Source organism: Salmo trutta, chromosome 20 (genome assembly GCF_901001165.1).
Source record: "Salmo trutta chromosome 20, fSalTru1.1, whole genome shotgun sequence".
NCBI classification, from domain to species: Eukaryota; Metazoa; Chordata; class Actinopteri; order Salmoniformes; family Salmonidae; genus Salmo; species Salmo trutta.
In genome coordinates, this window is record NC_042976.1 from 36,167,962 (window position 1) to 36,283,636 (window position 115,675).

General features: G+C 42.6%; 3 protein-coding genes and 1 pseudogene across 8 annotated transcripts; 2 read left to right on the forward strand and 2 right to left on the reverse strand.

Annotated features, from left to right (window-relative positions):
- The first annotated feature begins 808 nt into the window (after positions 1-808).
- On the forward strand, positions 809-64,000 carry LOC115155960 (E3 ubiquitin-protein ligase Midline-1). 6 transcript variants are annotated; one of them, XM_029703088.1, is made up of 11 exons: positions 809-1,028; positions 47,439-48,160; positions 50,092-50,157; positions 55,502-55,597; positions 56,828-56,935; positions 59,035-59,183; positions 59,297-59,424; positions 60,516-60,659; positions 61,059-61,220; positions 61,343-61,550; positions 61,787-64,000. In XM_029703088.1, the coding sequence occupies exons 2-11, from the start codon at positions 47,495-47,497 to the stop codon at positions 62,133-62,135; spliced, it is 2,076 nt and encodes a 691-aa protein (XP_029558948.1). In that variant the 5' UTR covers positions 809-1,028; positions 47,439-47,494; the 3' UTR covers positions 62,136-64,000. The 6 variants fall into 6 exon arrangements, with proteins under 6 accessions (XP_029558948.1, XP_029558952.1, XP_029558953.1 ...); XM_029703091.1 differs by lacking the exon at positions 809-1,028 and adding an exon at positions 20,634-20,702; XM_029703089.1 differs by lacking the exon at positions 809-1,028 and adding an exon at positions 38,316-38,561.
- On the reverse strand, positions 3,599-5,051 carry LOC115156366 (stathmin pseudogene; annotated as a pseudogene).
- A 21,350-nt stretch (positions 64,001-85,350) lies between the features above and the next one.
- Positions 85,351-100,194, forward strand: cog3 (component of oligomeric golgi complex 3). Its single transcript, XM_029703100.1, has 23 exons — positions 85,351-85,560; positions 86,079-86,225; positions 86,530-86,591; positions 86,730-86,895; positions 87,071-87,145; positions 87,291-87,383; positions 87,490-87,615; positions 87,729-87,809; positions 87,934-87,977; positions 88,087-88,213; positions 88,344-88,435; positions 89,110-89,249; positions 89,481-89,641; positions 93,637-93,745; positions 93,975-94,093; positions 94,275-94,364; positions 94,608-94,728; positions 95,008-95,096; positions 96,760-96,894; positions 97,901-97,976; positions 98,085-98,212; positions 98,649-98,747; positions 98,980-100,194. The coding sequence occupies exons 1-23, from the start codon at positions 85,375-85,377 to the stop codon at positions 99,007-99,009; spliced, it is 2,496 nt and encodes an 831-aa protein (XP_029558960.1). The 5' UTR covers positions 85,351-85,374; the 3' UTR covers positions 99,010-100,194.
- An 84-nt stretch (positions 100,195-100,278) lies between these two features.
- On the reverse strand, positions 100,279-108,127 carry LOC115155965 (glutamate-rich protein 6B-like). The gene is made up of 5 exons (XM_029703101.1): positions 107,979-108,127; positions 107,785-107,831; positions 107,457-107,602; positions 100,741-100,969; positions 100,279-100,561 (listed from the first exon to the last, which is right to left on the reverse strand). Exons 2-5 carry the CDS (start codon positions 107,806-107,808, stop codon positions 100,313-100,315), a joined length of 648 nt encoding a protein of 215 aa, XP_029558961.1. The 5' UTR covers positions 107,809-107,831; positions 107,979-108,127; the 3' UTR covers positions 100,279-100,312.
- Positions 108,128-115,675: the final 7,548 nt, after the last annotated feature.

Sequence of the window (115,675 nt, forward strand, 5' to 3'; positions counted from 1 at the left end):
ATAGGCCTTGATAATAAGTAGTCATTTCATTTTATTGGAGTCACTGAAACTGAGGGAATTTCCTCAAGGTTTTCTAAGGTCTTCATTGAGCCTTCTGCTATGTAACCAAAAAAGTCCATTTAGCATAAAATATGACTTGTCCTCAGGGAGGTTGGGAGAGGTATGTTTACTTCAGACCCATAAGATCACACCATTGTGATGAAATCGTTCATTTTTCAAACATTGCAAGCAATCCCGCAGGGTTTAGAGTCTTTAGCTGAGAAATTCAATTTGGCCTTTTTCTAATTACGCCTATTGGCGTAGGATGATGCTTAGGGAGATTCATTCTGTTCCAGACTTCTTTATATCTGTGTGTCTTCTCTGCTGTGGTATCTCAGTGGAGAATGCCCAGGGCCATGTGGGATAAACTGTTAAGATGAAAGAGCATTTTTCCCCATTATCAGGAACTGATTTTCCACCCATGGCTAACAGACCTAGCCCTAGTAAACACAAGTCTCCCTGACTTTCCTCCTAATTCTATCTAATTCATTTGTTGTTGTTTTTTGCAGCTAACTACCAAACGATAATCAATAATTTACAAAGTTTGTGCCTATTAGGTGCAGAACAGATAAGTTCCCCCATCATATGGGTAGGTCAGATGATGACTTACAGTGAGTATAAATAGGATGAATTAAAATGGAAATATTTGTACACTGTGTGTGGATAGAACTGTAAAGGCATTACTGTAATGGCAGCTCCCCTGGGGTGGAAGGACTCACCCCAGCCCAGCTTTCTGTGCTCCTGTGTAAACCTGTGAGGCAGATGAGAAGCAGAGTGTGTGTCAACATGGTATGTGTGTGTACACACCCTGATGAAGGGGAGTGTACAGCAGCGAGACAGAACACCTTCCAACCTCCTGTCTCCTGTATGTTTTTACCAGAGGAATCCTGGCTGACGGCTGCCTGACGGAGACATTCTGCCTGGCCACATTCTGCTGTTCTGCCATTATTCACCTGGGAGAGACACACATGGCAGCCATGGGGAGCCAGGTAAGATACATACTGTAGAGGTCTAAGGACAAATGGCAACATTGGAATAGTGATGAGACTATGAATTGTATTCAGCACTGAGTTTTTGTAAAGTATAACTTTCTCCATGACTTTCAGTTGCGTCCCTTAACAACCAAATTGTTAAGCTAACCATTGCTGACTCAACATTGTTGTCTCCCCCGCACACGGTGTACAATTTCTTGCGCAAAGGCAGAGAATGTGATTAGGGATTACAAAGTGATTAGGATAATACATCCTCAGTATTGAATCAGAAGGACTATAAAAAAAGGCCTATATAAAGATTTGATCAATCTCTCTTAAATGGATAATGATGAGACTCGGGGGCCTAATATTGCTTGACTCTTTCTGCCAGTCTGAGAGACAACAGAATAGGAATGTGCTGTAAGGGAATTCCTGTTACTGAGCTACTGGTCAGGTGTTGAAGTCCCAGGGGTGTGTGTGTGTGTGTGTGTGTGTGTGTGTGTGTGTGTGTGTGTGTGTGTGTGTGTGTGTGTGTGTGTGTGTGTGTGTGTGTGTGTGTGTGTGTGTGTGTGTGTGTGTGTGTGAGAGAGAGAGTGTGTGTTCCAAGTAAGGAGGAGCAGGAATTGCTGTAAAAGAACAGGTTGAGACTGGTGTGGACATGAATCATACCTGCTGACAAGTCCAGTGAGTTACCAGGTACCACAAAGAGGAAACTGTTCTGACTTTGGCTTATTAAACAGAAAAATGTACATATACTTCATTTCAGGGAACCAGTCAACTGTCATGCGGCTACTGTACATAAGGAGGTCAGAGGGTTCCGTTCCTTGTAATTTTACACCATAAATCTTATAATTTCAAATAAACGTTATGTCATATATCTTAACCTAAAGCTTTTTGGTGGAAACGACAGCAGTACCATGTTATTTTAGGAAAGGATACAGTACATTTAATTGAGCCAAAAATGGTAAAAGTGGGAATGTGGTATATTCATTTTGGTTTTCTGTAGTTTCCCTCATGTGCAGCCTAGAAGCATCTGGTAGTGTTCAAACACTTCAAACACTTTCTTTGTAAACTTTGTCTTAAATAGACTGAAACAGTAGTACTTTCTCTCAACATTAATATTTTGTGTTTTCTTTGCCTTGAGGACTGAATTCCGTAACCAGCTCTTTTTAATTTTTAATTTTTTTAAGAACTGGCCAGATGAGTAATTTCTCATCAATACCTTATAATAATCCTGAGTGCAATGGATTTCTTGTGATTTTTTATTTATGTTTCAGCAATGTGAATTGTAGTTTCTGTTGGTGTATCACCTCTTAAACCCCACTTTTGCCTCACTACTATCCTTCTTAATGATAAATGAACGCAATGTATCCATCCCAGGTCAAGAGAGCCAGGGCCATTAGTGAGTGTGAATTCACTAGGCCTGGGTGTTGTGATCAGGGGAGAATGACTGCCCACTCTAATTGAAGCCACGAAGTTCAAGGCAGACCACGGTACTGCAGGCATAATTTGCAAAAAAACAGGATCCTCATTAGGGAATGAGAAAATGAATGAGAAAATGTCAAACTTCATGGTCAATCTTTGTGTAAATAAAGCATTTTTTTAGACAATCGTTGTACCAATAATTTATTCTATTACACCAGATGTATATCCTCGATTATTTAACCAATTATGGGGGGGGCAACACTGAGCTAGCCTGCAACATCCCTACCTGGAGTAACTAAAGATGCATGCGCATCTTAACCTGACTTCCTTGGCTTCAAATGCGCTATTGAGTCTTCACATAGGAATCAATGGTGTCATGTGATCAATGGCTTTGTCCATTCCTATATTATTCCCAGCCATTGGTTGTGACAGAGCACGTGTTGATGTGAGCCCAAGGGTTGTACTGTACTGTAGCATTGACTGTGGAAAGAGTGATGCTAAGTCTGTGAGTCAGTCACCACAATGTGTGGTTGGATACTCCTCTGCTGTTGGAGTCTGGAGCACAAGCTCCAGTTCCCAGAGAAGACAATCTGAGCTCAGTGGAAAAGGCGACTGTTTAATCCATTTTGAAATGGGAGAAAAATTTATTGTTGGAGCCAAGTTTAGGGAATGTGTCCTGCAAAGACTTTAGAGCAAGTGAGATATATATGGAGAAGGAATGAAAGGAGGATACTCTGCATGCTTCTAGACAGCCAAAGCAATGAAGCTTACAAGTTGTTTCAGTTAACTCTTGTTGAGGACTACTCAACCCCATCTAGCCAGGGCCCTCTACAGAAACTATAACCTATAGTGTAAATATATCCCAAGAAGTGATAGCTAACGTCTATCCACTATATTGCTTGTCTATGATAACCCGTTCTGCCTCTAACAATGCATCATGTAATTATTCCCACTGAGGGACCAGACCAAACCAGAGCTGATGGTGTTTTGACAGAGCCTGTAGTGTAGTGAGGATGGAATGCACCCAGCCAGAAGTCCCAAAGCTCAGACCCAGATTCTAAGAGCTGGTTCTCCTGCTGAGGGCTCCTGCAGCGCTCATCCTATCCGAGGCTCTCCCAGGATAGGACACAGTAGCATGGAACAGCAGATGTTCACACTCCCCACTAGCCAGTCTCCACTTTGTTCAGTGTCTTAGTAAAACTGTATGTTTCTGGGAGGATACAAGGCACAGTACAATAGGGTCTGTATTGAAGTTAACTGATGATTTAAGCAGGTATCATGAATGTGCTGATGACTAAGTTTAGTCAGCCAGTTTTTAGCTGTGTAACTGTCTGAGACATCTGAGAATTACCTAGACATTTCTCACCTTTTCATCTGAGTTGCGATAAACAGCTTTAAGTTCATATTTTGCTTAATAAAGACATAACTCTAATAGTCTAACAGTGTCTAAGAAAATCCATCAGAAGCTGCTGGAAGCAATTACAGGGCTCTCCAAGCAGAAAAGAATGTGGCAGGCTTTCACCACAGACTTACAAAAAAAGGATACATTTTTCAGGAAAAAAGAAAAGCCAACAAGCTTTAGCTATTAGGCTGTGCTGTGGAACTAAACATAACACGTAACCTTATTTCCCCGTAAGTTACTGCCTCTGTCTCCCTATTTAACTGGGAAAACAACAGACATTCAGTATTGTATTGTGTTTCTCCGGCAAAAAAAATTATTGCAACTCATCCCGGCGTTTCTCTGAAAATGATTTATTTGTGCTGGACATTTGAGGCACACTTTATCTGCAGACTTTGTGCTTAGGGTGTCCAAGTTTTAGAGTGAGACATGGTAGCTAGTCATAGCCTGCAAAGTAAAATCTATTTTGTACATTTACATTACATTTACATTACATTTAAGTCATTTAGCAGACGCTCTTATCCAGAGCGACTTACAAATTGGTGCATTCACCTTATGATATCCAGTGGAACAACCACTTTACAATAGTGCATCTAAATCTTTTAGGGGGGGGGGGTTAGGATTACTTTATCCTATCCCAGGTATTCCTTAAAGAGGTGGGGTTTCAGGTGTCTCCGGAAGGTGGTGATTGACTCCGCTGTCCTGCCCGCACCTCTTCCAGTTTCTTGTCCTTCTCCTTGAACTTCTCACTCATGGCTGCCTGAAAGGCCTCCTTGTTCTCTTTGTTGGCTTCCATCTTCTGGTTAAGCTTCTCCTCAGCTATCTTGCTGAAGTTGTTGTTCTCCTCCATGGCTTTCCTTTGCACCTCCTTCTCATGCTTCCTCTTCTCAGCTAGGTGCTTCAGAACCTCTGCTTCATGGGACTTCCTCCTCTCCTCTGCAGCCTCCAGTTTCCTCTGGATCTCCTCCAGGGACAGGTCCTTCTTCTTGGGGGGAGACAGAGGTAACTCTCCCTTGGCGTCTGGAGCTGGAGCGCCCAGGATCACCTCAAACGCCTGGCCAGATGCACGTTTGTCAATCTCCTTAACCTGAATATCTCCGCAGGAGGCGGCCATTTCAGCAGTGGACAGCAAGTCAATGTACCTTAATAAACAGTGAAACAAAATGTTCCTTGGCAGCCAGACTTTAACCGCGAATTCTATTGAGAAAGTGTGAAATGTACACTATCTTCAGTGAACATAACACCGATCAACTGGTGTTAAAATAACACTTTTGAAAGTGTTAAAGGTCCTGGACAGTCATTCTGAAAAGTACTTTTTCTCTCATGGTTAGCTACCAGGAAGTTGGAAAATACAGGCTGAGTGGGCGGGGAGCTTATATTGATGACCTCACCTTGACTGACAGCTCATTGAAACGCCTATGTCAAGCAACTTGGATGCAGTGAGCAGTTTTGCAAATAAAACTAAATAAATATAACATTTCACCTTTATTTAACCAGGTAGGCCAGTTGAGAACAAGTTCTGATTTACAACTGCGACCTGGCCAAGATAAAGCAAAGCAGTGAGACACAAACAACACAGAGTTACACATGGGATAAACAAACGTACAGTCAATAACACAATAGAAAAATCTATATACAGTGTGTGCAAATGTAGTAAGATTAGGGAGGTAAGGCAATAAATAGGCCATAGTGGCGAAATAATTACAATTTAGCAATTAAACACTGGAGTGATAGATGTGCAGAAGATGAATGTGCAAGTAGAGATACTGGGGTGCAAAGGAGCAAAAAATAAATAACAATATGGGGATAAGGTAGTTGGGTGGGCTATTTACAGAAGGACTGTGTACAGGTACAATGATCAGTTCTTTCAGCAGAGAACTGAAAGGAAAGGCGGCCAAAGGGGGAGTTGGCATTGGGGGTGACCAGTGAAATTTACCTTCTGGAGTGCATGCTACGGGTGGGTGCTGCTATGGTGACAAGTGAGCTGAGATAAGGCGGGGCTTTACCTAGCAAAGACTTATAGATGACCTGGAGCCAATGGGTTTGGCGATGAATATGAAGCGAGGGCCAGCCAACGAGAGCATACAGGTCGCAGTGGTGGGTAGTATATGGGGCTTTGGTGACAAAACGGATGGCACTACATCCAATTTGCCGAGTAGAGTGTTGAAGGCTATTTTGTAAAATAGGAAGCCGATTCTAGATGTAATTTTGGATTGGAGATGCTTAATGTGAGTCTGGAAGGAGAGTTTACAATCTAACCAGACACCTAGGTATTTGTAGTAATCCACATATTGTAGTCAGAACCGTCCAGTAGTGATGCTAGACGGGCGGGTGGGTGCGGGCAGCGATTGGTTGAAGAGCATGCATTTAGTTTTACTTGCATTTAAGAGCAGTTGGAGGCCACAGAAGGAGTGTTGTATGGCATTGAAGCTTGTCTGGAGGTTTTTTAACATAGTGTCCAAAGAAGGGCCAGAAGTATACAGAATGGTGTTGTCTGCGTAGAGGTGGATCAGAGCGTCACCAGCAGTAAGAGCGACATCATTGATGTATACAGAGAAAAGAGTTGGCCCGAGAATTGAACCCTGTGGCACCCCCATAGAGACTGCCAGAGGTCCAGACAACAGGTCCTCTGATTTGACACACTAAACTCTATCTGAGAAGTAGATGGTGAACCAGGCGAGGCAGTCATTTGAGAAACCAAGGCTGTTGAGTTCACCGATAAGAATGCGGTGATTGACAGAGTCGAAAGCCTTGGCCAGGTCAATGAAGACAGCTGCACAGTATTGTCTTTTATTGATGGCTGTTATGATATCGTTTAGGACCTTGTGCATGGCTGAGGTGCACCCATGACCAGGTCAGAAACCAGATTGCATAGCGGAGAAGGTATCGTGTGATTCAAAATGTTCGGTGATCTGTTTGTTAACTTGGCTTTCGAAGACTTTAGAAAAGCAGGGTAGGATAGATATAGGTCTGTAACAGTTTGGGTCTGGAGTGTCTCCCCCTTTGAAGAGGGGGATGACCGCGGCAGCTTTCCAATCTTTAGGTATATCAGACGATATGAAAGAGAGGTTGAACAGGCTAGTAATAGGGGTTACAACAATTGCCGTGGGTTAATTTTAGAAAGAGAGGGTCCAGATTGTCTAGCCCGGCTGATTTGTAGGGGTCCAGATTTTGCAGCTCTTTCAGAACATCAGCTATCTGGATTTGGGTGAAGGAGAAATGGGGGAGGCTTGGGCAAGTTGCTGTGGGATTGCAGAACTGTTGACCGGGGTAGGGGAAGCCAGGTGGAAAGCATGGCCAGCTGTAGAAAAATGCTTCTTGAAATTCTCGATTATCGTAGAGTTATCGGTGGTGACAGTGTTTCCTAGCCTTAGTGCATTGGGGAGCTGGGAGGAGGTGCTCTTATTCTCCATGGACTTTACAGTGTCCCAGAACTTTTTGGACTTTGTGCTACAGGATGCAAATTTATGTTTGAAAAAGCTAGCCTTGCTTTCCTAACTGCCTGTGCATATTGGTTCCTGACTTCCCTGAAAAGTTGCATATCGCGGGGGCTATTCGATGCTAATGCAGTACGCCACAGGATGTTTTTGTGCTATCGAAGGGGCAGTCAAGTCTGCAGTGAACCAAGGGTAATATCTGTTCTTAGTTCAATTTTTTTTGAATGGGGCATGCTTATTTAAGATGGTGAGGAAAGCACTTTTAAAGAATAACCAGGCATCCTCTACTGACGGAATGAGGTCAATCTCCTACCAGGATACCTGGGCCAAGTCAATTAGAAAGGCCTGCTCACTTAAGTGTTTTAGGGAGCATTTGACAGTGATGAGGGGTGGTCGTGAAATAAAACAATAAGAACTAGCCAAGACAAGGCATATTGACATTAAACATTTTTTACCTTTATTTAACTAGGCAAGTAAGTAAAGAACACATTTTTATTTTCAATGACAGCCTAGGAACAGTGGGTTAACTGCCTTGTTCAGGGGCAGGACGACATATTTGTACCTTGTCAGCTCGGGGATTCGATCTTGCAACCTTTCGGTTACTAGTCCAATGCGCTAACCACTAGGCTATGCAGCTGCCCCATTAGAGAGAGGCATAAAGCAATCACATGTGTTGATCAGGAAAGCTAAGACAACAATGGGTAAATGGCGATGAATGTGCAGAGCGGGTCAGTTAGGTACATACAGGACCTGAGTTTGAGGCTGGGGCTGACAGGTAAACAAAATGAGGTATAGTGTTATTGAAACAGTCCAGGAGGCATCAGCTGTGTAGCCGAGTGATAATAGGGTCAAAAGAGCAGCAATAGGTGAGTCAGGGTGCCGTTCGGTAGTCACTACTATGCAAGGCGATTAGGGGACACAGCATTCAGAAAAGCTAGCGGGCCGTGGCTAGTAGATGGTTCTTCGGCGACATCGTAACAGAATAGCCTGTTGAGACCACATCGGGCGATCACGTTGGTAGTCCAGTCGTGATGGATTGGCAGGGCTCCGTGTTGACAATAAAGGGTCCAGGCCAACAGGCAAAGAAGGTCTTGTAGCCCTAGAATTAGCAGGTATATGGGCCTAGCTCGCGGCTAGCTCAAGGCTAGCTGGGGCTTGCTTCGGGACAGAGGCGTTAGCTAACAGTAGCCACTCGTTTGCAGCTAGCTAGCTGCGATGATCCGGTGTAATGATCCAAAACGGCAGGAATCCAGTGATGTGGTAAAGAGAAGCAGTCCGATATTCTCTGGGTTGATATCGCGCTGTGCAGACTGGCAGGTGTTGTCCGAGCTAAGGCTGGCTGGTGACCAAGAAAAAGGTGGAGACCGCTAGCCGTGGCTAACAAAGTCTAGTAGCTAGTTAGCTGGTTAGCTCCTGATGGAAGATCCAGTTATAAGGAATAAAAATAGCAGATCTGTACCGCATTGGGTGAGGCGAGTTGCAGGAAAGTATATTTCATTCGTAGATAGATAGTGAGATTAAGATATACGAAAAAGACCGGCTATTTACACGGGATAAGACAAAGACAAACACACACGTCCTACTGCTACGCCATCTTGGATCCTTATAAAAACTTACCAACAAAATCACAGCACTGAAGGATGTGTTGACTTGACAACTGTGTCGGAGTTGTTAATGACCCTTGCCCCACTTTTGTTCCATGCTGGCTGAAGACCTAGCTAGCCAGTAACAGACACAGATGAAAGGGGAAACATGTAAGTACCTTTGCCATATGGATGAATAGGGTAAACCTCTCTAGGGTATGTGGGACGAAATCATCCCACCTACTCAACAGCCAGTGGAATCCCGTGGCGCGATATTCAAATACCTTAGAAATGCTATTACTGCAATTTCTCAAACATATGACTATTTTACACCATTTTAAAGACAAGACTCTCGTTAATCTAAACACACTGTCTGATTTCAAAAATGCTTTACAACGAAAGCAAAACATTAGATTATGTCAGCAGAGTACCCAGCCAGAAATAATCAGACACCCATTTTTCAAGCTAGCATATAATGTCACATAAACTCAAACCACAGCTAAATGCAGCACTAACCTTTGATGATCTTCATCAGATGACACTCCTAGGACATTATGTTATACAATACATGCATGTTTTGTTCAATCAAGTTCATATTTATATCAAAAACCAGCTTTTTACATTAGCATGTTATGTTCAGAACTAGCATACCCACCGCAAACTTCCGGTGAATTTACTAAATTACTCATGATAAACGTTCACAAAAAACATAACAATTATTTTAAGAATTATAGATACAGAACTCCTTTATGCAATCGCTATGTCCGATTTTAAAATAGCTTTTCGGCAAAAGCACATTTTGCAATATTCTGAGTAGATAGCTCGCCATCACGGGCTAGCTATTTTGACACCCACCAAGTTTGGCACTCACCAAACTCAGATTTACTATAAGAAAAATTGGATTACCTTTGCTGTTCTTCGTCAGAATGCACTCCCAGGACTACTACTTCAATAACAAATGTTGATTTGGTTCAAAATAATCCATAGTTATGTTCAAATATCCTCTGTTTTGTTCGTGGGTTCAAGACACTATCCGAAGGGTAACGAAGGGTGACGCGCCCGGCACGTATTGTGACAAAAAAATTCTAAATATTCCATTACCGTACTTCGAAGCATGTCAAACGCTGTTTAAAATCAAATTTTATGCGATTTTTCTTGGAAAAGAGCGATAATATTCCGACCGGGAAACCCTGTTTTTGTTCAAAGACTCAAAATCTAAAATGGACTCTTCACGTGCACGCGCACACCCGTCTCATTGTTCTCAGATCGACCACTTACCAAATGCGCTACTGTTTTTCAGCCTGGGGCTGCAAAGTCATCATTCAACGTTCTGGCGCCTTCTGAGAGCCTATGGGAGCCTCAGGAAGTGTCACGTTACTGCAGAGATCCTTTGTTTTCAATAAAGAGAGTGTAGAAGGCCAAGAAATGGTCAGAGAGTGCACTTCCTGTACAGAATCTTCTCAGGTTTTTATCTGCCATATGAGTTCTGTTATACTCACAGACACCATTCAAACAGTTTTAGAAACTTTAGGGTGTTTTCTATCCAAATCAAAATTATATCCATATTCTAGTTTCTGGGCAGTAGTAATAACCAGATTAAATGGGGTACGTTTTTTATCCGGATGTGAAAATACTGTCCCCTACCATAGAGAGGTTAATCATAGAGTGCATTCGGAATGTAGCCAGACCCCTTGACTTTTTCCACACAATACCCCATAATGACTGAGCGAAAACAGGGGTTTAGAAATGTTTGCACATTTATTAAATGTAAAAAACAGAAATACCTTATTTACATAAGTATTCAGACCCTTTGCTATGAGACTTGAAATTGAGCTCAGGTGCATCCTGTTTCCATTGATCATCCTTGAGCCGTTTCTACAACCTCATTGGAGTCCACCAGTGGTAAATTAAATTGATTGGACATGATTTGGAAAGGCACACACCTGTCTATATAAGGTCTCACAGTTAACTGTGCATGTTAAAGCAAAAACCAAGCCATGAGGTCAAAGGAGTTGTCTGTAGAGCTCCGAGACAGGATTGTGTCAAGGCACATATTTGGGGAAGAGTATTAAACATTTCTGCAGCATTGAAGGTCCCCAAGAACACAGTGGCCTCCATAATTGTTAAATGGAAGAAGTTTGGAACCACCAAGACTCTTCCTAGAGCTGGCCACACGGCCAAACTGAGCAATCGGGGGAGAAGGGCCTTGGTCAGGGAGGTGACCAAGAACCCGACGGTCACTCTGACAGAGCTCTAGAGTTCCTCTGTGGAGATGGGAGAACCTTCCAGAAGGACAACCATCTCTGCAGCACGCCACCAATCAGGTCTTTATGGTAGAGTAGCCAGACGGAAGCCACTCCTCAGTGAAATGCACATGACAGCCCACTTGCAGTTTGCCAAAAGGCACCTAAAGGACTCTCAGACCATGAGAAACTAGATTCTCTGGTCTGATGAAACCAAGATTGAACTTTTTGGCCTGAATGCCAAGCGTCACGTCTGGAGGACACCTGACAACATCCCTACGGTGAAGCATGGTGGTGGCAGCATCATGCTGTGGGGATGTTTTTCAGGTACTGGGATACTTGTCAGGATCGAGGGACTGATGAATGGAGCAAAGTACAGAGAGATCCTTGATAAAAACCAGGACCTCAGACTGGGGCAATGGTTCACCTTCCAACAGGACAACGACCCTAAGCACACAGCCAATATAACTTAGGATTTGCTTCAGGACAAGTCCCTGAATGTCCTTAAGTGGCCCAGCCAGAGCCCGGACTTGAACCCGATTGAACATCTCTTGAGAAACTTGAAAATAGCTGTGCAGCAATGCTCCCCATCCAACCTGACAGAGTTTGAGAGGATCTGCAGAGAAGAATCGGAGAAACTCCCCAAATACAGGTGTGCCAAGCTTGTAGCGTCATACCCAAGACTCAAGACTGTAATCGCTGCCAAAGGTGCTTCAACAAAGTACTGAGAAAAGGGTCTGAATACTTATGTAAATTCAGTTGTTGTTTTTTATACATTTGCAAACATTTATAAAAACCTGTTTTTGCTTCGTCATTATGGGGTTTTGTGTGTAGCTTGATGTAGGGAAAAAAACGAAATGTGGAAAAAGTCAAGGGGTCTGAATACTTTCCGAATGCACTGTATTTGCTGACACCCTACAGTAAAATTTTGGCACCAGTAGAGTAGCTATCTAGCTATATAAACCACACCCCTCCGCAAACATGCCTTCTCTGATGTTGGTTACAAGGTGGTACTTATAGAAATGAGGTTAGAGAATATCATGTTACCTTTGGCAAATTCAAATTAGAGTAAAGGTGACATCACGTTGTCCCCTTAATAATGAATCCAAGTTTTTGACATGGGGGAGGGAACCGGTAACTTTATGATCAAACTTTATCTATGCAGAAGCAACAGTAACTTTTCATATTTTGGTCATCATACTTTAATCTGGTTTCCTTCAAATATCATCCAATTTCACAAAAAAACAGATTTTGACACTGAATAACCTTTGAAAGCATATCCAAAGCCCAATGTGATAGTAACCACTATGTAGCACTAATATGAAAATAAAGGCATTTATATTTGTGTATAAAAATGTAATGTGCAATTGTGTTCAATTAAAATATGACTTTGTTGTGAACAAAGTTAACATGATCACCAGGAATGACATTAACTATGTTAAAGCCCCACCCCTAATAAGCCACACCCCTTGAATATAACCTATAGATTACATTATTCCAGCTGCTTGATCAACCCAGAATGAAAACTAAATTGATGGTTTAATTAACCTATGCTTGTTGGGTTTTTCACACAACCTGCCACATTATGCTGGCTTGCAAAGTGATGTGTAATTCCTATTGAAATTCAGCCAGAGTGCCAATATCCAACCTTGAGCATTTTTAATCAACCACAACCTGCATTCAGAATGACTGCCAGGGTTGGGAAGACTGCAATATTAGACAACCTAAAGCGTCTAAATTGGAACAACCATTTCAGTACCTAGTAACATATTGGATTAGTTTAGAAAATGTATTTCATTTATATTTGAGAAACATAAGATGAATTAATCAATCAATGTACATGCAAGAACATAGATATTGAAACAAACAATTCTTAAAATCATCCTGCAATAGAGCATGCTGGGAAATATGATAATGATGGGAGTGGTTTTGGTTAAAATCTGGTTATTTTATCAACACTGGGGTTATTTTACACCAATGAGTGTTAATTCAGCACTTACAGAGTTCTTATGTTTAGAGTGTAGGACCTCAAACTCAGGCCTTATGAAATACGTATTATATTGTGTTAAAGGTCCCGAACAGTCATTCTGATTCCCATGTAAAATAGCCTTTGAGTGACTAAAATATCACACATAATATTTGTTTCGGATAGAATTGCTCAACATTTTAGTACTTTGTCTCTCATGGCTAACTACCAGGAAGTTTGAAAAGACAGGCTGAGTGGGTGGGGAGATATATTAATGAGCTCGCCTTACTTTGATAGAATTTAGAGTTGGATAAATGTAGATAAACTTATATATTTCGCAAGGACTTACACAGGATACTACCATCAACATCAAAGCCTTCATTCCAAATCACAATTCCATACCTAAAAATTATCTGATTAAACTATTACCACCAAGGATCATCAATAAAAAAAACTTAGAACAAACCAAAACCTGTAGAAGAAACACATTGGAACCTGGAAATACCATTCAACACAAAACTGAGTGAGTAATGTTCAGTCTGAACTTATTTCTGAAGGCCAAAATCAAAAGACAATAATCTCTAGGTAATTTTGATATATAAAGCTTAATAAATAAGGCCACTAAGCTACCAAGCCGCTAGAAAATAAACAGACAGAAATTAGCACTGAAGTATGAAGTGAGAGGCATGAAAACTCTTGAGCATGACAATGGCAAGATAGTTTCATAGCCCCCTCCATCTGTGCGGAGATATCCTCCTCAGAATCTCAAAAATGTTCCATGTGGAAAAGACGGTGGACAGAGACATGTTAGCTACGTTAGCTACGTTAGCTAGCTAGCTGAGATTTTCAACAAGGAATCTGCCTCCCGAAAAAAGTTTTTCCCAAGTGGGTGTAACACCTACTCCCGTTGCCTGCTGCACTGGTGCTTGGATTCCACCTGGTGATCTGTTCACCATCTGCCCTGGCCTGTCTCGTACAGGTTCCCCCACCAGACTCCCTCCTCTCTCCTGAGCTTTCGCTCTCCTCCAGCACACACGCAATGTTGGGGTAAGTGACTTTGAACTTACAATGACTAGCCCCAAGTCGTTGTATTTTTCTCTTGTGCTTTATGCTATTTGCCTCATGACTCCTGCGTGCTTTGTTGACTATGAACTTGCTTGTTTATTCAACCGTGGTACTGACTGTTTGTTCTCACACTCGGGACTCTGACTCTCTATTGGTTACACAGACTCTTGGCCCCCCCATCCTATTCTAACCACATCTCGCCAGCTTTGTATTCATGTTACCTGAATAAATTGCTGTACATTATGATCTTGTTGCCATCTTATGCACATTCAAATGTTCTAAATCAACACTGCAGAGCTCTCCCTGTACTCTGCCGTGCCCTGATTGTATTACTGCTGCTTATATCTTGGATTGTGCATGTACACCCTGGCCCATCTACTAGCCCCAATTCTTATTTGTGCTCTGATATCTGCTTCACTGATTTCTGCTCTCTTCAAAGCCTTGGTTTTCTGCATATTAGCACTAGAAGCTTATTACCTACATTTGATAAATTGAAAGTGTGGGTTCACAGCTCCAATCCAGATGTGTTGGTCATTACTGAGACGTGGTTAAGAAAGAGTGTTTTGAACACTGATGTTAACCTTTCTGGTTATAACCTTTTTCGGCAAGACAGATCTTCCAAAGGTGGTAGAGTGGCAATCTTTACCAAGGATTACCTTCAGTGCTCTATTGTCTCTACCAAGTCTGTCGCCAAACAATTCAATTTGATGGTTCTACACATTCAACTTTCAAATAACTCTTTGTTGACTGTTGCCGGGTGTTATTGGCCACCATCAGCACCGGCCTGTACCCTAAATGCCCTAAGCTCTCTCCTGGCCCTTTTCACTAAGTCTGAATTTGTCCTGCTAGGGGACCTAAACAGTGACATGCTTAAATCAACTGACCAAGTCCTAAAGCAATGGGACTCCTTAAATGTTTCTCAGAAAAGGCTACTCTCCTTGATGTTATCCTTACAAATAATCCTGATAGGTATCAGTCTGGTGTTTTCTGTAATGACCTTAGTGATCACTGTTTTACAGCATGTGTTTGTAATGGCTGCTCAGTGAAACAACCTGTCCTGATTTGTCATGGCCTGAATTGACATGGCTTCTGTAAATTGGTGTATAATCAGCTTGATTATACACCGTCAAAGACGCTTTAACCTTCTTTTTTGATATTTTCAGTGGTATCGTTAACAAATATGCGCCCATAAAGAAAATTAGAATTAAAAACAGGTTCAGCTCCTGGTTCAACCGTGAACTGGCAGAGTTACTCCACCTCAAGAATTCCATTTGGCAAATTGCTCGGCACACGCATACTCAGGCTGACTGGCTCTTGTTCAGACAAATTAGAAATAAGTGCACTCAGGCTATCCGGAAGGCCAAAGTTAGTTAACTTAAGGAGCAGTTTTCTCTCTGTGGGTCTAACCCCAAGAAGTTCTGAAAAATGGTTAAAGACCTGGAGAATAAACCCTCCTCCTCACAGCTGCCAATGTCCCTTAATGTTGATGATGTGGTTGTTACTGACAAGGAGAATGTGGCTGAGCTCTTTAATCACCAGTTCATTAAGTCAGGATTGCTATTTGACTCTGCCATGCCTCCATGCCTGTCCAACATTTCCTCATCTCCCACCCCTTCTTGTGCGACTATCCCCAATGCTCCTCCCTCTTTTTCCCCTGCCCGCTACAAAGTTTCTCCCTACAGGCAGTCACTGAGTCCGAGGTGCTAAAGTAGCTCCTTAAACTTGACCCCCCAAAAACATCTGGGTCAGATGGTTTAGACCCTTTCTTCTTTAAGGTTGCTGCCCCTATGATCGCCAAGCCTATCTCTGACCTTTTTAACCTGTCTCTCCTCTCTGGGGAGGTTCCCATTGCTTGGAAGTCAGCCACGGTGCATCCTTTATTAAAAGGGAGAGATCAAGCTGATCCTAACTGTTGTAGGCCAATTTATATATTCCCTGTGTATCAAAAGTGTTGAAAAAACTTGTCAATAATCAACTGACTGTCCTTCTTGACGTCTATAGTATTAGCTCGGGTTCGCAATCGGGTTTCCGCTCAGGTTATGGATGTGTCACTGCAACCTTATTGGTCCTCAATGATGTCACCATTGCCCTTGATTCTAAGCTATGTTGTCCTGATGTTTTTATTGCCAAAGCTTTTGAAACGGTAGACCATTCCATTCTTGTGGGCCTGCTAAGGAGTACTGGTGTCTCTGGGGGGTATTTGGCCTGGTTTGCTAACTACCTCTCTCAAAGAGTGCAGTGTATAAAGTCAGAACATCTGCTGTCTCAGACACTGCCTGTCACCAAGGGAGTACCCCAAGGCTTGATCCTAGGTCCCACGCTCTTCTCAATTTACATCAACAACATAGTTCAAGCAGTAGGAAGCTCTCTCATCCATTTATATGCGGATGATACCGTCTTATACTCAGCTGGCCCCTCCCCGGATGTTGTATTAAAAGCTCTACACACAACCTTTCTCTGCCCTTAACCTCGTTCTGAACACCTCCAAAACAAATGTAATGTGGTTTGGTAAGAAGAATGCCCCTCTCCCCACAGGTGTGATTACTACCTCTGAGAGCTTAGAGCTTGAGGTAGTCACCTCATACAAGTACTTGGGAGTATGGCAAAATGGTGCACTGTCCTTCTCTCAGCACATATCAAAGCTGCAGGCTGAGGCTAAATCTACACTTGGTTCCCTTTATCGTAATCATTCCTCTTTCACCGCAGATGCCAAACTAACCCTGATTCAGATGACCATCCTACCCATGCTAGATACGGAGACGTAATTTATATATCGGCAGGTGAGGGTGCTATCGAGCGGCTAGATGTTCTTTACCATTCGGCCATCAGATTTGCCACCAATGCTCCTTATAGGACACATCACTGCACTCTAAACTTCTCTGTAAACTGGTCATCTCTGTATACCCATCGCAAGACCCACTGGTTGATGCTTATTTGTAAAACCCTCCTAGGCCTCTCTCCCCTCTATCTGAGATATCTACTGCAGCCCTCATCCTCCACGTACAACACCTGTTCTGCCAGTCACATTCTTTTAAAGGTCTCCAAAGCACACACATCCCTGGGTCGCTCCTCTTTTCAGTTCGCTGCAGCTTGCGACTGGAACGAGCTGCAACAAACACTCAAACTGGACCGTTTCATCTCCATCTCTTCATTCAAAGACTCAATCATGGACACTTCCAGACAGTTGTGGCTGCTTCGCGTGATGTTTGTTGTCTCTACCTTCTTGCCTTTTGTGCTGTTGTCTGTGCCCAATAATGTTTGTACCATGTTTTGTGCTGCTACCATTTTGTGGTGCTGCGATGTTGTGTTGCTACCATGTTGTTGTCATGTTGTGTTGCTACCATGCTGTGTTTTCATGCATTTCTGCCAAGCTATTTAGTTGTCATAGGTGTCTCTTTATGTAGTGCTGTGGTGTCTCTCTTGTCGTGATGTGTGTTTCGTTCTATATTTTTATAACATTTTGTATCATTAATCCCAACCCCCCATCCCCGTAGGAGGCCTTTTGCCTTTTGGTAGGCTGTCATTGTAAATAAGAATTTGTTCTTAACTGACTTGCCTTGTTAAATAAAGGTCAAGCAGCGTGGTTGCAGATAGCAGTATTGCAGTAAAATTACCTCAAGCTAATTTGGTAATCCACAAAGCTACTCAGACATTTAAATTGCATGAATGTTGTATTATCATTGTATATATACATCTCCCGTTTGTTTTGTTTTATGTGATGCAGTTCACAGCAGCACTGATAGTGTTTTGAATGACCCTTCCCCCTTTTGTTCCATGCTGGCTGAAGACCTAGCTAGCCTGTAACTAGCTAACACCAGACACAGATGAAAGGAGAAACATATAAGTATCTTTGCCATAGATGAATAATGTAAACTTTGAAATATATTTGCTGACATCCCAACTTTATGATCTTACGTTGATCTGGTTTCATCCAAATATCACCCTACTCCATGAAAAACATGATTTTGACTGTTCATGACCTTTAAATAAATGTGCTTTAATTTTAAATGGATGAATACAACAACCATGTCTCTGTAACTAACAAATGCAGTCATGGGTGGTAACTACAATTCACTCGAAAGGCAATGTGTTAATTTAACACTGTTCCAGTGTCTATACAAGTCCACACTTTCAGTGTTGATTTAATACTGGAGAATTAGCTTTTCACTGTTAATAAACAGCACACCAAGTATTTTCCCATCTATGTTCTTAAAAACATACCTCACTGTGTCAACTCAGATCATGGCTGCTGTTGAATGGCTAGAGCTTGTGTGAGAGAGAGCAGAGTGAAGCTGCATGGAATCTGATGCCACAGTGCTGGCAGGCAGGGTCGTAGCCATGGAGACAATCAAGCTGTAGTATAGCCGCCCTATACTCAAAGGAAAAGCATAACTTCCAGGTCAATGCCTCTTATAGACCCTCACAGCCAACTATATGTTATCCAAGCTAATCAGAATGCAGTCCAAAGGTTGTTTACATTAAGGGCATCTTGTGCTGTGGCACACACATGGCTTTCCAGTTCCACTCGCTTGAAACTCAACCACAGCTACTCAAATGAAAAACCCGAAGCAAAGGTAAAGAGGATACTAGATGTTATCTTCATTGCTATTCTTTTGTTTGTATTGTTGATAGATTAGAGAGGAGGGTTCATCATTTATTGTAGTAGGACACTGCTGCAGGGGTAAATGCATTTCTATGTTTATTTATTTGATCCATCAACCATGTGTGTTTCAGTAGTGAGCCCTTGGGGGAGATCATCTTACTGATAGGCCAGCAGAGTAATTAAAATCTTGAACCTTTGCCATGGTTACCGTGTGCACATAGAACTGTCCGTGGGGACAGTAGAGTAAGGTAGAATTAAACAGGAGTGATAATGTTCTCTCAGAATGATGCAGATTGTGTTCAGTGCAGTGCAGTTCATGCTGGATTCATCCCTCAAGTTAACGTTGTGTATCTTGGGTGGTTGAACATACTTGGGTGGTTGAGTACACAGTCCCATGTGGCTCAGTTGGTAGAGCATAGTGCTTACACCACCAGGGTTGTGGGTTTGATTCCCATGGGGGACCAGTATGAAAAATGTATACACTCACTACTGTAAGTTGCTCTGTATAAGAGTATCTTCTGAATGACTTAAATGAATCTACACAAAAAATTGAGGACTTTGGAAAGGGTGATGGTTCTATGTGCAACCATAATGACACAAAGAACCATTTAAGCTCTTATTTACAGTTCACAAAATGATTGTTTGCTCTTTTAGTGATAGTTAAATTGTAAGTAGCGGTGGCGTTTTGTGCAACCATGAGTGAGAGTGTCATCCCAGTTTATCCAATGTGTTGTGTTATGCCACTACATATTATAGATGACGTTGGCCAGTGATGGTGTCTTGTGAAAGATGACCAATTTGTTCAGTGGTTCTCAATTCTTTCCTTAAGGGCACCAAGCTGTTTAAAGATAGCTCACTTGATTAAACTTGTCAATGAACACAGTAATAACACCTCTGGAATATAATGGCTGACCAGAATAAAAAAGTCTGTATGGTTCTTCAAAAGGATCTACAAAGAACCTTTCAGATTGAGAAAGGTTCTATAAAGAACCATAAAAAAAGGCTTCTAAAAGACACTAAAATGGTTGTAACCATAGCAGAAGGTTTTTTGGTGCTATATAAAACCTTTTTTAATGGGTCTTTATAGAACCTTGGGAAAGGGTTCTTTATAGAACAGTGCAGGTTCCATTTAGAACTTTATGAGCATGGTTCTTTATAGAACCTTCAAAAAAGGGTTCCGCTAAATCTATAAAATCATGTTTTTTATGAAGTTGATATTTACAAGCCGAAGAACCCCTATCTGATACTATTATTATTAGATGTTTTAGTGTGTAGATAAATATTCTATACAACCTTATAATAAGTCTGTGAACATATTTGCCTATCCCTAACGCATGCTTTCACTTCGATTACATCTGCGTTTTCTCACATCTGATTTGCTAACACATCAACACATGGACACATCAATGAAGAAGTCCTCCTTTCCCCTATATCTTCTCCCATTGTATGGCCTTGCAATTGCAATTTTTTTTCACCATGATCTCATGAGGAGCTTTTATTGAGCAGTGTATTCTTCATGTATCTTTTGTGATTATGTATGGTTGTGATGCAGCGAATCAGCAGAGCCTTGGAGACTGACCCCATCTGTGTGCAGCCTGATCCCCAAGGTTCCCCCCTGCTCCCCGTCTTTGTTTGCTTGCCTTTTGTCTTATGGGGTGGAGAGGGGAGAGAGGGGAGCGACAGGGGAGTGTCAGGGCCAAGAGCACAGTCCCAGCCCTTAATGGATGCCGCGTCCATGAAATAACCCAGTGGAAGTGACGCTACTCCAGCCCGTTACACGCTTCCGTGAGCATACGGCTACGGCTGGGTCAGGGGCAGAGGGAGGGAGAGGCACCACACTAACTAGGTGGCTGTGTTTTGTTTGGAGGCAGAGTTTCATCCATGTGCCAGTGACATGCAGTAGTGTTTAACCATTCAGTGGGTGTTACATCTCTCCTCTCCGTTGGACAGGACCACCCTGGACCATAGCATGTGAGTAGTGCTTGTACTGCAAGGGCTGAATGTTGTGGAAAGTTGTTGTAATTAATGATTCTAGCTATTTATTCTGAGCTTGAACATGTCATATATAGGCATAGCTTCTTGACATGGTGATCCATGATCTGGACATGTGCAGTAGAAGTTAATTTGTAATTGGGTTGTATGAATCCTTAAGATTTGTATTTCTAGTTTGAGGTTTTTAAAGGACATAAGATTTGAAGGACATAACAGCATATTGATTAATGAAGAATATTTACGGACCTTGTTAAGCCATTTTTTTGAAAATAGGGAATAATATGGCTTGTTTTGAGAATATGGCCTGTACCTGAACTCTTGCATTTTAGAAGTGTATTATGTTCAGAAATCTTCAATATGAATCTATCTGTTTAGTTGGAGTCATGTGGACTAGTTAAATGGTTCAACAACCAGACCAAACCAAGTAAATGATGAACTATTGGATGGATCTGTGTGAATCCAGTCCATATGACACATCCCATAGATGACACACCCATGTGCTTTAGACTCTTGGATCCATCAGGACTCAGTGCTTTCTCTGCTCCATCCCTTATCTTCTACTTCAAGAAGGTTTTTCTAAGCCACAATTTCTTATGTTTGATGTTCCAAGCACCACCAAGGAAATAGCCCTGGGCTACTAATGGATTTATTTAGCATGGATGAATATTAATCTGTTTGGAAGAATTGTTCTATATTATGGTAGTCATCAGAGCAAATGATAAATGCTCATATATACAAGACAATTACTTCTAAGTGAATATTTTTGAGTGTAAATTACGTAAGAGGTTTATAACTTTTCATTCACTGATGAATATTCAAAGAATTCAGGATTTGATGAAGCTGTATTTGTTGCTACATTGAAAAAAAATGAGGGTTCTTAAAATGGTTCTTCCTCAGTTCTTAAGGTTCCTTTGAGAACTCTTGCCCGATTAAGCACCTTTGAGTTAAGTGTGGGGTTCTTGACATGGTATCTGGTTCTTCAAATGAATGGAAGCCTGCAGATGTGTCCCTTTCATAGCACACAGCAAATTGGCCAGTGTTAACTAGTGTTTGTTTGTCCGTGTAACATTTCTAGTGTTGATTCAAGAGTTCAATTAGCACTGTAATGAGTAAATTAACACTCCGTGGTGTAGAATAACCCCAGTGTTGGTATTAAGGTACAGTAGTCTAATATCTTAATCTTCCCAACCCTGGCAGTCATTCTGAATGCAGGTTGCAGGTGATTTTTCTTCTGAAAATGTTTAATATCCACACTCACGCTAGATTCCAATAGGAATTACACTTCACTTTGCAAACCAGCATAATGTGATTTGCAGGCCTGATGTGGGCAGTAATCTATGAGTTACAGGCCACTGTATAGAGTAAAAGAAGGCCATCAACTGAAGGCCTTGTCTTAAATAATTCAATTTTCATGACAAAATTATACATGAAGGCCATAGCTATGTTAATGAATAAATGCAACAACCATATCTCTGTAACTAGCAAACACAGTCAAGGGTGGTACTGGTGACTCTACAATTCACTCTAAAGGCACCCTGGGAAATATGTAAATAAGGCTTAAAACCCTAAAGCAGGGCTATTCAATTCCTGTCCTGGAGGGCTGGAACATTTCTGTTTTGGGAATTTTTGTATGGTTCTTTTAAGAACCATCCCATTTATGATTCTTCCGAGACTCCAACATATACTGCTCAAAAAAATAAAGGGAACACTTAAACAACACATCCTAGATCTGAATGAAAGAAATAATCTTATTAAATACTTTTTTCTATACATTGTTGAATGTGCTGACAACAAAATCACACAAAAATAATCAATGGAAATCCAATTTATCAACCCATGGAGGTCTGGATTTGGAGTCACCCTCAAAATTAAAGTGGAAAACCACACTACAGGCTGATCCAACTTTGATGTAATGTCCTTAAACAAGTCAAAATGAGGCTCAGTAGTGTGTGTGGCCTCCACGTGCCTGTATGACCTCCCTACAACGCCTGGGCATGCTCCTGATGAGGTGGCGGATGGTCTCCTGAGGGATCTCCTCCCAGACCTGGACTAAAGCATCCGCCAACTCCTGGACAGTCTGTGGTGCAACGTGGCGTTGGTGGATGGAGCGAGACATGATGTCCCAGATGTGCTCAATTGGATTCAGGTCTGGGAAACGGGCGGGCCAGTCCATAGCATCAATGCCTTCCTCTTGCAGGAACTGCTGACACACTCCAGCCACATGAGGTCTAGCATTGTCTTGCATTAGGAGGAACCCAGGGCCAACCGCACCAGAATATGGTCTCACAAGGGGTCTGAGGATCTCATCTCGGTACCTGATGGCAGTCAGGCTACCTCTGGCGAGCACATGGAGGGCTGTGCGGCCCCCCAAAGAAATGCCACCCCACCCCACACCATGACTGACCCACCACCAAACTGGTCATGCTGGAGGATGTTGCAGGCAGCAGAACGTTCTCCACGGCGTCTCCAGACTCTGTCACGTCTGTCACGTGCTCAGTGTGAACCTGCTTTCATCTGTGAAGAGCACAGGGCGCCAGTGGCGAATTTGCCAATCTTGGTGTTCTCTGGCAAATGCCAAACGTCCTGCACGGTGTTGGGCTGTAAGCACAACCCCCACCTGTGGACGTCGGGCCCTCATACCACCCTCATAGAGTCTGTTTCTGACCGTTTGAGCAGACACATGCACATTTGTGGCCTGCTGGAGGTCATTTTGCAGGGCTCTGGGAGTGCTTCTCCTGCTCCTCCTTGCACAAAGGCGGAGGTAGCGGTCCTGCTGCTGGGTTGTTGCCCTCCTACGGCCTCCTCCACATCTCCTGATGTACTGGCCTGTCTCCTGGTTGCGCCTCCATGCTCTGGACACTACGCTGACAGACACAGCAAACCTTCTTGCCACAGCTCGCATTGATGTGCCATCCTGGATGAGCTGCACTACATGAGCCACTTGTGTGGGTTGTAGACTCCGTCTCATGCTACCACTAGAGTGAAAGCCCCGCCAGCATTCAAAAGTGACCAAAACATCAGCCAGGAAGCATAGGAACTGAGAAGTGGTCTGTGGTCCCCACCTGCAGAACCACTCCTTTATTGGGGGTGTCTTGCTAATTGCCTGTAATTTCCACCTGTTGTCTATTCCATTTGCACAACAGCATGTGACATTTATTGTCAATCAGTGTTGCTTCCTAAGTGGACAGTTTGATTTCACAGAAGTGTGATTGACTTGGAGTTACATTGTGTTGTTTAAGTGTTCCCTTTATTTTTTTGAGCAGTGTAGTTCCCCTGTGGTATTGCTCTCAAGAACCTTACTTGGTTCCAACTTGCAGCTTTATTTTTAAGAGTGTACCCTAATGTTTAACCTAATACATCGGAGTCTCAGTTTGGACGCTATATACTTCAGTCAAGTATAACACTGTCAGATGTAGATTACCAATTCACGTAACAGAAGTTGATTGTTTATGGTATTATTATGTTGTTGAGGGAAGTTTATTAAAAAGTGTTAATAGTTCAAAACCATCATGCTTTTGTTTCTTTTGTTTTTCTCTCAGAAAATCACAAATGTAGCTTTGTGCGTCAGCCTGGAATTAGGATCAGGTTGGATTTCATGTGGGTGAGGTGGAGACAGTTGCTTAACCACAGTCCAGACATGTCCTTTTGGAGTGGTTCAAAATGTAACAAAATAAAGCAGTTTCCACTCAATCTTTATTTCAGCTCCAAATGGGTGTGATTTTGGACTTGACCTTCTGCTGCTAAACCAGATGTTACCAGTAAAATATGTTTTGTCCCCAAATAACCTAACTGCTGTGGAAACAACACTGCTGCATCAATCATAATGTAATTTCTAAAAAGTTGAGTGGAAATGCTATTATGGACCAATCCCGTAGACTCTGGAGCTTTACCTGGAAACTATACAGAAGCAACTATACAGAAGCTATAGTATAAGAGTTATTTCTATAGTGTAGAAATATATTGTCAATTGTGTGTCAGATGGGTACAGGGTTGGTGTCTTTTAGAGTTGGCACATGTGGTATTGTAATGAGGGGTGGGATGTACTTCTGTCAAGCGAAGTGAGAATAATCAAACACGGCTTTGCGTGTGTACAGCATATGTCTTACAGTCATGAGTTGTTTGCATATCCTTTGTCCGCTCTTTTTAGATGAGGGCGATGTATACGTGTTATAATGCTGTTTTAATGTAATATTTAACACTACATTTCACAAATTTGAACTGGATGCTCCTGTCAAGCTAAAATGTGAAAAGAGGTGCAGGCAACCCAGGTTTACTAAACGCCAACTTGAACATCTCTGTTATGAATCCTTTGTGCAAACCTTCCATCAGTAACACTCCTCAAGCCTCTCAATGTCAAGTCGTCAGCTTAAGAACAGAAAGACCCTTCACAAGTCCAGTTGCCTTGTGCGAAGAGAGCCTTTGTAAACAAATTGCTTTGCCTTTTCAAAACATTTGACCAGTCATCACAGTAAGAAGAGGAAAGCTTGCGGGTGAGGAGAGGAGAGCAGGAGGAGAGTGACAGGCAGCCATGGGCCTCAGTAGGAGACAAGCAGGCTTTGATCTGGGAGAGAGAGAGTGAGAGCTGAGCTGGAGGACTTGCCATGAAAGGATTAGAGTGCTGTTTGGCACAAGAGCCAAGATGTACTGTCGAGCTGTTGCACACCACCATGGCAACCAAAGCCCTACACTTCCCCGCCAAATCTCCTCAATGCCATCCCTACTCAAGCATTTAAAAAGGATCTTATGTCTTGAAGAAAATGCTCATACTGTACTCGCAAGCTAAATGCCTGTAGATATGTAACTGTAGCATATGAACAACGAAATTGTACGGTGAACAATACACATATATTACATGTATCATGTCTGTTATTGCAAATCAATATTAATTTTTTATTTTATTTAACCTTTATTGAACTAAGCTCGCCACCTTTATTGAACTAGACTCGCCAACAAATTACGATTTACAATGACGGCCTACCCCGGCCGACACTGGACCAATTGTGCGCCACCCTGTGGGACTCCCATTCACGGCCGGATGTGATACAGCCTGGATTCGAACCAGGGTGGCGCACTGAGATGCAGTGCATTAGACCGCTCCAATATCAATGTACAGGCCAGCTCAGCTGTGCCACCTCCACCTCCCTTGGTCGTGGTATATTGGCCATATACCACACCTAGTCTGGCCTAAATCATTGCTTAAATCAAGGATGTCTCCTTGGCAGCCAGCCCCCTCAGTCTCCACCACCAGTTTTGATTGACATCCTCCCTATGGAGGGGGTGGGGGGATTATTTACATCCCAGAGTCTCCAGGGACCAAGTTAATGATTCCAGCCAACAACACAACACAAAGAGGAAAAGCCTGAGAAGTCTCTGCAGTCTGCTGGAGTTATTTGGATTGCACTCTTTATGAGGAGGATTAGAGAAGAGAGAGGGGCTGTGTGTGTGTGCGTGCGTGATGAGAATTTCACAGATAGTGGCAAAGGCGAGACCAGGAGAGACCAACCATGTCAGAGAGACAGGCTCCTGAAGGAAGGAAAGTGGTGTTCTCAACTCTTTCCCGCTCTTCAAGGCGTCTAAGCCAGTGCTGTGTTCATCTGTCACCCAGGCTGTGTGTGGAGAAGTGACCGGTGAGGGATAATCATATGATTCTTTGTTTGTTTCCATGATGGGAGTTTCTGACCTGCCCTCTGATTCGTGGTCAGCTGGCCGCAAGCCTCAGCTGATCTTATCGATAGTGTGTACATACAGGAGAGCTGGTTTTGTGTTTTTATTAACAAAGACATCACATTCAAGCATCAAAGTAGGTGTGGTGATGAGGACGGTTTATCCTTTGTAGGGTGACATCTCTCTCTGTGTTAATATGAAGAGAATAGCTTAGTTTGTGCGTTTGGCTCCTTTATTATGCAAAATAAAATTGAAAATATAATTTATTTAGTTTATCATACTATTATGAATTATCAAAATGTTATGAATTTGAACCACTTTAAATGAACATACATGGGTCATTGTTAATAAAACATATATTGCAAACTTTTATATATATATACAGTACCAGTCAAAGTTTGGACACAGCTACTCATTCAAGGGTTTTTCTTTATTTTACTATTTTCTACATTGTAGAATAATAGTGAAGACATCAAAACTATGAAATAACACATATGGAATCATGTAGTAACCCCAAAAAAGTGTTAAACAAATCAAAATATATTTTATATTTGAGATTATTCAAAGTAGCCACCCTTTGCCTTTATGACAGCTTTGTACAAGCTTGCCAAACTTTTGACTGGTACTGTATATATCATAAAACATAGTTAGTAAAAACTATGTTTCTCCCACTTTAAATCTAAGAATACCAAGGGAAGTATTATATTTGTTTTGTGTATTACTTAAAATGCTTAAATATCAACTACATTTTATAAATAATTTACAGGGAATAGTTGTCCCTCAATTTAATGTCACTGGTGATAGCCCATTATTAAAAAAAACACACACACAAAAGATTACTTCTTCCCTGGTCAAAGGTTCATTGGATGTAGGGCTGTTTTCAAAAGCACATGGTGAGTCTGCACTCTCTCTTCATATCTTAGCAATTTGATGATTCATTTGGTAATTTCAGGTGAAGCCTTAAGATGTGTTACACTGTTTAAAGTAAGGGTAAGGGAACATTTAATAAAAATAATTGATGAAATCAAATGATTAAGTGATTTATTTAGAATTTAAGAAATGTGGTTTGGATACTGTGGCCACAATCTTAGATATTCTATATTTTCTGCAGATTTGTCACTGGTGTTACCATCACTGGTGTTACTGTTCCTGCTGGTTTTAAAATAATAGTCTGAAGATTCGTTACTGGTGTTTCTGGTCACTGGTGTTACAGTCACTTGTGTTATTATAGAAAAATGCGTTTTCTTTAAAGTAAATTATTACTAATCAAAAACATTTCTTCATTTTATCATTAACCTTTTCTGTCTTTGAATATATATGCAAATTAAATAATCAAATTACATTCTGGAACGGTTGAATTGTCATTAAAATATAGGTAGCACCAGTGAAAAAGGCAACACTAGCATTTTGTTTTTTTTATGTAGTAAAAATATCAAAATACTGTGGCGTTTGCGGGTTTCCCGATCTTATAACTTTGTTAGCTTAAATAACAAACGTACTGATAGGGAAATACAGTTAAAGCCAAATGGCATTTTAATGTTACGCTGCACAGGATAACGGGGAGTTGCACAAAACAACAAACCTAGCCTGAACTAGATAAATCACAGTCCAGCAGGAGGTATCTCCCCAGAGAGATAAACACAAGACAGACACTGGTTATATCCCCACAAAACCTATGAGCAGCCCTTTTCTATTACCATGACAAACCCATAAACATTGAATGTGACTGGTGCTGACATGTTGGGGCAGGGTCTGCCCACCCTAACCCTTGAGGGTCGCTACATTGCTCCCTCCCTCAAGCCCTCATCCCCAAGGATAAAGTATCTGAACGCTGTAGCCTCCGCATTGGAGCAATGGGGGTAGGCGGAGAAGGGTGCCCAGCTCTGGGTGCGACAGTGGAAGCAGGGAATGTAGTGTTTGCCCTTGATGGAGGCACCAGTGCCCCCATCGGGGTCACCACTTCACCTAGGAAGTGGCTCTGATGTTGCCGGGTAACCACAGGTGAGGCCGTCCGGCCCTGTGGTGACTGGGGGGTTGAATGAGTGACTCTGGAGGGTGAGCCGCAGTCTCTGTGGGATGGTGAGCTGCGGTCTCTGGGATGTGGTGAGCTACAGGCAAAGTAGGGCTGGTTCCGGCCCTGATAAACCGTCATTCTGTCTCGGTGGGTGACAACTATGTAGCCATGCTAGCCTCACTCGGTATATGACCTCTCCAACCCGGCCAACCATGTAGCAGGGACCCACCCAGTTGCTGTCCAGCTTGGGGCTCCTGTCTTCACTCTCTTAGGGCCATACACCCACACCAGGTCTCCTGATGTAAAATGTTGCCCCATCACATGCACATCGTACCCTCTCTTTTGCCGCACACCAGCTGCCTTGGCTTGCTCTCGGGCAAATCTGTGGGCAACATCCAGGCGGTCTTGCAGCTGCCTTGTGTAATCAAAATCAAAATCAAAATATATTTGTCACATGCGCCGAGTACAACAGCTGTAGACCTTACAGTGAAATGCTTACTTGCAATCCCTTAACCAACAATGCTTTAAGAAAAAAAAACATTTGTGTTAAGTAAAAAATAGAAAAAAATTATAATAATTGAACAGCAGCAGTAAAATAACAAGATAGTCTATATACAGAGTCAATGTGCGGGGGCACCGGTTAGTTGAGGTAATTGAGGTAATATGTACATGTAGGCAGAGTTAAAGTGGCTATGCATAGATTATAAACAGAGAGAAGAAGCAGTGTAAAAGAGCGGTCTGAGTAGCCCTTTGATTAGCTGTTCGGGAGTCATATGGCTTGGGGTAGAAGCTGTTAAGAAACCTTTTGGACCTCAACATGGTATCGCTTTCCTGTTCTGTAGCAGAGAGAACAGTCTATGACTAGGGTGGCTGGAGTCTTTGACCATTTTTAGGGCCTTCCTGATATAGAGGCGCTGGATGGCAGGATACTTGGCCCCAGTGATGTACTGGGCCGTACGCACTACACTCTGTAGTGCCTTGCGGTCAGAGGCCGAGCAGTTGCCATACCAGGCAGTGATGCAACCAGTCAGGATGCTCTCGATGGTGCAGCTGTAGAACCTTTTGAGGATCTGAGGACCCATACCAAATCTTTTCAGTCTCCTGAGGGGGAATAGGTTTTGTCGTGCTCTCTTCACGACTGTCTTAGTGTGTTTGGACTATGAATTGTTGGTGATGTGGACACCAAGGAACTTGAAGCACTCAACCTGTTCCACTGCAGCCACGTCGATGAGAATGGGGGCTGCCTCGGTCCTCCTTTTCCTGTAGTCCACAATCATCTCCTTTGTCTTGATCACGTTGAAGGAGAGGTTGTTGTCCTGGCACCACACGACCAGGTCTCTGACCTCCTCCCAGGCTTTCTCATCGTTGTCAGTGATCAGGCCTACTGCTGATGTGTCATCGGCAAACTTGATGATGGTGTTGGAGTCGTGCCTGGCCATGCAGTCATGAGTGAACAGAGAGTACAGGAGGGGACTGAGCACGCACCCGTGATGGGCCCGGTGTTGAGGATCAGTGTGTCGGATGTGTTGTTTCCTACCCTTACCACCTGGGGGCGGCCCGTTGGGAAGTCCAAGATCCAATTGCAGAGGGAGGTGTTTAGTCCTAGGGTCCTTAGATTAGTGATGAGCTTTGAGGGCACTATGGTGAGGGCACTATCCTCCACATCCTGTCTACATTGTCCCCAGTAGAAGGATTGGTGGGTTCGCTTCAGTCTCTTGGTAACACCAAAATGTCCTACACCAGGGCGTCCATGGTGTAGCTCGAGCACTTCTTCTCTCAGGACCTCAGGGAATACCAACTGCGAACGAGCCTCACCTGTGGCTGGTTCCAACCTGCTTCTTTTCAGTGATCCATCTCTTATTTCTAACCCAGGCCACTATGACCACAGTTCCCTCACTATGGGTGACTGCTCCACCACCTCATCGCAGGGGGGCAAGATCTTTCCACCCAGCCAAACACCATCTGTTGGTCGGGATCAGCCTGCTGTTGTTCTATCCACCTATCAGTGTCTGCTGGCAACAGTGCCAGCACTTCACAAGCATCTGTGCGCTCACAATGCTTGCACTCAGGACCACATGGCCGCCTGGACAGTGCATCAGCATTATAGTGGTTCTCCCCAGCACAGTGAACAATGGTGTACTGGAAAGCCTGAAGCTGCTCTATCCAGCGGGTGACTTGGCCCTCAGGTTCTTTAAAGGAGAGAAGCCACTTCAAAGCTGCATGGTCTGTTTGTATAACCAAGGGCAGGCCACAGAGGTGGTGGCGGAAGTGATGAGTAAAGTCCACTACTGCCAAGAGTTCTCGGTGAGTGACGGAGTAGTTCCTCTCCGCCTTGTTGAAGGTACTGTATGTCTATAGTATGCCACTACCCGTTCATCCTCCGGGGTGACCTGTGACAGGACTGCTCCCAGCCCCTTCCGCTGGCATTGGTGGCCAGGGTGAAGTGTCTCTGTTAGTCTGGGGCAACGAATATGGGGGCTTCACAAAGGGCCTTTTTCAGGGATTCAAAGGCAACCTGCTGCTCTTGGTTCCACTGGAAGTCATTCCCTTTCTTCAGGAGCCAGTTCAGAGAAGCAGCACTATTAAAAAGCCTTCCACAAATCCCCTGTAGTATTGGGCTAGGCCCAAGAATGCCGGTACTTAGTGAATATCTCTGGGGGTAGGCCAGTCCTGTACTGCAGCGATTTTGTCCTCCATTGTTTTGAGGCCCTCAATTCTCACTCTGTGGCTGAGGAACGTGACCTCCCTTAGCAACACTTTTCAGGGTGCAGCTTGAGGCTACAGCACAGATCCTCTCTAAGACCTCTCTCAGCACCTCTAAGGCAGCATCAAAGTCCAGCCCATGTGCCAGCACATCCTCTAAGTACACTAGACAACATTCAGGTGGCATGCCAGCCAGTACTTTCTCCATCAGTCGTTCAAACATTGCTGGGGAGTTGCATAGTCCGAACGGCATGGTCTTGAATAGCCATAGCCCCTTTCCTGTGGTGAAAGCAGTCTTTGCCTTGTCCTCTGGAGCCATGGCCACCTGCCAGTAGCCGCTTCAAAGGTCCAAAGAAGAGAACCATGTGGACCCCACCACCAACTCAAGGGACTCAACCACGCGAGACAGCTGGAAGGAGTCCTTGACAGTTATGTCATTTACCTGGTTGTAGTCCACACAGTGCCTCCCCTGGGGTTCACTGCTTGGATGAGTGTTGGGAATAGGGTTGAGTCAGGCTGGGCATGGGGTAGGTTGGTGTAATCACGTCCACAGGGTGCTGTACACTTGGGGGTGGCACAGGTTGCGTGCCTGCTAGTGGGGGTGAGATGTCTTCTTCCAAAGGGAAAGGCTTCGATAGTACTGGGGTCTGGAGTGTCTCAGTGAGAGCTTTAGTGGGAATGGTTGTGTCTTGGGCATGATGTATTGGACTGGGGGGTTGGCTCTTGACCTGTTGCACCACAGCAGCGGTAGTTAGACCAGGGGAACACCGAAGATGTATGGCAGGACTGCCATAGAAGATTATCACCTCAGCTCGAAGATCCAGCTTTCAGCTTGCCCTGCGTAGGAAGTCCAAATCAACAGCCACTTTTCTCTGACCTCGGCAACCCAGACGGGGTGGTGGAACGTTCGGCCCGCAATTTGTATGTCCACATTGGCTGATCCCATCACTGGAGCCTGAAAAAAACTAATATACTGATTGGCTGGGCCTGGCTCCCCAGTGGCTGTGAAATCCATAGATTAGGGCAGAATGAATTTATGTAGATTTCCTTATATGATCTGTAACTCAGTAATAGCTTTGACATTGTTGTATGTTGCGTATATATTTTAGAAAAGTATTCAGACCCCTTGACTTTTTCCACATTTTGTTACGTTACAGCCTTATTCAAAAATGTATTAAATACAAAAATGTCCTCATCAATCTATACACAATACCCCACAATGACATCGCGAAAACAGTTTTTTTTTTATTTGGGGAAATGTATTAGAGTGGCCAGACGGAAGCCACTCCTCAGTAAAAGGCACTTGACAGCCCACTTGGAGTTTGCCAAAATGCACCTAAAGGACTCTCAGACCATGAGAAACAAGATTATCTGATCTGATGAAACCAAGATTGAATTCTTTGGCCTGAATACCAAGTGTCATGTCTGGAGGAAACCTGGCACTATCCCTACGGTGAAGCATGGTGGTGGCAGCATCATGCTGTGGGGATGTTTTTCAGCTTCAGGGAATGGGAGACCAGTCAGGATCGAGGAAAAGATGAATGGAGCAAAGTACAGAGAGATCATTGATGAAAACCTGCTCCAGAGCACTCAGGACCTCAGATTTGGGCGAAGGTTCAACTTTCGAACAGGACAAAGACCATAAGCACACAGCCAAGACAACATAGGAGTGGCTTCGAGACAAGTCTCTGAATGTCCTTGAGTGGCCCAGCCAGAGCCCACACTTGAACCTAATCAAACATCTCTGGAGAGACCTGAAACTACCTGTGCAACGACACTCCCCATCCAACCTGACAAAGCTTGAGAGCATCTGCAGAGAAGAATGGGAAAAACTCCCCAAATACAGGTGTGCCAAGCTTGTAGCGTCATACCCAAGAAGACTCAAGGTTGTAATCGCCGCCAAAGGTGCTTCAACAAAGTACTCAGTAAAGGGTCTGAATACTTACGTAAATGTGATTTTTCAGTTTTTATTTTTAAGAAATTAGTAAAACCTGTTTTTGCTTTGTTATTACGGGTATTGTGTGCAGATTGATGAGGGGGAAAAAACAATTCGTGACCGACCGGCTCAAATCGTTCTTATGTTTTTTACATTGGATAACAGTAGAGACTCACAGCTACAAATGGTATATCATACACTATAGTTGATTAACAATGGGAAAGTAACTTTGCTTTGAAAGTTGATAAACTTTTGAGAAAATGGCCTTTAAATATTTTGGTACTACTACTGGAGAGCCCTTCTTTGTCTACACCCATTCAGCATCGTTCACACCCTCTTAAGCTTTATCCCTACCCATCTCTTTAAGGGTTGATCCAAGCGATCTGTACTAACAACAAAAGTCAAACACCCAAACTAACTTGCTAGCTACTTCCAGACAGAAATAACAGAACAGATCACTGAACATTACTCGCTCGAGCAGAGTTGGTTAGGCTGTTATGTAATCCAGAGTGTTGGTGACTGCAACTGTGCTGTCAGACTGAGAGTTCAGAGCGCTCTGAACCTCACAACGGCAGTCAAGCACCCAAGCTAACTGGCTGACATTGGCTAGCTTGCTAGCTACTTCCAGACACATAATGAGAGAACATCCCAATCTGACCATTTTTCTCACCCTAGCAGAGCTGGTTAGGCTGTTTTCATGTTATCCAGAGCGTTGGTGACTAACTGTGCTGCTGGCAACAATTGAATTACTCTTTCTTGCCGACGTTAACTGACACCGGCCATGTTCAATGGGTGTTGAGCGTTCGTAAATTCAGCAGTTATTCTGCACTCTGGCACAAACAGATGAGAGTGCTATGATATTGGAGTATATGGCCAGACTGAATTTACGAACGCACCAAAATGGTTACTTGGATAATGGAGTCTTTTGGTAAAACATGTAGCTAGCTAGGTAAACAATGAACCATAATCCCAACTCATGACGTTACTACCCTGCATGAATCTGCAGGTAAATAAACCAACCAGGTTCAATGTTAGCTAGCTAACATTAGGCTATAGCTAGCTAAGCAAATGGCTCTGATATATGAATAGTAAGGTCATACATGTAACGTTAGCTAGTGAGCCAGCCAACATACGTTAACTAGCTAGGCAAACAATGAAACATAATCCCAACCCATGACATTACTACCCTGCATAAATCTACAGGTATCTAACCAACCACATTCAATGTTAGTTAGCTAACATTAGGCTATAGCTAGCCAAGCAAATGGCCCTTTCTCTCAAAATTAGAAATGTGTAATATCTGAAAATGTAGCTAGCTAGACTATCTTACCTGTATACATCATTCATGGATGAACGCGTCTCCTGTCAGATGCAATGGTTGCCCTTAGTTTGAAGATGTAATCCTGAGAAAGGTGTTTTCTCCATCTCCTATAGCTATCATATTCGAAGTCCACTGATTTCAAAACTCGGTCCTCCAGAAATTGGGGAGCAACACATATGCAGTTTTAATACGCGATACATTTTTTTGAAAAAATAAGCGTTAGACAGGATTACCTAGACATACTGACCAGCTCAAATAGACAGAAGCGTGCCACATGGCAGACCAATCCAAACTCATCTCTCGGCATGTCCAGCCCACTCATTATCTCATTCAATCATGGCTAGAGGGAAGGTTGCTGCCTTTTCTTTGGCTAAATCAACTAGGCTTGTAATTAAACAATTTTATTCGTCTTTACAGATGGAAAATTCACATGTTCGAGAAGGCATTTCTGCCAAAAAACACATTTTGATTAAAAAAAATAAGTTTACGTTCAAACAGGTCTCCTGTGAAGTAATGAGCCGCGACATAAGCCTAGTTTCCTGAAACTATTTTTAATTCAATTTTAGAATAAGGCTGTAGCGTACAGAATGTGGAAAAAGTCAAGGGGTCTCAATACATTCCGAATGCACTGTATATATATTTAAATATCCATAATATCAAAGCTCACTACATTGAATCCCACACAATTAAAACATTGAATCCAACACAATTTAAAAGTCCATTTCATAGGGAACATTACAAACTGGAATATATGTAGTAACTTTCTTTGAAGAGATCGTGATTGGGTCTAAATAGGCGTTTGGCGTTTAGTAGTCTAAATGTAGTGTACTTGTCTTTAACTGCCATTTCCCAAAAGTTAGATTCTTCCGACACACCAACACATTTTTCTCAGCTCCAGAAGCATCTACGTTCATCAACTTTTGTGTGGTTATTCTTAGATACAGTATGTTCTCCAGACTGTTACAAATTGAATTGTTTATGTGTTGTACAATTTTTATTGTAGATAACATTTTCTTCTGAATAATGTGCCAAAAATACATTAAACATACATTTGTATATTTAATTGATAGCGCCTCATTTGCATATTAGAAAAAAATATTTAAGAAACCTTTTAATACAAAAATGTATTAAATCCAAATTGATTAAATCCATCAGGAAAGTAGAGGTCACTATTGATTGATAGTGGCAGTATTTGTACACAGCTATTGGCCGGTGTCCAATACAATACAGTGAATACACAGGGCTGGATATGTGTCCTACAGATGTAGGATCTTAATTTGATCACTATTTTGTTGCTGAGAATTTTCCAAGCTTCTAGTGTATCCATGATTTAAAAAGGCTTCTAAAGTTTGTCATAAAAAAAATGTCAGACTTGATTTGACCTAACAAAGGCTCAACCCCTACAAAAAAGGAGCAATAATTAGAAATCCACATAACAATTCACATTTTCTGTTGCTGCAGTAATACTGTCCTGCTGTAGCAAACTGGCTCAAATTAAGATAGGGCAACTGTACAATGCTGTTTTGTGGCAGCCCTCTGAGGCGACTGATATGCCAATGTTGATTAGGATGAAGAAGGAACAATGGTAGCAATTGTATTTACTGTAGGCCATCAACGTCATACTGGAGCAGATTTCCATGACAGACGTTATGCAGTGTGCACTGGCCACTCACACACACATCTGTTTTGATTAGTTGTCAAAATAGACTGTGCACACTACTGTGTTTTGTACCACATTTTAAACCACAGTATTTCATCACGGTAAGCCCAGTTGCTCTAGTGTAATTGGTTACTGAGATATTGTTATTCATTGCTCAATCTTTGCTCAACCCAAGAAGAGCTGGATGTCTTTTTCAGCGGTATGAAGTGAAAAAGGAAACATGAGCGTTCTCATGGCAGGGGTCCGGCTCTGGGTAATTACCAATCTAAATCGATTACTGCCTGAGTTCTGTAGCCAGCATGCTGTGCTGGAGCCTTAGCACGGTAAGCTAACACAGGGTTTATTATGAGATATCAATAGTCGTAGTGATCCAATGAGGTCATTGATTAAAGGTCATTCCAGGTAGTGGAACATGTGAGCTGAGCTACGGTATATACCTTAGCCTTTAGCTATGGAGGTGTGATGGAAGCCAAGGTTTCGCATTGATCAGATGTTATACGGTGTGATGGCATCAACAGGCGGCTGCCAAACTTGCCTGGTAGCTGCAGACGTTAGGAGAGGAAGTTTTTTTTCTCCACATGACCACAGAGCGGTGCAACTGGTGCCAACAAACTGAGACTATCAACACTGTCTCACTGTTTCAACCACAAACACATTCCTCTACTTCCATGTTTCAATGTCCAGTAAAATTGTTTACCGGGCAAGATGGAGCGTGTGCTCGGTGCGAGAAACTTACACGGTGCTTGTCAAGTTTGATAGAAGTCAAGATAAAACATCCCAGTGTTCTGCTTTTTTGTCACGTCAGCATTATGATCATGTTTCCAATGAGAATGCTGAAAAGATGCTGTTATGACAATAAACCCAGTTTTCATAAAGAAGAGAATGGTAAACAATATAGCCAATATCACTATGGAAGTCTTTAGTTTTTTTCCACTGCGGGAGTTGCTGACCTGTTAGGTCAGTGGTCTAATTCTGTGGAAGTATAATACAATCTGTAACGTAACAATGTAAATGATATGGTAATTTGGGGTATTATCAACAGTAAAAAACTCTTTGGAGCGTATGATGACCTAGCTAGCCAGTAGCTAGCTAACACCAGACACAGATGAAAGGGGAAACATATAAGTATCTTTGCCATAGATTAATAATGTACACTTTTAAATATATTTGCTGACAAGGCGGTACTTATTGAAATTATGTAGGTGAATATCATGTTACCATTGGTGTATTAAAATGAGAGTCAGGGTGAGGTCACTCTATTGCCTTAATAAACCCCGCCTCCTGAATCCAAGTGTTTGACATGGGGAAGGGAGCCAGTAACTTTATGATCAAACTTTATCAATGTAACAGCAACAGTCATTTTTCATACTTTGGTCATCTTACTTTGATCCAATGTCATAAAAAAACATGATTTTTGACTGTTCATGACCTTCAAACCTTAAATTGTTGAGCACTTTGCCCAATCGTCGTTACCAGTTCAGAAGCCTTTGTTAAAGCTTCTAGAAGTGCAAGTGATATCAAACAACAAATATTCATCAATACAGTATGCTGTAATGTGTAAACACTTTACCTAGCAGCCAACCTGCTTGCACCAATGCCCTGTAATTACAGTAAAATACTGTGAAATACAAACCCCCTCCCCTCAATAATTGTAATTCATTCATCCATTAATTAATTCCGATTACAGTATAATTTACTTTTTTTACAGTATAATACAGTCACTTTTAACGTATTGTACTGTGTCATTACTCAGTACTTGCTTTGATACTGTACTTTACAGTAGGTGTACTGTAATATGAAATGCATAATTTTACAGTGCATGCATGGTGACATCATTGACTGTTTTGCTTGGCTATATGACTCTGGTCTGTGTTGAGTTTCCCGGGGACTGGGATGAGACCCACCACCTCATATTGTTACAGTTGTGTTTTTCATCAATTAGATCAACATTGGTATGTTGTGGCGCATAAAAAAAACACAATTGTGATATACTAGATTAATAACGTTGTTATACCTGTTGTGGTTTTATACATCAACGGCAAGTCACTTAACCCACATAAATTATGATTTCTGGTTATTGGATTATAAACATGCTCTAGGACAGTAATACCATATTTGCCATTTGGATATACTGTCATAACAGAGCATTAGATGGCAACGCTTCTCAGCTCACAATCCCTGAACAGACACCCCCCCCCCCCCCCCCCCCCTCTCAGAGGTCCCTCCCCCTCTGTGTGATTGGTTGGGGCAACAGTTTGTAGCCCACAGGGGCCAGATACTGTACTCAGTAGAACAGAGAGAAAAGGAGGACAGCTTCAACCCTCCTGCCTCTTCTCAATAGGCTGAGAGGACAGGGTTAGAGGACCAGAAACTTAAATCAGAGCCAACAGACTGGTACTGGAGGTAAACGCTTAAGCGTAGGGGTGAGCTAGTTTGTCCAGATTGCTCCAGGGCCTAGTACAGTATTACCAGACTTGTCAACTGTGAGACCTCTTCTTTTCCCCCTGTTTGTGGATGATGGGACTTTAGCCATGTGGCAGGTAAAAAAGAGGTTACTGCTTACTTAATCTTTGGGGTTGCTTATTTTCCTTCAAGCAAGTGGTTTCTCTCTCTCTCTGTGTGTGTGTGTGCGTGTGCGTGTGCAGTAAGTGCTTGATATCAGTGTGTCGACAGAACAAGTTTCTGAGACTCGAGGCAGGGTACAGTTCAAAAGCTGATGTCACTGCTGCATTGCACTCAGAAATGCCATTATGTTTGACGACAGATGAATTATCAAAGTGACGTTACAGAGTGTAGAATAACACAGCGGTGGAGAGGCCATGTGAATGTGAAAGGAAAGAATACAACAACACCATTAATGGTGTGATTATGTGCAATGGGTTGTCTGTAATCAGCATTCTTTGGATGTCACCTCATTTTGTGATTAGAAAAGCCGGTATGCCAATTTCAGTGCTGACACCATGCCAAGGTTTACATGTTGATCGTCATGAAAACATCATTTATGAGACAGGTGCAAGAAGTGATCCATCTTTATTTAAATCAAACAGGCTGTTTGCAGAATGCAGTTGAAGTGCCAGCCTTTATTGTTCAGCTTGTTGAATGTGACCAGTTTAGGATGTTATTTTCTCACAAACGCCAATTAAAGCTGTTTTTGTTAAGTGAAGCTGCTATTTTTCAACAGTGTATTGCCAATAAAGACTTTGAGTTTTTTACAGTCTTGATGGCTCTACTAGTGCTGCCAGGGGATTGAAAATATGTCCTGATGAAAACAAAACACATCTCCTGATGCCCCACCAAATGTTATAGACCTCAGTTAAGATAAGATAAACACAAGTGAAAGATAGCAGTGTTTCGCGATCTGGGTTACCTCTTTAACTCTCAAGCATGATGTGTAATATTGTGACAGAAGCTTGCCTGTAGTTTTACAGCAGAGCTTATCTGTGGGCAAGTCATCCTTAAGAACGTCTTATTTTCGAAGTGTAAAATGTAGACTTTGCTGTTGGAGCCTGGGGTTTTCCTTATTAATTAGTAACTCATTGTTTCCCAGCAGAGCTGAAGAATGTCTGACTTTCTCTGCAGTCGCTCTTTGATCACTTGTGTGGTAAATAATGTATCACCATGGAAACCTTGTGGGCTGGCCACTAGTGGTATCAGGGAATGTGTCAGTCAGTGAATCATTTGTTGAGATTCAGTCTTTGGAATCCAGGTGTTGAAAAAGAAGAAAAAGAAGAAAAGAAGCAACGGTAGAGTCGGGATAGTGTGTTTGTTTGGGAGTCTGCAACAGTAACGTTTTGTTTGACGCTGCTATAGAAACTATTTCAGAAGTCTGTGAATGCATAGTTCGTAACTTATCATCAGCATAACCTGATATTCAATTATGTCAGGGATCGTCAGTGTCAGGCAGTTTTTATGTCGGCCACAAGATGTCCCCCTTTAACCTGTTTTTCAGTGGGTTGAGTTGTCCATCAATTTCTATGTGGTGATCTGATATCACAATGCAGCAATGTATACAGCACATTTCATAAGAATGAAAATATATCTCTTGAAGTTAACCCATACATTTTTGAGATATTCAGTTCTTCAGATATTCCTAAACCCTCAATTTAACCCACTGAGTTATTTGTACAGTATTTGGGGGATCAAGGGACAAAATATGTTTTGATTGATCATGTTTTAATTAAAACGACTGGAACTTGAGATGAATGTAATCCAACTGCGACCAATTCTGTTATCACGACATCGATGCTGGTCTAGGGCTTTGCTGGGAAAGCCACAGTCTTAGGGGGATTCAGTGAAAGTTCATGTGGTTATGGAAAGAAAACAACATTTTCCTGCTGATGCCACCTGCCAAGCAGCAGGGAGGAAATGGGAGAGTTTGGCTGTTCTGATTACTGACCAGGATGACCTACAGAAAGACTGGCCGTGCCAGCAGCTGGCCTAGTTAACAGACCCTCTGTTCTAAAGCTCTTTGACTGCTTCGCTGGCTAAAGGCTAACTGGCAATGTATCAATCCAACTACTGGCCTCCGTTTCCAGTTTCTTATCTTTGCTCAAATCAGCATTGGACTCTCAGCTGCATAAAAACTCCTTTGCAGTGTATTTTTTTTTAGATGGTTGCATTTCATAACTGTATTATTGTCTGTTCACATGTACACCCCTTACTCTAGGCTATTGTTTATTGGCACACATTTGTAATCAATATCCCTCAACAGGACATCAACTTAACAAATGAAACACCTACTGTACTGTCCAAATCAATATAGAAAGTCCTGCAGGCTCTAGTTGTATCTTATTTTGATTATTGTCCAGTCATATGGTCAAGTGCTGCAAAGAAAGACCTAGTTAAGCTGCAGCTGGCCCAGAACAGAGCGGCACGTCTTGCACTTTATTATCATCAAAGGGATAATATTAATGCTATGCATGCCAGTTTCTCTTGGCTAAGAGTTGAGGAAAGACTGACTGCATTACATCTTGTTGTTATAAGAAACATTAATATGTTGGAAATACGAAATTGTTTGCATAGTCAACTTACACGCAGCACTGAGACACACACTTACCTCACCAGACATGCCACCAGGGGTCTTTCACAGTCCCCAGGTCCAGAACAAATTCAAGGAAACGTACAGTATTATACAGAGCCATGAGTGCATGGAACTTCCATCTCATATAGAGAAAGTGAACAGCAAACCTGATTTAAAAAACAAATACATGTCATGTCACAACGCCTCTCCCCCATGTGACCTACTTTTTGTGTGTATGTACTGACATGTATATGTAACTGAGAGATGCTCACACACTACATGTTAATGTTTTTTAAATGTATGTAAATTCTAGTCTTTTGTCTGTAATATATTTTCCGTTATGTGTCGGATCCCAGTAAGACTAGCTGTCGCCATTGGCGTCGGGCTAATGGGAATCCTAATAAATCAAAATGTTAAATATACTGAAATGATTGTCGAAATTTACAACAGGTCACATGCTCTCATTAGAATTCCATACATGCAGTACAAATCCATAGTCAATTGGTTGTGCATTAGCTTCGCCACAATAGTAGAAACTCAGTATAGTGCAAACCCCTGAATAAAGCTGGTTTGCCTTTTCAACATAATTCTATTTGACAGGTGGAGGGCCCTTGAAGTAAAACAAATGTTGATTTCTATCATCCACTTAGATAGCACAGCACACCACTGTGCTTCCTGGTTTGTTTTCTAATTTATGAAAGCAGTAAATTCCCATGTTTTTGGTGAATGTGGGTCAGGATGAGGCCCCTGCTGAAAATCACAGTGATGTGTACGGGTGCAGATTTGGGAGATTAGAGGTTTTGTCTAATCATCTGCCTCTCGCCACAGCTGTAAATCACATTAGGCAGACAGAGTGGGCTGTTAGGCCACTCCATTGAACCGGCTGCTTTTGGGTGCAGCACCAGGCCGCACATTGGTCACAGATACGCTGTGAAGACAGGATTACAGATAATGATGTTAGGTATCTGCCCCAGGAAAAAAGGGGATTAGAGCAAGTTCTCTCTCTCTCTTTCTCTAATAATAAATATATGGATTGCGGCCATCATTAGAGATGATAAAAGAGTCTGGCATAGCCAATTAAAAGGTGCTTGAATTGGAGAGAAAACAATCTGACACAAAAATGAGAATGAGAGCACATATCTTGTTTTTCTTTTTAAATGTAACCTTTATTTAACTAGGCAAGTCAGTTAAGAACAAATTCTTATTTACAATGACGGCCTACCCCGGCCAAACCCGGATGACGCTGGGCCAATTGTGCACCGCCCTATGGGACTCCCAATCACGGCCGGATGTGATACAGCCTGGATTCGAACCAGGGTGTCTGTAGCGATGCCTCAAGCACTGAGATGCAATGTCTTAGACAGCTGCGCTGCGCGGGAGCCCAAAAGGTAATATTTGTCCAAGGATGACTCTAGTTTAAATAACATTTCAATTTAGTTATTAGGCCTAATATCCAAATTCAGAGTTTCCCTGAAGTGCCATATTGCTTAGTACTAATGCTTGATACAAGATTAAAGCATCTATCCCACACTGGAAAACTGTCAGTGACCACGTGCAGTGATGCCTATCCCTGTTTATTGTTCCGCTGCTCTTTCAGTTCAGCAGAGATACCACCCTGCATGTCTGGGCCCTGGGAATAAGCAGTTTACAGTTAACTCTGTGAGTAAGCGATTTATCAGTTTTCCTGCATTAATCTGACCCTGCTGGCACTAAATGTTGGGGATTTACAACCTTTATGATGAGAGCTTTGTGGGGCTCTTTAGGCTGGTGGTGTCTAGATGTGGCTACACATTAGGCGGCGTTAGTTGGCTTTTTGGGTGGTGTTTCTCCCTCTCTCAGGCCACGCTGATGCACAGTCCTACTGGCTATCGATGGTGGGTTCAGTGCCAACCAATGACTGTAGGTGCCAACCCCGGTTGGCTGTAAAGCCCGTCCCAGCCCCATCGTAAAGGTCACATTTCATATGGGCCTTTTTCCAAAGCTGGCAGTGGGCAGACAGGCGACTGGCTTCAAGGCAATTGATCATTCATCTCCAATAAATGCTTTGTCAATGGGAAAAAGGTTCATGCAACATGATCTTTGTGTATGACTTGAATACTGACTATAGTAAAGTTGTATTTCCTATAGACAGTGTTCTAACAATGCCATTCATTCATTTTGTATTCTGCATGAATGTGTTGCATATTTATGGCAATGTTCTTTGAGTACTTTGTGTAGAATTTGTTTTAAATAGAAATAGCAGGCATGTGTAAGGCTACTATGGGTGTGGAAATGAACTGTGGGTGTGGGTTTTTCATTAGGAACCTCTGGGTCCTGAGTGTGTTTTGATGAACCCCACTCTCCCCCGCTGAGAATCACGGACACTGAGTCGCTGACATTACCGTACAGAACACTACAGCATTACAGCAGGCATTCCTGCCCAGCTGGAGGCTTCACATGAAGTCAGTCAGGGGAATGCCATTCACATTCCCAATGCCATGTGTCTCTCACTTTCATACCCACCGCTTTGTGTTCACCACTGCATGTCTATAATGTCTACAGTGTGGATCTGTCTGTCAGACAGGTGATTCTATCTCAATTGTCATTTTGAATGATAGGAGAATTCAAATGTACCGGAGGGAGGTAGGGACATGAAGAGCAAATAGTAGATGGTAGACATGCCTTGGTGAACACAAACCCTTACCTAAAAGTGATCCATCCCGCTTTAGAAGGCACTGGAACAAATGAACACAGGTCTTATCATGAAGAGACACATGTCTACAGATTGCACTGGTCTTGAGGAGAGGGCTAGAAATTAAATTGTTTATTTTAAAACAGAATGTGGAGCTTTTGTGGTCTAATAAAGATTTTGTGAAGCTTTGTAGGCTTACTGCCTCAACCCAGTGAGAGACACTGATGGTCTGTATAGAGGCAGACAACAGATGTAATCTGTGCAGTCTAGGTCAATTTGTTGTTTGGGAGCACAGGGAATCAGAGATCCCTGCCTGCCCTCCTTGTGTTTCAGATGAATCCTGCTGCCAGCAAGGCTCCCATCCCAACCCATCCCCTGTGTGTGCACATTCCTGCGTGCCTGTGTAGAGATGTAGGATCTTAATTTGACCAGTCTTTCATTGCTGAAAATATTCCTGCACAGCAAGAAATGCTAACTTGTAATGTATTTCGAGTTTTAAAATGGCTTCTAAAGTTTGTAATTTCCACTTAGACTTGATTTGTCCTAATGAAAGTATATCAACGCCTACAAAAATGTCTATTCATTATAATTCACATAATAGTTCACATTTCCTGTTGCTGCAGATATTTTTTCCTGCTGTAGCAAACTGGCTCATATTAAAATCCTACATATGTGTGCATGTGTGTTGTCAGGCTTTCTCTTTTTTAATCCCTGGTGACAGAGCCAAGAAAAGTTCTGCCACACAGGGCAGCATTGTGCCGCTGGAGAGGCAGAGGAGACGGTCACGGAGGGAAACGGATCCTGACGCTGTCCTCTCTGGATCACAGCTCAGTGGGCAGGGCTCAGAGCACAGAGGACACTGACCTGTCTGTCCTGTGTGAGGGCCAAAGCTATACTGACTAGACCAACCATGGTCCTATGGAGCTCTGTCCCTGCTTATATCCAGCCACTCGCTCTTTCTCTTTTTTTCTCTTCTCTCTCTCTCTCTCTCTCTCTCTCTTGTTCTCTCTCTTGTTCTCTCTCTGCCAATACTTCCAGTGAGTAATTGAGTGCTGGCCGGCTCTCCTACTGTAGGTGGAGCTGGCTTTCCTGGAATTGTGGGGCAGCTCTTCCTGTTGTGCTTGCTACTTGCTACCTCTTGCTCTCCGTCTCCTGGTTAATGACAGCCCTGCTCCGCTGCCGCAGGATTACTGCCTTATGAAGACTTGTTCCATCTGGATGCTGGCCTCTCTTCTGTTACTGCACACTGCCACCGCCTCGTTTCGGGGGGTTTCTTTTGTTGTTGTTTAATATACTTTCATGATTTGGATCAGAAGTTCCCCTTCAACTGAAATGTCTCTGCAGTGCAAAGCGGGAAAAAATCCATCGGTGGGTAAAGTAAACTGCTTATGAATGGGAAAGCTTTCAGGGGAGTGCGTAAGGTGCAGTTGCTGTGAAGCACTTTGTTCTGGCTCTCTGCCATAGTATACTTTTACAGGGTTTTTGTGTAACTCTAGGGCTTTTGTGGCTGTTTGTATGATGACATCAAGGCTGAGACGCTTTCATTTGTGTACAGTATTTGTATTGTTCATGCAAAGCTCTTAGATCCTTTTGCATATTTATGAACTATTATTTGGCTTTATTGAATGGAGACGAAATAATTTACAGGGCATGTTCGGTCACACATTTCAGGATATTTGTATGTTACCGTTGTATTGTAATTTGGTTAGAGGAAATACAAAAAAATATATATTCTGACCGATGTGTCATAGGAGTTGTGTTTGACTTGTGGAATACTTGTCAAACACATTACAAGAGACAAACATGGCCGGACGGTGATCATCTGTGGATTTAGTAGTCACTCTACTTCTACAACAACTATTCTTACATTACAGTAGACATGAGCACCAATATACCGTTGTATATTAGCAAGTATTGTTGAGATTTTGTAATTCACTTTTCACCAGATTCATTTACTTCAGTGTGCAAAATATCTCAACTTGGCATCGTGTGCACTGTGCATGAAAAATAGATTCTTTAAAACGACATTTAAAATAGATGATTTGAAGTGTCTTGGGTGCTCAAGGTCAAGATGCTAAGATTGTACTACATTTTTAATGGAGGAAACCATAAACTATCATAATATTTCTAACTGTTTCTGAAAAATGTTTCCTTACCGCTAACAAACTATTGTTATACTTCTACTCTCTGAGCATCACTTTTGAACATTGGATACACAAACTCCACCCCCCTACTCATTTAGCCAGCAAGCTTGTCTCATCAACTTGGATAACAGAGAAAACTTTGTTACTCCAAAAAAAAATCACATTCAGACACCTGCATTAAACTCCATGTCTGCACAAACCAACAATAGTAGCACAACAAAGCCCCACAGATACATTCATATTGTCTGCATCACAGACATGGGAGACAAGTGCAACAGACAATTGTCTCTTGTCTCATACAGTAGGTTAGCTGAGTGCCTCTGCGGATTTGACTAGAATAGGAGGGGGAACAAACCCGGGCCTGTAGTTCTGGGGCCTGGGGTAATTGCTGTATCCTCACAACTTCAAAGACCACTTGTGCCCGGCTGGCCTGATAATGAGCTTTTGCCTTCTTTCACACGTAATTAGTGGAGGTAGAGAGTTTACACAGGGAGACGTAGTGGTCACAGAGTGTCTACTCGCAGCTGGGGTGTCTGACTGGCCTGTAACAAAGGCTCTGTGTCCATCAGTCCAGTCACAGTGTGGAGCTCCAGCTGTGAACAGGCAGGGTAAGGTCTTCTGCTTCACTGAGCTGTCTGGCCTCACTGTCCTGCACTGTCCTGGGCTAGCTAGCCAGACCAAGCCTTTCCGTATACATGGGCCAGGCTATTATTGTATGCACTGTATGTCTACTTGAGTCAATTTCGTGTTTCTGGAGTTATATCATCAAAACAGTTCAAAACGCTTACATAAAATATTCACTGTTTGTTTGTTTGTTTTTCCCAATTACAGTCTTCAGTTGTTTGGTTGTTGCATCACAGGGAATAAGGACAGATGTGCCTCCCTATAAAATATGTATGGATTAGTTCAGGGGAAATTAAGATCAACATGGATTGCTTAACTTTTTTACGAACATCACTTTCATTTCTATGGAGCTTTAATCATTTATATTTGTCTGAAGGGTTTAGAACACGCCAAAACTCAATTTCATTCAATACCCCTGATAAAGATACCACAGATGTGTTATCCAGTACCTGCTATTTATTCCTCTAGAACATCAAGTAATCTCCACTTTTTTTAAATGAGGAATGTGGAAGACCACTCATTAATTTATATTCTGGAAAGGTTGACAACCCCCTATAGCTCAACCCTTTTCGAACCCTTCACTTCTCTCTCTTTCTGTCTCTCTTTCTCTCTCTCTCTCTCTCTCTCTCGCTCTCTTTCGCTCTCTCTTTATCGCTTTCTCTCTCTCTCTCTCTCTCTCTCGCGCTCTCTTTCGCTCTCTCTTTATCGCTTTCTTTCTTTCTTTCTCTCTCTCTCTCTTTCGCTCTCTCTCTCTTTCTCACTCTCTCTCTCTCTCGCTCTCTTTCGCTCTCTCTTTATCGTTTTCTTTCTTTCTCTCTCTCTCTCTCTCTTTCGCTCTCTCTCTCTTTCACACTCTCTCTCTCGCTCTCTTTCGCTCTCTATCGCTTTCTTTCTTTCTCTCTCTTTCTCTCTCTCTCTCTTCCATTCTCTAATGATGTACTACATGTCATCCCTACAGATAGCTGATCAGCTTCCCTGGATTTTGCTGACGACACTGCTTTGTTGTGCGTGAAGATGGAAACACTGGAGTCGGAGCTGACCTGCCCAATCTGTCTGGAGCTCTTCGAGGACCCGTTGCTCTTGCCCTGCGCTCACAGCCTGTGTTTCAACTGTGCCCACCGCATCCTAGTCTCCCACTGCACCCCCAACGAGCCTGTGCAGTCCATCAGCGCCTTCCAGTGCCCAACCTGTCGCTATGTCATCACCCTCAGCCAGAGGGGCCTAGAAGGACTGAAGCGTAACGTCACTCTGCAGAACATCATTGACCGCTTTCAGAAGGCTTCCGTGAGCGGGCCCAACTCCCCCAGTGAGACTCGCCGCGAGCGGGCCGCCCTAGACAGCAAGGCCATGACCTCCCCCAGCGAGAGGGTGCAGTGTCAGTTCTGTGAGCAGGACCCTCCCCAAGATGCCGTCAAGACCTGTGTCACCTGCGAGGTGTCCTACTGCGACGAGTGCCTGAAGGCCACCCACCCCAATAAGAAGCCCTTCACTGGCCACCGTCTGATCGAGCCCATGCCGGACTGCCACCTCAGGGGACTCATGTGCCTGGAGCACGAGGACGAGAAGGTGAACATGTACTGTGTCACAGATGAACAGTTGATCTGTGCCTTGTGCAAACTGGTCGGTCGGCATCGGGACCACCAAGTAGCAGCACTCAGCGACCGCTACGAGAAACTGAAGGTAAGAGATGCTACTGTACAATACTGTGCACAGCTTCAGGAATGTCTTGGGAGTATCTGGGGAGTTAATGATTGACTGTGAAGAGCTCATTGTGTACACATTGTGAGATTTAAAATCATATTTTGATGAAAATCAAGTTTGAATTTGTAAGTATACTAGATAAACAAGATTGTGCCTGAATTGCGTGACACAAATATTGATCAAATTCAATATTTGACCATTCACTTTTTGTTTTGTGGAGATTCACCACACATTTTTCATTTTTTTTCATGACTTACTATTTTATATCACCAGCTTTTCAAAAACACTAAAACGATGTGATTGTTATACAGTGTTGTTTCCAGAATGTAATATTTTATTTGTGGCCGTATCATAAAAATCTGTGACCTACTGCAGTTTGAGAAAAAACACATTGTTCAACATGTCATAGAGACATCGTGATGATGGAATTTGAAAATTATATTTGAGATTCACATTAAACTTGAGTCATTAACATTATACATATTATCCAATATTTCAATAAATAGTCTTTCCCCCAATGATATCCTCTTTTCTTTTATCATACTAGATCTGTTTCCCCAGACTAAGACTAATGGGTGAATCAGGAGTCATTGCTGATGGCAACAGTGCAGTACAAGAGCACAATATACAATCAGGCAACTTCACTATTATATGATATGTATTATAGATCTACAGATGTCTGGGCTCTTGACGTATGAAACCTTAAAAGAAAGTATTACAGAAATGGCTAATGGAAATCCCCATTCAGTCGGATTCCCCAATAATACAACAGCATTAAACTAATGTGATTTCTGTTCATATTTCAAAGAGCAAGAGCTTTGGGAACAAGGAGTGATCACACACCAAGACACTCTTTCTTCGACGGGCTTAAATGTAACATTTGCCACGTAATTCCAACCAATAAAAAATCTTGCTTCCAGGGTTTCAGGTTAAGTAGAGCTAACCACTTTCCCTCCATGGTTCCATATTAATAAGGCGTCATGAGAGAGACTTTGTTAGCTGGAACACACAAAAAGGTGGCCACGCATTCCTTCCACTTTAGACTTGAATGAGCCCCTGTCAAAGCACTGAGATCTGGGCTTTGTGGGTTAGTATTTTGCCAGCACACGCCATGGGACACGATCATGGCTCCAGAAACCTCATGGGAGCAATTAATGCTTTATTACAAGGCAGAACCATGCAGCTGTGTGTAATAGTTAGCCTTTCACATGGAAATTGACCCTCACATTTGACAAGTTCTATCAAGAGATGCAGCAAGCAGGGCTGTGATGTTAGCAGACCTCAACCTTTTACATTCTATATTGATCAACATGTAAAGTATTGAAATATCTTCTCAGTAAAGTTGTTGTTTTAGTATTTGCAATTCATCAAGTGGACGCTAAAACTCCTTTTTTTTGTAGTTAACATTTTTTACCGTCTTTTATTTGTACAGTACAGTAGACATAGTCTATCTATTGTCATTTTATCACAGGCTATTGATGGCATATACATTTTCTTTTTAAATATTTGCATAAGGCAGCGTTTAGTTAATGCCTTTAGTAAATAAGAAGTCAGTGTAATAGTGTAGCAACTGAGTAGGTGTCAAGTCTAGCGAAAAGGTTTCTAGGGATCACATGGCTTCCACTGCATGGCTTTGAAAGACCACAGGACTTTTCACACATATATAAATATATAACACCACTTGAGCATGAATCATAAAAAGGGGTTTTTGCATTACATGATACACACAAACTATTTTTGCTTGTCCTTTCACCAAAAACAAAGAGAATGCCAATGGCGAATGTCAAGCTTGGTCCCAGACTCCCAGTGAAACTGAGATGCGGTAATCTTAGATTGCAGTATAGCGATTGAGGTCAGAGCATCAGCGTTAACCAGTTTCTCCTTTGTTTGATCATGCTGTCATTGTGCAGAGAACTCCAGACTGCTATCTCAGTGAGAGGAGTGAACAGGAGGAAGCATACCAGGTGATATCTACGGTATCTAAAGCATTACTCCAACTCTACATTCAGGGACAGGTCTACTAAGAGTTTATAGCTGCTATTTTCAATGGGGAATAAAAACTACAGACTAGAGTATCAAATATGATGCAATATACAGTAGAAATTATATTAAGGTCAAATCTAGATCATTTCCGGGGCTCTTTTATTCCCCTCTGAAAATATCAGGAGCATATTTTGCATATGTGCAAATGCTCGGTAAACCTGACCTTTAGAATATAGTCCACATTTTGTTGTGGATGGCTTCATGGCCTCTATGCGAGATCTGCATAGTTTATGTAATGAGTAGTGACATATCTATACATACAGTATATAGATATGTACTATGGAACATAGATTCACTTTTTGTGCCATCATACTGTTACATAAACACAAGAGAGAACACTTTAAAAAATGTTTTACATTACAAGATTTACATTACTAGGAAAATAACTATCCCCTACTTCACTGTTGCACTGTATTTTACTGGTATTACTAAGAGTAGGCAGTGGCAGACTTGTGGTTAACTATAACCCATGTATGTTCAATATTACTTGCCAGATATAAGATGCTCTATCTACTACACTGTAAAACATTTCCTGTAAAATGTACAGTTACTTACTGGCCGCAACTGGCCAGTAAGTTACTGTAATTAATTGTACAGTACGCTACTGTAATCCATTGTACGGTAATCCAAACATGTTACCAAAAATGTTACTGTAATCTAATTTACAGTACATTACTGAAATTGCCCATGCAGCGACATATTACCCAGTGTTCTCTGCGAGTTTGAATATTTAACATTTATATTTTGGTCATTTAGTGGGTGCTCTTGTCCTTAGCAACTTACATCCAGTGCATTAAATCAAGGTTGATAAAAAAAGAACACACGTCACAGTCATAGCAAGTAAAAGTTTATCTAACTGTTACTGAAAATGTTGTAGTTAAGGATACATTGGTCTTCAAAATAATTGTAATTACAACAAGACATCTTATTATATACTGTATCTTAGGTCATCTCTGGATAGTGCCAATACAATACTGAAATATTCACAGTAAATTCATGCCAGAGCAATGAAACACAGTACAATAAAGTAAAAGTGACTATAAACTAAGAAATTTTTTTCTACAGTATTTTACTGTAATTACAAGGAATTAGAGCAAGCAGGTTGGCTGTATGCATTTGCATATTAAAGCATATTAATGAATACTAGGTGTTTCATGTCCTTTTGATCTGTTTTGGCTTGCACTCAGGGCTTTCTGCCACTCTCATCTGTCTCCTATATCAGTTTAAGTATTAAGGAACTACTACCACATATCAAATAAATTGGTACAGTACTCTCACTAGCGGGTGCATCAAACATAGCCTCTTACAAGACACGCCTCAAAATATGTTAATGAGTGAGGAACAACAATACCATGCGTCCACTAATGTTTAAAAGGCTTTTGGTGCTCCAAAAATGCAATATGGTACTATATTCTGAATTACAGTACATTACTGGCAGCAATTGTCCAGTAAGCTACTGTAGAGTTTCAGAACAAGATTTGTAGAATTCCAAAAATACAGTATATTACCGTATTCTGTGGGGGTATAGCATTCTCACTCACAGGTCCAAAAAATATAGCCTCTTACAAGGCATGCTTTATAATATGTTAATGAGCCAGAGACTATTTTCCCGCCCACATTCTCCCACAATGCACCATAATGAATACTTTTTTTTTAAATACGGTATTTTACTGTGAATTCTACAGTGTTTTACTGTTGAAATTACAGAAAGGTATTTCAGTGTGCTGTAAAACAAATACAGTACTTTACTGTGCATTCTACGGTAATCTACTTTGTTTAGTTTATACAGTATTATACTGTTGATTAATACAGTAAGTTGCTGATCAAATTACAAAAACGGCTAGCAGTGTTCGTGGTCAAATTTTTCACTACAAATCCTACAATATATCTGATTAGAATGTCTGAGGCAGAAACAAATGAATGAAGTTATTCTGAGCATGGCAATTGTAATGTCACAACCACACTGGTCCTTACTTATCATCATAGACCTTAATACCCTTGTGTATGATAACTTTTTGTCTGTTTCTATTCCCCTGACCTTAGTACCAAGGTATTGTCATACTATCTCCCCAAGTCAGCATACAGTGGAGCTAAGATGACCTGGTCTTGGCTTAATTTTATGTTGTTGCAGCACTGTCCTTTGTGCTCCGTGTCTGTCACATGGGGCTATTGTCTTGATTTTGAAAAGTTTAATCTTTAACATAAAAGTGATAAGTCATCCCGCTTCACCTTTTGAAGTTAAACCTATAAAATATACAACAGCCAAAGTACAAAATAATCCTATCTAAATAAATAATGTTAACAGAGAGTTTTTGAAAGGATAAAATATTTTTGGACATGGAGATGCAGCCATAGGCCTCAATGCAAAAAGAAACCTACATGTGTTGCAAAATTAATTACACTTATCATGCCCCATTTCTTATTTTCACAAGTCTTGATGAGCTAGACTACAGTATGCTGATGGTCCTCTGCCAAGCCCCATCATTGCCCTATTTGGTTACATCCCAGAGGGCACATGCACTGTAGCACTCTCTGACTAACGTAGGAGGAACACGGATCAAAGACGTAACCGTAGTATTTAGATACCTGTACATGTCTGAAATCTCGTATGTTACCTTATGATGAATGCAGACAGAGAGGTGAGGAAGAGAGGGTAAGGGGTAAAAATAAACGTTCCCTTTTATATAATGAGACTGATCATTATTGATTATGGTACTGTAGAGTTTCCAGTAGTTTTACATTTTGTCCTCACTTTCATATGACATATTTTTCATATTTTCATTGAAAGATTCAAATTTTAATTTCCCTTACTATAATGATTAATTGTACAACTTTTTGCCTCAACTATAGAACATGTTTATACAGTTCCCTGCAATGGAGTTCTGTTTTCCTAAAGTAATCCAGACGCGATCAGAGAAGAATAGCTGCTTCCTCTGGATGAGGAATGCTTTTGGTCCCACACCTTTCTTTCGCTTTGGCTTGCTCAGTCTCTCTTCCTTTCTGACAAAAACCTGACAGGTCAGACCACTGTCGATGTTTGGAAACTGTCCTGCCAACTTTTCCATAATTTTACCACCTGATCTAAGGACAGTGAAAGTTTTGATTGTGTCGATTGTAAAAAAGGCAGGCAATAGCCTGGTTTATTATTTCAAACTCTATTAATATATTATAAAATAGTGCATTTCTTTGAAAGAGTGCGTTCACATGCAAAACAATGAAATTCACCATGTAGATGACTTGCCAGTGGCCACGGTCAAAAACTGTGCATCAACCCTCAAAAGGCTAAAGGAAGCCACGTCCACCTAAAATGAGTAACAGAGAGAGATGGAGTTGGCAGAGTGAGTTATCTAGTCTCCAGCATGGGCCTGCTGTCTCTCCTCTCAGAGTTGTTCTGGGAGCTTCTGCAGGGATCCAGATCCTCTCAGATTAATGGCATAGGATAAATCATCTCTGAGAGGAAGTGGATGCTTTATCTCCTGTTGGGAGTTGAAATGCCAACTGGCATGCCACCCTAACTGTCAAACGTTTATGGAAGAGAGACAGGAGAGTGAGGGAAATACCCTATTTACATAAAGCACCGTTGTTTTGGCCTGGCAACAGAGTGTTAACCCACCAAGAGGCATATCATTCATTATTATACCCTCTATGACTTCTTTTGTTTTCGCATTATGTCAACTTCCTTCACCAAGGCAATTATTTCAAGTGCATTATACAACTATACAGGCAAACATACAAATGAACACACTGCTGTATATAATTGCCTTTTTCGGGTAGATTCAATTATTATAACACATCCATTCATACGTTATGAACTGCATTGGAGCATTTTTCATTGCGTTGTAGTGTGTGGGTTGTTGTTCTGGAGAGGCTGCTTCAGCTCACTCAGCTGTTATCTAGCCGGGGCTCTCCGGGTCGGTCCCCTGCACCTTCCATCCAACCCAGCACAGAGCTATTCTAATGGTTTCATCACCTCTGCTTGAATATAAATAAATCATCTTGGTGAGAGCAGATAAAAAAAAGAATATGCTATTTCTGTACACACTGACGGCTGATGCACAGAGCCTTATGAAATCGCAACGCGAAAAGGCCGGCCTGAGAGAGCTTTCCCCGCCATTAGCTAAACAGTGACTTCACAGACACCTTCAGATCTCCAAAGTTCTATGCTCTCTGTTCACTCAATTCTTTAAACTTTTCATCATACAGTACAGATGTAGGATCTTAATTTGAGCCAGTTTACTACAACAGGAAAATGTTCCCGCATCAACAGGAAATGTGAATTATTATGTGGAGTATAATTAATGGACATTTTTGTAGGAGATGATACATTATTCATAAGGGAAAATCAAATCTGAAATTTCAAAGTGGAAATTACAAACCTCAAATATATTAATATATTAAAAATGTCCTGCATTGATTTTTTTTAAACATGGTGGACAATCTTTATATCTAGTATTTCAACAAGTTGTTCATTTCAATTGACTGTTTTCTAGAGGGCAACATAATGGTATAGAACTCCATTTTTGTATTCTCTTGCTGTGTTTATTTAGTGAAGTAGGCTCATGATGTTATCTATAGACCCATACACACATAACAATTCTCCTGGACAATAATCACAGTATTAAATTAATCCAGGATTATATACCGTTAACAAATAACCCTCTCAGACATCTAACCAATGCCCTTGTGCCCTCCTTACGCCTCACTGCATAACCCCTGTGGCAAGACAATGTAATCCTTCATGGAGAAGAGTAATACATTGCAATCTAAATTGTTGTGCCAGACAATAATACAACATAAAGAACCTTCTGGATGCATAACAGCCAAACAGAACTTCCCAAATATTAAACTAGCCATAGAGCAGAGCTGTAGATGTACAGCTCTGCCGTAGATAGACAAGCTGTGAGAGAGTTTGATCTGAGTCATCGCTGGGTGATTAATGCATGCATGGTTTAGTTGCCTAAATCTCTGGCAGATGCTCTTCTTGTCCCTCTCAACTTTGGGAGCTTAGTGAGCAGGCAGAAAGATGTGAGCTCTGGCGTTGGGGCTAGCTCAGAGGTCACTGACTGACTGATCACACACCAAATGGTACAAAACCAGACCCTATGAAGGGATTCTCTGTTAGCTTATCATCTTCCACCAGTGGACAGACATGGTTTTGATTTTGACTTCCCCGCTTCTTTCCAAATGTTGTGAACTGTGTACAGTTTGCTAGAGGAATATTATTTTCAGTTACATACTCTGTTGTTCATAGTTTTGCTCTATTATTTTTTCCCACAGCAAGCCTTGGACTCTAACCTCAGCAATCTAATCAAGAGGAACAATGAGTTGGAAACTCTGATGGGCAAGTTGATTCAGACTTGCCAACATGTGGAGGTAAGGATGTTTATCTATTTCCCTATTAGGCTATGTGGCACACCTCCCAGTTTCTCTGTCATTTCTAATGTTTGATTATTTGATTATATGATTATATGATTTCTTCCTTGTAAGAATTGTAAATTTAACCCATTACGTGCCAGAATAGATACAGTGGTTGCTGACATAAAGTGCATAGAAAAGGAAAAGGAATATCTCTGATTGGTAAAAAAAAAAAAAAACATAGCCTCAAACCTCAATATTGTCATATAGCATTCAAGCTCACCAGATTCTGTGAAATGCAAAACGTTGCAATTCGGTGAACATGTTAGAAAACTATGACATATCGAGAGCTTGGTACTGTAAGGTTCTATCTGCAAAAAGATGCAAAGAGATAATTGGCTCTAAAGTTCCGAACCCTCACTGGTTTGAATGGTGTCAGCGCTTTTTTATCTAGTATTCTTTTGAAATTAACAACATGAATTGGGGTATCTAGAGCGCTATATAGGTAGAGTACATTGAATAGAATAAGGTTACAGTATGTCAATTACTCAAGTTTGACAAAAATGCAGATAGAACCTTATAGTCCCAAGCTCTCAATATAATATAATATATCTCACGGACACAGCTACTGAAATGAATATGTTCACTGGGTATACAATAACGTGGACATGCCAGTAAACGTAACTGTATAAAGTAGGATATAGGCTAATCTTACTGTAGCCTATAAACATTGCAATATTGCCAAGCGTGCGTGAATGTCTGTGTGTATGTGCATGGTGAAGGGTTATTTGGGGGAATAGATAGATAGAACACAGCAAAACATGTGTGCATGAACCAATTGAGGACTAAAATGACACAGATGACACAACGTGCCCACAGAGACGAAAGAGAGAGTGGGCCATGTAGCAGCTCTGGCTGTATTTAGGAACACAGAACTACTGCTGCAATGACTATGCTCAGCTGATTCTCACCTGTGGCACTGTGCTACCCTGTGTGTGATGACTGTATTGTGTAGATCTAACCTGGGAAACCCTAGGTAGGTCTTCTGCCTCAAGTGGACTGCAATCTCATATGAGCCAGAGGGGCTTTGTTACTGTATATGAGCATTATTGTATTATAACAATGAATATTTGTAAATGTTTGATTGTACTATCTGTTATCCTGTATCAGGCCAAATCCACTCCAATGAAAGACCATCATCTACCACATTCATATCTTTGACCATCCCTGTTCTAATCTCTTCCCAAGTGTAATGCATCAAGACAAGAGAACAAGCTCCTTGAAGAATGTGACCTCTTGATCGACATCATACAGCAGAGAAGGCAGATGATAGCCACCAAGATAAAGGAGGGCAAGGTAATTTCTTAGGCGTTAGTATGTTTTGATGGTTACTGAGGAGGGCAGATGGGTCAGGCTGCTTATCCCTTGGGAGATGCTCAGTCTTGCTCTTCATCTTCCTCGTGCCGCCAAGGTTGAACTTTCTGTTAAGCCTGAGGATGTACACTCTCACACAATCTCAAAAACAACGGCCATCATTATCATATTTCCCAGCATGCAGGTTGTTTTTAGAACTGTTTGTTTCAAAATGTGTGTTTTTGCATGCAAATTGATTGATTGATCTTATGCTGCACAAAGATAAATAACATACATAAGAAAACTAATACAATCTGTTAGTAGTTGGATTTATTGCACCGGTTACTGAGTTGTTCCTGTTGGGATGGTTTAGGTAGTAACATTTTATAAAATGTTTCCTACCTTGGCAGTCACTTAAAACGCAGGTAGCAGGTGATTAAACGTTCCCATTTTTGGACTCCCTTACGCTGGCTGGATTCCAATAGAAATTACATGTCACTTTGCAAGCCACCATAATGGGACTGCAAACCAGGAGATTCAGACCACTGTGTTTGGGTAAAACTACACATTCAACGTACGCCTGCCTCAAAAGGGTTCTTCAATTGTCCCCATAGGATAACACTTTTGGGTTCCAGGTAGAACCCTCTGTGAAAAGGGTTCTACCTGGAACCCAAAAGGGTTTTTCATAGGTTTCTCCTATGGCAGGGGTGTCAAACTCATTCCATGGAGGGCCTAGTGTCTGTTGGTTTTTGTTTTTTCCTTTTAATTAAGACCTAGACAACCAGGTGAGGGAGATCCTTACCAATTAATGACCTTCATTTATCAATCAAGTACAAGGGAGGAGTGAAAAGCCACAGACACTCGGCCGGTTAAGGTACAAACAACAAGGGTTCAATTATGCACCCATTCTAAAGGTACACAGGATATACTGTACCTTACCCTTACAGGATACCACTACAGTGACAAGTGTTTGTACCCCTTTAATAACGAATCTAAACCTTTATTTCTGAGAGCGTACGTTGTTACCATACCATAAGTCTCTGCTCGACATGCACAGCTTTCACTGACTATATAGCCTACCTCGAGAGACAAACATAAACAAGAGTCGGCTTCTTTGTTAGAATGCATGATTTAATTTACTCTGGAATTCAGATTTTATGAAAAAGTGTTGTCAGTGTGACTGATCTAACTATAATAGCTTGGTTGTGTACGTGCAATACAGTATGTATCCTGTAGTATGCTTACTAACAGTAATGGAGTATTGTTGCCACAGCATTTAGGAAACTTAAACAATTCCACTTGAGTTGTTTCCATTCCTTTCCCCCATTATTATGGGCTCACGAGTGGCGCAGAGGTCTAAGGCACTGCATCTCAGTGCCAGAGGTGTCACTACAGACCCTGGCTGTATCACAACCGGCTGTGATCGGGAATCCCGTAGGGCGGCGCACAATTGGCCCAGCGTCATCCGGGGTAGGCCGTCATTGTAAATATGAATTTGTTCTTAACTGACTTGCCTAGTTAAATAAAGGTTAAATGAAAACATAAAATAAGTGTCATTAGAGAGGGATTGAGGGGCTTGGAGGGATGGCTCTGGCGTGCTGTGCCATGTTCAGAACCACATCACACCTGTTTCCTGTGATCCCTCTGAGGAGCACTGCTTCCTTCCTTGCCCTGTGCCTCATGTCACAGTCAGGAGTCAGAGGCTGCTCTCTGCTCCCTGCCGATGGACGGAGGGGGCAAGCAGCCACACTCCCAGAGGGGAGGATGTAATGGCTCTGTTACCATGGTGATGTTATGGAGGATGTAGATTCTCCTCATGCCATCCTCAAAGTGTGTCTCTTATAATGGTTTAAGCAGATGTGATGAAATAAAAGCATGTTTTGAATTTGAGAAAATAGTGATATGTTTATGTACAAATGAATTACCTCTTGATTGTGACCGTTAAAGAAAGAACTGTCAACTCAATTGAACCTGGAGCTTTGGTAGTCCTTCAGTTTCTGAAGCCGCAGTAGCCTGAGAAGTAGGTTTGTAGACTTGATACTGCATGTCTACTGTACCTGCCTCTGCACCAGTGAATTCAATAATCCATTGTTTCTTTTCAGGCTATACGGCTGCGAAAGCTAGCCCAGCAGATCGCCAGCTGCAAGCAGATCATTGAGAGATCGTCGTCCCTCATCACTCAGGCTGATCACACCCTCAAGGAGACAGACCATGCCCGCTTCCTGCAAACAGCCAAAAACATCTGTGAAAGGTGAGCTATCAAGTCAACCGATTGTGGTGATAATGTTCCAAACCCCAACTGACTGAGAGTCACAGGTTGTAATAAGAGAAATGTCACGTGAATCCTGTATCATTGGGTTTCAGAGTGTCCATGGCAACAGCATCCTCTCAGATCCTGATACCAGAGATCAACCTAAATGACACCTTTGATACGTTTGCGTTGGACTTCACAAGGGAAAAGAAAATGCTGGAAAGCTTGGATTACCTCACAGGTGAACGCAATTCCGAACATGATCCTTGATATTAAGGATATTAAGAACATATCTATAACTCCAATCTATCTGAAATAGGAGATTATGGTAATAGTGCAATCCCTGTTTGTCTATTTCTTTAACAGTCAAAGTGAAAACAGCTACACTGTATTTGTATTTGTAATTATTATGGATCCCCATTAGTTACTCCAAGGCAGTAGCTACTCTTCCTGGGGTCCAGCAAAATTAAGGCAGTTATACCATTTTAAAAACATTACAATACATTTCAGAACAGATTTCACAACACATTAAGTGTGTGCCCTCATGCCACTACTCTACTACCACGTATCTACAACACAAAATCGTTGTGAATATATGTGTATAATGTGTATGTTATCATGGGTATGTGTGTAGCAACTCGTGTGTGTGTGGTAGCCTCTCATGTCAGAAGCTATGTGGCGTGTACAGTGGTTTTGACTGGGTAATACCCCTGGTGCTTTGTTGAGTGCTTCTTGAGGGCAAAGAAATGCTCAGGTTTAGAAGATACAGTTTGAGGTTTGTTTACAGTTTAATGAAATGGCTTTTGAGTGTTCTGGCTTTTAGGACATTCTCAACAGGGTGTCCTGTCCTCTGTTCTATATTGAGGCAGTGGGTTGTAGCTCAAGGAGCAGTAACTTTACCACCTGAATCAGCAGGTATCCTAGTGGTTAGAGCATTGGGCCAGTAACCGAAAGGTTGGTGGATCGAATCCCTGAGCTGGAAAAGTCTGTTGTTCTGCCCCTGAACAAGGCAGTTAACCCACTGTTCCTAGGCCGTCATTGTAAATAAGAATTAATTCCTCACTGACTTGCTTAGTTAAATAAAGGTTAAATAAAAAATAAGAAAAAAAACGCACAGTAAAAGTCACTTGCAACAGTGGGCTTGGTTGTATTTACCTAAAATGTCCAATCCCCTGCACATAACACGTTGGACATAAGAAAATACACTGATTGTGTCAACCCAAAGTACTGTACTCTACTGTGTGTTATGTCAACTGTCCATCATTGTTGTCATTAAATGACATATACCAGGAACTGACGTGAATAAAAATCACTATATTTTTCTATTTGCAGCACCAAATCCCCCAATAATCCGGGCGGAATTATGTACGGCATCGAACGACACCATCACTGTTCACTGGACGTCTGATGATGAGTTCTGTGTCGTCTCCTATGAGCTTCAGTATGCCATCTTCACCGGACAAGCCAATGTTGTCAGTAAGTGTACAATTCTTGTCTAGATGTCCTCAGTACAGTATGTTGGGTGTGTCTGTACAGTACGTCTGTTGTGGTACAACATTTTAAATCATGAAAGGTAGGCTATCTGAGAGCAATCATACATAGAAAGCCTCTTACTGTAAATAGCTTTGGGGTCTTCATTGCACTATCCTGATCAAAGAAATCATTTGTCATGTCACTTCTGCCCCAGTGCCTGTTCATACTAGAGTGAATTGGAAATGTTATTGTTTGATTTAATGGCAACAATTGGAGAAGGATTCATTGGAGGTGTTCTTATCTCAACAAATGTATTTTACATTGTGTGTTTGTTACAATCCAGTGGTTGTTTTTTTTTCTCTCGCATCTGCCATTAACTGATTGTCTTTGTCTGTGGTCTAGGTTTGTGTAACTCGGCTGATAGCTGGATGATTGTGCCCAACATCAAGCAGAACCACTACACGGTGCATGGACTCCAGTGTGGCACCAAGTACATGTTCATCGTCAAGGCCATCAATCAGGCAGGGAGTCGCAGCAGTGAGCCTTGGAAACTCAAGACCAACAGTATGTTTGCGTTTCGAATAGCTGTACCATGCTGACATCATTAAACATCTTTGGAGATTTGATATATGGAGATTGCATATTTACCATTGTTTACTGTTAATCTATTAATGGTCAATTCACAGGTCAACCATTCAAGTTGGACCCAAAGTCTGCTCACAAGAAGCTGAAGGTCTCCCATGACAACCTGACAGTGGAGCGAGACGAGACGTTGTCCAAGAAGAGCCACACTCAGGACCGCTTCACCAGCCAGGGCAGCTACGGCGTCACAGGGAATGTGTACATCGACAGCGGGCGCCACTACTGGGAAGCCTTGATAGGAGGGAGCACATGGTAAGGATATGGACCTGTGGTGTTTGAAGTACATCAGACTAGAACATTTGGAGACAAATCTGTGTGAGAATCAGATTGGGATGTCCAATCATGGTCTCTGTTACACTATAGTAAACGCAATCTTAAAATCTAAACTCTCTAGGACGTTAGGCCTAACATTTCCTATCGGTGCTATTTGACCACTACCAGAAAATGAGACATCAACATTCAATATTACATTTTTCTATCTTTATCAGGTTTGCTGTGGGCATTGCTTACAAGTCAGCACCGAAACATGAGTGGATCGGCAAGAACTCTGCCTCGTGGGTACTGTCTCGCTGCAACAACTCCTGGGTAGTACGTCACAACAGCAAGGAGATGCCCATCGAACCGTCCCCCCACCTGCGTCGTGTTGGGGTGTTGCTGGACTACGATGCTGGCTCCCTGGCCTTCTACGATGGCGCCGGCTCACAGCACCTGTACACATTCGACATCGCCTTCGCTCAGCCAGTCTGTCCCGTGTTCAACGTGTGGAACAAGTGTCTGACCGTCCTCACAGGGCTGCCAATCCCAGACCACCTAGAGGGAACAGACTGTCGGGATTAACAGTCCAGCTAATAGAACACAGAGACACAGAGGGAGCGGAACAGACTGATTACAGCCTCATCTGGCTGCCTTTTTGTCCCATCACCAATGCTGTATAAAACAGAATAAAGCCATGGTCCCAGATGTCTCTAATCATGCTCTTATTAGAAGTAAATACATTTCTTGAATTATTTATGGAAACCATTTATTGGATTTTATTTCTTGCTTTGCACATTAATGTACACTACTATATGTATGCTTGTTGGTCTTTGGGGTGTGCTTAGAGAGGAAGATGGATATAACGTTTTGAAATTCAGTCAAACTTATTTTCATGCAGCTCTGAGAAAAGTTTATTTCCTTCTTACAAATACAGAAGGTTGTTTCCGTCTTTCCATGTATACATCGTTAGCAGCATGTTGATAAAGGTTTTATGTGTAACCTGTTGATTTTGACATGGCATCATAGCAGCAGTACCACTGATTACTTCATAAAGCAGTTATAGCAGGATTAGTCGTCTACACCTGTTCTGTTTCATGCAGGTGTACCAAGATCCTCTCTACAAATAGAATTCTAATAAACATGTTAAGAGTTATATTAAAAGTTCATCTTAGGTGATTTAGTGCACTGACAACTTGACTATGATCGACAAATTAACAGAGACAATTCTTCATCGTCTCTTTGTTAAAAACCACTATGATGTTAAAAAGCTTATTATTGTTGAAAATGTACATTTGAGATAGAAGCCATTTTAAGTGAAATTTCGATACAGAAATAACTTGTAGAGTCGATTGACGCACCACCACGTCACATGGTGATGGAATTTAGAATATTGAATAGCTCCTTGTGTGCTTCTGCTAAAGACCAGAGAGGAAGAGGTGAAGCGAGAGGGATAACTGGGTATTTTATTTATTTTTTGCTCACCAAGCGCAGGAGTTTTTTGTCTGGTCAAAGAAAGTGTGTCGAATTTGGTTTTGAAAAATGTGCTTATTTGCTATATGTGGCTTATTTGATTGAATATAACTTTCAGAATGATTAGGTTGTTACGTGTGTACTGATTTAAGTAGGACACGTGACATGCAGGCCCCTTCGAGAAAAAACATTTTATATTGGAGTTGTGCCTGGTCGTCACTAGTTACCACAGCCACAAAGTTTTTTAAATTATTTATTTGATGATCTATACTGTAATTTTGACTTTGTGTATGTGGTAGCTAGTGGAAACCATTGTGCCTGTTCACACGCATCCTAAAATTCTAAATCAAATGGCTAAATTATACATTTTATGACCAATTACATATGTTAGCTTAGTAGATATGGCGATCTAAGGGCTTAGACCTACAGGGGGTTAATTGTGATTAAATGCACCATGTGCAGTCTCTGTAAATATATTGCTGTTTTCTTCTCACATATTGGCTCTGTATGTTCACATACATTTGGTATTTGAGCAATTTGACTTTTTCTGACACCTGCATCATTATTTTCACACTGGTAAACATTCTAGGTTAAAAATGTAATAAAGTGACATCAACAAACTTCTCAAGTAGTGAATTTGTAATAAAACATTTCAATTGTAATGATAATGCTTTTTAATTGTCTGCTACCTAATGCCCTCCTTGCACAGGTGATGCTCGGCGGTCGACGTCACTGGTCTTCTAGCCATCATTGATCAGTTTTTCATAATCCATTGGTTTTGTCTTGTCTTCCATCACATCCCATTAATTACTTGTGTATTTAACCCTCTGTTTCCCCTCATGTCCTTGTCGGTGATTGTTTGGATGTTATGTTACGTTGATTTTGTGTTTCGGTGTGCGAGGGGTATTCTTTACCCAGTTTATTTTGTTCTTTGGTTATGGAGTTTGGTTTTTATTAAATACTCCATATTTAACCAACTTGGTTTCTCCTGCGCCTGACTTCCCTGCCACCTACATTCACGAATATGACAGAATCACCGACCCGCATATTGAAGTCAGCAGGAGAGGACGCCCCGGACATGGAGGTGGAGGAGCGCGTCCAGGAGCAAGCGAAGAAGCTTCACCATCTGTGCGCTGCCATGGAGCGTGTTGTCCAGAAGATGGACCGATGGGAGAGACAGGGAGTTCTTCCAGCGCCTCCACCAGCCCAACTGGGGTCGATACTGCACGCCCCTGCTCAACCTGAACCCGGTGGAATCCGAATATCCATGCCTCAGGGGTACGACGGAAATACTGCCGGCTGCTGGGGTTTCCTCCTCCAATTACACTTTTATCTGGCCACGGTCCAACCAGTTCCATCAGACCGTGAGAAGAGTTTCGCCCTCGTCTCGTGCCTCACCGGGAGAGCCCTGGAATGGGCCAGCGCTGTGTGTGACGGAGGAGATGCTGCGTTGGACCGTTATGAGGAGTTCATCAGCCGTTTCCGGGCAGTCTTCGACCACCCACCCGAGGGCAGAGCGGCGGGTGAGCGCCTCTACCATCTGAGGCAGGAGACGAGGAGCGTCCAGGATTTTGCTTTAGAGTTTAGGACCCTGGCAGCCGGTGCGGGATGGAATCACGGGGCCCTGATCGACCATTATCGCTGCAGTCTGTCTTAGGACGTCCGTCGGGAGCTGGCCTGCAGAGACACCACTCTCACCTTCGACCAGCTGGTGGATCTGTCCATCCGGCTGGAAACTTGCTGGCTGCTCGCGGACGTCGAGATCGGTGTCTGGTGGTTCCATCCTCCGCACCCCCTCTCCTATACCCAGGGAGCCGGGAGAGAGGGTGCACAGGGAGACCGGAGGGGGTTCCCGCTCGTGCACCATCGGTGGCCGCAGAGGGCACACTGCTTGTCAGTGCCAGGTAGGTTCTTCTGGGAATCGAGGTAGCAGGCAGGGCGCTCTGGTGCCACCCAAGGTGAGTAGGCACCATTCTCATCCAGAGCCCTCTGCACATATATTTGTCTCTGTTGCTTTTCCTGATTTTTCCCGGCGTTCCCAGCATAAGGCGCTAGTAGATTCAGGCGCGGCTAGGAATTTTATTGATCAAGATTTTGCTAATAGTTTAGGGATCCCTATTGTACCTGTGGATGTGCCTTTCCCCGTGCACACCTTAGATAGTCGGCCATTAGGGTCAGGGTTGATCAAGGAGGCCACAGCTCCTTTGAGTATGGTGACGCAGGGGGGTCACAAGGAAAAAATGTGTCTTTTCCTTATTGACACTCCTGCGTATCCCGTAGTGCTGGGCCTACCTTGGTTAACTATTCATAACCCCACTTTTTCTTGGCCACAGAGGGCTCTCACGGGGTGGTCGTGAGAGTGCTCAGGGAGGTGTGTAGGGGTTTCCGTTGGTGCTACTACGGTGGAAAGTCCAGACCAGGTTTCCACCGTGCGCATTCCCCCCGAATATGCCAATTTGTCTCTCACCTTCTGTAAAAGGAAGGCGACTCAATTACCAACCCATCGACAGGGGGATTGTGCGATAAATCTCATGGTAGACGCTGCACTTCCCAAGAGTCACGTGTATCCCCTGTCGCAAGCGGAGATGGTGGCTATGGAGACATATGTCTCTGAATCCCTGCGTCAGGGGTACATTCGGCCCTCCATTTCACCCATCTCATCGAGTTTCTTTTTTGTGAAGAAGAAGGATGGAGGTCTGCGCCCGTGCATTGATTATCGTGCATTGATTATCGAGGTCTCAATAAAATCACGGTGGGGTACAGTTACCCGCTACCCCTGATCGCCCCGGCGATTGAGTTAATGCACGGGGCGCGCTTCTTCACTAAACTGGCTCTCCAGAGTGTGTACAATCTGGTGCGTATCTGTGATGGAGACGAGTGGAAGACAGCATTTAGTACCACCTCAGGGCATTATGAGTACCTCGTCATGCCGTACGGGTTAAAGAATGCTCCATCAGTCTTCCAATCGTTTGTAGACGAGATTTTCAGGGAACGGCACGGGCAGGGGGTAGTGGTGTATATCGATGACATTCTGATATACTCCGCTACACGCGCCGAGCATGTGTCCCTGGTGCGCAAAGTGCTTGGTCGCCTGTTGGAGCATGACCTGTATGTCAAGGCTGAGAAATGCCTGTTCTTTCAACAGTCCATCTCCTTCTTAGGGTATCACCTATCCACGTCAGGAGTGGAGATGGAGGTTGACCGTATTGCAGCCGTGCGTAATTGGCCGACTCCCACCACGGTGAAGGAGGTGCAGCGATTTTTAGGGTTTGCCAATTACTACCGGAGATTTATCCGGGGTTTTGGTCAAGTGGCTGCTCCCATTACCTCACTGCTGAAGGGGGGTCCGGTGCGCTTGCAGTGGTCGGCTGGGGCGGACAGGGCTTTTAGGAAACTGAAAGCTCTGTTTACCTCGGTTCCTGTGTTGGCTCATCTGGATCCATCTTTGCAATTCATAGTGGAGGTGGACGCGTCGGAGGCTGGGCTAGGAGCTGTGCTCTCTCAGCGTTCAGGTACGCCACCTAAGCTCCGCCCCTGTGCCTTCTTCTCTAAGAAGCTCAGCCCGGCGGAGCGAAATTATGTTGGGGACCGGGAGCTGTTAGCTGTCGTCAAGGCTTTGAAGGTGTGGAGACATTGGCTTGAGGGGGCTAAACACCCTTTTCTCATCTGGACTGACCACCGCAGTCTGGAGTACATCCGGGAGGTGAGGAGACTGAACACTCACCAGGCAAGGTGGGCCATGATTTTCACCCGTTTTGTGTTTATCCTCTCTTAAAGACCAGGTTCCCAGAACGTTAAGGCAGACGCCCTGTCCCGGCTGTATGACACAGAGGAGCGGTCCATGGATCCCACTCCCATAATCCCAGCCTCGTGTTTAGTGGCACCGGTTGTATGGGAGCTGGACGCGGACATTGAGCGGGCGTCACGTGCAGAGCCCGCTCCCCCTCAGTGTCCATCTGGGCATCTGTACGTTCCGTTTGCTGTCCGCGACCGATTGATCTACTGGGCTCACACGTCACCCTCCTCTGGTCATCCTGGGATTGGGCGGACTATGCGCTGTCTTACTGGGAGGTACTGGTGGCCCACCTTAGCTAAGGACGTGAGGGTTTTTGTTTCCTCCTGCTCAGTGTGCGCCCAGTGCAAGGCTCCTAGACACCTACCCAGAGGTAAGTTACAACCCTTACCCGTTCCACAACGGCCATGGTCACATTTATTGGTGGATTTTATAACCGATCTTCCACCTTTACAAGGTAACACCACGATCCTGGTCGTTGTGGATCGTTTTTCTAAGTCCTGTCGTCTCCTCCCTTTGCCCGGTCTCCCTACGGCCCTACAGACTGCGGAGGCTCTGTTTACACGTTTTTCGGCACTACGGGGTGCCTGAGTGTCTGATCGGGGTCCCCAGTTCACGTCAAGGGTTTGGAAGGTGTTCATGGAACACCTGGGGGTCTCGGTCAGCCTTACCTCGGGTTTTCACCCTGAAAGTAACGGGCAGGTGGAGAGAGTTAACCAGGATGTGGGTAGGTTTCTGAGGTCTTATTGCCAGGACCGGCCGGGGGAGTGGGCGGCGTTCGTGCCCTGGGCAGAGATAGCTCAAAATTCACTCCGCCACTCCACCACTAACCTCTCTTCCTTTCAGTGCATGTTGGGGTATCAGCCGGTTCTGGCCCCTTGGCATCAGAGTCAGACCGAGGCTCCTGCGGTGGACTATTGGTTCCGGTGTGCGCGCCGTTCGACGCCAGAAAATTGGCGCAGACCGTCACCGCAGTGAGGCCCCGGTGTTCGCACCGGGGGATAGGGTCTGGCTCTCGACCAGAAACCTGCCCCTCCGCCTGCCCTGCCGGAAGCTGAGTCCGCGGTTTGTGGGGCTGTTTAAAGTCCTGAGGAGAGTGAACGAGGTATGTTATAGGTTAAAGCTTCCCCCCAATTACCGCATTAACCCCTCGTTCCATGTGGCTCTCCTCAGGCCGGTGGTGGCTGGTCCGCTCCAGGAGAATGAGGTGCAGGAGGTTCCTCTGCCCCCTCTGGACATTGAGGGGGCCCCAGTGTACTCCGTTCATTCCATCCTGGATTCGAGACATCGGGCGAGGGGCCTTCAGTATCTCGGACTGGGAGGGGTAGGTCCGGTGGAGAGATGCTGTATTCTGGTGGAGGATGTGTTAGATCCTTCCCTGCTGCACCTCGTCCTCCGGGTCGTCCCTGAGGCTGGTGTTGATGCGCAGCTGGAGCCGCGCGTCGGGGGGGGTACTGTCACGACTTCTGCCGAAGTCGATGCCCCTCCTTGCACAGGTGGTGCTCGGCGGTCAACGTCACCGGTCTTCTAGCCATCATTGATTAGTTTTTCATTATCCAGTGGTTTTGTCTTGTCTTCCATCACACCTGTTTCCAATCCCATTAATTACTTGTGTATTTTCAGTGCCTTGTGAAAGTATTCGGCCCCCTTGAACTTTTCGACCTTGACTAACTCGTCAAGAATTTCCCCACCTTTGACCCCGTTCCAGGTCAGCCAAAAAATACTAAGATGTTCCTAGCTGACATAGAGGACGCATTGTATGGCTACCCGAACGCTACGTGTTCTGACAGGAAGCGAACGTCGAATAGACGCATGACGAGGTTCATTAGTCTACAACAGCAACACATGCTAAATGATATGCTCAACTTGCCACAGCTTCGAAGTTAGAATTCAGTGGTTCTGCGACTCGCAAACACGATAGCTCACTGGCTAACACTGTAAACAAGCTCAGAACGAACACAAGCTTACTATCACTTCATTCAGCTTACTTTGGCCTACTCAATGAAACAGGAATGGAAGAGCTGCTACCATTCAAACAAATATTTCTGTCGAACATGTACCCCACCTTCAATACCTACTTGGGCCCTGCAGCCCACATTGGCTTGCCTATCTTACAACTCAGAGAGCTTGCAAGCACAGCTTTTGAGGCATCAAAGGTTTGCAACGCTAAGAGCCCTGACCACTCAGTTTTGAAGTTTCACCAGGAGCACTCACTCCAGTTAGAGGGTGCATTATCAGGTATTGGAGCATTGAGAGATAACGCACAACAACGGTTTCTACCACGAAACCACAAATCCAATAACCACCGCTGTCCAAATAACTGTAAAGTACGTCGCCATCGAAACTACTACCACTACAATCGACCTGTACACTACATTCCTGCACCCAACCCACACAAAGTGTCAGAGCACAAAGGTAACAAAGGGTTAAAGGGCGATCAAAACGTAGACCAATGTTCTCTAAAAGTTCCACTACGTGAAGAACTGAAGCGAGAAAAATTGGAGAAAAAGGTAAAAAATAAGTCACAAGGACTAGACAGGGAACTGCCGGATGCCAGGTCCGCAGTAATTAACACACTTAGCAAGGACGTTAAAAATCTAATTTCTCCCGCTCTCACTCAAGACCCTATCCAGGGCCCGCTTGATCAAGAAACAAGCCCACAGGCTTTTTCTATAGACACTGATACAAAGGTTTCAAAGATAAAGGTCAAAAGCTTTGTTAAAGCCAAGCCCACTCAAAATCCGAAAAGTCGATCTGCTTTCTACTTGAACAGAAATGGCACATCATGTCGTTGTGAACGACCACTCCACTTTGTGGGGAATATGTCCACTAAACGCGACTCTTAACGGCCTTTCCTGGAAACAATCCTGGAGGACTGCTTAACTTGTCATGCGCTAATTGATTCGGGTGCAACAATATCTATCACATCTCAAGAGGATAGGAAACTCTGTCACCACCGATAAATCCACTATAATTGAGAATTAATTTATAATTGAGCCCTGTCTATGTTCGTAAATAAGATGAGAGCACCCCTCCAGCTAGGATGGAGTCCGTCACTCCTCAACAGGCCAGGCTTGGTCCTGTTTGTGGGTGAGTCCCAGAAAGAGGGCCAATTATCTACAAATTCTATCTTTTGGGAGGGGCAGAAAACAGTTTTCAACCAGCGATTGAGTTGTGAGACTCTGCTGTAGAGCTCATCACTCCCCCTAACTGGGAGGGGGCCAGAGACAATTACTCGATGCCGACACATCTTTCTAGCTGATTTACACTCTGAAGCTATGTTGCGCTTAGTGACCTCTGACTGTTTCATCCTAACATCGTTGGAGCCGACGTGGATAACAATATCTCTATACTCTCTACACTCGCCAGTTTTAGCTTTAGCCAGCACCATCTTCAGATTAGCCTTAACGTCGGTAGCCCTGCCCCCTGGTAAACAGTGTATGATCGCTGGATGATTCGTTTTAAGTCTAATACTGCGGGTAATGGAGTCGCCAATGACTAGGGTTTTCAATTTGTCAGAGCTAACAGTGGGAGGCTTCGGCGTCTCAGACCCCATAACGGGAGGAGTAGAGACCAGAGAAGGCTCGGCCTCTGACTCCGACTCGCTGCTTAATGGGGAGAACCGGTTGAAAGTTTCTGTCGGCTGAATGAGCGACACCGGTTGAGCATTCCTACAGCATTTCCCTCCAGAAGCCATGAGATAGTTGTCCGGCTGCGGGGACTGTGCGAGGGGGATTTATACTAACGTTACTATCTGTACTTACTGGTGGCACAGACGCTGTTTCATCCTTTCCTACACTGAAATTACCCTTGCCTAACGATTGTGTCTGAAGCTGGGCTTGCAGCACAGCTATCCTCGCCGTAAGACGATCGTTCTCCTGTATATTATGAGTACAGCGACTGCAATTAGAAGGCATCATGTTAATGTTACTTAGCTTCGGCTATTGGAAGTCCTGACGAACCATGTCCAGATAAACGTCCGGAGTGAAAAAGTTGAATGAAAAAAAGTTGAGTGAGGGAAAAACAGAAAATATAAACGGTAATTAAAAAGTGAAAACCGTAAAGTTGTCAGGTAGCAAAGTAAGGTTGGCAACAAAAATGCATAGCAGCACGTAAACAAGTCTGCAAGTTGTGACCAGAAAATGGATGCAGTCTATCATAGTGCCATCCGTTTTGTCACCAAAGCCCCATATACTACCCAACACTGCGACCTGTGCGCTCTCGTTGGCTGGCCCTCGCTTCATACTCATCGCCAAACCCACTGGCTCCAGGTCATCTACAAGACCCTGCAAGGTAAAGTCCCCCCTTATCTCAGCTCGCTGGTCACCATAGCAGCACCCACCCATAGCACACGCTCCAGCAGGTATATCTCACTGGTCACCCCCAAAGCCAATTCCTACTTTGGCCGCCTCTCCTTCCATTTCTCTGCTGCCAATGACTGGAACGAACTACAAAAATCTCTGAAACTGGAAACACTTATCTCCCTCACTAGCTTTAAGCACCAGCTGTCAGAGCAGCTCACAGATTACTGCACCTGTACATAGTCCATCTATAAATAGCCCAAACAACTACCTTTTCCCCTACTGTATTTATTTATTTATTTTTGCTCCTTTGCACCCCAGTATTTCTACTTTGCACATTCATCTACTGCAAATCTACCATTCCAGTGTTTTACTTGCTATATTGTATTTCCTTCGCCACCATGGCCTATTTATTGCCTTTACCTCCCTTATCTCACCTCATTTGCTCACATTGTATATAGACTTATTTTTCTACTGTATTATTGACTGTATGTTTGTTTTACTCCATGTGTAACTCTGTGTTGTTGTATGTGTTGAACTGCTTTGCTTTATCTTGGCCAGGTCGCAGTTGTAAATGAGAACTTGTCCTCAACTTGCCTACCTGGTTAAATAAAGGTGAAATAAATAAAAAATAAAAACATTGTTCAATGATATCAAAAGGGCTTTGAAGCCAACTAAACATTGATTAAAAGTGGAATAATGAGACACTACACTTCGAGGTTTCACTCAACCTACCTCACCTCTCACATTGAGAGTCATGCTGAAACTACCCTTCCAGGACGTATTGCTCGTTCACCCTGTGTATGTTACCAGTCTCGAATCTGAACCCCTGCTACTTGGAGCAGACTTGATCGTTCGGTTACTCCCACTGATGGATTGGAAAACCAACCATGTATGGTCACAGGTCACAGTGCCTTCTCAACTGACCACACTGTCTTCCCCTAACGCTAGCTGCAATGCAGTCACCCACAACGGGTATCTGTCGAAAGCACCCCTTGGGAAAAAGACGTTTTGCAACCTCTTGGTACAGAATCAGATGCAAGGAGATATTACGATATTTCGACACATTCCATCAGCAAACCTGATTGACCCTTATTTTCATGATTTCGAGCCAGCTGCCTCTGGGAATGAGCAACTTCCCTCCTCCTTGCAGTCGTGCAATACGATAGTTGAGATGAACTTCTCTTGCCCTTCGGACACTTCAGCAAGCACAGCAGCCATCTCAGCAAGAAAAACGTTGAGGCGCAGAGCATACTCTGCTTCCGATGGTACATCTTCTGCTTTGTGGGGGACTGTCACCCCTTACAATGACACTAACAGTTTCACTCCAGCAACTGACCCAATGACTCTAACACTTTGCAATATCACAGACAGACATCCTCGTCTCAGTTCGCAGGTACTGAAGAGGTTGCCACACGCGGACGCTGTGGTGACTGACAGGCCTCGACAGCCACTGAGCGTTGTGAAGCACAAACACCAGGAGGTTCGGTTGAAAGGTTACAGCCATTCTCATAACAACGCGGCCACTGACAACTCGTACATAGGGTCCGAACTTTTCGTTTGCGTCTCGGATACCAACACCAATCGCTGGTGGAGAGGTCACGAGACACAAAGGGGAAGAATAGTAGCCCAGACCCATGATGAGCCTCATCGAGGCCGGTAGGGGGGTCGAGACTACATCCAACACCATACGAGGCCGCCAGAGCATAAAACTAATCTAGTTGTTAACTCCCCTATGATAACAGTGAGGAGCAGACAGGGATTATCTTAGAAAACATCTAAGATTTTACTGAGGTGTACCACACTGGTCGTAAAGGAAGTCCAGTGGACTTTTCCACCTCCAAAACAAATGGCAACAATAATCATTCCTTGCCATGTGTAGTAGCCACTACAAGACAACTAGTAAAATGCTCTAATCATGTGTTCCTGTAGGATAACATTTCAGAATAAATCGGTAGGATAACTGGTCCCCTTGAGTACCAGTACCAATACCACAGTCAGTCCAGCAACCATCAGTAAGAGGATTAGAGACCTCACAAGTCAAACTGCTATTGATAATAGCAACAGAGGAGTTAGTAGTCAATCAGATTGCAACACGTGGAAGGGAATCTCCAGAACACTCTTCTGATGGTCAACACACATGCCCCTAATAAATAGAACCCTCCATTAAGGAGGAAAGTTATTAGAAGTCATGAACCATGATCACACCTCTTACGACTGGTTCAGTGCTTAGAGAGTACTTTTGTCGTGAGGTTAGCTCCTCCGTGGATAACATAGCTATGAAATAGACTTCTTCATACCTACCGCCACTACAGACTCACTCCCTCGAATTCTGACTGACCTCCAGGCATTGACCTGAAAATTACCTGATTACGTCAGACTTATTCTGAATAAATTGTAGTCTACCAGGATACTTGTTTTTTCTCTTGACATGCGCGCTTGTGTAAATATAAATGCAGGATCAGGATCACTTAAGGGTTTGAGCAAAATACCAGCCTTAGTAAAGTTGAACATTTACTTTGAAGCCTTTGACTCTACAGCTAGAGTACTCTCCAGTTTTCTTCCCAGAAGTCCATAGGTCATCCCTGTAGACGGCCCAAAACAAGTGCCTTACAGCTGTAGACTTGTCATGTAGTTATCAACTTAGGATAGTGCCCTAAGCAACACACTGCAAATTAGGAAAGCCTAAGATATGACATTAGACAATGCCATCATATGGTCATTTTGCCAAGACCATGGACATACAGTATATAGAATACAGTCCACTTAGATGATTAAGGTGGGATAACTATATTTTATTTTGTTTATGCTTTCATTCGTTTTGTTTCATTTTCTTTGACTCTTAGAAAGTGATAGAGCCATAACCAACTTCCCCATACAAATCAAATCAAATTGTATTGGTCACATACACACGGTTAGCAGATGTTAATGTGAGTGTAGCGAAATGCTTGTGCTTCTAGTTCCGACCGTGCAGTAATATCTAACAAGGAATCTAACAATTTCACAACAACTACCTTATACACACAAGTGTAAAGGAATGAATAAGAATATGTACATATACATATACAGTGGGGGGGAAAGTATTTAGTCAGCCACCAATTGTGCAAGTTCTCCCACTTAAAAAGATGAGAGAGGCCTGTAATTTTCATCATAGGTACACGTCAACAATGACAGACAAAATGAGAAAAAAAATCCAGAAAATCACATTGTAGGATTTTTTATGAATTTATTTGCAAATTATGGTGGAAAATAAGTATTTGGTCAATAACAAAAGTTTATCTCAATACTTTGTTATTTACCCTTTGTTGGCAATGACACAGGTCAAACGTTTTCTGTAAGTCTTCACAAGGTTTTCACACACTGTTGCTGGTATTTTGGCCCATTCCTCCATGCAGATCTCCTCTAGAGCAGTGATGTTTTGCGGCTGTCGCTGGGCAACACGGACTTTCAACTCCCTCCAAAGATTTTCTATGGGGTTGAGATCTGGAGACTGGCTAGGCCACTCCAGGACCTTGAAATGCTTCTTACGAAGCCACTCCTTCGTTGCCCGGGCGGTGTGTTTGGGATCATTGTCATGCTGAAAGACCCAGCACGTTTCATCTTCAATGCCCTTGCTGATGGAAGGAGGTTTTCACTCAAAATCTCACGATACATGGCCCCATTCATTCTTTCCTTTACACGGATCAGTCGTCCTGGTCCCTTTGCAGAAAAACAGCCCCAAAGCATGATGTTTCCACCCCCATGCTTCACAGTAGGTATGGTGTTCTTTGGATGCAACTCAGCATTCTTTGTCCTCCAAACACGACGAGTTGAGTTTTTACCAAAAAGTTATATTTTGGTTTCATCTGACCATATGACATTCTCCCAATCCTCTTCTGGATCATCCAAAGGCTCTCTAGCAAACTTCAGACGGGCCTGGACATGTACTGGCTTAAGCAGGGGGACACGTCTGGCACTGCAGGATTTGAGTCCCTGGAGGCGTAGTGTGTTACTGATGGTAGGCTTTGTTACTTTGGTCCCAGCTCTCTGCAGGTCATTCACTAGGTCCCCCCGTGTGGTTCTGGGATTTTTGCTCACCGTTCTTGTGATCATTTTGACCCCACGGGGTGAGATCTTGCGTGGAGCCCCAGATCGAGGGAGATTATCAGTGGTCTTGTATGTTTTCTATTTCCTAATAATTGCTCCCACAGTTGATTTCTTCAAACCAAGCTGCTTACCTATTGCAGATTCAGTCTTCCCAGCCTGGTGCAGGTCTACAATTTTGTTTCTGGTGTCCTTTGACAGCTCTTTGGTCTTGGCCATAGTGGAGTTTGGAGTGTGACTGTTTGAGGTTGTGGACAGGTTTCTTTTATACTGATAACAAGTTCAAACAGGTGCCATTAATACAGGTAACGAGTGGAGGACAGAGGAGCCTCTTAAAGAAGAAGTTACAGGTCTGTGAGAGACAGAAATCTTGCTTGTTTGTAGGTGACCAAATACTTATTTTCCACCATAATTTGCAAATAAATTCATAAAAAATCCTAAAATGTGATTTTCTGGATTTTCTTTTCTCATTTTGTCTGTCATTGTTGACGTGTACCTATGATGAAAATTACAGGCCTCTCTCATCTTTTTAAGTGGGAGAACTTGCACAATTGGTGGCTGACTAAATATTTTTTTCCCCCTCTGTATGGATGAGCGAAGGCCATGCAGCATAGGCAAGATGCAGTAGATGGTATAGAGTACAGTATATACATATGAGATGAGTAATGTAGAGTATGTAAACATTATATAAAGTGGCATTGTTTAAAGTGACTAGTGATACATTTATTACATCCAATTTTTTATGATTAAAGTGGCTAAAGATTTGAGTCAGTATGTTGGCAGCAGCCACTCAATGTTAGTGATAGCTGTTTAACAGTCTGATGGCCTTGAGATAGAAGCTGTTTTTCAGTTTTTCAGTCTCTCAGCCCCAGCTTTGATGCACCTGTGCTGACCTCGCCTTCTGGATGATAGCGGGGTGAACAGGCAGTGGCTCAGGTGGTTGTTCTCCTTGATGATCTTTTTGGACTTCCTGTGACATCGGGTGGTGTAGGTGTCCTGGAGGGCAGGTAGTTTGCCCCGGTGATGCGTTGTGCAGAACCCACTACTCTCTGGAGAGCCTTACAGTTGTGGGCGGAGCAGTTTGCGTACCAGGCGGTGATACAGCCCGACAGGATGCTCTCGATTCTGCATCTGTAAAAGTTTGTGAGTGTTTTCGGTGACATGCCAAATTTCTTCAGCCTCCTGAGGTTGAAGAGGCGCTGCTGTGCCTTCTTCACCACGCTGTATGTGTGCGGGAACCATTTCAGTTTGTCCGTGATGTGTACGCCGAGGAACTTAAAACTTTCCACCTTCTCCACTACTGTCCTGTCGATGTGGATAGGGGGCTGCTCCCTCTGCTGTTTCCTGAAGTCCACGATCATCTTTGTTTTGTTGACGTTGAGTGTGAGGTTATTTTCCTGACACCACACTCCGAGGGCCCTCAACTCCTCCCTGTAGGCTGTCTCGTCATTGTTGGTAATCAAGCCTACCACTGTAGTGTCGTCTGCAAACTTGATGATTGAGTTGAAGGTGTGCATGGCCACGAAGTCATGGGTGAACAGGGAGTACAGGAGAGGGCTGAGAATGCACCCTTATGGGGCCCCAGTGTTGAGGATCAGCGAGGTGGAGATGTTGTTTCCTACCCTCACCACCTGGGGGCAGCCCGTCAGAAAGTCCAGGACTTAGTTGCACAGGGCGGGGTCGAGACCCACGGTCTCGAGCTTAATAATGAGTTTGAAGGGTGCTATGGTGTTAAATGCTGAGCTGTAATCGATGAACAGCATTCTTACATAGGTATTTCTCTTGTCCAGATGGGTAAGGGCAGTGTGCAGTGTGATTGTGATTGCATCGTCTGTGGACCTATTGGGGCGGTAAGCAAATTGGAGTGGGTCTAGGATGTCAGGTAGGGTGGAGGTGATATGATTCTTGACTAGTCTCTCAAAGCACTTCATGACATGATGACGGAAGTGAGTGCTACGGGGCGATAGTCGTTTAGCTCAGTTACCTTAGCTTTCCTGGGAAAAGGAACAATAGTAGACCTCTTGAAGCATATGGGAACAGCAGACTGGGATAGGGATTGATTGAATATGTCCGTAAACACACCAGCCAGCTGGTCTGTGCATGCTCTGAGGACACGGCTAGGGATGCCGTCTGGGCCGACAGTCTTGCGAGGGTTAACACGTTTAAATGTTTTACTTACATTGGCCACGTGAAGGAGAGACTGCAGATTTTGGTAGCGGGCCGTGTCAGTGGCACTGTATTGTCCTCAAAGTGAGCAAATAATGCATGCATTAGTAGTAGCCTACCCAACTCGCCAACGATCATCAGGCTAATGGCCTGGTACTCATGGATCTATTGTCTCTTTAACCACTCTGACATAAATGCAAATGCAATCGAAAATCACATCAAAGACTTATCATCAAAACAGTATGTGCTTTTAAAACTCACCTCACTGTGAATGATCAATTTGAAGAAAGAAGCTCAACAACAGGTTGAAACTGAGTGGAAAACATGGTCATTGGTGATGTTGTTTCAAAGCCTAACAACAAAATGGACAGCGCTTTCTAAAGTGATGATTATTTCAAAACACTAACATGCGTATTAGAGCTTATGCATAAGCATAGGCCTATATATGAGCCCAAGCCCCCCCAAAAAACTGAATTAAAATAATGATTGTGCCATTATAAAATACATAGCCAACCGCATTTTACACATGGCATAATATTTTTTCTTTTAAATACTGATTTAAGATATCATTGTTACATAATTGGTCTAAATTGAACACATTCAGATCTAGCCTCCTTTATTTGTTTCTCCAGCGCCCAGAGACAGGGGCAGTCAAAAGTTTAATGAACTATGTTTTGTTGTGAAAAGATGTTACTATCGAACAGATTTCATTTGGTTTCCAAATTAAGTACTGGGTAGCTGCAGGAATAGGGTTTGTTCACCCACACCAGAAGCAATCAGGACACGTAGGTTGAAATATCAAAACAAACTCTGAACCAAATAAATATTTTAATTTGGGGACAGGTCAAAAAGCACTAAACATTTATGGCAATTTAGCTAGCTAGCTTGCTGTTGCTAGCTAATTTGTCCTGGGATATAAACATTAGGTTGTTATTTTACCTGAAATGCACAAGGACCTCTACTCTGACAATTAATCCACAGATAAAATGGTAAACCAGATTTGTTTCTCATCATCTCCTCCTTCCAACAGGCTTCTTTTTCTTCTTTGGACTTGATATGGCGGTTGGCAACCAACTTTACGGTGCATTACTACAACCGACTGGAGTGTGGTCAGTTAATCTTTCAATCACCCACATGGGTATATGCTCCTAAAAACCAATGAGGAGATTTGAGAGACAGGACTTGCTGCGCGTTGAGCGTCACAAATATAACCAACTTCCATTTTAACGTCTGGCCACGCACACGCTCGCGAGCAGTGTGTGTGCAATGATTGAATAACATTTATGTACATTTATTTTTGCAACGCTCGCGGTGTGGACAGCATGTTAGTGTGTAGCCTAAGCCTAAGCTTTAGAGCCTAACTAGCCCACCAAATAGGCCTACACACCAATTGACAAATTATTTTGGGAACTTGGGAAGAAAAAGTTAACTTGATACACTGAGGCAAAAAGGACAATGTCAGAGTTTCAATAAGAGGAAATACGCGAAATGGAGAGTTGAACAGAAATAGAAGGGAAGGCCAGAACAGTATTTTAATGTTTGGGAAAGATTTGGTGAAGTAGTAAAAGAGGATGATTGAAGTGCCTGCTACGTTACATACTGTATGTGAGATGACTGTGAGGTGCTGTACATATTCAACAGCCACTGGACAGGAGGTCTCGTGTCGCCATTCCTCCGAAATCATGTCGCTGTCACGCCTCCCTTGGAGATATGGAGAATTTTGGATTGCAAAAACGGTTTGAATGGTCCGCTGGCTCCCAACTCCAAGATTTTGATGAGATGTTACATTTCAAGAACCCTCCCCCCACATACCTGTTGGTGCTACGTGTGATGTTCATCACTGTTTTCAAACCGTGAAGGACGCATTTTGCAGAGAGTTGTCGGAAAAAAACGAGGTCAAATCATGATGTCAGTAATCTTCTGGACGGATAGTCGGAGATCTAGAAAGGGGCCCAAGTTCCTAAATGGGAATTTTGAGCTGAATGACTGTTCAATATGATTTTTACCAGTCGGAGCATGTTTTTTCCGAGTTCCTAGTTGTCTTGTATGCACTGAAGTCAGAGATTTCTAAGTTCCCAGTTGTTTAGAATGTGGCATTGTTCCACATCCTAGTTTGTAACTGCAGAAAATGGAAGAAAACCTGGAGGAAAAACATAATAATTCTTTGCCAGAAGTGTGCTTTATACACAAAATCGACATACATCAACATATTTTGATGGGGTTTTAATATGTGATTACCTGGCAATCCTCACGCACTGTTGCAGCTATGACACTAATCTAGCGAGCACTAACAAGCAAGGCATTTGATGGGTTTGACATTTTGTGTCATTGATTTACACAGCTTGGTTCTCCATGAGGCTACAAGGCGGGAAATTGCACGTCAAGGGAACTATACTGTTCAGATTATTTAAATGGAATAGCAGCCTAACAGAAATCTGGACACTGACTATGTGGTCTATAACATCTCACATAGCCTAATATAATATGAACTTGTGCAGAATTAAGCATTTCTTGCAGTAAAATAAAGAAATGGAACTGGGGCAGAGACATATGATTTTATTCTTTCAACATCTTGAGAGAATCAATGCACGGTTAGGGACCGTCTGTTAAGGTGTGATCTTTATTAAGCTTTATAAAAGCTTATATAGTATGTCAACTGTTTTGCTGTTATTGTGAAGTGGAAAAGTCTAGGAGCAACAACGGCTCAGCCAAGAAGTGGTAAGCCACACAAGCTCACAGAACGGGACCATCTATTGTTGACGCACGTAGCGCATAAAAATCATCTGTCCTCGGTTGCAGCACTCACTACCAAGTTCCAAACTGCCTCTGGAAGCAACTTCAGCACAATAACTGTTCATCAGGAGCTTCATGAAATGGGTGGCCATGGCCAAGCAGCTGCACACAAGCCTAAGGTCACCATGCGCAATGCCAAGCATTGGCTGGAGTGGTGTAAAGCTCGCCACTATTGGACTCTGGAGCAGTTGAAACGTGTTCTCTGGAGTGATGGATCACGCTTCACCATCTGGCAGTCCAACGGACGAATCTGGGTTTGGCACGTGCCATGAGAAAGCTACCTACCCAAATGCATAGTGCTACCTGTAAAGTTTGGTGGATGAGGAATAATACATTTTTATTTTATTATTATTTTTATTTATTATTATTTTTATTGAACCTTTATTTAACTAGGCAAGTCAGTTAAGAACAAATTCTTATTTACAATGACGGCCTACCCCGGCCAAACCTGGACCAATTGTGCGCCGCCCTATGGGACTCCCAATCACGCCCTGGAATCAAACCAGGAACTGTAGTGACACCTCTTGCACTGAGATGCAGTGCCTTAGACTTCTGCGCCACTCAGGAGCAAACAATGACATTCTAGATGATTCTGTGCTTCCATGTTTGTGGCAACAGTTTGGGGAAGGCCCTTTACTGTTTTAGCATGACAATGCCCCTGTGCACAAAGGGAGGTCCATACAGAAATGGTTTGTCGCGATCAGTCTGGAAGAACTTGACTGGCCTGCTCAGAGCCCTGACCTCAATCGATGAATTGGAAAGCCAACTGCGAGCCAGGCCTAATTGCCCAACATCAGTGTCCGAGCTCACTAATGCTCTTGTGGCCGCAATGTTCTAACATCTATTAGAAATACTTCCCAGAAGAGTGGAGGCTGTTATAGCAGCAAAGGGGGGACGAACTCCATATTAATGCCTGTTATTTTGGAATGAGATGTTCGATGAGCAGGTGTCCACATACTTTTGGTCATGTAGTGTAGTTGGGTGGTTGCGGATGGGTTATTAGCAATTGTGGGTGCAATTGTGGGTGCAAGTGAAGAAACCGCTGACCTGTGCACTATTAACCTCACCGGCCACCTTGAGTGCACAAGGGCTGCAAAATAAATGTACACATACATGTAATTCAATCATTTCCCACACCGCTTGTGCACATGAATGAGCGTCTGAATTTGAGATGGACAAGTCCCCTCCTTATTGGAAATCAGGAAGATACAAACCCAAGTGGTTGCTTGAAAGAAAAAAGAGGAGAGATTAATTAAAGATAACTTAAATCTAACTATAACTTACTAGGTTTCGATTCTGTATATCTCAGGGTCAAAATTCTACAAAAAAAGGACCATAGACATTTCATATGTTAATAAATAATTTCCCACACAAGACAAATGGGCTAGCAGTAGCAAGCTACCTTAATGTCCACGAATGTTTCATGTGTGTTTCGACATGCCCCCAAATTAAAGGTGCAAATGCAAAAATCGGTCCGCCATTTCCAAATTCTAATAGTTATAAATTCTAATAATAATTTCAGTTTATGTGACAAAACAAGCAATGTATAATGTAGAGAATCATTGTACCCTCTAAACCACTGTGAAATATTTTCAACAACCAAAAATATTGTACATTCAGGAGTTTAAAGCTGGTATAGACAAAAACTCAACTTAAGGACGGTAAGCGTAGCCATAGCGCACATAGAACAGATCAACCGCTTCTTAGACTTGCTTTTAATGAAAATGACAGATCTATGACTCACATGTGATTTTGGTTGGGTTGCTCAAAAGTAACACATTTCAGCTATAATATAGTTGGTTCACAGTTGGTTTTAATTTTTTTTACCTGCGTGTACTGATTGAGTTGGGTGTGGATGGACAAAATCAACACGCGTGCGATGGTGCATGCTCGTGGCCGGTGTATTTTGCATGTAATGTTTTCTGCCACCCCGGTAGCATGTACAGTGCATTCGGAGAGTATTCAGACCCATTTCCTTTTTCCACATTTTGTTACGTTACGGCCTTATTCTAAAATGGATTAAGTAAATAAAATCCTTATCAATCTATACACAATAGCACATAATGACAAAACAAAAGCAGGTTTTCATATGTTTTTGCACAATAACAAAAAACTTGAAATATCACATTTATGTAAGTATTCAGACCCTTTACTCAGTACTTTGTTGAAGCACTTTTGGCAGCGATTACAGAATTGAGTCTTCTTGGGTATGACGCTACAAGCTTGGCACACCTGTATTTGGGGAGTTTCTCCCATTATTCTCTGCAGATCCGCTCAAGCTCTGTCAGGTTGGATGGGGAGCGTCACTGCACAGCTATTTTCAGGTCTCTCCAGAAATGTTCAAACGGGTTCAAGGCCAGGCTCTGGCTGGGCCACACAAGACATTCAGAGACTTGTCCCGAAGCCACTCCTGCATTGTCTTCGCTGTGTGCTTAGGGTCGTTACCCTGTTGGAAGGTGAATCTTAGCCCCAGTCTGAGGTCCTGAGCACTCTAGAGAAGGTTTTCATCAAGGATCTCTCTGTACTTTGCTCCGTTCATCTTTGCCTTAAACCTGACTAGTCTCCCAGTCCCTGCCGCTGAAAAACATCCCACAGGATAATGCTGTCACCACCATGCTTCACCTTAGGGATGTTGCCAGGTTTCCTCCAGACATGGCATTCAGGCCAAAGAGTTCAATCTTGGTTTCATCAAACCAGCGAATCTTGTTTCTCATTGTCTGAGAGTCCTTTAGGTGCCTTTTGGCAAACTCCAAGCGGGTTATCATGTGCTTTTCACTGAGGAGTGGCTTCTGTCTGACCACTGTACCATAAAGGCCTGATTGTTGGAGTGCTGCAGAGATGGTTGACCTTCTGGAAGGTTCTCCCATCTCCACAGAGGAACTCTTGTGCTCTTCCAGAGTGACCATTGGGTTCTTGGTCACCTCCCTGACGAAGGCCCTTCTCCCCCAATTGCTCAGTTTGGCCTGGCGGCCAGCTCTAGGAAGAGTCTTGGTGGTTCCAAACTTCTTCCATTTAAGAATGATGGAGGCCACTGTGTTCTTGGGGACCTTCAGTGCTGCAGAAATGTTTTGGTACTCTTGTTTTGGTACTCTTATCTGTGCCTCGACACAATCCTGTCTCGGAGCTCTACAGACAATTCTTTCAACCTCATGGCTTTTGCTCTGACATGCACTGTCGGCTGTGGGACCTTATATAGACAGGTGTGTGCCTTTACAAATCATGTCCAATCAATTGAATTGACCACAGGTGGACTCCAATCAAGTTGTAGAAACATCTCAAGGATGATCAATGGAAACAGGATACACCTGAGCTCAATTTCGAGTCTCATAGCAAAAGGTCTGAATACTTACATAAATAAGGTATTTCTGTTTGCTAACATTTAAAAACAAATCTGTTTTCATTTTGTCATTATAGGGCATTGTGTGTAGATTGATGAGGACAAACATTGAATTTAATGAATTTTAGAATAAGGCTGTAACGTAACAAGATGTGGAAAAAGTTAAGGGGTTTTATACTTTCCGAAGGCACTGTATATTTCTTTATTCACGTGTGTATTTTTATCTGACTTAGTATTACTGCATTGTTGAGGAAGAGCTTGCAAGTAAGCATTTCACTGTTTGAAGTCTCAAGTTTTGTTAGTCATTTGTACACAGCAAATATGCCAGTGTTACCTAGTGTTGATTTTCCAGTGTAACACTTCTAGTATTGATTCAAGAGTTCAATTAACAACAAAATGAAATTAATACTTAGTGGTGTAAAATAACCCCAGTGTTGGTGTTAATAATCAGTGTTGATTGTGTCCATTTTATTCTTTGGAGAGTAAAACATTCCCATCAAAACCATGTCCATCATCATCGTTTTGCCCAGCATGCTCTACTGTAGCTAGATTTTTTAGGATTGTATTTAATATCTGTGTTTTTGCATGTACATTAATTAATTAATCAATCTTATGCAGCACAAAGATAAATAAATTGTTTATCTAAACTTCTAAACTAATCCAATCAGTTAGTTAGATGTATTGTGCCTGTTACTGAAATGATTGATCCAGTTTAAATGGTTTAGGTAGACTCATTTGTCAATGTTCCTAACCCTGACAGTCATTCTGAATGCAGGTTGTGGGTGAATAAAAACTGTTGGATATCAGTTTGACTGGTTTCTGACTGGTTTCTAATAGGAATTACACATCACTTTGCAAGCCAGAATAATGTGATTTGCAGTCCTGATGTGGCCTGTAAACCAGGAGGTTCCTAACACCACTGTGTTAGGGTAAAACTTGGTCATCAAAGCAAGGCCGTATGTTATACAGTATGTAATGTATTGTCATAAAGAGATTCATTTCAATGATGGCATTTGCCTAAAGTATAAACTCACTTGAAGTCCACAGGACTGAACATGTACAGTATGAATTCAACAGCCATGTCTCTAACAAATACAGTAACAGGTGGTAACTCTACAATTCACTTGAAAAGGCAAGGTGCACTGGGAAATTATAATGAGGAATGGCTTAGTGGTGCCCCGTGAGTGGAAGTGTTGTACCAGTTTTAGTAGGCTATTGTTATGTTTATTTAAAGTGTGAGTACGTCTCCTGCCAGTTGTAAAGTCTTTATAAGCACTTGCATGTGGCAATAAAGACTATTATTGTAATGTCCTTAACCCAACACTGAGTGACCTTTTCAAGAGGTCACACACCTCTTCAAATCAAAATATATTTTTTGGGTCACATACACTTGTTTAGCAGATGTTATTGCAGGTGTAGCGAAATGCTTGTGTAATCAGTCGGTCAAGACACTCTTGATGGTGCAGCGGTAGTATTGTTTACACCTGCTGTATCCTGTGCATGTGACAGATAATATTTGATTTGAGATAGTCTACCAAGACCATAATAAAACTGGTAGGATTGATGGGCAACAGCAGTGAGTTCTTCCATGCTGTCCCTTTGGGTTGTGTAATTTCTCTGTTTAGTGAAACAATGTCACAGTGTACTCAATGTTACAGATTACAGACTTGCCAATTGCACTGGAAATACACTGTTCACTAAAGGTCTCCTGAGAACACCCACTCCTTTATCACCTTTATTTATGTGTGCAACGTTTTAAGCGTTTCAACCACCAATGAGAAAGAAATTGTTCTGAAAAGTAGTCATACCATTGGATGCTGTAGTCAGAGTCCTCCCCCTATTTTTCCGGAAGAGGAAGTAGTCTGTTGCTGACGTTTAATGTTGCTGAGAATGATGATGGCGTCTACAGACCATTCTTTTCTGGACCTGACAGATAAAGAAACGCGTGAAAAACTGTCACAGTGGGACCGGCGGACAGATGCCATGGCTCCCCTGACAGACAAACAAACGGACTCTATTCTGGACATCCGAGCTGCCGCTGAAACCCTCCCTATTCCCGCAGAGGTGAGTTGACAAGCTAGCTGCTAATGCTAATTACCTAGCTAACTAGGCTACCACCGATTTAGCAGCTAGTTGACAGGTGCAAAGATGCATTCCAGAAGGCAAATTGGTTGATTACATTGTAGGATTGTCAGGAGGGACTTGCTAAGGAGCATAACATTAGTTAGTGTCACAACTCATTCTAGCTAGCTGCCAGCTCAAATATATAGCTAGCTAGCTAGCTACAGTCTGCCACGTCGTTTGTTGAGTCTTAGTTAGTAGCCACTAGCCAGCTAGGCTAACGAGCTACTTTGCTAACAACTTGCCAGAGTTGATATGCTTGTTTGATGACTTCTGTGAGGAGGCATAGCTAACTCTCACTAACATACCATACCATTAGTCATCGAATCATAACCTCATATCATAGTAACCTGTCAATCAAACCTGGTAAAGATAGCTCTAACTGTTTAGCATTTTGAGATCTATGACGGTATTGATTGTGTTATGTGTTGGTCTAAACCGCATTTGCGTTCCCTATCCAGTTGCCCATTGAAGACTTGTGCAGCCTGACATCCCGCTCTTTACGGTCCCCATTTACGACAACTGTACCAGCTTCCACAGAAGATGTCCTGCTCAAGGGCTTTCAGATGCTTGATCTGGAGAATGAGAGGATAGAGACAGCACAACAGGTGTGTTGCTTTTCATTACACTTCAATGCTACTACTCTGGCTGTGATTACAAAAGCAGTCTAATAATTCTGATATTTTCTCCACAAATTGTCTTTTGACCAATCACATCAGCTCTTTTTAAGAGCTGATCCAATTAGTGAGAATACGAATTGTGCAGCCTGTATAAACACAGCCTCTGAGGCACACACACGTACACACTGTCATTACATGCCTCTACTGTCTACTGTTTTTCATATCATATGATTGTTGCATGTGTTAGTTTGTTGGGTAGTAGTTAGCTATTTCAGTGTTCTTTGCGTTGCAGTTTTTCTCCTGGTTTTCAAAGCTACAGACACAAATGGATCAAGATGAAGGAGCTAAGCACAGGTGAACTTGATGTTCATGTCTTTCCACTTGCTGATCTCTCAAATTGAAAGTAGATTTATATACAGTGCATCCTAAACTGCATTAGATCTCTATCTCTGAGGAATTTACTGGAATGTTCCGTGTGTGTTACTCCTGCAGGAAAACCAGAGACCATCTCAATTGTTATCAGGAACAATGTGATGCTATTCTGAGTGACGTGAATGCTGCCCTTAAGCACCTGGACTCTCTGCAGAAGCAGTACCTGTTTGTGTCCAACAAGACAGGCACCCTCCATGAGGCCTGTGAACAGCTCCTTAAAGAACAGGTAGAGAACCATTTTACATGTAGGCTGTGAGACTGTCAGCGGCACAAAAGGTACCAACAGATCATAGTAGTATGGACCTGTTTCCATTTGTAATGGAATGCAACATCGGACATGAAATCTCTGCCTGTTATCAAAATCATAATTCCCTGCCAACATGGACTTTTCTCTTTAACAGTCGGAACTGGTGGATCTGGCTGAGAGCATACAGCAGAAGCTTTCCTATTTCAATGAGTTGGAGAACCTCAACACGGTATGCTGGTTTTCTGATTAAACCTTTTATCCATCCTCCTTTGCTGTGACATTTGAAATCCTCGAGCAAATGTCTCTGAAGGTGAATCTTGTTCCTAACCCGAGCATTGCAAAAGGTCATCATCTCTCTCGCTCTGTCTTTGCAGAAATTAAACTCACCCACACTGTCTGTAAACAGTGAAGGATTTATACCAATGCTTTCAAAATTGGATGACTGTATAGAGTATGTTTCGTCCCATGTAAGTATATTTTCAGCTCACAATGGAAAGTGTCCGTATTCTACTGTAGAGCTGTGTCACTATATTGTGTTATGACTTACTTATTTCTGTTATTTTTCACCTACAGCCAAACTTTAAGGACTACCCAGTGTATCTGGCCAAGTTCAAACAATGTCTGTCTAAAGCTATGCACTTCATGAAGACTCACACTGTGAACACTATGCAGAATCTCACCAACCAGTTAACAAAAAGGGTAGGAAGAACTCCTCGGCCACTTTTATTATCGATTGTGACTTGGTACTGGTACACAATCAACTGTCTTCGCTCTTGAGTTGTATGTCTGATTAGAATATACTTTTCTTTCAGGATCCATTGGGTCTGGCTAACGCAGACAATGCCTTCACACTGTACTATGTCAAGTTCAGAGCAGCTGCACCCAAAGTCAGAGTTAGTATAATTACTTATTTTTTCTTTTGGAATTGCCATCAACATTCTAAGCCACCCTTCTTTTGGTATGCAATTATGTGTTGTCTTTCTAGAGATGTAATAATTGTGTGATTTGTTCTTTCAGACACTGATTGAACAAATAGAGCAGAGGTCAGAGAGAATTCCTGAGTAAGTATGGGGCTCTTGTATGCTAAAACGCCATTATCAGGAGTACCTCACCTATGTAATGTTTTCTGTCATCTACGTATAATTATTTCCCACGTTCTGGCATCCCCAGGTACCACCAGCTGTTAGAGGAGATCCACCAGTGCTACCTGGACCAGAGAGAGCAGCTCCTCAGCCCCAGCATCACATCCACCATCACAGACCTGACCAGTCAAAACAACAAGGACCACTGTGCATTAGTAAGACCACATCATATTTTTTTTATTTTTTTTACTAGAATCCATTCATTTTTGATTATTGAGATTATCTGAGAAGCCTTCAACATGGTTTGCCAGTGCCGATTCTGTCTGTCCTGTGTTCTCCTCCCAGGTGCGTAGTGGCTGTGCCTTCATGGTTCACGTCTGTCAGGATGAGCACCAGCTCTACAATGAGTTCTTCTCCAAACCCACGCCCAGACTAGAGTAAGTAGCACCATCCCCTAGTGCTGGTATAGGAGTGAGTAAGAAGCATGTACTGTTTGTCCTACAACACATTCTGCATATGTTTGTCAAGGAGGCGGGGCTATTTCCTGGTTGGTTAGTATTCACCATAGTATCTGCTGAAGCTCATGACACCTCTATTGTTGTATTGCTGACTTCAGGTTTTAACTGAATTTTGCTGAGGGCAGCCATACAATTCAACACAGTGTCATGTAAATGTATCTAACCTTCCAGTGGGCTGCAGAAGAAGCTCTGTCTGTAACTGAGAAGCAAAGAGCCCTGCCTGTTCTACTTCAGTATATGTACAGGGTGTTTGTCTTGAAGGCAAGGCTCACATGAATGGCTATTTCCTGGTCAGTATTCTCAATAGTATCTGCTACAGCAGGTGATGTCTCTACTGTAGTAATTGCTGACTTAGGCATTCATTAACTGAAATGGCAGCTTTAAAATGGAGACGCAAATCATTATCTAGCTTTCTCATATACGAGCTCGTGTTTTTCGTTTGGAGCAACGAATACACTTTCAACATATTATTTCAAGAGGACGACTCAGATATGACCTTTACATTGCAGTGAGTTAACTCACTAGAGCCTTGTGCTCGCTAGTCTGACGTGAATGGGAATAATAGAGCTTGCCGTCGGGTTTACCCCCTCTAGCGAGCTGCTGGAGAAGCTGTGTCTGTCGCTTTACGATGTCCTGCGGCCACTCATCATCCACGTTATCCACCTGGAGACCCTGTCAGAGCTCTGTGGCATCCTCAAGAATGAGATGCTGGAGGACCACGTCCACAACAACGGTACTGTTATTCACAATACAAAGGACCTACTCTGGTTACTCTAACCATCAAGTACAGTTAACTCTTTTGTAGGAAATATGCACTTGTATGTTACATTTATCAGAACATCTTACCATACAAGATAGCAATATACAGTGAGCTCCAAAGTATTGGAACAGTGACAAATGTAGTTGTTTTGGCTCTGTACTCCAGCACTTTGGATTTGAAATGATACACTGACTATGTTTGTAGCTGGTCAGTTGGGGGCCTTTGATGCAGTGGTGAAACAGATGCTGGAGGATGTCCAGGAGAGGCTGGTCTACAGGACACACATCTACATCCAGACTGACATCATCGGATACAACCCCGCCCCCGGAGACCTGGCCTATCCTGAGAAACTGGAGATGATGGAGGTGGGTCTGTCTGATGTGGCTGTTTTCAGTGAGTCACCCCTAGATACAAACGTAAGGTACAGTGCCTTGCAAAATGATTCATCCCCTTTACAACCTGTCATTTAAATTGATTTTTATTTGGATTTCATGTAATGCACATACACAAAATAATTCAAATTGGTGAAGTGAAAATAAAAAATGGAAAAGAGGTTTGTGCATATGTATTCACCCCTTTTGCTATGAAGGCCCTAAATAAGATCTGGTGCAACCAATTACCTTCAGAAGTCACATAATTAGTTAGATTGCACACAGGTGGACTTTATTTAAGTGTCACATGATCTCAGTATATATATATATATATATATATACCTGTTCTGAAAAGCCCCAGAGTCTGCAACACCACTAAGCAAGGGGCACCACCAAGCAAGATGCACCATGAAGACAAAGGAGCTCTCTAAACAGGTCAGGGACAAAGTTGTGGAGAAGTACAGATGAGGGTTGGGTCATAACAAATTATCAGAGACTTTGAACATCCCACGGAGCACCATTTAAATCCGTTATTAAAAATGGAAAGAATATGGCACCACAACAAACCTGCCAAGAGAGGGCCGCCCACCAAAACTCACAGATCAGGCAAGGAGGGCATTAATCAGAGAGGCAACAAAGAGACCAAAGATGGCCCTGAAGGAGCTGCAAAGTGCCACAGCTGAGATTGGAGTATCTGTCCATAGGACCACTTTAAGCCATACGCTCCACAGAGCTGGGCTTTATGGAAGAGTGGCCAGAAAAAAGCCATTGCTTAAAGAAAAAAAATAAGCAAACACGTTTGGTGTTTGCCAAAAGGCATGTGGGAGAATCCCCAAACATATGGAAGAAGGTACTCTGGTGAAATGAGACTAAAATTGAGCTTTTTGGCCATCAAGGAAAACGCTATGTCTGGCACAAACCCAACACCTCGCATCACCCCAAGAATACCATCCCCACAGTGATGGTGGTGTCAGCATCATGCTGTGGGGATGTTTTTTTATCGGCAGGAACTAGGAAACTGGTCAGAATTGAAGGAATGATGGATGACTCTAAATACAGGGAAATTCTTGAGGGGAACCTGTTTCAGTCTTCCAGAGATTTGAGACTGGGAAGGGAGATTCACCTTCCAGCAGGACAATGACCCTAAACATACTGTTAAAGCATCATTTGAGTGGTTTAAGGGGAAACATTAAATGTCTTTGAATGGCCTAGTCAAAGCCCAGACCTCAATCCAATTGAGAATCTGTGGTATGACTTAAAGATTGCTGTATACCAGTGGAACCCATCCAACTTGAAGGAGCTGGAGAAGTTTTGCCTTGAAGAATGGGCAAAAATCCCAGTGGTTAGATGTGTCAAGTTTATAGAGACTAGAGGTCGACCAATTAATCGGAATGGCCGATTTAATTAGGGCTGATTTCAAGTTTTCATAACAATCGGTAATCGGTTTGCCGTTTTTTATTTTATTTATTTTTTAAATGTATTTATTTTTTAATATTTTTTAAATTTTAATTTATTAATATTTCTTTTACACCTTTATTTAACTAGGCAAGTCAGATTAAGAACACATTCTTATTTTCAATGACGGCCTAGGAACGGGTGTTAACTGCCTTGTTCAGGGGGATTCGGGGATTCGTTTTTGCAACCTTCTGGTTAGTCCAACGCTCGAACCACCTGCCTTACATTGCACTCCACGAGGAACCTGCATGGCAGGCTGACTACCTGTTACGCGAGGGCAGCAAGAAGCCAAGGTAAGTTGCTAGCTAGCATTAAACTTATCTTATAAAAAACTATCAATCTTAACATAATCACTAGTTAACTACACATGGTTGATGATATTACTAGTTTATCTAACGTGTCCTGCATTGTATATAATCGATGCGGTGCCTGTTAATTTCTCATCAAATCACAGCTTACTCCGACAAACGGGTGATGATTTAACAAGCGCATTTGCGAAAAAAGCACTGTCGTTGCACCAATGTGCATCAATGCCTTTCTTTAAAATCAATACACAAGTATATATTTTTAAACCTGCATATTTAGTTACTATTGCCTGCTAACATGAAATTGTGTCACTGCTCTTGCGTTCATTGCCTGGCTCGTTGCGAACTAATTTGCCAGAATTTTACGTAATTATGACATACCATTGAAGGTTGTGCAATGTAACAGGAATATTTAGACTTAGGGATGCCACCCGTTAGATAAAATACGGACCGGTTCTGTATTTCACTGAAAGAAAAAAAAACTTTTCGTTTTCGAGATGATAGTTTACGGATTCGACCATATTAATGACCTAAGGCTCATATTTCTGTGTGTTTATTATATTATAATTAAGTCTATGATTTGATAGAGCAGTCTGACTGAGCAGTGGTAGGCACCAGCAGGCTCGTAAGCATTCATTCAAACAGCACTTTCGTGCGTTTTGCCAGCAGCTTTCGCAATGCATTGCGCTGTTTATGACTTCAAGCCTGTCAACTCCCAAGATTAGGCTGGTGTAACCGATGTGAAATGGCTAGCTCGTTAGCGGGTGCGCGCTAATAGCGTTTTAAACGTCACTCGCTCTGAGACTTGGGAGTGGTTGTTCCCCTTGCTCTGCATGAGTAACGCTGCTTCGAGGGTGGCTGTTGTCGATGTGTTCCTGGTTCGAGCCCTGGTAGGAGCGAGGAGAGGGACGGAAGCTATACTGTTACACTGGCAATACTAAACTGCCTATAAGAACATCCAATAGTCAAAGGTATATGAAATACAAATCGTATAGAGAGAAATAGTCCTATAATAACTACAACCTAAAACTTCTTACCTGGGAATATTGAAGACTCATGTTAAAAGGAACCACCAGCTTTCATATGTTCTCATGTTCTGAGCAAGGCACTTAAACGTTAGCTTTCTTACATGGCACATATTGCACTTTTACTTTCTTCTCCAACACTTTGTTTTTGCATTATTTAAACCAAAATTAACATGTTTCATTATTTATTTGAGGCTAAATTGATTTTATTGATGTATTATATTAAGTTAAAATAAGTGTTCATTCAGTATTGTTGTAATTGTCATTATTACAAATAATAATAAAAAAATCGGCCGATTAATCGGTATCGACTTTTTTGGCCCTCCAATAACCGGTATCGGCGTTGAAAAATCATAGTCGGTCGACCTCTAATAGAGACATACCCCAAGAGACTTGCAGCTCTAATTGCTGCAAAAGGTGGCTCTACAAAGTATTGGCTTTGGGGGGGGGGGGGGTTATGCATGCTCAAGTTTAGTTTTTTTGGCTTATTTCTTGTTTGTTTAACAAGAAAAAAAATATTTTGCATCTTCGATGTGGTATGCATGTTGTGTAAATCAAATGATACAAACCCCTCAAAAAAAGAATTTTAATTCCAGGTGGTAAGGCAACAAAATAGGAAAAATGCCAAGGGGGTGAACACTTTCGCAAGCCACTGTACATTTTCTGTTAACCTCTCTGTAAATGGAATGTTTAAGAGTTAAACAGTTAAGTGTTCCCTTTCTGTAATACACATGATTTCCAGTGTTCTGTTTGTGCAATGTTTTGTTGATTGTAATTGACGCCAGACTGGAGGTACAAGGACAGGGGCCACTTGATTATTATTGTATTGTGTGATTCTGTAGCAGCTGACAGTCACTGCATTTAGTTTTGTCTTCCTACAAGCCTCTGGGGTTGGTGTTTACAGAACACGTGGTGCTGTTTGATTTAAAATATAAAGGGCTTGTCTCTAAGAGGCCAGCTAGACATTACATTTTTCTCAGCTTCTGTGCTGTTGCAACTTGTAATAAACCAGATTGATTGACTTTATCTGCGGCTGCTCTTCAATTTTCACCTAGTAATTCCTATTACAACCCCCCCCCCCCCCCCCATGGTTAAGATTTGGGGAAGGTGTGCTGATCCTAGATCTGAGTTCTACCTGCAGCCGTCCTCGATACAAAATAAAGACAGTTTGTAATCCATCTCTCTCTTTCTCATGGGGTTACAGAAAATTGCCCAGAGCCTGAAGGAAGAGCAGATGAAGCTAATGGCCCAGGAGTCGTCATTTTCAGACGTGCAGCTTGAAGATGCAAATGACAGGAGAGCCAGTAACGCAAGTCAGTGTTTACAAATGAGTGTAAAGGGATATCTTATCTTTATATGTTGTGAATAGTGCATTCTGTTCATCAATCAAATGTATTTATAAAGCCCTTCTTACATCAGCTGATGTCACAAAGTGCTGTACAGAAACCCAGCCTAAAACCCCAAACAGCAAGCAATGCAGGTGTAGAAGCATAAGTCTTACTGTTGTACCTTTCTGCCCTCCTCTCTTTTCCTTGCATACAGGTAGTATAGACTCGTCCCGCTTGCAGCCATCCATCTCTCCCGCTGACCTGCATGGCATGTGGTACCCCACAGTCAGGCGGACGCTGGTCTGCTTGTCCAAGCTCTATAGGTGCATAGATGTGAGTGCTTTGATTATCTGCCATTTTGCATGTTTACTCTTCGATATATGAGATAGTCATATGAATGAATCATGAGCCTAGTCCATTTCATGATACTATTTGACCTTTCCTCTTGATCTCTTTAATCTACCATCCACCATGTTGTCCCTGTGTTGATGCATTGAATTTCTTGGCTTTCCAGAGAGCTGTCTTCCAGGGCTTATCGCAAGAGGCCTTGTCTGCCTGCATCCACTCCCTGCTCAAAGCGTCCGATGTCATCCTGAAGAACAAGGTTGGCGCCTATTTTATTTTTTTATTATTATTTTTGGGGGTTGGCGCAGTGCATGTGATGCGTTTTATTATACGTTTCTGCCTGTATAGGGTGTAATTGAGAAACACAACTGTAGCTTTACTATTAGCTTGTTATTAATTTTTTTCCTCTATAAATGGCACAATACTAGTTTTGTTTTTGGAACAAGGTTACATTTGGATTATTCAGATGTTATATTTAGCGCTATGGCTTCGTCTTGTCCAGACGCAGGTAGACGGTCAGCTGTTTCTGATCAAACACCTGCTGATCATGAGGGAACAGATCGCTCCCTTCCACACAGACTTTGCCATCAAGGAGATCTCTCTGGACCTGAAGAGAACCAGAGGTGAGGAGGGAAAGATTAGGCCAGCGAATGTATGTTCTGGCTCCATAAAACCTGTCATTATATTGTCATTATCAGTGGGGAATGCCCATTGTGTCCATCAAATGCACATATGACTGTTATAGTAGTGGTAATAACTTGAGATACTGTATAACTCGTAGCTTTTGGTAGAAGTGTTCCTGTTTTAGCACTCATCTCAGCCAAATTCGTATTTCACTTGTAACACTAGAGGGCACTCTAATCCTTCAGCAAGATGAATCTTCTTTTTTTGTCTCAAATCAGATGCTGCCTTCAAAATGATGAATCCAAAATCTGTTCCTGGTTTCTTCAGACTCAACAGCCACAACGCTATCCTAGAATTTCTATTAGAGGTAAAGTTTTTGATTTGGTTTGAATATAGAATACATATACAGTGCCTTGCAATGGTGTTCAGACCCCTTGGATTTCTTCACATTTTGTGTTAGAAAGTGAGATTAAAAATGTATTAGTCCTTTTTTTTTCAAAAATCTATACAAAATATTCTAATGTCAAAGTGGAGAGAAAAAAAAATAAAAGATTACTAGAAATTAAATAACTAAAATATAGTCTTTGCATAAGTATTCAGCACCCTGAGGCGATACATGTTAGAAACACCTTTGGCATCAATTACAGCGGAGTCTTATTGTGAGCTTTGCACACCTGGATTGTGCAATATTTTCCCATTATTCCTTTCAAAATTCTTCAAGCTCTGTCAAAATGTTGGATCATGGCTAGATGGCAATTTTGGAGTCTTGCCATAGATTTTCAAGCTGATTTAAGTCAAAACTGTAACGTGGACATTCAGGAACATTCACAGTCTTCTTGGTAAGCAACTCCAGTGTAGATTTGGCCTTGTGTTATAGGTTATTGCCCTGCTGAAAAGTAATTTACTCTCCCTGTCTCTGGTGTAAAGCAGACTGAAGCAAGTTTTTTGCTCTAAGATTTTGCCTGTGCTTAGCTCCATCCAGTTTATTTTTATCCTGAAAAACTCCCCAGTATTTGCCAATGTCAAGCATACCCATACCATGATGCAGCCACCACCATGCTTGAAATAAGGAAACAGTTACTCAGTGATGTGTTGGAATTGCTCCAAAAATAAGGCTTTGCGTTTAGGCCAAAAAGTGTTCATTTCCTGTTTTGTTTGTTGCCGTTTTACTTTAGTTTTGGAATAGTTTTATTCTATATATTTGTATTCTTTTCACTCTGTCATTGAGGCCATTATTGCGGAGTCACTACAATGTTGTTGATCCATGTTTAGTTTTCTACCATCACTGACATTGAACTTTGAAGCAGTTTTAAAATCATCAATAGCCTCATGGTAACATCCTTGAGCAGTTTCATTCCTGTCCTGCAGCTCAGTTCAGAAGAATGACTATCTTTGATGTGTCTGGGTGGTTTAATATATAATCCACAGCATAATTATTAACTTCACCATGCTTATGATTTGTTATTGCTACCGATCTACCAACCACTGACCTTCTTTATGAGGCTTTCGAAATGCTCCCTGGTCATTGTAGTTGAATCTATGCTTGAAATTCAATACTTGACCGAGAGACCTAAAGATATATGTATGGGGACAGAGGAAGGGTTAGTCATAAAAAAAAATCAACCCCTATTATTTCACAGAGTGAGTCCATGTAATTTGTGATTTGTTGAGCCAAATGTTACTCGTAAAATAATTTAGGCTTGCTGAAAGAAAAGGGCTGAACACTTATGCAACGACTGTATTTTAGTTATGAATTCTTTTATCTTAAGAATTCAAAATAAATATTCTTCCACTTTGACCTCAGGGTATTTTGTGTAAATTGTTGACAATAAATGACGTCAATTTTAATCACATTTGGTAAAGCAGTAAATGGTGAAGAAATTCAAGGCATCTGAATACTTTCACACAGGAAAAAATAACTCCTGGTCCTGTCTCTATGTCAGGAAAACCTGGCAGTATATGTCATTTTTCATCTATACTACCACTTACTAGTTACTAACCCCTCTCTCTCTCTCTCTATTGGACCTTAGGGATCACCGGAGATAAAGGAGCACTACATAGATTCGAAGAAGGACGTGGACCGCCATCTGAAGTTTAGCTGTGAGCAGTTCATCCAGCAGCAGACTCACCTCTTTGTTGGGAATCTGGAGGAGTTTCTCACCAAGGTAACGTTTCAGTCTGACCGAGAGGAGAGGCAGACAGATAGCCTGGGGCTCAGACTTCAAAAACCTGACCTTGGACTTTCTCTTTTCTTTTTCTGGTTATTCACTGACTACTGACTGAGGGTCATGATTTTGTGCAGTAAAACTGAAAGATAAAGGTGAATCTTATTCTACTGGAATCTAGGCCTTTTCAAATGTGATGGGTTTCGTTTTAAAACATTGTGACCTTCTGTTCTGAATCTACTCAGTGCCCATCATCCATGGTCTTTCTCATACAGTATTAAAAGTCATACAGTATTAAAGTGGTTATAATGAATTGGACTTACAGGTAACTGCCAAATGAAAGGAAATGCCAACATAAAGTGTCTTAATAGGGTGTTGGGCCAGAACGGCTTCAGTGCGCCTTGTCATAGATTCTACAAAGTGCCTGGAACTCTATTGGAGGGATGTGACACCGTTCTTCCACAAGAAATTCCAGAATTTGGTCCAGAATCTCCCATACCTGTTCAATTGGGTTGAGAACTGGTGACTTACACACACGCACGCGCGCGTACACACACACACACACACACACACACACGCGCGCGTACACACACACACACACACACACACACACACACACACACACACACACACACACACACACACTCTCTCCCTTTAAACCCCTTGAGCTCTTTTGAGATCCCTCTTTAAAATTCACTGAGATCTCTTCGGGCCATGGTAGCCAAAATAATGTGCTACTTGGGCTTTTCTTTTTTTTTTTATACATGACCCTAATCATGATGAGATGTTAATTGCTTAATTAATTCAGGAGCCACACCTGTGTGGAAGCACCTACTATACTTTTGTGTCCCTCATTTACTCAAGTGTTTCCTTTTTATTTTGGCAGGTACCTGTATATAGCACTTTCAACAAATGCCTTCCTCAATCTAGAATAGGACTTATAGTCAAGACTAACTCACGTTGTCCTTCACTGAGGAAGATGGGAACTTGTCTTGTGTTGTTTCAGGTGTCCGCTCTGAAAACCATGGCGATCCAAGGAGGTCCCACGTACAACCTCTCCCAACAACCTTGGGCACAGCCAGGTAAGAAACCGTATCATCATATTTCAGTGAAACCTCTAAATCATGTGGTGGAAGGAAGGCTTGGAACTGAAAAATGACTCAAGCGCTCTCTCTCTCTCCCCTTTTTAGCCAAGATCAACGACATAGTGATGGCTACCTACAGGGTGATGAAGAGCAAGCTGCCAAGCACGTTACAGAGCATGTCCTTGTACCTGGCCAACAGAGACACAGAGTTTATCCTCTTCAAGCCTGTCCGGGTGGGTGTCTGTTAGACAGTGGAGTTTAAACTCTCCTCCTTTCACCAACCCTGTACTAGCCTGGTCCCAGATATGTTTCTGCTGTCTTGCCAAAGTACAAATAAACAGATCTTGGGCCAGGCTAACCCTGTAGAGTAACAGGAGCTCATAGGGGTTTTAGCACACTCCTACATAACAAATAAGGATCTTTTCAGCAGGTGCTCAGGCTGAGCAATTTGCAGCTACTTTTTTTAAGCCTTGTCCCTGCTTATTAAAAAATAAATAATTCTTCAGTAGTTATCACGGCTCTTTGTGCACAGCTAGGTGCTAATCTACAGTAAGTGAATCTAAGTGCACAATAACACCGTTGACATGGCAACTGGGATACAAAGGGGACCAGCGAGGGGATCATTTCTCTCCAGCAGCTCTCTGACTAACCTGCTGTTTTCTCCCACAGAACAACATCCAGCAGGTGTTCCAGAGACTGCACGCCTTGCTTCAGGAGGAATACAGTGGCGAGGACCTTCAGATCATCGCTTGCCCTTCTATGGAACAGGTAAGGCTGGTACTGGCTACACTTACAAAATCATAACCAAGGGCAAGGTATTACAATCTCTTTCTGGAAATGGCTGTTCGATCTCAATATCTTTTTTCATGTGTATTTATTCAACCTTGGTTTATTCAGGTTTTCACTGTGTGTAGTGTTGTCTGGAGTGACATTCAAAGTCATGCTGGATGTTTTTAGTGGAGTGAGTCCTCACTGTGTTTATGCTCTCTCTCTTCTTCAGATTAACCTGCTGTTGTCTGTGAATAAGTAACCTGAAGGCCTGGTCAGCAGAGCTCTGTCTGGTCTGGACAGAAGGGTGGACAGGAGGGTTAATCCAGCCCTGACCTAGCCAGACCTGGAGCTTGTGGAGCAAAAGTCTAGGAGAAGGACTGTGTTAGTCTTTGGCCCTCAACCTGCAAAGATCCTACACAAGGCCAAAGATACCCCAAACACTGACACAACCAACAGCTTCCGAGCATGTCGTGGTCTAGTTAGGCATTCAATCACTCAGTTGGTAGGATCAGGTGAAATTAAGATTTTCTTTTTGGTACTGATCTTGAATCAATTTGTTCAACTAAAATTGGAAGGTGTTGGGCTTACTTTTTTTATGTGGGAGAGATCCACACAGACTAGGGTTATTGGCTATATCAACTGTATTTCTCTTATCATAATAATAAAACATTTCTGAGTCAAGATAAGTTGGCACATTCAGTGAGCGTAGCAAATGGGAAACAAGGGGGAATGTTGAGCAGCTGGAATAAGGACACTCTAACCAGGCTAATAGAGGAGATAGAACCTTATTAATTAGTCAGGTAGCTAATGAGCGACGAGCAGCCGCCACGTTTATGCTTAATTTGTTAATGGATTAAGAGACGGAATGAAAAGAAAACATGCTGCACGATATGTAACAACTCTACGCCTTTCTCTTTGAACATGGAGATCTCTGGTCTGTGACAGCCTGTGCTGCAGGGCTCTCAGGTTTTAACACTGCTCCCTTGGTCTGTTTTTAATAAAGGAACCCTTCTGTTTTACTGTTTGTCAGTGGTTTCCAAATGATACTTATTCCTCCTGCTCTCTCTGTTAATGTTTTTTTTTTTCAACTTGTTGCATACATGTAAAAAAAAAAAAAAAACCTGAGAACTTGTTTAATTTGTCTTTTTTTACCTTTTCTTTTGTATTTGGGATGCTTGAACTTCTCTATAGCTTGGTGTTAATGGACCTTTGTCTAGAGCAGTTTTGCACTGTAAAGGAATGGGGAAGTCAGTGGTCTTACTCAGAAATGTAATATATTATGGATATATTTGCCTAATGCTACTCCCACATTCAATGAATTACAAAGTTAATGGAAACTTAACTGCAGCTTTTTCTTTGGCATCCTCTGTATAGAAGTGTGTGTGTATAGTGTAACTACTGTATTTATCCATGAACAATCTGATTAAAAAGGATGACATTAGTATATCTGCTGTCCTTGTCTCATTGTTCACACTATACAAAAGCACTTGTCTCATTGTGCATTTTTTTGTTTTTGAGACTAGACAAGTTGCTGTATCCAATATAATTTAATGAAAAATGAATTATTTGGCTTTGGTAGCTATCTGAACTCTCTTCTTGACTGAGTGGTGCTTGTCCAGAGGTGTCTTCAGTCTCTCCATTTGAGAGACCAGGCTATATTGGGGCATGACCTTCTGTGGACTTGGGGCCTGCTGGTAGGTGATATAGCCCTGCATCCTCTGCAGAAGGTTGTAGATCTCTGCACTCTTCATGTGGAGGTGTCTCTGGTCCAGGTCTGGCCCTGGCAACATCAGGCTCTTCAAGTGCTCCAGCTGGGGAAAAGCAAAGTGATCAGCTCTGATATGAGTGGGTGTTAGTAGAAAGCTGTGTTCAACTTCAGTGCTCATTATAAAGCATGGTATTCTCCTGTGCTTCTCGCATGATTAGAGTAATGTACGCCCCTCACCTGATGTCTTTATTGAATCTGTAATTGACAATGTCAGTGTCTCACCTTGAGTTTGGCCCCCACGTTGAACCTCACACTTCTCTTGCGAGAGGTGAAGGTGAGGTAGATGCAGTCCTGGGTCTGGATGCGGAGGCTGATGTTGGGGCTGAGGGTCAGACAGATGGGCTGGAAGGGAGGGGTGTGGACATGGGGCTCGTGGTCCAGCCAACTCCAGCGCCTCCTCATAGCCCCGGTGTCACTACAGCAGGAGCCTCCCAGCTGGGTCAGGTTCACCCTGCCAAACAAGCAAAAAAAACACACAAATATACAGTTATGAATATAACTACTGTTCACTGAAGGACTGAACGAGGGATAACATACTATGGGGAGTCAACGACCAACCATATTCACCTGAAGAAAACGCCCAACAGGCCAATGGAGCTCACCCCCAGAAGCCCCGCCTTCCTGGCTATAATGCCGGGCTCACATGCCGGGCTCACATGAATTTCATCAACCCTCTGACGGCAAGAGGCCAAAATATGTTATACCGCGTTCCCTCCTTCAGGGAACAGTAGTTATATTCATAACTGTACGTTCCCTTTCAGTCGGTCACTTGGTATAACATACAATGGGGACATACAATCACATCCAAAGCCGGCCCAGAGGGTACCAAACTTGGAGGCCCATGGCAGCCCACGTACACACAGGTTTCATCGTCTCCAAAAAGGGGTTACACAAGCCACCTTTTTCCCTAATGAAGGGAAAGGGAAAGGGGGATACCTAGTCACTTGTACAACTGAATGCCTTCAACTGAAATGTGTCTTCTGCATTTAACCCAACCTCTCAATCAGAGAGGTACGGGGGGCTGCTTTAACCAAAATCCACTTACCTGAGAAGCCTGAACTGTCAAATCCTCATGAGTCCTGAACTGTCAGAGACCCATATAGGGAACCAGGACCTGCTGCAACTTGGCTATGCGCACTGACACGCTGCCACTGCAGCCCAAGTCCATAGATCCCATGATTCCAAGAACAATACCTTGCAAGCCTGAAATGTCAGAACTCGTACAAGGGACCCCAAGTCCAAAACAACAGAATACCTGTCGTGACTTGGTATAGCGCACATGCTGCATAGCAGGGACCAGAGTTGATGAAGCATGGCAGCCCGAGGCTCAAACCCACAGGAGACATGCAGTAACCTGGAAACTGTACTCGCGTGCTGCCAAGGCTCAAACCCACAGGAAAATGTGGTAACCCTGATAATATGCACAACCTGGGCACTGCTTGACACCCACTCCCTGACCCAGCCATAAGAACACTATGAGCCACACTGGGAAAAAGGTATGTGGGGAACCCAAACTCGCTGTAGCACAGACATCACCAATCAACATGCCCCTGAACAGTGCCCAAGAAGCCGCAACACCCCTAGTGGAGTGAGCGCACACCGCTAGCCAACCTTTGTCCTTTGCTGTAATATTTCAGGGAGATAGCCTCCAAAATCCAATGAGAAGACGCTGCTTAGAAAGCACCCTGCCGCAAGGTGGATTCGTGAATCTGGTCACAAACGCAATCCTATCCATATACGTGCGTAAAACGCACACCATTCACAGTCCATGCAACCTCCGTTGTTCACTGGAAGGAAACAGGCGGCGAGAAATGGAACAGCTCGAAAGCTAAGGACCTGTAAGACATAAGCATAACCTTGGGAGCAAAAGCTGCATTAGGACGTAACATCACTTTGCAGTAGCCTGGCGCGAACTCCAAACAGGAAGGGTGCACTGATGAAGATGGGGATCCCAAATGCACTTGGCTGACACAAGACCAAAGCCAGGTCACAGGTTGGTGCCATAGGCTTAGGCACTGGTCTGAGCAGATGCACGCCTTTTTAAGGAACGCATCACCAGAGGAGGAGACCCCGGGGTAGAGTTGTCAATCCCTACATGACACGCTGAGATAGCTGCCATATAAACCTTCAATGTGGAAAAAGAAAGGCCCAGCTCAAAAAACTCTTGCAAGAACAAACATTTTTACCAAAGAGCTCTGAAAAGAAGAAACTCCTTTAACCAGACACCAACCCTCTAACGTGCGCCACTTATATGTATACAACCCTCTTGTAGAGGGCGCACGTGACAACTGTATAGTCATAATCCCGTTGGAAGGTAAACCACTAGCCCTCAATTTCAACTTTTCAGTAGCCAAACCCATAGATTGCATATCTGTAGTCGTGGGTGCCAAACTCTCCCGTGCACCTGGGACAATAGATCCAAATGACACGGAACCCTCCACAGGTCCCCACCCAACAGGCGGATGATCTCCAGGAACCAGGGTTGTCTGGGCCAATGGAGAGCCACCAGAATCAACAACAGACCCTCCTGACGGACCCTCTCCACGGTGGCCTGAATCAGGTCCACAGGGGGAAACGCATAGAGCAGGATTCGAGGCCACTGATACGCCAAAGCCTCCGTTCCCAACGGAGCACCCAGATCCCTCATTGAGAAGAACAGACGACAATGCGTGTTTTACTCGCGATGTGTACAGATCTATGTCAGCCCTGCCGAACCGGTCCCATATCTGGACAACCACCGAGGGGGGCAGTCTCCACTCTGTAGAGCTAGGACCCCCCCCTGGAATGTAGATCCACACCCACGCTGAGAGCCGGGAAGATATGTCGCCCTGAGCGACAGCAAATGCGCGCTGGTCCATACGAGCAAATTACAGGCCAAGTTTAGCAGAGAGAGAGACCGCGTCCCACCCTGCCTGTTGATGTATTTCATCGCACCTCACCAACACATGCTGGCCCTCCAACACGGGAAGAAAATACCTCGGCTCTAGCAAAACAGTCAGTAGCTCTAGGTAATTGATATGCAGAGCCCTTTGCACTGTTGACCAAATCCCTCTTTCTGAGTAGCCCACACACAGCGCTCCCAATCTCAGTAAGAATGCATCTGTCATGATCCCCCTGCGGGACACTACCTGGCCCATGAAAACCCCCTGCAACAGCAGTAGTGGGTCACTCCAAGGAATCAACTCTCTTAGGCACGTCGAAGATACCTTGAGAAACTGATGGCAGTGGTGAGATGCACCCAGACGAGTAGCAATCACCCAGCACTGAAACAAATGCATCATCAGACCCAATAACCGCAGGCACAAGATAAAAGGCACAGAGTGCCCCAACTGAAACTGTGCCAGACAGAGCCGTAATGTGACCATCCTCTGTTGGAACAAAAACGCATGATTTAGAATTGAGTCCAGAACGAGACCAAGAAACTGAATGCGCTGAGCCGGAGTCAAACAACTTTTCTTGTTATTCACTATGAACCCTAGAGACTGAATATGGGAAACCAGTGTGGCAGTGTGGCAATCCATCTGTCCCCTCGACTCTGCTACGACCAGCCAATCGTCCAGATAGGTCAATACTCTGATCCCCTGGCACCGCACCGGTGTCAAAGCCGCCTCCACCACCATAGAAAAGGTGCGGGCGATAGGGAGAGCCTGAAAGGCAGGACCAGAATCTCGTAGGCCATAGCCTTGAAATGAATCCTCTGAAACATTTTGTGGGGAGTGTACAAAACATTTGGAACACCTGACTTGTGAAAGCTATTATCCCTTATTGATGTCACTTGTTAAATCCACTTCAATCAGTGTAAAGGAGAAGAGACAGGTTAAATAAGGATTTTTAAGTCATGAGACAATTGAGGCATGGATTGTGTATGTGTGCCATTCAGAGGGTGAATGGGCAAGACAAAAGATGTAAAAGTGCCTTTGAACGGGGTATGGTAGTACGTGCTTGGCGCACCGGTTTGAGTGAGTCAAGAACTGCAACACTGTTGGGCTTTTCACGCTCAACAGTTTCCTGTGTTGTTAGGTTCTAAACATACAGAGTAAAAACTAAAACGAAGGACTTGGAAAAAGCTCAAACCAAGTTTATTCACCCACTGGGTCAAACAGCTACGAAGACAAAGACAGGTTTTCACAAGCACATATATTTTCACCCTCCTACTAGGAGAAGTAAACTCCTTACACATCTAGACTGCCAATAAATCTTTGTTGCTAGTCAGGAACTTAATTGGTTCCTCTTACTGGTGTAGTCATGGCCCCGCCTCCTGCTAGATCCTTTGTGGGCATGTAAGTATGTGTGTAATAGGACTGTTCCTTCTCACTTCATCTGACCTGACCACGGCCCAAATTCCTCACTCCTCCACGGCTGTCCTACCTTATCACTGACTGAAACCAGACTGTTGCCCTTTACCTCCCTCCATAGGATCCATGAGAATAAAGAATAACATGTTTGACCAAATGTAAACTTTCTGCCTCCCTCCATTGCCCGACTCAGTAACTTTCCATACACCTAGTTCTTAACCAACCTCCATTGACCCGAACATATACAGTACCAGTCAAATGTTTCGACACACCTACTCAATCAAGGGTTTTTCTTTATTTTTTACTATTTTCTACATTGTAGAATAATAGTGAAGACATCAAAACTATGAAAAAACACATATTGAATCATGTTGTAACCATTTTTTTTTACAAAAATCAAAATATATTTTATATTTGAGGTTATTCAAGGTAGCCACCCTTTGTCTTGATGTCAGTTCTGCACACGCTTGGCATTCTCTCAACCAGCTTTACCTGGAATGCTTTTCCAACAGTCTTGAAGGAGTTCCCACATATGCTGAGCACTTCTTGGCTGCTTTTCCTTCACTCTGCGGTCCAACTCATCCCAAACCATCTCAATTGGGTTGAGGTCTGGTGATTGTGGAGGCCAGGTCATCTGATGCAGCACTCCATCACTCTCCTTCTTGGTCAAATAGCCCTTACACAGCCTGAAGGTGTGTTGGGTCATTGTCATGTTGAAAAACAAATGATAGTCCCGCTAAGTGCAAACCAGGTGGGATGGCGTATCGCTGCAGAATGCTGTGGTAGCCATGCTGGTTAAGTGTGTATTATATTATAAATAATACGGTAAGCACGGGGAGTTGGCTCAGGTCTCAACCCTGACTCTGCCAATCTCCCCGTGTGCCCCCCCCAAAAATTTTTTGGGGAGCTGCCTCTCGGGCTTCCGTTGTTGCCGTGCTAGTTCCTCGTAGCGTCGCCGTTCTGCTCTCGCTGCTTCTATTTCCTCCTTCGGACAGTGATACTCCTCGGCCTGCCTCCAGGGTCCTTTCCCATCTAGGATTTCTTCCCAGGTCCATTCATCCTGACCACACTGCTTGGTCCTTTGGTGGTGGGTAGTTCTCGTTTGTAGTTGAAGAAGAAGTGGACCAAAACGCAGCGTGGTAAGTGTTCATGATATTTATTACCAAGAAACACTCAAACAAGAAATAACCAAAAAACACCAAAACGAAAGCGAACAGTTTCGTCAGGCACAGAATGCTAAACAGAAAATAACTACCCACAAAACACAGATGGGAAAAGGCTGCCTAAGTATGATTCCCAATCAGAGACAACGATATACAGCTGCTTCTGATTGGGAACCCTACTCAGTCACAACAAAGAAATATCCAACATAGAATGCCCACCTCACATCACACCCCGACCTAACAAATAGAGGAAATAAAACGTCTCTCTAAGGTCAGGGCATGACACTAACCAGATTGTTTAACAGGCAAAATGACCTAAAACTAATGTTATGCAAGGTAGATTAATTATTCGTAGGTGCATAGCTAGCAAACAATTCTTCGTGGCTATATGGCTAGCTAACAGTAGTAGCTAGCCAGTTAGCCCTATTGACTTACTTACTACAGTGGGTATTGCAGGCAGGTAAACATTCCAAAATTAACACAGTGTGTATTTATTAACGTACATATGAAGATAAAATATTGTAGTCAGGCAACATGAGATGTGAATAGTCAACATTTCATTCCAAAGTCGGAGTGTATTTTCTCGCGCTTCAGCTATTTAATAATGTCTGCAATTGATTTCAAGAAATTGTGCATATTTTTTTTATGTGGTTGCGTCATGTTCTGTGCGTACTTTCTGTTTAAACTTGCATTGATGCATGCTTCAAAATATGTTCAAACGGAGTACACATTTCAAAAGTGCCTTCCGTGCGCCATTTCGCATACTTCGATTTGGACTCATACTCCGACCCTCCCATGCTCGAATTTGCATGCTCGGAGCACGGTAGCATGCATTTTGAGAAACACCCTATATGTCAAGTTCCCAAATATAGGCCTACACAGCCCCCAATGAAGCTGAAAATCTATAGGGTACCATTTTCGTTCTTCATTTGCATAATACTATATTATACATACCATATAAGACCATTTGGATGATAGCAGGTGGCCTGACCCCTGGATGTAAAGATGGCCTGGATGTTGGGTACCAGATCTTTGTCCTCTAGGATCACATAGGTGTAATCAGCACCGTGGACAGCAAATATGAGAACGGCAAGTCTTTCTGATGGATAGCTTTCACTCCATTAAGGTAAACGATCTGACCATCCTGCGTATTCTCTGATCAATGATACTTTTAAAAACGTTATAAAACATATAACTCAAAATAAATATATTGTATATTTTGAATACATTTTCGGAATAATCTCTCCAAAAGGATACAAAACCTGTCCTGTTCCATCTGGAAATATGGTGACAAATGATTGACCACTCTCATAGAGCTTGATTAGTGTGTGCTTTATCTGTAAAATCAAACAGCAATCATGAATTGAAATGTACTGCACAAGCATAGCTCTTGGCCTTCACTGAAGTATATTGAGTGAGCTTATCTATTTGTTAACATCCCCCGTGCTGAAAATTGTCATTAAAAGTTCAGTTAGTATACCTTATGTCCTTGTTCTTCTCCATAAAGTGTGAGAGTGTCTGGAGAATCAATGATTTCCATTTCGGCGAATGAGTCTTCCTTCTCTGCAGTCCAGACCTCATTTGAAAGTCGATAGCAAATGGTGTTACGCAAGTTAACTTTAGTTCCTGCAATGTTAAAAGCATCAACACAATGAGTCAGTAAAGTCCACCAGCCTAAGATGTCTGTCTCTACTATATTAAAAGTTTTTCACTTTAATCAGTGGATTCCAAACAACTTTCAGTATCTTAAAGAATGATATAATACATGTCATGTAACAAAGGGGTGGTGACCTGGTGAGTAGACTTACTTTGTTTAGTGGAAAACAGGCCATTCTGGTTCTCCCATTCTTTCAACCTGATGTTTGAGAATAGTACCATTAAGATTTCAGTGATGTTTTAAAGTAGCGCTGTGGGGTATCATATCAAAGTTACAGTAAATTAGAGTGTATTATATTGGGATCTTTTTAGTGCCCCATCAATCATACGAGAGACTGGTTATGACCTTTGCTCCACCCGTTCCTTCGCAGCCTTCTTGAAGGGTGGGTAAGGGCTTACATCAATCTTCCTGCTCCCCTGGATCGCAGCGAATGCAGCCTCCTCCTTCTCCTCCATCAGAAACGTAGTCATCTTCCAGGACAACTCACAACAGAACAACTGACAGGAAGATACAACTTCAATTAGCACTGATGTGTGAAGGCAGAGGTGTCGAAGCCTTTGAGCCCAACAAATGGCAGGCTACCCCACCCAAATCCAGAGACCTTGAAGCCCCCTCCCGCTGTTCAGAGACCACCCACAGAGACCACCCCATTTTCTACAAGAACTCTGCCTCCAGAAATAAAAGCTTCTCCCAACCTACTCCCGTTGCCTGTTGCACTGCTGCTATGGATTCCACCTGGCAATCTGTTCACCGTCTGCCCTGGTTGTCTCCCCCACCACACTGTTGGGGCAAGTGACACTGATCTTACAATGGCTAGCCCCAAGTCGTTTTATATTTAATTATTTTCTTGTGCATTTTGCTATTTTGCCTCATGACTCCTGCATACTTTGTTGACTACGAACTTTCTTTACCCAACCGTGGGACAGACTATGTTTGTTCCCACACTCAGGACTCTGACTCTCTATTGGTTACTCAGACTTTTGGCCTCCCATACCATTTCTAACCACCCGAGCCGGCTTTGTATTCATGTTACCTGATGAAATTGCTGTACATTATGATCTTGTTGCCATCTGATGCACGTTCAGATGTCATAAATCAGCACTGCAGAGCTCTCCCTGTCCTCTGCCGTGCCTTGATTGTATTACTGTTGATGAAATTTGGAAATGTGCATGTACACCCTGGCCCATCTCCTGTTGCTAGCCCCAATTCTCTGATATCTGCTTCACTGATTTCTGCTCTCGTAAAAGTCTGGGTTTTCTGCACGTTAACACTTGAAGCTTATTACCTAAACTAGATCAATTGAAAGTGTGGGTTCACAGCTTCAATCCAGATGTGTTGGTCATTACTGAGATGTGGTTAAGGAAGAGTGTTTTGAATACTGATGTTAACTTTCCTGGTTATAACCTTTTTCAGCAGACAGATCTTCCAAGGCAATCTTTACCAAGGATCACCTTCAGTGCTCGGTTGTCTCCACCAAGTCTGTCCCCAAACAATTTGATTTGCTGGTTTTAAGCATTAAACTTTCAAATAGAGCTTTGTTGACTGTTGCTGGGTGCTATCGTCCTCCATCAGCATTCTCCTATTCTCCTACATTCCTTTCACATTTCCACAAATTTGAAAGTGTTTCCTTTCAAATGGTACCAAGAATATGCATATCTTTGCTTCAGGGCCTGAGCTACAGGCAGTTAGATTTGAGTGTCATTTTAGGCGAAAATTGAAAAAAGGGGATCATTAAGAGTTTTTTAATCACCACTTAATTAAGTCAGGATTCCTATTTGACTCAGCCATGCCTCCTTGACTCTCCAACATTTCCTCATCTCCCACCCCTTCTAATGCAACTATCCCCGATGCTTCTCCCTTATTCTGTTAAAGGTCCCCAAAGCACACACATCCCTGGGTCGCTCGTCTTTTCAGTTCGCTGCAGCTAGTTACTGGAACGAGCTGCAACGATCACTCAAACTGGACAGTTTTATCTCAATCTCTTCATTCAAAGACTCCATCATGGACACTCTCACTGACAGTTGTGGCTGCTTTGCGTGATGTATTGTTGTCTCTACCTTCTTGCCCTTTGTGCTGTTGTCTGTGCCCAATAATGTTTATACCATGTTTTGTGCTGCTACCATGTTGTGTTGCTACCATGTTGCTGTCATGTCGTGTTGCTATCATGCTGTGTTGTCATGCGTTGCTGCCTTGCTATGTTGTTGTCTAAGGTCTCTCTTTATGTAGTGTTGTCTCTCGTTGTTTTCTCTCTTGTGTTTTGTCATATATATATATATATATATATATATATATATATATATATATTTATTTATTTATTTATTTATTTATTTATTTATTTATCCCAGCCCCTGTCCCCGCAGGAGGACTTTTGCCTTTTGGTAGGCCGTCATTGTAAATAAGAATTTGTTCTTAACTGACTTGCCTTGTTAAATAAAGGTTAAATAAAGAAAAAAGAAAAAGAAAAATAAACATGTCAAACCCATCAGAGGAAGAGATATCCAAAGATGCTTCTGTCAGAAATTAAGATCCAATTTGTTGAAATGCCTTTTCATTTGAATAAAAGCTGTATAAAATAAATACACAAAGTCATATAAAAAACATGATTGATGTATAATGTAATTATCGACGTGATTAGTTTATCAATCTAAGTGATAGGTAAACCTACGACGTGGCTCTGCCTCTAATAGAGATATAAAAGTATCAAGCCATGGATCTTATTTCCATGGTGACAAATATTACAGTGAATTTCAGTTTCACACAAAAGGTTTGTCCTCATTGGCTGTATAAGATTTGTGTGAGAGCATTATGTGGTTGGTGAAGGTCTCACCTCCTCTTGGTCCATATTGTTGACTATCTGGTCGTTGGTCACAGTGGGCTTCTTGGGCTGCAGGCAGTACTCACAGGGAATAGAGGCCATCTCACTCTCCAGCATCTCCCCTGATGAGTCTGAGCTGGATGACCTTCTGATCTAGAAGCAGACCAGGCATTCAGCTCGACTGACAACATCCAGTACAGTGCACTAAACCTGTGCCTTTTAGGCATGCCCATCAAGACAGTGGCCCATGTACCAAGGGTATGCTATTTTCCCCCAAAAATGTTATGCAAATTTGCTGCAAGAAATTATAATATGTGTAATGCAGTTATCAGTGTCACGACAGTGTTAAGTAGAATAGGCTAAGCCATAACTTACTTAGAAAAAACTGTATTGAGAAAGTTATATAAAACAATCCAACAGTGATAATATAAAACATTACCATCTCAAAAGGTGTTGGTGACTGTTTAGTTTCTACTCTACAAGCTGTGGGAGTTTGGGGATTCTTGCTCAGTGTATCCAATACTTCATTATCGAGGGACATATCTATCTCCAGGTCCTCGTTTTTAGGAAGATTCTAAAGAGAGACAACAAAGGCAGTTCATCATTTATTAAACTCTCAACAGAAGTGCCCACATTGCTCATCATGAATCATTGAAAACGGAGAAACTCCAGATTTCAGGATATTGTATCTACAGTTATGCTAATCTTTGATGTGGATGCCTGCTAAGATTGGTAACAATTAAAATGGCCCTAGATGAAGATGTAGACTTTTCCCCTCAACACAAAGCGCACTCTTGGAGCACTTCAGGGACTTCTCAAGACAGGCAATTGCAAATTATTTTAAAGTGAAATGTACTACATTGGTCAAAATGAGTGCCTTATTTTAAAACATCCTTGTTTTGCCCATCTACCACAAGCATTGTGGAGTCAAGCGTTGTATCCACACATTCCAAGGGGGTCCCTGATTCCTCTGCAGGTTTTGGTGTCACTTCTTCTGACTGAATGTTGACTGCAAAGGAAGAATTTGTCAAGAGAAAATAAAGTAGAAGACTAAAAGTAAGCAACATGCTCCACTTTGAAGATCATCCTAATTCTGGAGTCTGATCTATAACAATCACCAATCATCTCTCCCCTAGTAATTACAACGTTACTCCACTGTAAAGTAAAATTACCCTTTCCTCTTACCTTGGCTACGCTCCTCATGTCTCCTCTGGTCCACCCAATCCCAGTCTGTTTGTGTCCTCGTGCTGATTCTGGATAGAACTCTGCCATCGAATGCATAGACCTCCACATATTCAGGAGAGTCAAACCTACCGTAGATGGTGTTCAGGGCATTCAGTTCAACCAAAATAATATCACTAACATGAAAACTCCTTGCACTGTATTTTTTTCCTTCAACTTCTTCTAATTATTCAGCAAAAAATATTATATTAGGCCAACTCTTAAATTAAGTCACAAGATTCCTTTTAACATAAATTATGTAAGTACCGTGGGCACAGATCCCGAGAAGCTGTCCTCATGTGGTCTCGCAGGTCCAGCTCCTCTGAAGAGACTATTCAGAAATGTCTTAGCCTATCATTTTAACCGGAGGCTACTGCACATATGAGTAATTAAGTGTCTGTCTACCACGGCCATCTACCTGCCATGGCCTATTTGCATTGAATATTCTGAGCTTATTAGCTATCTCATGGCTATATACCTGCACCTATTCCTTCAGAAAAAATGGATTTCCCTTGACTTATTCCACATTTTGTTGTTTTACAGCCTGAATTCAAAATTGATTAAATAAATAAAAAATCTCAACCATCTACTACACACAATACCCCATAATAACAAATATATTTTTTTAATTAGCCAATTTATTGAAAATTAAATCCAGCAACATCTCATTTACATAATTATTCACACCCCTGAGTCTTTATTTGGAGAAGCATCTTTGGCAGTGATTACAGCTGTGAGTCTTGCCAAATTGGTTGTTGATCATTGCTAGAAAACCATTTTCAGATCTTGCCATATATTTTCAAGTAGATTTAAGTCAAAACTGTAACTGGGCCACTCAGGAACATTCACTATCTTCTTGGTAAGCAATTCCAGTGTAGATTTGGCCTTATGTTTTAGGTTATTGTCCTGCTGAAAGGTGAATTCATCCCTCAGTGTCTGGTAGACAGCAGACTGTATCAGGTTTTCCTCTAGGATTTTGCCTGTGATTAGCTCCATTCAGTTTATTTTTTATCCTGAATAACTGCCCAGTCCTTAGTGATTACAAGCATACCCATAACATGATGTAGCCACCACTATGCTTGAAAATATGGAGAGTGGTACTCAGGAATGTGTTGTATTGGATTTGCCCCAAACATAACACTTTGTATTAAGGACAAAAAGTAAATTGCTTTGCCACATTTTTTGCAGCATTACTTTAGCGCCTTCTTGCAAACAGGATGCGTGTTTCGGAATAGTTTTATTCTGTACAAGCTTTCTTCTTTTCACTCTGTCAATTAGGTTAGTACTGTGGAGTACTAAAATGTTTGTTGATACATTCTCAGTTTTCTCCTATCTTAGTCATTAAACTCTGTAACTGTTTTAAAGTCACCATTGGCATTATGGTGAAATCCCTGAGCGGTTTCCTACCTCTCCAGCAACTGAGTTAGGAAGGAGGCCTGTATCTTTGTTGTGAGTGGGTTTATTGATCCACCATCCAAAGTGTAATTCATAACTTCACCATGCTCAAAGGGATATTCAATATCTGCTTTTTTTTACCCATCTACCAATAGGTGCCCTTCTTTGCGAGGCATTGGAAAACCTTCCTGGTCTTTGTGGTTGAATCTGTGTTTGAAATTCACAGCTCGACTGAGGGATCTTAATGATAATTGTATGTGTGGGGTACAGAGATGAGGTAGTCATTCAAAAATCATGTTAAACACTATTATTGAGCCCATGTAACTTATTGTGACTTGTTAAGCAAATGTTTACTCCTGAACTTATTTAGCCTTGCCATAACAAAGGGGTTGAATACTTATTAATAACTCAAAACATTTCAGATTTTCATTTTGAAAATTAACTTTGACATTATGGGGTATTGTGTAGGCCAGTAACAAAAACATCTAAATGTAACCCTTTTTAAATTCAGGCTGTAACACAACAAAATGTGGACATAGTCAAGGGGTGGGAATACTTTCTGAAGGCACTGTACATAATACTAGTAGACCTACCATTATTATCCTGCTTGCAGATCTCCTCGATTCTTCCGGCCTCCCAGTCCATTTGGCTGCATTGCTCCACATACCCCTCCAAGTTGCGACTGCTGCTGTACAGCCATTCTGTGCCTTCAAACTGCTGCTCCAACCTCTGCACGTTTTCAACTGTGAGTTCAAGGATGGTTGGCACCTCAGCTTCATCTTTTAGGCCTACTTGTGATTGTGTAGAGTGAGTTGCCTCATCTTTTTCGGTGAACTGTTGGCTCATTATTTCATTTACAGTAGGCCAACCATTTCTAAAAAAATATATTCAAAATGCATCTGACAAGAAGCATGACCTGCCTTTTCTATGTAACATTTTAACACAACTACACAGGTCTGTAGTTCTTTCTAGTTAGCAAAATGCTAATTGCCTTGGTTCCATAGCAACGAGATTTATACAAAAACAACACAGGCTTTGGGTTGTTACCAATACTATCTTTATTTAGAGGCCATGGGTGCTTTGGTGTTTTTGGGCAAGGTTTGTTTTTCCATCTGCTTCTGAGTCTCTGCATCTGGGCAATGAGGCTGTACGGGGGCTTAATGTTGTGGGGATTGGCCGAATGCTGGTAGGCCATGCTGGTCTGAATCCAGCCCAGCAGAGATTATATCTCCAGGCTTTTCATTTGGAGATGTTTCTGCAGGATGTCTGGCCCCAGCATCACAAGGCCTTCTGGATGGGTGAGCTGGGAGAGACAAACACAAACACAACAGAAAACAGTCAGACCACATGGGATGGAGCTTGTCCATGAGATTAACAACACTGTACACTACCACCTGAGGCAGATTCCCATATTTTGGTAGCCTTCTGTCTTGCTGTGGGGTACGGCTCAATGTTGGCGGTGAGGTAGGACCCCATCTTTGTTGTTTTCATGTCAAATCTGAAGACAAATTACAAAAGTAGATCACTGTGTCTATTCATCATGATGTTAGAGAACAAACATAAATAGCTTCCATACAAAATTCTAACTGGAAAGAAAAAAGTAATTAGCTATCATATCATAAATACAGTAACATCAATAACAACATCACATCTATCCTGCAATTTTCTTATAATTATAAATAGCTCACCTTAAGCAGAAAGCCCTAAGGGCTTAAGCAGAAAGTCCATAAGGGCTTAATGTTTGACACCAGATAGGACCCTAGCTTTATTGTATGTCAAGTCAGAAAATAGAATGAATCAGTTAAGCACTCTGTTCTCATTGGAAGAAGTGAACATTGCCTGTGTTATGTTATATTTTGCAATGGAGTGTTCTCACATGTATTTGCTAGGTGACAGCTTACCTTGAGTTGAGTTGCTGACATGCGGTCTTCCATCCTTGTATCCTGACAAAATAGAAATAGTCTTGTGTTCAAAACACAAGAACTATCATGTTTAAAAAATGTCAGATACATGCACAGTCGTAACTTACTTCATCAGTTAATCCAAATACATTCTATCTACTCTGCAGCATGTGATTTTGGCATCCCTGATTAAGAAAAAAAACAAAATAATCAATCCATGGACCAGACATTTCTCTATAATTTATGTTTGGGATATATTTGACATAACAAGTACTGTAGATGTATCCTCAATGTAGCACTTTCCTGCACTCAATGACCAAAGGCACCCTCTTTGGCTTCATGGGTGGAAGGTTATTAATATTTCTGAAAAATAATAATTATATACAGTATATTGAAAACATTTACAACAAAAAATCCAGTGTTTCTATGTCAAACAGTTTTGATATATTTCAGTCTTCTGTGATGTATATAAAGTGTAATATTTGGATGCAAACTCAAAACGGAATACATTTAAACTCTATCTGACACGGTACAGGTCACTTCTTTTGTTTAAGCACATAACCACGTGTGTGATGTGTATACTTTTGTTTCAAAGCAGATTTCTTTAAGACCAACAAGAATCACTCTGTGATCTCACCCTGATTTAGCCCAATGCAGTAAAAGGTTAATAAAACTGCCAAGGAAAGCCCAGAATAGCAATCTCACCTGTT

Bases quoted from the DNA above. Each gene is read 5' to 3' on its own strand.
- cog3 (XM_029703100.1), top strand. From the start codon at position 85,375: ATGTTGCTGAGAATGATGATGGCGTCTACAGACCATTCTTTTCTGGAC. The intron at 94,729-95,007 runs GTGAGGAGGGAA...GTCTCAAATCAG, and splicing joins GGACCTGAAGAGAACCAGAG to ATGCTGCCTTCAAAATGATG. The intron at 98,748-98,979 runs GTAAGGCTGGTA...TCTCTTCTTCAG, and splicing joins CTTGCCCTTCTATGGAACAG to ATTAACCTGCTGTTGTCTGT.
- LOC115155965 (XM_029703101.1), bottom strand. From the start codon at position 107,808: ATGGCCTGTTTTCCACTAAACAAA. The intron at 107,603-107,784 runs GTAAGTCTACTC...TTAACATTGCAG, and splicing joins CCTGTTTTCCACTAAACAAA to GAACTAAAGTTAACTTGCGT. The intron at 100,970-107,456 runs GTATACTAACTG...CTTGTTTGGCAG, and splicing joins GAGAAGAACAAGGACATAAG to GGTGAACCTGACCCAGCTGG.
- LOC115155960 (XM_029703088.1), top strand. From the start codon at position 47,495: ATGGAAACACTGGAGTCGGAGCTGACCTGCCCAATCTGTCTGGAGCTC. The intron at 55,598-56,827 runs GTAAGGATGTTT...TCTCTTCCCAAG, and splicing joins AGACTTGCCAACATGTGGAG to TGTAATGCATCAAGACAAGA. The intron at 59,184-59,296 runs GTGAGCTATCAA...ATTGGGTTTCAG, and splicing joins GCCAAAAACATCTGTGAAAG to AGTGTCCATGGCAACAGCAT.